General features: G+C 32.3%; 10 protein-coding genes and 1 pseudogene across 15 annotated transcripts; 9 read left to right on the top strand and 2 right to left on the bottom strand.

Annotated features, from left to right (window-relative positions):
• Positions 1–13,309: 13,309 nt before the first annotated feature.
• On the top strand, positions 13,310–15,758 carry LOC123917724 (pentatricopeptide repeat-containing protein At5g15300-like). The gene has a single exon (XM_045969533.1). The coding sequence runs from the start codon at positions 13,476–13,478 to the stop codon at positions 15,114–15,116; it is 1,641 nt and encodes a 546-aa protein (XP_045825489.1). The 5' UTR covers positions 13,310–13,475; the 3' UTR covers positions 15,117–15,758.
• Positions 15,759–22,285: 6,527 nt separating this feature from the next.
• On the top strand, positions 22,286–23,159 carry LOC123917723 (E3 ubiquitin-protein ligase RZF1-like). The gene is made up of 2 exons (XM_045969532.1): positions 22,286–22,363; positions 22,478–23,159. Exon 2 carries the CDS (start codon positions 22,480–22,482, stop codon positions 23,092–23,094), a length of 615 nt encoding a protein of 204 aa, XP_045825488.1. The 5' UTR covers positions 22,286–22,363; positions 22,478–22,479; the 3' UTR covers positions 23,095–23,159.
• A 5,046-nt stretch (positions 23,160–28,205) lies between these two features.
• LOC123917722 (AP-5 complex subunit beta-1) lies at positions 28,206–34,632 on the bottom strand. Of its 3 annotated transcripts, none has more exons than XR_006812547.1 (4): positions 33,043–34,632; positions 32,197–32,636; positions 30,378–32,018; positions 28,206–28,891 (listed from the first exon to the last, which is right to left on the bottom strand). XR_006812547.1 is itself a non-coding variant. In XM_045969531.1 (3 exons), the coding sequence occupies exons 1-3, from the start codon at positions 34,477–34,479 to the stop codon at positions 30,548–30,550; spliced, it is 3,348 nt and encodes a 1,115-aa protein (XP_045825487.1). In that variant the 5' UTR covers positions 34,480–34,599; the 3' UTR covers positions 30,375–30,547. The 3 variants fall into 3 exon arrangements, 1 of the variants encoding a protein (XP_045825487.1); XR_006812548.1 differs by having other exon boundaries at positions 28,206–28,722; positions 33,043–34,623; XM_045969531.1 differs by lacking the exon at positions 28,206–28,891 and having other exon boundaries at positions 30,375–32,018; positions 33,043–34,599.
• Positions 34,633–36,020: 1,388 nt separating this feature from the next.
• LOC123917721 (U11/U12 small nuclear ribonucleoprotein 25 kDa protein) lies at positions 36,021–39,034 on the top strand. Its single transcript, XM_045969530.1, has 3 exons — positions 36,021–36,573; positions 36,664–36,763; positions 38,604–39,034. The coding sequence occupies exons 1-3, from the start codon at positions 36,281–36,283 to the stop codon at positions 38,697–38,699; spliced, it is 489 nt and encodes a 162-aa protein (XP_045825486.1). The 5' UTR covers positions 36,021–36,280; the 3' UTR covers positions 38,700–39,034.
• A 16,304-nt stretch (positions 39,035–55,338) lies between these two features.
• Positions 55,339–62,330, top strand: LOC123917716 (transcription initiation factor TFIID subunit 15). The gene is made up of 8 exons (XM_045969521.1): positions 55,339–55,508; positions 56,680–56,849; positions 57,252–57,613; positions 57,719–57,910; positions 58,972–59,055; positions 60,961–61,039; positions 61,120–61,246; positions 61,912–62,330. Exons 2-8 carry the CDS (start codon positions 56,730–56,732, stop codon positions 62,091–62,093), a joined length of 1,146 nt encoding a protein of 381 aa, XP_045825477.1. The 5' UTR covers positions 55,339–55,508; positions 56,680–56,729; the 3' UTR covers positions 62,094–62,330.
• A 3,487-nt stretch (positions 62,331–65,817) lies between these two features.
• Positions 65,818–117,343, top strand: LOC123914818 (annotated as a pseudogene).
• On the top strand, positions 67,711–71,665 carry LOC123917719 (E3 ubiquitin-protein ligase RNF4). Of its 3 annotated transcripts, none has more exons than XM_045969527.1 (6): positions 67,711–67,942; positions 68,430–68,746; positions 68,854–68,908; positions 69,391–69,506; positions 70,329–70,551; positions 71,449–71,665. In XM_045969527.1, exons 2-5 carry the CDS (start codon positions 68,465–68,467, stop codon positions 70,548–70,550), a joined length of 675 nt encoding a protein of 224 aa, XP_045825483.1. In that variant the 5' UTR covers positions 67,711–67,942; positions 68,430–68,464; the 3' UTR covers position 70,551; positions 71,449–71,665. The 3 variants fall into 3 exon arrangements, with proteins under 3 accessions (XP_045825483.1, XP_045825481.1, XP_045825482.1); XM_045969525.1 differs by having other exon boundaries at positions 70,326–70,551; XM_045969526.1 differs by lacking the exon at positions 71,449–71,665 and adding an exon at positions 70,650–71,373 and having other exon boundaries at positions 67,731–67,942; positions 70,326–70,551.
• LOC123917718 (60S ribosomal protein L7a-2) lies at positions 73,617–75,550 on the top strand. The gene is made up of 7 exons (XM_045969524.1): positions 73,617–73,715; positions 73,842–73,892; positions 73,993–74,194; positions 74,607–74,776; positions 74,876–75,004; positions 75,100–75,192; positions 75,280–75,550. The coding sequence occupies exons 1-7, from the start codon at positions 73,713–73,715 to the stop codon at positions 75,409–75,411; spliced, it is 780 nt and encodes a 259-aa protein (XP_045825480.1). The 5' UTR covers positions 73,617–73,712; the 3' UTR covers positions 75,412–75,550.
• On the top strand, positions 100,032–100,608 carry LOC123917720. The gene has a single exon (XM_045969529.1). The coding sequence runs from the start codon at positions 100,032–100,034 to the stop codon at positions 100,590–100,592; it is 561 nt and encodes a 186-aa protein (XP_045825485.1). The 3' UTR covers positions 100,593–100,608.
• LOC123917717 (riboflavin synthase) lies at positions 101,397–108,223 on the bottom strand. Of its 2 annotated transcripts, XM_045969522.1 has the most exons (3): positions 107,226–108,223; positions 106,488–106,517; positions 101,397–104,387 (listed from the first exon to the last, which is right to left on the bottom strand). In XM_045969522.1, exons 1-2 carry the CDS (start codon positions 107,992–107,994, stop codon positions 106,498–106,500), a joined length of 789 nt encoding a protein of 262 aa, XP_045825478.1. In that variant the 5' UTR covers positions 107,995–108,223; the 3' UTR covers positions 101,397–104,387; positions 106,488–106,497. The 2 variants fall into 2 exon arrangements, with proteins under 2 accessions (XP_045825478.1, XP_045825479.1); XM_045969523.1 differs by lacking the exon at positions 101,397–104,387 and having other exon boundaries at positions 104,660–106,517; positions 107,226–108,202.
• Positions 117,344–118,087: 744 nt separating the features above from the next.
• On the top strand, positions 118,088–122,767 carry LOC123917715 (uracil-DNA glycosylase, mitochondrial). Its single transcript, XM_045969519.1, has 7 exons — positions 118,088–118,353; positions 118,426–118,652; positions 118,745–118,903; positions 120,396–120,426; positions 120,600–120,735; positions 121,117–121,200; positions 122,470–122,767. The coding sequence occupies exons 1-7, from the start codon at positions 118,146–118,148 to the stop codon at positions 122,534–122,536; spliced, it is 912 nt and encodes a 303-aa protein (XP_045825475.1). The 5' UTR covers positions 118,088–118,145; the 3' UTR covers positions 122,537–122,767.
• The last annotated feature ends 21,412 nt before the right edge of the window (positions 122,768–144,179 follow it).

Below are 144,179 nucleotides of genomic sequence, written 5' to 3'. Positions count from 1 at the left end.
GGTCTTTAGCCTATTTTTGTGTTTGTAGTCGTTTTTATGGTTTTTGACCAATTTTAATACTTGTAGTCGTTTTTATGGTTTTTGGCCATTTTTAGTGTTTGTAGTAGTTTTTTTGGTTTTTGGCCTATTTTAGTGTTTGTAGTCGTTTTTATGGTTTTTGGCCATTTTTAGTGTTTGTAGTAGTTTTTTTGGTTTTTGGCCTATTTTTGTGTTTGTTGTCGTTTTTTAAGGATTTTGGCCAATTTTAATGTTTGTAGTCGTTTTTATGGTTTTTGGCCATTTTTAGTGTTTGTAGTAGTTTTTTTGGTTTTTGGTCTATTTTTGTGTTCGTAGTCGATTTTTTTATGGTTTTTAGCCTATTTTTGTGTTGGTAGTCGTTTTTATAGTGTTTGGCCAATTTTAATGTTTGTAGTCGTTTTTAATGTTTTTGGCCTATTTTCGTGTTTCTTGTCGTTTTCTTATGGATTTTGGCCATTATTAGTGTTTGTAGTCGTTTTTATGGTGTTTTGCCAATTTTAGTGGTTGTAGTCGTTTTTATGGTTTTTGGCCTATTTTAGTGTTTTTAGTAGTTTTTACGGTTTTTGGCCTATTTTAGGGTCGATATTTGGATTTTTGGGCAATTTTAGTGTTTGTAGTCGTTTTTATGGTTTTTAGCCTATTTTAGTGTTTTTAGTCGTTTTTATAGTTTTTGGCCTATTTTAGAGTCGATATTTGGGTTTTTGGCCATGTTTTAGTGTTTGTTGTGTTTTCGGCCTATTTTAGTGTTTGTAGTTATTTTTAGTGTTGGTAGTTGTTTTTTATGGTTTTTGGCCTATTTTAGTGTTTGTAGTCGTTTTTATGGTTTTTGGCCTATTTTTGTGTTTGTAGTCGTTTTTTTATGGTCTTTAGCCTATTTTTGTGTTTGTAGTCGTTTTTATGGTTTTTGACCAATTTTTGTGTTTGTAGTCGTTTTTATGGTTTTTGACCATTTTTAGCGTTTGTAGTAGTTTTTTTGGTTTTTGGCCTATTTTTGTGTTTGTAGTCGTTTTTTATGGATTTTGGCCAATTTTAATGTTTGTAGTCGTTTTTATGATTTTTGGCCTATTTTAGTGTTTGTAGTCGTTTTTATGGTTTTTGGCCTATTTTTGGGTCGATATTTGGGTTTTTGACCAATTTTAGTGTTTGTAGTTATTTTTATGGTGTTTTGCCAATTCTAGTGGTTGTAGTCGTTTTTATGGTTTTTAGCCTATTTTAGTGTTTTTATAGTTTTTGGCCTATTTTAGAGTCGATATTTGGGTTTTTGGCCAATTTTAGTGTTTGTTGTGTTTTTGGACTATTTTAGTGTTTGTAGTTAATTTTTATGGTTTTTGGCCAATTTCAATGTTTGTAGTCGTTTTTATGGTTTTTGGCCTATTTAGTGTTTCTAGTCGTTTTTATGGATTTTGGCCTATTTTATGGTCGATATTTGGGTTTTTGGCCAATTTTTGTGTTTGTAGTCGTTTTTTTTTTATGGTTTTTAGCCTATTTTTGTGTTTGTAGTCGTTTTTATGGTTTTTGGCCTATTTTAGTGTTTGTAGTCGTTTTTATGGTTTTTGGCCTATTTTAGTGTTTGTAGTAGTTTTTTTTGTTTTTGGCCTATTTTTGTGTTTCTAGTCGTTTTTTTATGGTCTTTCGCCTATTTTAGTGTTTGTAGTCGTTTATATGGTTTTTGGCCTATTTTCGTGTTTCTTGTCGTTTTCTTATGGATTTAGTGTTTGTAGTCATTTTTTTTGGTGTTTTGCCAATTTTAGTGGTTGTAGTCGTTTTTATGGTTTTTAGCCTATTTTAGTGTTTTTAGTCGTTTTTATGGTTTTTGGCCTATTTTAGGGTCGATATTTGGGTTTTTGACCAATTTTAGTGTTTGTAGTTATTTTTAAGGTGTTTTGCCAATTCTAGTGGTTGTAGTCGTTTTTATGGTTTTTAGCTTATTTTAGCGTTTGTAGTCGTTTTTTATGGTTTTTGGCCAATTTTAGTGTTTGTTGTCGTTTTTATGGTTTTTTGCCTATTTTCGTGTTTCTTGTCGTTTTTTTTTAATGGTTTTTAGCTTATTTTAGCGTTTGTAGTCATTTTTTTTTTATGGTTTTTGGCCTATTTTAGTGTTTTTAGTCGTTTTTATGGATTTTGGCCAATTTTAATGTTTGTAGTTGTTTTTATGGTTTTTGGCCTATTTAGTGTTTCTTGTCGTTTTTATGGATTTTGGCCTATTTTAGGGTCGATATTTGGGTTTTTGGCCAATTTTTGTGTTTGTAGTCGTTTTTATGGTGTTTGGCCTATTTTAGTGTTTGTAGTCGTTTTTATGGTTTTTGGCTTATTTTAGTGTTTGTAGTAGTTTTTTTGGTGTTTGGCCTATTTTTGTGTTTGTAGTCGCTTTTTTTATGGTTTTTAGCCTATTTTTGTGTTTGTAGTCGTTTTTATGGTTTTTGGCCAATTTTAATGTTTGTAGTCATTTTTATGGTTTTTGGCCTATTTTAGTGTTTGTAGTAGTTTTTTTGGTTTTTGGCCTATTTTTGTATTTGTAGTCGTTTTTTTATGGTTTTTAGCCTATTTTTGTGTTTGTAGTCATTTTTATGGTTTTTGGCCTATTTTTGTATTTGTAGTCGTTTTTTTATGGTCTTTGGCCTATTTTAGTGTTTGTAGTAGTTTTTATGGTTTTTAGCCTATTTTAGTGTTTTTAGTCGTTTTTATAGTTTTTGGCCTATTTTAGAGTCGATATTTGGGTTTTTGGCCAACTTTAGTGTTTGTTGTGTTTTCGGCCTATTTTAGTGTTTGTAGTTATTTTTAGTGTTGGTAGTCGTTTTTATGGTTTTTGGCCAATTTTAGTGTTTGTAGTCGTTTTTATGGTTTTTGGCCTATTTTAGGGTCGAAAGTTGGTTTTTTGGCCAATTTTAGTGTTTGTAGTCATTTTTATGGTTTTTGGCCAATTTTAGGGTAGTTTTATTGGTTTTTGGCCAATTTGAGTGTTTTGTAGTCGCTTTTATGGTTTTTGACCAATTTGAGTGTTTTGTAGTCGCTTTTATGGTTTTTGACCAATTTTAATGCTTGTAGTCGTTTTTATGGTTTTTGGCAATTTTAGTGTTTGTAGTAGTTTTTATGGTTTTTGGCCTATTTTAGTGTTTGTAGTCGTTTTTATGGTTTTTGGCCTATTTTAGTGTTTGTAGTAGTTTTTTTTGTTTTTGGCCTATTTTTGTGTTTGTTGTCGTTTTTTATGGTTTTTGGCTTATTTTTGTGTTTGTAGTCGTTTTTTAAGGATTTTGGCCAATTTTAATGTTTGTAGTCGTTTTTATGGTTTTTGGCCTATTTTAGTGTTTGTAGTAGTTTTTTGGCCTATTTTTGTGTTCGTAGTCGATTTTTTTATGGTTTTTAGCCTATTTTTGTGTTTGTAGTCGTTTTTATGGTTTTTGGCCTATTTTAGTGTTTGTAGTCGTTTTTATGGTTTTTGGCCTATTTTAGTGTTTGTAGTAGTTTTTTTGGTTTTTGGCCTATTTTTGTGTTTCTAGTCGTTTTTTTATGGTCTTTCGCCTATTTAAGTGTTTGTAGTCGTTTTTATGGTTTTTGGCCTATTTTCGTGTTTCTTGTCGTTTTCTTATGGATTTAGTGTTTGTAGTCGTTTTTTTTGGTATTTTGCCAATTTTAGTGGTTGTAGTCGTTTTTATGGTTTTTAGCCTATTTTAGTGTTTTTAGTCGTTTTTATGGTTTTTGGCCTATTTTAGGGTCGATATTTGGGTTTTTGACCAATTTTAGTGTTTGTAGTTATTTTTATGGTGTTTTGCCAATTCTAGTGGTTGTAGTCGTTTTTATGGTTTTTAGCTTATTTTAGCGTTTGTGGTCGTTTTTTATGGTTTTTGGCCAATTTTAGTGTTTGTTGTCGTTTTTATGGTTTTTTGCCTATTTTCGTGTTTCTTGTCGTTTTTTTTAATGGTTTTTAGCTTATTTTAGCGTTTGTAGTCGTTTTTTTTTTTATGGTTTTTGGCCTATTTTAGTGTTTTTAGTCGTTTTTATGGATTTTGGCCAATTTTAATGTTTGTAGTTGTTTTTATGGTTTTTGGCCTATTTAGTGTTTCTTGTCGTTTTTATGGATTTTGGCCTATTTTAGGGTCGATATTTGGGTTTTTGGCCAATTTTTGTGTTTGTAGTCGTTTTTTTATGGTTTTTAGACAATTTTAATATTTGTAGTCGTTTTTATGGTTTTGGGCCAATTTTAATGTTTGTAGTCGTTTTTATGGTGTTTGGCCTATTTTAGTGTTTGTAGTCGTTTTTATGGTTTTTGGCTTATTTTAGTGTTTGTAGTAGTTTTTTTGGTGTTTGGCCTATTTTTGTGTTTGTAGTCGCTTTTTTTATGGTTTTTAGCCTATTTTTGTGTTTGTAGTCGTTTTTATGGTTTTTGGCCAATTTTAATGTTTGTAGTCGTTTTTATGGTTTTTGGCCTATTTTAGTGTTTGTAGTAGTTTTTTTGGTTTTTGGCCTATTTTTTTATTTGTAGTCGTTTTTTTATGGTTTTTAGCCTATTTTTGTGTGTTGTAGTCGTTTTTATGGTTTTTGGCCTATTTTTGTATTTGTAGTCGTTTTTTTATGGTCTTTGGCCTATTTTAGTGTTTGTAGTAGTTTTTATGGTTTTTAGCCTATTTTAGTGTTTTTAGTCGTTTTTATAGTTTTTGGCCTATTTTAGAGTCGATATTTGGGTTTTTGGCCAATTTTAGTGTTTGTTGTGTTTTCGGCCTATTTTAGTGTTTGTAGTTATTTTTAGTGTTGGTAGTCGTTTTTATGGTTTTTGGCCAATTTTAGTGTTTGTAGTCGTTTTTATGGTTTTTGGCCTATTTTAGGGTCGAAAGTTGGTTTTTTGGCCAATTTTAGTGTTTGTAGTCATTTTTATGGTTTTTGGCCAATTTTAGGGTAGTTTTATTGGTTTTTGGCCAATTTGAGTGTTTTGTAGTCGTTTTTATGGTTTTTGACCAATTTTAATGCTTGTAGTCGTTTTTATGGTTTTTGGCCATTTTTAGTGTTTGTAGTAGTTTTTTTTGTTTTTGGCCTATTTTAGTGTTTGTAGTCGTTTTTATGGTTTTTGGCCTATTTTAGTGTTTGTAGTAGTTTTTTTTGTTTTTGGCCTATTTTTGTGTTTGCAGTCGTTTTTTTATGGTCTTTAGCCTATTTTTGTGTTTGTAGTCGTTTTTATGGTTTTTGACCAATTTTAATGTTTGTAGTCGTTTTTATGGTTTTTGGCCATTTTTTAGTGTTTGTAGTAGTTTTTTTGGTTTTTGGCCTATTTTTGTGTTTGTTGTCGTTTTTTATGGTTTTTGGCTTATTTTTGTGTTTGTTGTCGTTTTTTAAGGATTTTGGCCAATTTTAATGTTTGTAGTCGTTTTTATGGTTTTTGGCCTATTTTAGTGTTTGTAGTAGTTTTTTGGCCTATTTTTGTGTTCGTAGTCGTTTTTATGGTTTTTGGCCTATTTTAGTGTTTGTAGTAGTTTTTATGGTTTTTGGCCTATTTTAGTGTTTGTAGTAGTTTTTTTGGTTTTTGGCCTATTTTTGTGTTTCTAGTCGTTTTTTTATGGTCTTTCGCCTATTTTAGTGTTTGTAGTCGTTTTTATGGTTTTTGGCCTATTTTCGTGTTTCTTGTCGTTTTCTTATGGATTTAGTGTTTGTAGTCGTTTTTATGGTTTTTAGCCTATTTTAGTGTTTTTAGTCGTTTTTATGGTTTTTGGCCTATTTTAGTGTTTTTAGTCGTTTTTATGGTTTTTGGCCTATTTTAGGGTCGATATTTGGGTTTTTGACCAATTTTAGTGTTTGTAGTTATTTTTATGGTGTTTAGCCAATTCTAGTGGTTGTAGTCGTTTTTATGGTTTTTAGCTTATTTTAGCGTTTGTAGTCGTTTTTTATGGTTTTTGGCCAATTTTAGTGTTTGTTGTCGTTTTTATGGTTTTTTGCCTATTTTCGTGTTTCTTGTCGTTTTTTTTTAATGGTTTTTAGCTTATTTTAGCGTTTGTAGTCGTTTTTTTTATGGTTTTTGGCCTATTTTAGTGTTTTTAGTCGTTTTTATGGATTTTGGCCAATTTTAATGTTTGTAGTTGTTTTTATGGTTTTTGGCCTATTTAGTGTTTCTTGTCGTTTTTATGGATTTTGGCCTATTTTAGGGTCGATATTTGGGTTTTTGGCCAATTTTTGTGTTTGTAGTCGTTTTTTTATGGTTTTTAGACAATTTTATTATTTGTAGTCGTTTTTATGGTTTTGGGCCAATTTTAATGTTTGTAGTCGTTTTTATGGTTTTTGGCTTATTTTAGTGTTTGTAGTAGTTTTTTTGGTGTTTGGCCTATTTTTGTGTTTGTAGTCGCTTTTTTTATGGTTTTTAGCCTATTTTTGTGTTTGTAGTCGTTTTTTTGGTTTTTGGCCAATTTTAATGTTTGTAGTCATTTTTATGGTTTTTGGCCTATTTTAGTGTTTGTAGTAGTTTTTTTGGTTTTTGGCCTATTTTTGTATTTGTAGTCGTTTTTTTATGGTTTTTAGCCTATTTTTGTGTTTGTAGTCGTTTTTATGGTTTTTGGTCTATTTTTGTATTTGTAGTCGTTTTTTTATGGTCTTTGGCCTATTTTAGTGTTTGTAGTAGTTTTTATGGTTTTTAGCCTATTTTAGTGTTTTTAGTCGTTTTTATAGTTTTTGGCCTATTTTAGAGTCGATATTTGGGTTTTTGGCCAATTTTAGTGTTTGTTGTGTTTTCGGCCTATTTTAGTGTTTGTAGTTATTTTTAGTGTTGGTAGTCGTTTTTATTGTTTTTGGCCAATTTTAGTGTTTGTAGTCGTTTTTATGGTTTTTGGCCTATTTTAGTGTTTGTAGTTTTTTTTAGTGTTGATAGTTGTTTTTTATGGTTTTTGGCCTATTTTAGTGTTTGTAGTCGTTTTTATGGTTTTTGGCCAATTTTAGTGTTTGTAGTAGTTTTTTTGGTTTTTGGCCTATTTTAGTGTTTGTAGTCGTTTTTATGGTTTTTGGCCAATTTTAGGGTAGTTTTATTGGTTTTTGGCCAATTTGAGTGTTTGTAGTCGTTTTTATGGTTTTTGGCCAATTTTAGGGTAGTTTTATTGGTTTTTGGCCAATTTGAGTGTTTGTAGTCCAATTTGAGTGTTTGTAGTCGTTTTTATGGTTTTTGGCCAATTTTAGTGTTTGTAGTCGTTTTTTATGGTTTGTGGCCTATTTTAGTGTTTGTAGTGGTTTTTTTGGTTTTTGGCCTATTTTAGTGTTTGTAGTCGTTTTTTATGGTTTTTGGTCAATTTTAGTGTTTGTAGTCGTTTTTATGGTTTTTGGCCAATTTTAGTGTTTGTAGTAGTTTTTTTGGTTTTTGGCCTATTTTAGTGTTTGTAGTCGTTTTTATGGTTTTTGACCAATTTTAGGGTAGTTTTATTGGTTTTTGGCCAATTTGAGTGTTTGTAGTCGTTTTTATGGTTTTTGGCCAATTTTAGTGTTTGTAGTCGTTTTTTATGGTTTGTGGCCTATTTTAGTGTTTGTAGTCGTTTTAATGGTTTTTGGCCTATTAAAGTGTTTCTTTTCTTTTTTATGGATTTTGGCCTATTTTAGGGTCGATATTTGGGTTTTTGGCCAATTTTAGTGTTTGTTGTCGTTTTTATGGTTTTTGGCCTATTTTAGTGTTTGTAGTTGTTTTTTATGGTTTTTGCCCAATTTTAGTGTTTGTAGTCGTTTTTATGGTTTTTAGCTAATTTTAGTATTTGTAGTCGTTTTTATGGTTTTTGGCCTATTTTAGTGTTTGTAGTCGTTTTAATGGTTTTTGGCCAATTTTAGTGTTTGTTGTGTTTTTGGCCTATTTTAGTGTTTGTAGTTGTTTTTTATGGTTTTTGGCCAATTTTAATGGTTGTAGTTGTTTTTATGGTTTTTAGCTTATTTTAGCTTTTGTAGTCATTTTTTATGGTTTTTGGCCAATTTTAGTGTTTGTAGTCGTTTTTATGGATTTTGGCCAATTTTAATGTTTGTAGTCGTTTTTATGGTTTTTGGCCTATTTAGTGTTTCTTGTCGTTTTTATGGATTTTGGCCTATTTTAGGGTCGATATTTGGGTTTTTGGCCAATTTTAGTGTTTGTTGTCGTTTTTATGGTTTTTGGCCTATTTTAGTGTTTGCAGTCGTTTTTATGGTTTTTGGCCAATTTTAGGGTAGTTTTATTGGTTTTTGGCCAATTTGAGTGTTTGTAGTCGTTTTTATGGTTTTTGGCCAATTTTAGGGTAGTTTTATTGGTTTTTGGCCAATTTGAGTGTTTGTAGTCGTTTTTATGGTTTTTGGCCAATTTTAGTGTTTGTAGTCGTTTTTTATGGTTTGTGGCCTATTTTAGTGTTTGTAGTCGTTTTTATGGTTTTTGGCCTATTTTAGTGTTTCTTTTCTTTTTTATGGATTTTGGCCTATTTTAGGGTCGATATTTGGGTTTTTGGCCAATTTTAGTGTTTGTTGTCGTTTTTATGGTTTTTGGCCTATTTTAGTGTTTGTAGTTGTTTTTTATGGTTTTTGCCCAATTTTAGTTTTTGTAGTCGTTTTTATGGTTTTTAGCTAATTTTAGTATTTGTAGTCGTTTTTGTGGTTTTTGGCCTATTTTAGTGTTTCTTGTCGTTTTTATGGATTTTTGCCTATTTTAGGGTCGATATTTGGGTTTTTGGCCAATTTTAATGTTTGTAGTTGTTTTTATGGTTTTTGGCCTATTTTAGTGTTTGTAGTGGTTTTTTTGGTTTTTGGCCTATTTTAGTGTTTGTAGTCGTTTTTTATGGTTTTTGGTCAATTTTAGTGTTTGTAGTCGTTTTTATGGTTTTTGGCCAATTTTAGTGTTTGTAGTAGTTTTTTTGGTTTTTGGCCTATTTTAGTGTTTGTAGTCGTTTTTATGGTTTTTGACCAATTTTAGGGTAGTTTTATTGGTTTTTGGCCAATTTGAGTGTTTGTAGTCGTTTTTATGGTTTTTGGCCAATTTTAGTGTTTGTAGTCGTTTTTTATGGTTTGTGGCCTATTTTAGTGTTTGTAGTCGTTTTTATGGTTTTTGGCCTATTTTAGTGTTTCTTTTCTTTTTTATGGATTTTGGCCTATTTTAGGGTCGATATTTGGGTTTTTGGCCAATTTTAGTGTTTGTTGTCGTTTTTATGGTTTTTGGCCTATTTTAGTGTTTGTAGTTGTTTTTTATGGTTTTTGCCCAATTTTAGTTTTTGTAGTCGTTTTTATGGTTTTTAGCTAATTTTAGTATTTGTAGTCGTTTTTGTGGTTTTTGGCCTATTTTAGTGTTTCTTGTCGTTTTTATGGATTTTTGCCTATTTTAGGGTCGATATTTGGGTTTTTGGCCAATTTTAATGTTTGTAGTTGTTTTTATGGTTTTTGGCCTATTTTAGTGTTTGTAGTGGTTTTTTTGGTTTTTGGCCTATTTTAGTGTTTGTAGTCGTTTTTTATGGTTTTTGGTCAATTTTAGTGTTTGTAGTCGTTTTTATGGTTTTTGGCCAATTTTAGTGTTTGTAGTCGTTTTTATGGTTTTTGACCAATTTTAGGGTAGTTTTATTGGTTTTTGGCCAATTTGAGTGTTTGTAGTCGTTTTTATGGTTTTTGGCCAATTTTAGTGTTTGTAGTCGTTTTTTATGGTTTGTGGCCTATTTTAGTGTTTGTAGTCGTTTTAATGGTTTTTGGCCTATTTTAGTGTTTCTTTTCTTTTTTATGGATTTTGGCCTATTTTAGGGTCGATATTTGGGTTTTTGGCCAATTTTAGTGTTTGTTGTCGTTTTTATGGTTTTTGGCCTATTTTAGTGTTTGTAGTTGTTTTTTATGGTTTTTGCCCAATTTTAGTGTTTGTAGTCGTTTTTATGGTTTTTAGCTAATTTTAGTATTTGTAGTCGTTTTTATGGTTTTTGGCCTATTTTAGTGTTTGTAGTCGTTTTAATGGTTTTTGGCCTATTTTAGGGTCGATATTTGGGTTTTTGGCCAATTTTAGTGTTTGTTGTGTTTTTGGCCTATTTTAGTGTTTGTAGTTGTTTTTTATGGTTTTTGGCCAATTTTAGTGGTTGTAGTTGTTTTTATGGTTTTTAGCTTATTTTAGCTTTTGTAGTCATTTTTTATAGTTTTTGGCCAATTTTAGTGTTTGTAGTCGTTTTTATGGATTTTGGCCAATTTTAATGTTTGTAGTCGTTTTTATGGTTTTTGGCCTATTTAGTGTTTCTTGTCGTTTTTATGGATTTTGGCCTATTTTAGGGTCGATATTTGGGTTTTTGGCCAATTTTAGTGTTTGTTGTCGTTTTTATGGTTTTTGGCCAATTTTAGTGTTTGTAGTCGTTTTTATGGTTTTTAGTTAATTTTAGCGTTTGTAGTCGTTTTTTATGGTTTTTGGTCAATTTTAGTGTTTGTAGTCGTTTTTATGGTTTTTGGCCAACTTTAGTGTTTGTAGTAGTTTTTTTGGTTTTTGGCCTATTTTAGTGTTTGTAGTCGTTTTTATGGTTTTTGGCCAATTTTAGGGTAGTTTTATTGGTTTTTGGCCAATTTGAGTGTTTGTAGTCGTTTTTATGGTTTTTGGCCAATTTTAGGGTAGTTTTATTGGTTTTTGGCCAATTTGAGTGTTTGTAGTCCAATTTGAGTGTTTGTAGTCGTTTTTATGGTTTTTGGCCAATTTTAGTGTTTGTAGTCGTTTTTTATGGTTTGTGGCCTATTTTAGTGTTTGTAGTCGTTTTTATGGTTTTTGGCCTATTTTAGTGTTTCTTTTCTTTTTTATGGATTTTGGCCTATTTTAGGGTCGATATTTGGGTTTTTGGCCAATTTTAGTGTTTGTTGTCGTTTTTATGGTTTTTGGCCTATTTTAGTGTTTGTAGTTGTTTTTTATGGTTTTTGCCCAATTTTAGTGTTTGTAGTCGTTTTTATGGTTTTTAGCTAATTTTAGTATTTGTAGTCGTTTTTGTGGTTTTTGGCCTATTTTAGTGTTTCTTGTCGTTTTTATGGATTTTTGCCTATTTTAGGGTCGATATTTGGGTTTTTGGCCAATTTTAATGTTTGTAGTTGTTTTTATGGTTTTTGGCCTATTTTAGTGTTTGTAGTGGTTTTTTTGGTTTTTGGCCTATTTTAGTGTTTGTAGTCGTTTTTTATGGTTTTTGGTCAATTTTAGTGTTTGTAGTCGTTTTTATGGTTTTTGGCCAATTTTAGTGTTTGTAGTAGTTTTTTTGGTTTTTGGCCTATTTTAGTGTTTGTAGTCGTTTTTATGGTTTTTGGCCAATTTTAGTGTTTGTAGTCGTTTTTTATGGTTTGTGGCCTATTTTAGTGTTTGTAGTCGTTTTTATGGTTTTTGGCCTATTTAGTGTTTCTTGTCGTTTTTATGGATTTTGGCCTATTTTAGGGTCGATATTTGGGTTTTTGGCCAATTTTAGTGTTTGTTGTCGTTTTTATGGTTTTTGGCCAATTTGAGTGTTTGTAGTCGTTTTTATGGTTTTTGGCCAATTTTAGTGTTTGTGGTCGTTTTTTATGGTTTGTGGCCTATTTTAGTGTTTGTAGTCGTTTTAATGGTTTTTGGCCTATTTTAGTGTTTCTTTTCTTTTTTATGGATTTTGGCCTATTTTAGGGTCGATATTTGGGTTTTTGGCCAATTTTAGTGTTTGTTGTCGTTTTTATGGTTTTTGGCCTATTTTAGTGTTTGTAGTTGTTTTTTATGGTTTTTGCCCAATTTTAGTGTTTGTAGTCGTTTTTATGGTTTTTAGCTAATTTTAGTATTTGTAGTCGTTTTTATGGTTTTTGGCCTATTTTAGTGTTTGTAGTCATTTTAATGGTTTTTGGCCTATTTTAGGGTCGATATTTGGGTTTTTGGCCAATTTTAGTGTTTGTTGTGTTTTTGGCCTATTTTAGTGTTTGTAGTTGTTTTTTATGGTTTTTGGCCAATTTTAGTGGTTGTAGTTGTTTTTATGGTTTTTAGCTTATTTTAGCTTTTGTAGTCATTTTTTATGGTTTTTGGCCAATTTTAGTGTTTGTAGTCGTTTTTATGGATTTTGGCCAATTTTAATGTTTGTAGTCGTTTTTATGGTTTTTGGCCTATTTAGTGTTTCTTGTCGTTTTTATGGATTTTGGCCTATTTTAGGGTCGATATTTGGGTTTTTGGCCAATTTTAGTGTTTGTTGTCGTTTTTATGGTTTTTGGCCAATTTTAGTGTTTGTAGTCGTTTTTATGGTTTTTAGTTAATTTTAGCGTTTGTAGTCGTTTTTTATGGTTTTTGGTCAATTTTAGTGTTTGTAGTCGTTTTTATGGTTTTTGGCCAATTTTAGTGTTTGTAGTAGTTTTTTTTGTTTTTGGCCTATTTTAGTGTTTGTAGTCGTTTTTATGGTTTTTGGCCAATTTTAGGGTAGTTTTATTGGTTTTTGGCCAATTTGAGTGTTTGTAGTCGTTTTTATGGTTTTTGGCCAATTTGAGTGTTTGTAGTCCAATTTGAGTGTTTGTAGTCGTTTTTATGGTTTTTGGCCAATTTTAGTGTTTGTAGTCGTTTTTTATGGTTTGTGGCCTATTTTAGTGTTTGTAGTCGTTTTTATGGTTTTTGGCCTATTTTAGTGTTTCTTTTCTTTTTTATGGATTTTGGCCTATTTTAGGGTCGATATTTGGGTTTTTGGCCAATTTTAGTGTTTGTTGTCGTTTTTATGGTTTTTGGCCTATTTTAGTGTTTGTAGTTGTTTTTTATGGTTTTTGCCCAATTTTAGTGTTTGTAGTCGTTTTTATGGTTTTTAGCTAATTTTAGTATTTGTAGTCGTTTTTGTGGTTTTTGGCCTATTTTAGTGTTTCTTGTCGTTTTTATGGATTTTTGCCTATTTTAGGGTCGATATTTGGGTTTTTGGCCAATTTTAATGTTTGTAGTTGTTTTTATGGTTTTTGGCCTATTTTAGTGTTTGTAGTGGTTTTTTTGGTTTTTGGCCTATTTTAGTGTTTGTAGTCGTTTTTTTTTTATGGTTTTTAGCCTATTTTTGTTTTTGTAGTCGTTTTTATGGTTTTTGGCCAATTTTAATGTTTGTAGTCGTTTTTATGGTTTTTTGCCAATTTTAATGTTTGTAGTCGATGAATAACACAAAATAAGCTTAAACTTGCACTTCTCCTCATATTGTGCGAACCTACCAACTGAGTTAAGCTCACGAGAACTTCTTGCCCTTAATTTATCCAATTAAAAAACAACACAATACAAGTTAAATTATTCTTTGTTAAAAAAAAAAAGTTAAATTATTCTTTGTTAAAAAAAAAAAGTTAAATTATTCTATATTTTTTTAGCAGATGAAAATGCATCGAAACTTAATTACTTAAGTTAAAGGGTCAAACTTAAAATAAGTCAAGCAACCAAAGAAAGAATATTTAAGCCAAAAATAAATCAGCAAGCGACGTATGCCGTGACGACAACTGTGATAAACCAAATGAGATTCCGGTGGCGCCTCACACGGCGGTGCGAAAGAATGAGCGCCGCGTGATAATTCCCCAAGATTGAGAATTTGAGAAAAATGACGGGATCCAAGTTTTGTCGAGTAACATGCATGCTCAACAAACTCTCTTCAATGTCACAATTGAAACAAATCCAAGCTATAATCACAAAATCAGGTCTTCACTCCCACATTTCATTCATAACCAAACTCATTTTCTTTTCAGCACTTTCTCCAATGGGTAACCTTTCTCATGCTTATTCTCTTTTTCAACAATCTTCTATTGTTATGCACAACAACAACAACCCCTTTATTCCCAACACTTTGATTCGTGCTTTTTCCAATAGTTCTTTCCCTCTTCAAGCTTTGTATATTTATAACCAAATGCAATACAACAATGTTGTTTCTGATTGTTATACTTACAATTTTGTTCTTAAAGCTTGTTCTAGAGCTTATAAGTTAATACAAGAAAGTGGTAGTTTTGATGATGATGCTGATGATGAGGTTGTTGTTTTTAATAAAGGTGTTGAGATTCATTGTAGAGTTATTAAAATAGGGTTTGAAAATGATTCTTGTATTCAAAATTCGTTGCTTAATATGTATTCGCAATGTGGGTTGGTCTCGGTTGCACGCCAGTTGTTTGATCAAATTAAAGATACAAGTTTGGTTTCTTGGAATATTATGATATCGGCGTATGATCGTATTGAAGATTATGAATCGGCAGGTTACCTTTTTGAAACAATGCCGCATAAGAATGTTGTTTCGTGGAATATCTTGATTGGAAGATATATTAGGTTAGGTAATGTTGAGGCTGCAAGGAGAGTGTTTGGTTGTATGCCGGAGAGGGATGCGGTATCGTGGAATTCTATGATTGCTGGTTGTGTTTCTGTTAAGGATTATGCTGGAGCGTTGGAACTGTTTTCTGAGATGCAAAATGCTGGAGTAAAACCGACAGAAGTAACACTTATATCGATCCTTGGTGCCTGTGCTGAAACTGGTGCATTGGAGACAGGTTGCAGAATACACGAGTCCCTTAAAGTGTGTGAGCATAAGATCGAAGGTTATTTAGGTAATGCGTTTGTGAATATGTATTGTAAATGTGGGAATTTGAGCTTGGCTCGGGAAATATTTAACGGGATGAGGATGAAAACTGTGAGTTGTTGGAATGCTATGATAATTGGTTTGGCTGTCCATGGTTATTGTGAGGAGGTTTTCCAATTATTTTCAGAGATGGAAGAGAGTCTCGATAATAGTATTAGGCCGAATGGGCTGACATTTACTGGTGTTTTGGTTGCTTGTAGTCATAAGGGATTGGTTGATAAAGCAAGATGGTATTATGATCATATGGTAAATAAGTACAAAATTGTGCCCAATATAAAGCATTATGGTTGCATGGTTGATCTTTTAAGTAGATGGGGTTTGTTGGAAGAGGCTTATCAGATGATTAAGACCGCCCCTTTCACTAATAGTGATGTGTTGTGGAGAACATTGCTGGGTGCTTGTAGGAAACAAGGTAACATGGACTTGGCTGTGATATCCTTCCAACAACTTGCCAAGGAGCAACTAACCGATGGAGATTACATGTTGTTATCTAACATTTATGCTGAAGCTGGAAGATGGGATGAGGTTCAGAGATTGAGGAGTGAAATGGGTTACTTGCATGTTCCTAAGCAAGCTGGCTATAGCCAAATCAACATGAATGTATCTGTCAGGCTTTCCTAAACAAACCATTGGCCTCTTTTGATGAGTTAAGCTAAAGACATTTTTTAGTCAGCCATGTGCCCTTATATGAAGTTAAAATTCTTTAGTTATGCTAGAGAATTGGATTGGCATGAAGACTGTGGATGAAACTGAGAATCTTAAATTCAGTTCCACCATCATCTAGGAGGTGTCAAAGGAAGGCCCAAAAGACGAAGGAAGGATGGCAGTGCGGCACCAATGAGTACTACTAAGCCGAGAATGTCATATTCTGAAATCACCTATTCGAGATGTGGCGGTGTCCAAAGCATAACATGAAAGGGTGTGTGGTAATGAATTGAAGGGTTACCAAATACCAATAAGGCCAAAAAAAAAAGAAAAAAGGAAACTGTTTGCTCAACCACAGGCTAAGCCACATTCCCAGCCGATGAACCACAGATTGAAGCTCGTCCTCAGGTAGAGCAAGTAACACTCACAAATTCCTATATTGATCAAGTGATACATTTTATCCTATGTGTATATTGATAGAGTGAAACATTTTAGCCTATGTGCGTTTTGTTCTGCATTGATTGATTGAATTAATTTTGTAAAAATGAATTGAACAATAAATTTAAATGTAAAAATCATGTTTGGTGTCAAAAGTTACAATTACAAATCATAGCTTTAAGTTATAATTCATTCTTTGTCAAAAAAAAAAAAAGTTATAATTCATTCTCGAGGCAAAATCAATACTCTCGAGGCAAAATCAATACAATCTGAAAATATCCAAACATATGTAAATAAATTGTACCTCCAAAATCAATTTTAGCTCATGTAAAAGTGAAATTGATCATACACTTACTAAATTTGGTTCCAAAAATAATCAAATTTGGGTTGACCACAAATATCCAACTCTGTGTATTTTACCATGAATTTGACAAAATCAATGTGACATTGTGATTTTATTGAAGATACAAATTGGCTATTTGAAAAACCAGTTGTCGTTGAATCACTTGTAGTTTTTTTTTTTTTTAGTAAAAAAAAGGTAAACATGAATTTTCACCGTGGATTTTAACAAAATCAAACATGCGCACAAAATGTAGTTTTTGCCAAAATTGTAGCGGCGAATTGTGACCGTGTGATTCTCACCATCAATTTAAACATACACTTGATTGATTGTAAGCGAAAATTTACTGTGTATTTGCAATGCTAACATTTTTAGACCCCCACGTGTGCAAACCAAATATCTAACCTGATATATAAAATGTGGTTAAGGTAATCATTTTATAGAACATCAAATTCTACCCTGTATAAGAATAAGAATGTAAGAAAAGACAGATAGTTGGATGATGATATGCTCCTGCAATGGAATTTGGATTATTCATACTGCAACACTCAACAACATTAATCAACATGTAATTTGCTTAAGGAGTACTAATTTATAAGTCTCATTCCAACACTCAATAATTTCATAAAACAATCTTTCACAACTTGTTGCAACTTGTTTCATGAGCACACTGCGCAGCATCATCACATGCAATTAATCATGTTTTAGCAAAGTTATCCCTTCTAAGATTCCACACACATGATATCCACCAGCATAAATGTTTTTGAACTTCATTTTCAAAGGAGTCAAACTATTTTTTCTTTTTCTTTTTTCTTTTTCTTCACTGCATCCTATATTGAAGAAATCCATCCAACAAAATCAACAATTCTTAGTCTGCTACGTTGAAGAAATGTTTCACCAATAGAAGAAGCTCCCCACTCAGATTATTCAAACGGTAAAGTTATTGCTTAAAATGGCAATCATTTTTTCTTTAAAACCAAGCAACCACAACACCTTAATTCATCACCTTACTATTCAAAAACTCATCTTTAATTTCACTGAACATAGAAAATGGTTTTTTTTTTTTTTTTTTTTTGACAAAAGAAAATGGCATACTTAGATGACAAAGAAATTGAAACTTTACCATCACCTCCGATCAACACCGCCACCACTGCTACCACCGCCGCCATTGTGAACCCAAACCTAGTCTCCTGGAGACTCTCCACATTTGCAAAGTCTTGGTGTGCATTGTTAGTCTTCCTCAATTTATCTCTGAACCCAAACCCCACCGATGCGGACATGGTTTTCTATCAGTTTTTGGCATTAACCTCCTTCATTTTCGTCAATAAACTGCGCTTTGCGCGAAGTGGAAGTGAAGGTGCTTATCGGATCAATCTGCTCTATGTTACCTTTGCTGCAGTTCCGATATGGCGGCGAAAATGTTTACTTGGATTTAGAATCATTAGCGGTGTGTGGTAGACATGACTCAATATGGTGAAAGTATGTTGTTTTGGTTGCATAGATGGCTTGGTAGTTGTACTTTGAAAAAGAGATTTAATAGATTGTTTGCTGTTACTGTTAACAGAAATGTTTTAGTGTCAGATATTTTATGTCGCAAGGGTGACAGATGGAATCATTGTTGGCGGAGAAGATTATATGCCTGGGAGGAGGCTCAACTGATGGAGTTAGAAGAGATGCTAGCTGGCGTGTCTGTGAGCCCCGGATCAGTTGATAAATGCGTCTAAAGTATGATACAGCTGCTGGTTTTTCTGTTAAATCCGCATATAATTTGCTGCTAGAGTTGCTGGTTCAGGATCAAGGTGATGAAGGACACTGTAATGCTTATAAGAAGCTCTGGAAGTGTTCGGCCCCATCAAAGTTTGTTATTCATGGATGGAGAGTTCTACTCAATAGAATCGCGACGAAGGAACATTAGTATGCAAAAGGAATTATTAACGCAGATAGCATTTTTGCGTGTTTTGTGTCTCTAATATTGAGAGTTGCAATCAGTGGCGGATCTTACTTAAAATGTTAGGGGGTGCAGTGAAAAAATAGAATAAAAAAATTTAAAAAAATGGAACCAGAGGTTGTGGATAGGGCATAATACCACCAGGCTACCGCACGCACTTTGTTATATTTTGGAATCAAATAATATATATACAAACGTTAATTTTGCTGCTACATGAAAATACCTATATTTATGAAATAAAATATAATTTTGACGGGCGCCGCGGCACCTCCCGGCTCTCAAGAAGATCCGCCCCTGGTTGCAATCATGTACTATTCTCCTGTCTGTTCGCGTATGGTGTGTGGACTTCTATCTATAGGCGGCTGGGCTTTGTAGGCGCATTCGCGGCAACAGCAGTGGATCATTTTATGCAACACAGTGTGGTTATCTGTAATTTGGTCCTTATGGATAGCTAGGAACAAATGTGTTTGAAGTGAAGATTGCTTGTCAGAATGCAATTTATTTTAAATGCCAAACTCTTGGCTTGGAGTTGGTTTATACTTAAAAATGAAAGAAGTGACGATGCTTCTGTTTTTGATTGGATGAGGGAGCCTATGATGTGCATGGTATGGTAGATTGGTAGGTATATATGCTTCTGAGTGTGGTGGCTATTTCATTGTATGCTTAGTAGGTTGTATGTACTTTATGCAGATTTTTGTGTTATTTGCTATCTATCCAACTTTCAAGCACATTGGACGAGTTCTCTGCAACCCTTGATAGAAGGTGGGTGATTGATTCACACTATGATGTTGGGTGCGGATTTTGTTAGTCGTTAGGGTTGAGGTTGTCTTAGTAGTTGTTCTCAAAAGTTGTTAAGGCGTAGTATTAGTCTAAGTGCCGTCATATTGCAAATAAGTTATTGGTTTATTTGGATTTTGCAAGAAAAAGAATAAGAACTGAGACATCTGTTATTATCCGATCTTTAAATTCATATGTTTGACTTTCTATAATATCCTCTTTGCTTGGGAAGCATTTATGTTGGATTTCTTTCTAAGTTGTCCGTGTGCTATAATTGAATGAATAAACATGTTTTCTGATGTAATCGTCTTCTGTTTTCTTCTATGCTTACATTTAAAAAAATAAATAAATAAATTGAATTGATTTTTTATTAGTGTGAATATTTTTTGGTTACTTATCATCTTATGTTTTCAAGGCAACTACATTGTACAATATATTTAACTAAGTGTGTAACAATTTGCTCACCTTAGGACGGATCGTTCGGGAGAATATGAATTTGATCTTGATGGGAACAATTCTTCACTAGACTTTCTTTAACTCGCGGCCGAACTCTGGATTATTGGGGGCAACTTTCTCTGAGATTCGGAAGGTTAATACCAAAAACAAAAGTGTGCAGCAATTTTTTATTTTTAATTTATTAATGCTTTGGTTCTCATGAGCATGAGATACGTACCATGTTCAGCTCAAGGGATGCACATGAAATCTTGTGAACCTTAGAGGAAAAGATGAGATAATATGACAGTATGATAAAAAAGATCTATATTCAGTCAAGAGTGCCTACCGTGTTTGTGTTGATGAATTGATAGACAGAGATTCTTGGAGAGTGGATGGTGATTGGAACAAATTGTGGAATTTACCTATTCCTCCTATGGTTAAGCATTTTATGTGGAAACTTGGGAGGGATTGCTTACCGAATCGCCAAAGGCTATCGAGTAAAGGAGTGGATTGTCATGAAAATTGTGTGGTTTGTCAAACTTATACTGAATATAACTGGCATCTCTTCTTAGTTTGTGCTGATAGTGTGTCTTGCTGGAGAAAAATAAAGCTATGGCCAAAGCTAGAGGCGATGATGGAACATGCAGATGGATTCAAAGATGTGTTTCAAAAGCTTTGGAAAGAATGCAGTCAAGAACAGCAAGTGAATTTTGCCATGACAGCTTGGAGTTTGTGGCATAAACGGAATACTAAGATGTGGGAAAATAAGAATGAGACTGTCGAAGAGGTTATTTGCCGCGCCAACAATGTGCTGCACGTATGGCAGCAAGCGCACCAACATGTTACGAGCAGCAGCAGTACACGCCAGGCTTATAACACGATGTGGCAGCCACCGCCTACAAGCTTCGTCAAGTGCAACTTAGATGCAGCACTCTCCTCAACAGAAAACAAGGCTGGACTGGGAGCGTGCATAAGGGACGATAAAGGACAGTTTGTAGCAGCTATGACAGCAAACATCAACGCAAAGTTATCGGCAGCGGAAGCAGAAGCATGGTGTTTGCAGCAAAGTCTTCAATGGATATCAACACTTGGCTACACTAAGGTGTTGTTTGAAATGGATTGCAAGATGGTTGTTGATGATGTGCACAATAATCCTAATAACTCTATGGTTTACTCATCAATAAGTGTAAGACCTTACTCGCAAATGGAAACGACTATGTAGTTGTTTTTACTAGGCGGTAAGCAAATGAAAGCGTTCATGCTCTAGCAAGAGTAGCTCTATCCCAAGCTTCTCGCATTATATTTATGATGTAATTCCTGATTGTATTACTCTTATTATTATGAATAAAAAGCCTTGATTTGGACTGTGTAAAAAAAAAGAGAAGAGGACTCATCCGTAAAAAAAAAAAAAAAAAAAGAAGGGGACCTTGTGAAGAACCATAGTTGGTAGGAAGAACCACAGTACGATCCCCTACAACTGCGATTGGGAGGGGCCTGAAACCATTTGATGCAAGAATTGACTCCCAACCCATATTTGGCGGTCAAGTGAATCAGATACCAATGGTGAAAAAAATATATCACTATTCAGAATTTCTCTAATATTTCATGAGATTATAAAACATGGTAAAGTATTTTCACAATGCTTAAAGTAACCTTCCAATAAAAATTGGAGTTTAAGTCATATGAGTTTAGCTTAGTTGACAAGACATTGCATTATATATACAGGGTGTCGTGGTTCCAACCCAGGTCATCCCAACTTATCCACTTTAAGGGTGAAATTTGAAATTGGAGTTTAAAATTTGATTTTGAAAAATGTTAAATTTTCATCAATCACATTATTAAATTATAAGTAATATATCTAGTAGTTTAACTTTAAAGGAGTCTAATAAAAAACTTTAAAGGAGTCGGAATAAAACAGTCCTTCAAAATTTGAGTATAATTACTCTCTAATGGTGCATTTGATCTGATAAAAAATAAGAAACTAGACAAGACAATTTCAGTTGTACTGTGTTTGATGTTAAAACTGCTTTTGGTACTAGACAAAATGGGGGCCAAGAGACCGAACAAAAACTGAAATTCTTGTCCTCTACTAAACCACGGGGCAACTTTTTGTCCTTTGCATAAGTTGTCTAAAATACCAAAATAACATTTTGTCCACCAAATATCGTACAACACAAAATTTGTTCAATACCTTAAACGTTTGTCTTGTGCGGTTCTGTCTTGTACTGGTTTGTCCATTATTTATATTTTGCAGATCAAACCGACCCTTAAAAAATTTGTTACTCTATCAAAATAAAAATAAATAAAAGAAAACTATAAAAAATAAAATTAAAAGAATTTAAGATTTGGACGGATACCCATCTTGTCTCTAGACTCAATTTCTATAAAAATAATAATAAATAATAATAATAATAATAATAATAATAATAATAATAATAATAATAATAATGCCCACAAAAAAATAAAAATAAATAGATAGATGTGTAAAAAAAAATTTTAAAAAAAAGATAGATGGGAGAATAGATAGTGACTAGTGAGATAAATACAAAAGATTAGATGCTACCTAATACTCCGTATTTACCTTTTTTTTGACAAGACCTAATATTTTACCTTAAAATTGAGTTAAAAGATAATATATAATTATCCTAAAATAAAATCAATAAATGCAGGAAAATAATAAAATATTACCGTTAGATTCATTCCCGCTGGCGCGTGTGACTAATCCAAGATTTGTTCGGATCTTATTACCGTTGCAAAACCCTAATCCATGCTATATATTTGGAATTGGACAGTCATTAATTCTTCACTCATCATATTCTTACAATCTTGTGCGACCGATCACTAATTTCTCTGAGAATTTCTTTCTGTTTCTGTTCTTTCGTATCCTAAGGTTGTGTCTTGTCTTGTTCATCACAAATCAAGGGTTGTCTTGCCCTGTTGACAACAACTCTTCACTAAGATTGTTTGTGGTGTTGCTTCTGTTCCGTTAAACCCAAAAGGTTAGTTTTTTATCACTCTTATTCCTCTTTTTTCATTCATAAGTTTTGTTTTTTCTTTCAATTTTTGTTGTTTTTTCTTATGATCGTTGCATAACCCTAAAATCAATTATATATATTTAGACACTCATTAATTTTCTCATTCTTACAATCTTGTGCGACCCACCACTAATTCCTCTCTGTTTTTGTTCTTTCATCTCCTAAGGTTGTCTCTTGTTCATCGCAAATCAAGGCTGTCTTGCCCTTTTAAGATTGTTTGTTCCGCCATCAACTTTCTCAAACCCAAAAGGTTAGTTTTTTTATCACTCTTATTTCATTCAAAAGTTTTGTTTTTTCTTTCAATTTTTGTTGTTTTTATTTCATTATTTTGATCGGTAGCAAAAAAATCAAAACTTTAACTCAGGAATGGAGCACCATGGCTATAGAAACATAAATGGTATGATTCCTGGTGGTATTCTACATCAGGGTCATGGTGGAAATCAACCTAGGATGATCATGACTGCCCAAGATGCTCATGTGATAGATCACCACTTTATTTTGAATCAACATAACATCAATCCGGTTTTCGACATTGATGCTACCAGACGACGATATAATACCTCCTCCTCCTCGGCTTATGCTTATAATGTCCAGGATGGCCATTTTGTTTTTGATGAAAACAGCCATCAGGTGAACCACCAAGTTCAACCTAGGGTGAGTACTAGAAACGTCTCGTCGGCTTATGCTTATTATGTACAAGATGGGCTCTTCATTCTTGATGAAAACATCAGTCAAGTGAACCAACAAGTTCCGACAAGAAGAGACATTGGAGTTTATGCCAATCTTGAGAAAATCACAATTCAACAAGTACCAACGGATTCTGAAGCTTTGACATGTTCCATATGTCTCGTGGACTTTTCAGTTGGGTTGGAAGCCATTCGATTGCCGTGTTTGCATCTATATCACAAAGATTGTATTTTTGAGTGGTTAGATAGATCTAGCACGTGTCCAATGTGCCGTAGGCCTGTTTTGTCACTTTAGTGATATTTTTCATTTATCCTTGTTGACTACTATTAGTTAACTCTCTTAACTCTTAGTTCATGTAATCTCTCTCTCTTTCAATGTTTTTAATAAAATCATTTCTTTTTATTATATTTGGGTTTTATTTTTGTGTCTCCTTTCTATTTTCTTCTATTAGTATATATTTATATAAGGCATTTAAAACAAATGTCAATGCAAATTCCATGTTTCTTTTATTTTTGTGTTTCCTTTTTATTAATATTGTATACTTATTGGTGCATGCTTAGATTGTTTATTAGCTGGTTATTGTTTCTGGACTTGCTGTCTAGAATGCAGCATATTTTGTCAAGCTAGGAAGATATTTACAACCGAGCCAGAATGAAAACTATACAACATTAATGCGTCAAAGGCCATGAGGCATTCTCACTCTGAATGATGTTTATTTCTGGTCAAGTAGTTTTCTACACATGCAAAATCTGGATTTTTTGTTTGTTGGTATTGATGCCACTGCCCATATTTTGAGGAACAGCTTGAGGCTGCTCGTAGAGAAAGTGACGTCAATAAACTGCTCTTTGGTTAGTTTTATTTTTTTGACTACCACGCCCATTTTCCATTTGTTGCGTGTAATATCATTTCAAATTGAATCTAATGGATAGTTTTATTTAAACAAGTGTGGTTAATTAACATTAGCAATTCATCTTTTGACTAAAAACTCATGAAAAATGATGATGCAATGATGTTGTGTATACTAAACATTTTGGTAATGCACTAAGAAATATAAACCAGTGATGAGGGACTTGTTCTCAAGAATGGAACTGAGATGCCAAGTTTTTGATATGCACAATATAGGTATTTGTTACATTCTTTACAATAATGAGGATGATATTTAATGTGAAAATAATTGCTATTTGAGTGAGCTGCCTACAAGGGAAGAAGATTCAAAGGTTACTCTGAATTAGACCCATATTTTCATTTCACAGGTGATGTTGTAACCTGTGTGCGTATCTGACCTTTAATTATATATTAATTTGTAAGCCTGTCTAATTGTTTGTTTTTAGCTCTTTTGTTTAATTAGCTATGTAGACACCACTGTGTTTGGTTTTGCAGCCATCTCTCTACCTTCGATAGTTGTTTAAGAGCTGTTTTTGTCTCTTTTCCTACCCCAATTATGAGCTGCTTCTATACTGCACTTGTATGTTCTTTCAGGTCATTCCTAATCCTCTGCATAGCTATTAGCAATAACAGTAAATCTTTTTTTATGAAAATAAAAACAAGTCTCTGCAAATTACGAAACATATTAGTATATTGTGATTGTAAATTGTGACTATGTTCTGTGCAGGGATTTTAATAAATTGGGTTGAAGGACTATGATTATGAGGTTTTGTTCACATATTCCGTCATTCCATGTCTAATTAATTTTTTAGTACTGCTGGATTCTGTGTAGGGCTTATTTCTTTGGGTTAATTAAGTTTGTTTGTAGGGATTTTATTAAAGTGTATAGATGTTTTGATCTGATATATTTGTTAGTAATGCTATGATTATTGGTTTGGCTGTCCATGGTTAATGTGAGGAAGTTTTCCAATTGTTTTCAGAGATGGAAGAGAGTCTCGATGGTGGTATTAGGCCGAATGGGTTGACGTTTACTGGTGTTTTGGTTGCTTGTAGTCATAAGGGTTCTCTTTGCAATTTGCAGGTGCAATATTCATCTGATGTGAGTTGATTATAAATCATGAGGATTAATTGTGGTTTCGGAGTTTTTTTTTTTTTGACAAGTTGTGGTTTGGGAGTTAGTTTCCATAAAAGTACAAATTGAGGCTCAATTTCATGTATTATTGTAACCTTTCTGCATAATTTATGCTTAAAATCAGATTGTTCATTAATAACTTGTGGATCACAATTAATCAACACCTCTATTATAACTGTAAAGAGTTCAAACTAATTTCCTTTATAGCCAAATTGCCTCACAAAATATGTCTAAAAGAATTGTAAGAAAGTTACCAAGCATTGCCACTGAGATAAACAGGTATTGGTGTTGTATTATTCTTAATTTGCTTGATCCTACTGTTGCAAATGAGACTTGAAGTAGAAAGAAAAACCTAAGAAGATTTACATCAATTCAAGTACATCAACATAATGAATACAAATATAATTTGACACTCATTCGACAACTAATATAACAAGCAAATAGCAGTAGAAAACCAATGCAGCCACGTTGTTTATCTCTTGTCAAGAGAGAAAACTCTACACCTCCAACTCCAAGCAACCTGAAGCATTGACCAGCTTAGTTTATCCGTGACTCATCTCATACTGCAATCCAGATCCTAACCGGATTAAGATTCCGTGCAACTTTGTTACCTCCTACTTGGTCGACCAGTTTCAGAACTTTGAGAAGATGAATTACTGTATGATCTCCAATGTCTCCTGTTGGATTGTTCAGGTGAGCAATATTGATTCTCCACATTATTTCTACATACCCATAGTTCCAGGGCGCTTTTGGGAATTTCTCATTTCTTCTTTTGCATCATATCGTGCCCTCTGCAAAACATAGAATAAAGAAAAAATGAACACAGATTAATATGTTAGAATTTGAAAACTCGAAGGACTTTCTATACTCCTTAAACACGACCGACTCTCATATTTGTTGGGGGAAAAGCACAAGCACACGCAAACCATAAGTGGAGAAGCAGAGAAGTATTTTTAAGTCCTATATGCTATAAGTATAAGCTTCTGATAGAAGGTGAATGACAGCTGATAATTGCCTTAATTTTAAGACAGAAATTTCTCATATAACATCAACATATCAACTACAAATCCTTATCCATCGAACAAATGACGCCATTGGGCTCCAACAAGAACCAACATTTGTAAAACCATATAAAGCAGTAGTTATTTCATGAACCTTGTTATTTGAAAATATCATCACATGCAATTAATCATTTTTTAGCAAAGTTATCCCTTCTAAGATTCCACACACATGATACGCAATTAATCATGTCAATTTGGACCGAACTGGAGAAGCAAACTATTGTTTGTTCTTCTTGTTCTCTTTCTCTTTTGCGTGGTTACTTTTGTTTGGATTATTACTATTATCTCAATCTATCCGCTTTACTTTGGTTGCTTGATCAATTTGCTCTGCACATCAAGTTTTTCATTAATGTGATTTTAGATGAATTGACAACGCAATGATTCCGAATTTTCCTAGAAACCATTTACCTTTTATGAAGCCAAACACAAATATTATGATCATCAGCCACTGAACTTGTCAGTGAATAATGTTATATACTGTAAAATCTGGCCGGCAACAGCGTCAGCGTCACGGGACATAGGTCCCGTATATGCCAGATTTTATACTATATAACAACTGTTACATTGATGAGTTCAGTGTAGTTGGAAAAAAATATCTTACAGATGTTGTTATATGGGAAGAAAGTGAGGATGAGACAAGAGAAGGTATTGTTATGGTGGAAAAAGATATGAACAAGGCTAGAGTAGAGAAGAAACCATTTTGAAAATGAGACTGAGCAGGTTGAAAGTTTAGAGCAAAGTGTATACTTATATATAAAAATGACAGAAGTACTTCTTTTTTACTATATATAAGAAGATTTAAGACTATAATAATTATGATTATATAACTACAAAATCATGTACACTATGACAGTGTTTATTTTCTTACTTGAATTGTGACGTGTACCAGAAATGTTTGTTCAATATAGTGGTCATGAATATAGTGGATTTTAGTACTATTATTGGTGCTCATGAATATAGTGGTCATTAATCCCCTATATTCATGGTTAGGATCAACATCATTAAACACTTGAGGAGCTTCAACAAATTCTGAGGCTTCCGAGCCTTGCTCATCATCTGAATTTTCAGCTTCTTTTTCAGTAGTTGCAGCAACAATATTAACTATCTCTGTATCTACAATTTCGTTTCTCTGAACATCATTATTCCCATTCCTATAGCAGTACGATCTCCCTTGATATGTGGTTTCGGCAGTTGACTGAACGGAATATCGCAGACATTATTCACTGCTTGTGCAAACTATTTTTTCACCTTCTGAGGATCTAGAGCTGAAGCCTTAACTGTAGCCTTAGGTTGGGTATCTAAACAGGACCAAGGAATAACAACAGGATCCATCGAGAAAAAACAGGTGGTGGACGGCCAAGTGTTGGTGGAAGACGGTGGTTAGGATAAAAAGAAAGTTAACTTCAGGGTGGAGATAGTGCGCCGCAACTTCTCTCACCTCTCTCTAACATATTGTTCTCTCCAAATGCTACTACCTTTTAAATTTCAAGATATGTTAAGTCATTGCCTTAGGTTTGATTATATTTCTTGTGGTTAAACAGATTAATGCAGTGTTTAGAAAATCACTTTAGCAAGGTGCTTTTCATGTTATTTTCAAACACAACGTCAACACAACACAATTGTTTGTCATACACCATAAACCATTATTGCTCATTTACTTCAAATAATATGCATTACATACTCATACACATTACATAAACTATCCCACAACAACAAACAACTTAACCTAAATTACACTAACTTATGCTCTATATGAATACAAATAAACATTACCATAAACAACATTTGCATCACCAATTGATGCAAATAAAATTCATTTCATGAACTTCACCCCAATAACCAAACTACCAATCTTAGAATTCGGATTTGCTTTTCCACATATCATCCATTGCATTATCTCTTCCAACCTCCATTTTACACTGTCTTTAAAAAAAAAAATAGGTGTTTTTGTTTGCTGTAACATTTTCATCTCAACCATCTTTTGAAATAAAGTTCTTGTAATTTGCCTAGTCATCCTGCAAAAACATCAAAATATGGATTCCACAACAAAATGGAATTCAGACATGCATGAAGAAATGGAAAAACAGAACTTCAATCAACGGTTTACTGTGATAAAGGTGTCTTCACAGTTGCAACGAGGTGCCCACTACCTCTGCGAGGAGGATAGACTCGACTCTCCAATAGAGGCTTTCTTCACCTCCAGACTTCAAAAATGGCATACCACCTCCCATCATAACTCTATTTCTTCTATTCCAGACCCAGTTCAGCGCAACAGCGGGAAAATAAGGGTTATAGTTCTTTCAATTTAAAGGACATTTGGAAGATGATTATATGTTAATTAACCGTCAGATTGGTCCTTCAGCATGGATAACAAAATGGAATGAAGAAATGTCGTCTTTCGTGCCACATAAGCTGATAAGCATGTGATACAAAACTACCAGAAAATACAAATTACAAAGACTAACCACAAGCATGTGCTGGCTTGAAAATGATTAGAGATGAAAGTAACTGTCCTTGTTTCCTTTGTAAGGCACATAGCCTAATTCAAGGACAAGCTATTGAGTCATCTTCTAAAATGAAAAAGACTTATTTTTATCAGTGGTCCAAGTCTGATAATAATGACCACTATTGGCTCCTAACTTAATGCCCTCGCACAATAATTTCATAAAACAATCTTTCCCAACTTTGCTTGAACAACAAATTCACTGGTAGGCCTAAAGTTGCAACCTTGTTTCGTGAGCACACTGCGCAGCAGCATCACACGCAATTAATCATGTTTTAGCAAAGTTATCCCTTCTAAGATTCCACACACATGATATCCACCACCAGCAGCTGAAATCACTCCTATTGTTAGAAAACAATCCACAGTTAAACACAAAACCAGCTGAGATTGATTGAATCATTCCATTAAACATGTAACTTTTGGTCATGTTATAGCCCCAACAATCAACTAAACAAACATTTTCTCTCCAAGGTTTTCTTAATCCACATACATGGTAATCACCATATGAAACTGCAATGGATGACAGCAAAAATATGATATTAAAACCACAAGTTCAAATAGAATATTCGAGGTTTTAAGAAATGGTCCGTTACCGCTAATAATGACTGGAGTTCAAAAATAATGATATAAACATCCAACAAAACCAACTAATGTAAATCATAAGACATGAGGAATCCAATAATGTAAATCATACGATAAACATTGATTCAGAAATATTACCACCAACAGCCACTGAGCTTACTAAACAATAATATTATATACTGTAAAATTTGGCCGGCAATAGCGTCACCAGGACATAGGTCCCTCCCAGTATATGCCAGATTTTACATTATATAATACCATATGTTTAGTAAGTTCAGTGTACATGGAAAATATCTTACAGATGTTATCTGGGAAGAAAGTGAGGATGAGACAAGAGAAGGTATTGGTATAATGGAAAAAGATATGAACAAGGAAAAACAAAATGAACACTGAACAAGTAGCCAGAAGGATTGAAGAAAATAGAATTCGTGAAGCCGCCATAATTGAAAAGAGTCAATCCCTTCTTATGGTTGTGGCTATGTTCAAAAACACCGCGAACCCTTCTTATGGTTCTGGCTGCTTGTTCAGTGTTCTTTTGTCCTTTTTCCTTTGCTTCTGTTTCTCCTTCTTGCTTCAATGTTCAAGTCTAAAACCTTTCACACACAGTCACAAAAATCAGAGAACTGTTGTTGTTGTTGTTGTAACTGAGTGAGTGTTGTTGATGATGTTAATTAGAATGGAAAAAGATAAGAGTTAGGTGGGGTTGGATTGGATTGAATGAGAAAAATGATGCGTGTTATTGTTATTTATAGTCGCTGCTGTGTGTAGTAACTAAGCCAAGTAGTAGTACTAGATTTCACCTAAGATTCTTAGCGGATGACTTTATAAAGACAACTTTAATTTCTTTTTCTTTCTTTTTTTCTTTTCCCCCTTTTGATACACAGTCAAAATTTCGATTCAAAAGCACGAGGAATTCCTTAGAAAAACTGTCTCTATGCTCATGCAAAAGTATATCTAAGAAGCCCCAAATCCCAATTCAAAAACACCATTGAACTTAGTAACTCTAATCTCCTAGACCTCAATTTTTTATTTTATTTTATTTATTTATTTTTATTTCTTTTTCATTCTTTTTTTAAAAGTGAAACATTACCAATCAACCTCCCATTTGAACTTTTACACTTCTCAAATTAAAAATAAGTTATATTTCAATACAAATCCTCTCAATAATACATTACCATATTATTCCAATTACATATTAGCAGTATTGCTCACAAAAAATCTTGCAGTATTATATAGCTAAAATAAAAAGTCTGACAGGGGAGGGGTTGTTTTAACCCTATTATGATTTGTATGTTTTTATGTATCATCTAAACTGAACAAACAAAAAATCTATCTAACCCTATCATTTTCAAGAACTAAAACCGCACGAAGGAAAAACAATTATAAAAATGTGAAATTTCTTAGAATTATGTACCTTAAAATGCACATGAGCAAAAATGTGTTTGTATTGAACAGCAAAGCCACATTCCACATATGGCACATACAAACTGTACATTGCAAAAGAACAAAAAAGACACGTTATCACAAGCTGATCGAGGATTGTTAGTCTTTATACAGTCATCAATGTAGATGAAACAACAGCTGTTATGATAGATATAAAGCTTCTAGATAATCATCAATGTAGGCCAAGCTAGGCCAATGATCTGTGCGAATACGAACTAAAGTTGAAACATCGCCAACTTCCATCTGGAAAAGGAGATGGAACCGCGGTGGAAGGAATATTAGAACAAGAAAAATGCCCAGATTTTTTTGCCTGCTATTGATAATTCCCCCCTTTTCATACTCTTCATTATTGTATGTAAGACGGAGAGGGCCCATATCACTATTTGTAACTGGAGTGGCATCAGGGGAAGCATCTTCCCAAATGACATTCTGAATGATCCCCCCTTCCCATACAGCATCGATAAGTGGCTCCCCACTCACACCTACAACAAAACGTGCCAGATGGCGCTCAGTTGCCTGGATCAAAGAGTTCGCGGGGACGTCAAGAAGCTTGACAGATTGCGTTCCACTTATGGCAGCAATCCCTTTTCCCCCTTTCAATTGAAAGGTTTCCCGCCCAGTGCTAGAGGATGAGCCACATGCCTCCCATAAAGCAGTGAACAAGTCAAAGTTGTACTGAGGTCTTGCGTCTTCTTGGATATCTGATGGAACAATGGCCTTAAGAAACATGTCTTCTATGCCTACTGTGATTCCCTGAAGTTGACCTTGGATGATCTGACCATTTTCTGCATTTGTTTCGATGTGAACATCAACTATACCTGGTGTTGGTTCTCTGGGCTCCAAATCAATCACAACAGTAGCTCTATGTTTTTCCTCTTCTCGAGAATCCTCCTTTCCGAGAGGAACAATACTGAGGGAGGCATTTTGAGATGCATGATCTTTACTGTGAGGTTCAGCAAGAAGGAAAGGTATATGATAGGATGGGATTGATCCATATGGCGCAGAAGAGGAAAAATGTAATACAGTAGCATATATAGCGGGAAGTGCATCTATCTCATCCTGGGCTGTGGCAGTGTTATTGATTCCCAACATGCGATTGAAAGTATTAGATTCAAATCTCAAACTGCACGATATGCTAACTTTGAGTCCTGCCATATATCTGAAGTCAGGAATACAGGAAAAGTACTTCCTTAACGTGTTCAAAATTTCTGCAATGTTAGAGTCCATAACACGGAGTGGCTCATGTGATTGGTTTGTTCTTCCAGTTTCAGGAATGACCGGTGAATTGGAACTGTCAGAAAATTCCTTTTCCTCGATAGGAGCTTCAAGGTCCCTGATGCCACCCAGATAAGCAGGCTTGCTATTACTCACAACTAAACTTGATAAAGACAAAGACCAAAACTGCTTAACAAGCAATGGGGTCAGACGCTCAAAGTGAATGCAGGATGCTAGGTTTATAAATGTCTTGAATCTCTGAGAAGGTCGTGGTGACTGAACATTGAAGAAAGAGGTTTGGTGTGAAGAAGGTGAAATCCCAAGCATCGTGCCTCCCAGGCTCAGGATATCTCTAAGCTTCTTTCCTGGAATGCAGACCAGCATACGTAAGTAGGTCCTGAAACATACCAAATATCAGAAAAGCCAAGTAACCACTTCTGCAGACCTTCTAAACTTTAGCCTAGAAAAGCTATCTCTGAATTCGAGATATTTTCACAAAACAAAAGTGAAGGGGATAAAATAAAACATAGAAAACAGATTACATCAAAAGCAAGAATACATAGTGCGACCAATACCTTGAATTATCACGGACTTCCAAATCAGGAAAATAGAGACAGGTGAAAGCAAGTAGACGGGATAGTCTAAGGAACAATCTAGAACTATGGTGGTGTACCAACATAGTTCGACAAATTCCAAGAGCTCTACTTCCTTGGGACCAAGATTTCATCATCGTATCCGGGCCATGTTTCTCCACAAGGAAAATCATAAAGTTTGTGAGTAGCTCTAACAATCCACATGGAGGTATTGTCTGATTCTCAGCAATTCTATCAAATATTGGGAAGCAATAAACCAACTTATAATCCATTTTCACTTTTGGAAGTAAGTGTGCATCAAATTTCTGAAGTAAGCGCTCGCCCAACCAAGAATGCTTCTTACAGGATACTAAACGGTCCACAAAAGCAGCAACAACAGGAACCAATCTCCGACTCTCCAACATCATGTTCACAAGCATCACCTGAAAAGACAAAACAATGTTAATTTTGAATGCACCATACCTAAAGACTACAAATCAACTCACAGTAAATTTGCCTTAACCACATAATTTTATCTCTCTAGTAACTAAACATTAACATGAGTGTGTTTAGCTGAGCCTTAGATAAAAGTTATTTTGAATAAACTTGGTTTTTACGTCAAAAACCAGTTTGATATAAAATTCAATGCAAAAAATGTTCTTATCACTGCTAGTAAAATCAATAATTAGATACAAATCAACTTGCCTGATAATAACTAAAAAACATATAATTTGCTCGACTCTATTAACAAGACAAGAATCCTATCCTATAATAAGAAATTCCTTTATGCAATGCAACAATAACAAAACCACACAAGATTCTAAAATGGGAAATGCTGTTAATAACCACCTGTAAAGTACGAAATATCATAGAGTCCAAAAGATTTCTTGTTGTGGAAGGATCACTATCAGAATGAGACGAACCAGCAATGAGAAACTTGTGAAAAGTACGAAACGCAATTGCAATCTCCGTGCTCCCCGGAGGCAACCATTTGAAAGATGATACAGCAAGGAGACCCTGTTCAAACACCTTCACGGTATCAACCAAACCATCATCACCATCACGGGAACTAGAATTATAATCCGAATCACTTTTGAGTCTCAAGACAGAGCTAGAAGCAAGAAGGTCAAGCTTCAATGCTTTCAAAGCCAACGGATCAAACAAAGAAGGATAAAAAGTGGAACAAGCTTCATTTCCATTCTCAATATTCTTCTCAATACGCGATTGTTTACTAAAAACTAATTGATTGAAACCCAACAGCCAATGAATCGCCAACAACCGAAACACCAAATAATGATGAGCTTCTCTCGAAATCAACAAGAGTCTACTGGAAACCTCGCCTTCTTGACCATCAAAAGCATCTATAAAACGCATAAACATAGCCAAAACAACATGACAAAGAAGAGGATCATAAGAATGAATCATACCAAACAATTGAACCCTAAGCATTGAAGGTTGCAATTCCAAAGCCACTACCACAGGTATGACCATAGAAACAAACTCCATCATTCCACATGGTGTCAACACTTGTGGCCACTCCAACAAAAACGCCAAAGCTCTCCTCAATTCTTTCGTATTCAAACCCGAATCCGAACCAAAATCCTCTTGATTCACGCATTGCGGTGTATTAAAAGGAAGCATTGGAAGCGATGTATTGAGAATCGAAACACTAAGTTTCTTATCAACAATGTTATGAATCACCATTGTGAAAAGCAAGATATAAGATTGTGAAGCGTGTGTTCGTTCATTCTGGCAAAGACTCCACAAATGTCCAACCACATCGGAAAGTAAACACGGTTTAGATCGTTCCAATTCTCTCAAACACTCACACGCGATGGCGCGTGTGTGACGATCAGAACCGAAATTCGGACGGTTAATAACCGTCAACAGAACTTCAACCAAACTCTCCGTTACCGTATGAATATCATTTTCGTCATCGGAGAAACAAACGATAACGGAGGTAACGGAAATGATGAACTGTTCCTTGAACAACGGAGTGATGTGAACGGGGTCGGGAGGTGATTGAATAACGGTTTTGAGAGATTCGATGAGACGGTTGAGATTTTTGTGAGGGAAGATTGAAATGGAGAATTCGTCGAGGAAGATGAGGAGTTGGAATTTTAGTTGAAGATGTAAGTCTTTGCGGAGAAGAGAGGTTAAGAGATGATCGGAGAGAGGTGGATCTAGAGAGTTCCATTTTTCGATTCCGGTGGCGGATTGGAAATTTTCAATTAGGGTTTCCCAGTCGTGATGTGTTAGTGGCTTTGACGGTGGTGTCGCCGTCATGACGAAGCGGATGAGATAATTAACAGAGGTGTGTTTCAGTGGTTAAGTTATGTGTTTCAGTTTCGCTTGGAAACCGGGAAGTGAATACTGAATAGTGACAGCTAGGCTGGCGTGTAATCCATTTGGTAAAAAAATGTCTGAATCAATTTTTACGGGTTCAGTTTGATAACTTGATTCAGTTTTTTAATAATTTTTAAAAATAATAAAATGGAGCCAAAATAATTGAGAGAAACAAGAAGAAAAATAACATGAGTTAATCTCTTTGGTTTATAAGAAGAAAAATATGTTTTTGGGTTAAATTTTGTTTTTTTTATTTGATCTTCTATGTTATTTCATTTTTGAATTTGGTTCATCTAAGTGCATGACTGACATCATCATCGTTTGTCACTACATACGTTGTTACGTTAACCTTTATTTATCATATCATCGATTTTAAAACGACAATTAACGTTAGGGACGAAAACCAAAATAATCTTCACATTCATATATTATTTTAATTTAAAAAATTATAAAAATGAAAACCAACCAAAAATTCGCGAATTTACTTGAACAAATTTATTATTTAAGCAATTTCTTAAACTATCTATCAATTGCTTTTTTTAAACTATTATTATTTTTCAAACAAACTATTTTATACCATTTATTATTCAAACAACTTCAAATTAAATTTACAAATTTATTTAATTCAAATTAAATTAAATATAATTAAATTAAATAAATTTACATAAATTTATACGACATACTCAAAACAAGATAAACTAACATAATTTCATTTCCTTATTTTATTATACAATATTTTATAATATAAAACCCAAATAAATTATCATAATTCTATTTATTTGAGAAAAAATATATTTCCATAAGCAATTATACACTTAAACATATTATTTCATCTAACATTTATAAAAAATAGTATCAGTATGAAGTCCAATTCGATCTTTTATCCGAACCAAACTAAATCAGTTAATTTTCAAATTGGTTTGATGAGTTATGTTTGAACCGCTTACACCCTTAGTGAACGCAATATTGTTGAATCAGAATGAACCGAATGAAATCAAAATAGGCTGGATTGAGCCGACCGACCCAAAATGAATTCATATTTTAATTATTTAACAAAAAAAATTCATATAAACTAAAACATCAACAACATTTATGAGATTACACAATCTCATATAACTTAGGCTATGTTTGGATTGGTGGTACAAAATGGAATGGAGCGGAATGGAACATAATGAAATGGAGTGGAACGGAGCGGAATGGAGTATAGATATCATTCCATTGTTTGGATATATTTTATAAATATTCATTCCATTACATACACCTCAATTTGGAGGGGAAAGAAAATTAGAAGATTGGATGGTATGAGATGGAATGGGTTTCATTGTGTTCCATTCCACTCCATTCATTTTTTGCAAATCCAAACAATGGAACTTAGTTAGTTACCACTCCATTTCATTTCATTTCATCCTTTACCACCAATCCAAACGTAGCTTAATCAAAGTTATGGGTTGGATCCAATTTAAAATTTTCGGAGAGAATTTGTCACTCGATCAAATCTCACAGAAGAATTAGTTTGAGTTGCGGGCATAGATATCCGGTTTAGGCCAAACAAAAAAAAAAATCAACTAATAATTTTTTGTTGCTTTAACCTTCTTCGTTCTTCCAATAACCTCAATTTCTCTGGAATTCACCTTCTCCCTTTCTCCCACGCCGACAACGGTCTCCTCCTCATTCTCATCTCTCACGACTTCGCCGCCTCTTTCCTTTTGCAGTGTTGTTTTTTTTTTGTGAGTGTGGCGTGATGGCAGAAAGTGCAGAATACAAGAGCGGTTTAAAGAAGGAAAAGGTGTTGAAAGCATTATTAGAAGATCCAATACTTAGTGATGTACCTAAGAATCCAACTTTGGAAGATGTAGAAACACTCATAGGACTTGAATTAGGTAGTGCTATGCGAATTTCTGTTTTGAAATTGGATGCAACTTCGTTTCATGTCATTCTTATGAATACAGCAACTGTTAAGGATTTGAAACTTGCTATTAAGAACAAAATCAATTATATGGAACAATCTAGTATGGGTCATCGTCATATTTCTTGGTTAGTTAGTAGTTTCTTGTTTCTACAATGTTTCATGTTTGGTTCTTCATGTTTATTTTGTGTAAAAACAATGATGTGGTTTAATTGCAGGAGGAGTGTTTGGGCTAATTATTGTTTGTCATTCGATAATAACAAGCTTCTAAACGATGATGACACGCTTCAGAATTTCGGTGTGCGGAATAATTCTCAGGTTTATTCTACTTATCTAATCATGGTTGGAACTAGAATGGTAAAATAGAATAAATTACTAGTGTTTGACTTAATTATATGTTTTGAGCTTATGCGAAACAGCTTATGCAAATAAGTAAGCTTTTATGGACTATTATAAGCTTTTCAAGGTAGCTCATGAGAAAATAGTTTATAAAGATACAATTTTTGTTAGTGAAAACTTATGAATCAACATAAAAGTCTATTTATTTGCATAAGTTATTTTCATAAGCTCAAAAGTAAGCCAAATCCAAACGGGGCCTTAATCTCTTTAATATAGAGAGTTTTGATTTTAGTCTTCATTGACCAAAAGAATGCTGTATTAGCAAAATCATATTTTGTATTAAAATTGTTGCAATTGCCGACTAAAAAATTTCAAATTCTTAGTGACTAATCGAATGCATAAAAGCAGGATCATCTCTTGTACTGTTTGGAATGGTCTCTGCACCTGCTAGATGAATATTAGATTGACCCTAACCTTGTGCCTTAACACACATGCATGTTAGGAAAAGTTTGCTTAGAAGGCAATGAATTGTTTCTTTATTCTGAGAGGAATTTATTAGATGTCCTTGAGAAATAAGGGATTCGAACCAGAACCAAGATGGATTTTTGTATTTTAAATGTAAAAACAATATTTGCTTTGTAGAATATATTCAAACATATCAGTTTTCGCAAAAACCACAAAACAAGTAATGAATACATGATCATTCTTAATAGTTGATTTGAAGTGTCCAAGTTTTTGTCACCAACTTCTATTAAACTTTGTATGTTCTGTACCCTGAAAACTTATCCTCCAACATAGGTTTTACTCTGCTCTGATCAGTATTATCTTACATGGTCTTCCTTAAGTTAAGCTTTTGTTTTCTTCATGTATACTTTTCATACAATTTTCCTCTAGAATCATCACCGTAGTTAAGATCCGAAAAGTTTTATCTTAGATCATCACCAATTGTGACAGTCCGCCATCTTCAACGTTGACCTAGTGTCAGAACTTGCAACGGATTCAGGCAGTGTTTCTCAAAAGAAGCTCAGGAGCTGAATCACCTATTGTATTGTAGGCCTTCAAGACTTGGTTATTTTACATATGCATCTGCGGAACCAGATTGGTCCCTATGAACCCTCAGTTTATGATCTGCTTTCATTTTCAGCTCATTGGTGCCCGATTTCTGTTAGATTAGACTTCCTTACTCTCTGAAGCTTCTTTTGAAACTCCTGGTTATTACCATCTCTTCATAAAAAAATGGACTGCGAAAACATTAATCAATTTTCACATCTTTCTCTTTGGGAAGTGGCAATGGGCTTGGTCCAAAAAACAAATTATGCAAAAGAAGACTGCGGCCTTTTTTTTTTTGGTCAAGTAGCCTAGTGGCTAGAAAATCCACCTTAAAGGTGAATAAGTGGAGTGTCCCGGGTTTGAACCCGAGCTCCTGCACATATAGTGTGATGACCCTACCAACCGAGCTAAGCTCACGGGGACACTACAGGCTTTTTCTTCTCACCACAAATGTCGATATTTAGTTTACCTACATGTTAATAACTTAATATGTCAGAGATAGGGCATGTCATTTCAAGTAGAATTTTCTTCCACAATATGTTTTACCTTTAATAGTGAAATCAGAATTTGAGTTCAGGAAAATCCAATCTTTTGAAAGTTGTTATGCTCAATCAGTCCATTTTTCGTAATAATATTCCTCCGAGTGTTTTTTCCTTAAAGAGTCTATTACAAATTCATTAGTTTTATTTTGTCTCGCCTTTTCAAATTGTTGAATGATGTGGAGAATAGATTGTTCATTGTAGTTTACTGATATTTTATGCTAATGTAGGTACACTTTGTCCCCTATGTCATGACAAAAGAATCTAGAAGACACTCAAAAAGGAGAAAGCACCGGTTTTTTCATGGCCTTAGTAAGCTTTTCTGATCAAACACGTTTAGAGTTTGAGCTCATGGGGTGTACCATGTTTTGAAAACTCAGTTGGTCGAGTTTTCTATCTCATTACTTGCCCTAAAAGGCTGAGCATACCTGACAACAGAGCTTCAACATCCATTCTTGTTTTAACTTATTTACAGGCTTTGTTTGTTGGCGTTTCCTAGCATAGAATTAGATAAGCCAATGTGACACTCATTTTTCATTCGAACTTGTACTGTATGGAAAATGACAAGGTTTGTCTTGTGCTTTAATAGAGGAATTTGTGTCCGAACTCCGTAATCCTTATGTTGAGCTGCAAGCAAGTATATTCTGGGAGGCAACTGACAGATTGGAATTTGGAAGTCTAGGATTGCTATATATAGTCTAGCTTATGCTTATTCTGTTAGTTAGTTAAAATGCCTTTTACTAACTGTATCTAATGTCTATCCAATTGTGAATTTTTCTTCCATAAACGTAATGTAAAAATAAGTAGAGCTTTTATCTCAAAACACAGTGGAGAAAATGAAAACCGATGCACCAACACCTGAAGGACCAAATAAACGTTAGCAAAAAACAACCTACACTCCTCCACCAACTCATCTTCCCATTGAAATAGACTTCTCCAAAGCCACTCATTTCCATCTACTCCAACTCATTCCACCCCGTAAAAAATATTTAAGGTAATCATTTTATAGAGGCATCAATTGTATCAATGACATCAAATTCTATCGTAGAATGAATCTATAGAGACATCAAATTCTACCCTGTATAATATAAGAATGTAAGAAAGGACAGATAGTTGGATCATGATATGCTCCTGCAGTGGAATTTGGATTATTCATACTCCAACACTCAACAACATCAATCAACATGTCCAACACCAAATTAGTATTAGACTTCTTTGCTTAAGGAGAACTAATTTTTAAGTCTCATTCCAACACACAATAATTTCATAAAACAACATTCCAACACACAAAATGTAGCCACTGTTACCCCAACAGTAAGTAAGGTTGATTTGAATCCATTAGAAGGCCACAGACAAACAAATCCATCACCAGCTGTTAGACCAAGAAATGAGAAATGTGTTGGTGACTTGGTGTTTCATAGATTATGGCTGAGACTCCGACCCTCTACATCAATGGCTAGATAAGAATCAAAACCTAACATAACCCGAACACGTTAAAGATTTCTAGCATAAGATATAGTTTCCGAAAGAAATAAAATATCCGGTTTATGTTCCCGTGCAAGCTTAAAAAGCAATGTCAACAATATTTGGAATCCAAGCAAATTTTGGATAAACAAGGGCATGTAAGACTTTGTTTAAACAATTTTCACTCTCAAAGTAAGATAAGGCATTCATTCACTCTATTCAATTCGAGTTCATTCAACTGCTATTTGTCTTCTCTCTCAACGCTTCACACTTTTCACTCAGAACTGTAAGACATCATTCAACGGCTATTTGTCTTCTCTCTCAAAATCAACACTTGACACTTTTCACTCAGACCTGGGAAGAAAAATACATCCTTTTCACTCCTATCTTCACATGAATCAATCAACCGGTATGCACTAAGATTCATTCAATTTCTGATTTTACTTGTTAATACTTATTAGGGTTTCTTATGTCTTTCGCTATTTCTTATGTCTTTCGTGATTTTACTTATTACTACTTATTAGGGTTTCTTATGATTCACTTGTAAATTGTTCATTGTGTTGTTTTTTCATATTGTTCATATTAGAATCATTAATCATGGCCTTCAAAGTGTCAAGGGCTAGTAAAATAAAACGAATCATTCCTACCACGTACGTTTACTGGCTCGCTGGAAAGTGTAACAGAAATCCTTGTCGATTTCTGCACACTCGAACATCTTCTTCTTGTAATGCCGCATCCACTAACGCTGGATATCAGAATCCACAGAAGCGTCACTCCTCGTCTACTGGGTTTTTGCACACTGACTATCATTGTGCAAAGAAGCACCATTCGTCGTCTTATGTCTATCAAAAGCAAACGGTCTTGAATAAAAAGATCGGAGATGACAAAGACAGGACACAAACTTTTTACGGTGATGGGTTTACCACAATAACAAAGTTTCAAGGACACAACAAGGTACATATAATGACAATTTACATTCCTATTGATATTTGCATTCATAGCTAGAAATTAGGCTCTCTTTTTTTTTTCTTTTCTGTATTGATGTTTACATTCCTATTGATATTTAACTAAAATATTTTTGAACAGCTGATCACCGGAATGAAAATTCCTCCTAGCTCAGACAAACTTTATATTGGCAGTATTGATGGGACAGTTCGGACATGGGATTACTAGATTGGGCAATGTGTTAATGTGCCAAATCTTGGCAGTGAAGTTACCTCTTCGATCAGTGAGGGCCTATGGATTTTTGTTGGTCTGCCAAACACTATCATGGTAAGCCCTAATTCTTACTCCAGTCACTGTTTTGTTTCATTGCGTGATCTTGTCAATTATATAAGACCACTCATCAAAAACTCTAACATGGGTCCAACGAAAAAGTTTTACGCTATTACTTCCTCTGGTCCTTATTATTAGAGAAGTTTGACTTTTCAGATTCATTGTAAAACTAATGTATCTAGACTATAATGTTGTCCAGATACAATAGTTTTATAATAAATCTAAAAAAGAAAACTTCTCTATAATAAGGACCGAAGGGAGTATATTTTAACGAGAAAGCTTTTCAAAAACAATAAAAACAAGCAAATGATATCGTTGTTTTGCTTAGCAACATGGTTAAGCAGAGACACAACATGTGTATCCAAACATCCAAGCCACTCTGACAACGGTGGTGGCAGTGGCGGAGCCAGGAAAAAAAACTCGGATGGGCCACTAAATTTTTTATTTTTTGAAAGGAAATCACTAAGATATTATATAAATTAAATATAAAAATTTAAATTATAATAAGCATAGAATTAATTATCAAAAATTTAATTAAATACCTTAAACATCAAGTGTATTGATACATATAAAAATGATTTTTTTTAAAATTAAAACAGAAAAAAAAAAAAAAAAAAACAAATTTTAAAAAATAAACAGGAAAAGGAGTAAAAATGCAGTAGGCAGGCGTTGAACCAGCATACTTCCAATCCCATGGGCACAAACTAGCCGCTGAGCTGTTTGCAAGAATCCTTAATAAGCCACGCGTGCTAATAATATATAGGATATTTGTGAAATTTTATTAGAATACCCTGGGTATTTTAGTAATTTCCAGTGAGTTTGGGGTGGGCCATGGCCCTGCCTGGCCACCCCTGGCTCCGCTACTGGGTGGTGGCTAATGGATATGTAACCTGCGATAATTGTGCTATAAGCGTATCCTTTATTCTTAAATATTGTAATATCGAAGTTTAATATTTTTCGTTCGGTTGTCATAATAACCAAATTATTATTGTTTTGTCAGGCAGCCGTATCAGGCAAAAGTTATGGTGCATAAGGCATTTCCTTATTTCCTTATGCATGGTGCATAAGGCCTTCACAACAATTAGATTTGGTTTACACGTGTTATAATCCTAACGGTGGTGGTTGTCATTATTCAAATTTAAAGAGATGCTTATGGTTTCACATAGAATACTATCAAAACCATTAAACCATACTTTTGGTTTCAGTAATAATCATTATTTAAAACCATTTAACAATAATAATGATTTCAGTGTATAACATCTTGAAACCATTTAACCAATATTAAGGATTTCAAAAATCACCATTCATCATTCATCTCGAAACTATTTAACCAATATTGACGGTGATGATGATTTCGGTGACGGTGATGATGATTTTTGTGATGGTGAAGAATGATGATTTCGTGTTGTTGTTGGCGTTGGTTTGATTTTGGACAGAAAAATGAATTAGAAATAATAGTCGTTAATTGCTTATAAAAAAAAAGTTTGGAGATGGGCATGGGGGTGTATGAAGAAATGAGTTGGGGTGTATGGAGCAATTATGTTGGTGGGGGTGTATGACGAATAGGCTGGGGTGTACGAAGCAATTATGTTGGGGGGTGTATGACGAAATGAGTGTAAAGAGCAATTATGTTGGGGGGTGTATGACAAAATGGGCTGGGAGTGTACAAAACAATTATGTTGGGAGGGGGTGTATGACGAAATGAGTCGGGTGTACGAAGCAATTATATTGGGGGGTGTATGACGAAATGGACTGGGAGTACGAAACAATTATGATGGGATTTATGCATTGTGCATAAACATACCTTATGCACCATAACCACTCCCGCCGTATCATATAGAATGAGGTATCTAGAATTCGAACTCCGACAATTTCATATAGAATGCAATGTTCCTACCACTGACCTAACGGGGCCATAAAAATCAAATTTTTATGTCAATTTGTTTCATCCCAATTTTATAATTCATTTAATTTAAGGGGGGTGTATTCAATTAGGATTTCAATGGATTTTAAAAGACTTTTTTATGATGACAAAATCTTGTGGTATTCAATTAGGATTTTAAAAGACTTTAAAAAAATCTAGTGGTATTCAATCAAGACTCTTTATAACTTACAAAAAGTCTTGTGGTATTCAAAAGTATAGGATTTTAATGGATTTTGATGGACATTTTAGTGAATTTTGAGCTACAAAAAGTCTTTCCTCATATCATGAGATTTTGATGGATTCTCATTTTTTTTTATTTCTTTCACCTTTCCTCATGTTTCTATTTCATGTTTCTTGATTATCTCATGTTTTTTATAATCGCTTATATTTTCTCCCTACCTCTCTATCATGTTTCCTCTTCATGGTTGTCCTGCTACCATAGATAGTGTCACGATTCATTATAGGATATAGACAATGAAAATATATACAACAACAACATGTTTCAACAATAGCAACAGAACCTTGTTCGTCATTTTTTTAAAAAAATTGTTTTTTTGTTTATTCATTGATTTTTTTTTTGGTAGAATTTTATTCATTGATTTTTTTATTATATTAATGATTGTTGATTTTTTTAAGGAAAAATTAATTTTCATTGATTGATTTATTATTATTTTAGAAGGAATTTATATCGAATTTATTGACTCATTTAAATCTTAAAAGTCTATAAAGTACTTCAAAATCTCAAAAGTCTGTGTCATAAAATCTAACAAATTCTTGTGTTAAGAATCTTAATTGAAAAAGTCATTCAAAAAAGTCTTTTAAAATCTTCAAGATTTTTTTGCTAAAATTGTCTTGTGAAATCTATAATATTTAAAAAACCAAGGTTATTTGCCTTTCTCTCTCCTCTCCTCATTCAACCTCATGCATTTGACATTTAATGTGGTTATTACAATTAATGACTCTACTAATTCTAATTATATATATATAAAACGTAATATTATTGTTCAAATATTTTTTTTAACTTTATGTAGATTCTTTATGTTTTAATTTATTTATTTTGTTATTAATAAAATAATAGTGAATTATTGACAAAATAAATAGTAATTTTTTTTATATTGTAATTATTATTATTTTATAATAAAATGGAATATGCCTTATATTCTTTTTTTTAAAACAGTAATATTCTAATATGCCTTGTTTCAAAAAGGAATTAAATATGACTTATATTAAATTGCCTACTTAAAAAGGAAATAATTCATAATGAAATAATTCTAATTAAATAAAATATTCGATTTAAAAATAATAATAAAAATATTTCATTTATTATTATTTCAACTTCAAATAATTTTTTTTTTACTAACTTCAAATAATTTTAAAAACCAATTTTTATTTATTTATTTTTGTGGATGAAATGATTTAAACAAAATGAAAAAACGTGAAAATAATATTTTATATTTTTTTAAAATGAATCATGGCTCGACCAAAAAAAAAAAGAATCATGGAATTTTCTTTTTTGAAAAAGATGTGATAATATATGAATGTTTTTGATTGTTGATGAATCATGTAATTTATTATTTTGACTAATTTGTCATATTTGTTATTAATGATTTTAATTTCATATTAAAGACAAAATTATTCATATCTCCATTTTTTTCTCTATATATATATGATCTTTTTGTAAATACTACAACTCACAATTTTTCAAATCTTTTCTTTTAGTTATTTCTCTTAGTTATTTTCATTGTTATTTATTTACTTGAATTACTTGAATTTTTAATTTATTCTCTCTTTTATCAATCATATTTGTTGTCTTTATAATTTTCTTCAACTTTTTCTTCTTTATTCTATTATTTTGTTGATCATTCCCTCTTATTCTATTTTTCAGGAATGTGATCATAAAGAAAGATATGAAAAGAAGATAGACGTCTTTTTAATCTCAAGATCACTTTGAGATGTCACAAAGTCGAAAACAACAATCATTGATGAATGATTTCATAAGGGCATTTTTTTTATCTAAACTTTTTTAGAGAGATGAACTATAAAATAGATGCATGTTAGTTAAAAAATGGTTTTGAGAAAATGAACTATAGATAGTAAAGTAGTAGTGTTATATAGTCTTAACTAGACAATATTTGCAGGGGAAGGACATTTGCATTTTCTTAATTTTAGAAACCTGTTAAAAGCTGTAAAGTTTTTTTTTTTTTAACAGACAAATATATTATTAATAAATCAGGTGACTAACAAACACCAATAAAAAGATGTTACAAAACAAGGTGTTGTATATAAGCTGTAAAGTCTAACAAAGCTAAGAGCCTATTTTGGATGGTAGTAGTTTGGTGCATATGGAACACGAGAAACAAAGTTGTTTTCATGGGAGAATGCAAGAATATTGAGAACATTTTGTGGGGCCTCAAATTAACTTCTTAATTTGGATGCTAATAGTGTTTATTCTTTTGCTTGATAGTGTAATAATCCTAGTAGTTGTCTTCATTGTTAATCATTTGTTTTAATGGGTTGAAGTACCTCTTCCTGCATCTTATTTTGATTTTGCCTATCGAAAAAAAAAAAACTAAACCATATTTGTTGTCAAATATTAATGGCTTAATTAATAAAATAGTCCCTTAAAGACATTTTTGGTTTCACATAGGTCCCTTAAAGAAAAAAAAAGTCTGAATAGGTCCCTTAAAGACATCTTCGTTAATCAGTTTGGTCCTTTCCGTCCATTTTTTTGAGGACCAAACTGATTAACGGATATGTCTTTAAGGGACCAAACTGATTAACGGAGATATCTTTAAGGGACCAATTCGGACCTTTCTTTCTTTAAGGCACCTATTTGGTCCTTTTTTTCTTTAAGGGACCAATGTGAAACAAAAAATGTCTTTAATGGACCATTTTACTAATTAAGCCAATATTAATTAATAAAATTATTTATGTGTACATCGGTCAATTTCTGGCGTTTTTTTTCTTTGGTGCCTTATAAAAAGGTTTCCTCTTTAATATTTGATTAAAAGTTTTCTCTTTACATTCAACTACTCACTCCGTCCCATATTATAAGAAAAAAAAAAAATTCACTTTTTTATGTCCAAAATTATAAGCAAAAAAAACTAACTTTTATCATTTTCAAGATTTACTTTTACTTATTCTCATAAAATTAAATGCAAATTGCATTTAATTTACTCACTCTCTTCTTTCCTCAATAATAAATAACCAATAAAAATTCTTTTTACATCTTCCCATGAAACTTATTTCAAGAAAAACACAAAAAATCATACTTCAAATCATCATATTCCACTTTTCTTAATAAGTGTGAAATTTTTTTTTTTCTTATATTATGGGATGGAGGGAGTATGATAGAAATTTGCATTTATTTTTTTTACAAAAATTTGCATATATAACAAGTTTTTTTTGCTAAAAAAACAAGTTTATTTTTCGGTACCAAAATATTATCACATATAACAAGCTGATTATTACTGACCACCATCATCTACGCGACATTTAATAGACCGGACAAATATATTTCCCTAAATAAAAAATTCTTATAGTTTTTTTGGTACAAAAAAATCTTATACTTTTTTCAGTCAAAAAAAAAATCTTATACTTAATACCGTAAAATAATCTTTTATAAACAAAATAAAAATTTGAAAGTCACAAGATAATGCATCATCTCCATTGATTTTGGTGTAATGAAAACCCCTTTAAATTAATTTGAATTGCTGGTAATTCTGCCGATTCAATGCACCCAAAAAATCAAGAGTTATCAATACTTAGGTTTATGAACAATGGTGACTGTGTAATTGAAATCGGCGAGGAGAAGATATATTTTCAAACTTTGCTACGTTATATATTGAACAAGGAAACCAGAGAATTAGGTTTTTGAATTATTGAAATTGAAATCAATAGGATTGATCGAGTGAAAAGGATACACCGCAATTAAATAGAATTGTGTTAATTTAGAAACTATTATGAGCCTTAGATTAAATAAAATATACGGTTGAGATTTGGTGTCAAACTATTATGAGCCTTAGATTAAATAAAATATACGGTGCTTATAAAAAAACATATACGGTTGAGATTTGGTATCAAACTAAACTTTGGCACCTGCTGTCGACGAATTCTTACTCATTTTATAATATTATTGACTTTCTTCAAAAGATTATGCAAAATTAAATTGAAATAATAAAAAAATTACTTAATATTTCGGCACTAGCATTTTCGGCATTTCTGCCAGTTGAGTTAGGATTTGTGGACTGAGAGCTCATATTTTTACTCATATATATTAATACATAGACCTATTTTTTGTATTTTTTATGGGTCTATATATGTTTTTTTTTTTTAATTTATACGAGATCTATTTTTTTAATTTATACATGGACTATATTTATATTAATATATTAATACGCGATCTATTTTTATTCTATAATTTATATCGGGCTGGTATTTTTACTCATGTATTTATATGAGTACTATATTTTTATTCAAATATTAATACATGGACCTATTATTTTAAAACTTTATACAATATACAAGGTTCTATATTTATTTTTGTTCATGCATTTATTTTAGGGAGTATATATTTAGCTTATCTAGAGATAATTATATGTCTCAGGATGAGAATAGATGAGTATATATAGAAAGTGATGATTCTTTAGAAATGTAGAGTGGCCTATATAGGCCTAGAAATAACAACTTGGGGCGAGATATCCTCACCACGATGTGAAGATGACCGTTCCACCTATTTAGGGACATATATCTCACATGGACTATAATTTTGGTCCTCAATCTCCTGAGGTTTGACGGAGTTCATGCTTACCCCTTCTTCCATTTAGGGAAATATCTCTATCCCGACGGACCTTTCATCATTTTTAGGGGAACAACCCACTTAGGCGAGTTAGGTCTTAGGCGATGATGCCCCAATGGGCACCCACAAAAAAACCCACGACGGATAGGGTAAAAACCCGTATGTTGGGTACGGGCACGAGTATAGGTAATTACCCATAAAAATAAGCTGGTATTGGTGCGAGTACGGGTACCTTAGTACCCACCCCGCGCCATACCCACACAATATTTATTTTTTTATTTTTTTTATATTATTATATAATAATATATATGTATATCAATTTTAAAAAAATTAAACTCTTATAGATTTTTAATAAAAATGTTTATTTATAAGATTATGCAAATCCAATGTGAATATGTCAACAAATATATGAATTTTAACATGAGGTTAGTAATGATTTTGTTTATAATTTCCTATTAAAATGATATGATTTTTTATAATTGATCAATTTATTTTTCTCAAAAATGCGGGTAACGGGTACAGGTATGAGTACTTAGGTGCCCATAGGGTATGAGCACAAGTACAAAGGTTGTTACCCATGCAGGGTTTGGGGACGAGTATATGTATTTTTTTCAAACTGCGGGTATGAGGATGAGTACTATAGTATCCTACTCATACTCTACCCATTGTCATGCCTAATCAAGAGGATATTGACATGTACAATTAAATGATATAAGTTATACATGGTTCTATATTTATTTAATATTTTGTTTCATATTTATTTTACTAATGATATTATGAGGAATTTTTTTGTAATTTATATGAGGCTTATTTTTTTTACACATATATTAATATAAGGCTTATATTTTTACTCATATAATAATACAAGGGACTATTTTTTTTTGTTAATTAATATGGGGACTACTATTCGGTTCAAACTTTAAAAAATAAATTTTCACTTGAAGTGTTGTCTACTTAAACTTTGGTTAGTCTCTTCTACTTCAAATTCTATTGTGTAATATTTTTTGAGTTTAATGAAGATGCACTGACAATGTAAAATAATTTTACACTATCATGTAATAAAAAATTGTCAATTTGACATGTCATATCAAGAAAGTGAGGTGAAGTGGCGGAAAACATGGTTGTTATATTGGTTGACAATATAAAATTATTTTACACCATTAGTGCATACTCATTTTTCTCATATTTTTGATGTCGTTTTCGTTTTACTTTAAATTATGATTTTTTTTTTCAGTTTTCTTATGAACTTAAATCAAGCGAGTTTTAAAATCGGACTAAACTGGTTGGTCTGATCAGTTGAATGATGTCTATGTCCGATCCATATCGGGTTGAAAACTGATATACTACAAAATTTTAAAATTGGAAAAATCGAAGAAAAAAATTGCCGTTTCGGTTTACGTCCCTTAGTTTTAATCTATTTCTTTTTGTCTTAATAAAATTTTAGCATAAAATTAAACAAAAAAAAAATAGCATAAAAAAAATTATTTCAAAATAAAGAATAATAATGTATAAATCACACAATAATTGTTAAATTTGTAAAAATCAATTAGGCCTTTCTAGCCCGTGTTTGGCACGGGTGTCCATACTAGTATGTAAAAAGCCAAGATTATTTGTCTTTTTCTCTCCTCTCCTCATTCAACCTTATTCCTCATGCATTTGACATTTAATGTGGTTATTACAATTAATGACTCTACTAATATTCTACAACAAATCAGTCCAAAGTTGTCCAGCCCATATGCACATTGTTACAGGAAATGTTCGGTCCATTAACGGTCTCAATATGGTCCATTGCTTCAGCCGAATAATTATACAGTCTACATCCAACTCACCCTCAACAATAGTCATTAATCTTTCACAAATTTTTTCTGCACACAGTAACATAATAAAAAAAAACAATACATTTAGTCAATAAATTTTTAATATTGATTTATATTTTAAATTCAATATATATATTTAATGAATTTTTTGGAGACCATTCATGCCTGTAAAATAAATAATTTTTTTATATTGATTTATATTTACCAACAATATAGATATCTTTCCTTCAAAAAAAACAATATAGATATCTAATGAGTTTTTTTTACACCATTCATACATGTAAAATAAACATTCTCACACCTTTCATTCTTGGGAGACCACATGTTTGTTTGGTTATAAGCCACTGTTTGACTTTTCCTTAATTTAAGCTTAAGCATTCTCACAGGTTTTATTACTTTTTATTCTTGAAAGTTGACATTAAATTGCAAATGTTTACTTCCAAAACCGATTTCTACCCAATGGTAACAATTTGAATTTGTTGTAAAGAATTTGCTGTATTTAAGTTGACATTAAAATTGATTTGTGCCAACCGTAAAGATGTGTTCTGGATAAAAAAAGAAATATCGAAAGTTTCTGTTTTTGTTTTCAAGGTAGGAAATCATGTACAATTATTTAAAATCAAGACAAACAAGATAACTAATTAAGGTAGTATCATTCTTATAAAAAAAAAAATTAAGGTAGTATCATCAGTTACTGCTATTAAGGTAGTATCATCAAAATAAATATTTAATGTGATATTCATTTTTTGTCATGAATTATTTTTGTCAAATGTGATATACATATTAAGTCAAAAATTATTTTTAAATTTTTTTAATGTGATATACATTTTTTGTCACGAAAAAATAAATATATATACTCTGAATTTTATCTTTGTTTGATGCATGCATGAATGGATTCCAACACAGCAAAAAGATTTTTATTGTGATTAATATAATAATGGATTAATAAATCTATTAATAATTGTGATTAATAAAATTAATGATAAAAAAAAATCTGTCCAAAGTACAATATAAACAAAAATGGATTAAGGTAGAAAAAACTGTTCAGTCCAACCCATTTGCAGGTCTCAATTGATTTGATCATTATCCAAGTGATCTGCAAGAATGACCATTAATCTTGCGATTAATTACCTTCATAAAATTGATTTGTGCCAACCGTAAAGATATGTTCTGGATTCTACCAAAAAAAAAAAGATATGTTCTGGATAAAAAAAGAAATATCAAAAGTTTCTGGATAAAATGCTTTTTATTTTTTTCATTATTACAAAAGGAATTGTTCTAAAGTGTTGTATATAGTAAGCAATAGTCATTATTTTTGTTTAATAAAAAAGGAAACATTCTATATAAAATAAAATAAAAAAGGAAACATTCAAATTCAAATATTAATCTTCATATTTAAATTCTGTCAACAAAAAAAATAAATTATTATTATTATTTCAAATTAAAATAATTTTAAATTGAAATTAATATATTATTTCCGTGCAAGTTTTTATATAAAAGTTCTTTCTTTTTTTCAAATATAAATTAAAATAATAATATATTTTAAAATATTTTATAATATATTTCAAAATTATTATTATTGTTATTATTATTTTATTAGAAGGAATTATTATTATTTTTTATATTCTACTATTTTTATTATTATTTTATATTTTATAATGAAATGGAAGACATATGCCTTTCATTAATAGTAAATTAATGTGTGTCAAAGTCAAATAATTGTTATCCTTAAAAAAATCATTATTTTTTAAAATTAGAGAAAAAATCAATATATTTGTTTTTAATGAGTTTAATTGCACATGCCCATTTTTTTTCTCTATAAATATGATCTTTGTGTGAGCATTTCATCTCATTCATTTTCTAACTCTTTTCTCTTTCTAACTCATATTTGTTGTGTTTACTTTTATTTTCTTCTTTCTTCTATTTTTTTTAATCTTTTGATGATTTTTTCTTCATCTATTTTTTTCAGGAATATCAAGAACATCTTGGGATGAGTCCCAAAATTGAAAACAATAATGGTTTACTGTTAATCTAGATTTTTTGTAGAAAAATATTTTTTATGTAGATGTTAGTGGAAAAAGTGGTTACGAGAAGATGAACAATCAAGTCTTTTGATTGATAATATATTGTTTACTGCACTCTAAACTAACCATTTTGTTGCTAAATATTAATTAATAAAATAATTTATGTATTATGTACTTTTTCTTTTTTTAAAAATAGAATAAAATAATATATACAGTTTCTATTTACTAATTTCTAATAAAATAAAACAGGCTTTGTGCTAATGTTGAGTGTTTTTTCATTTTAATATAATATGTTCCTCGGTTGAATAGAAAAAGAGTTAAATCTATTGACACTAAATGTTAAACCAACCTCAAAAGAGTTTTGTGTGCTGAAACATAAAAATTGAGACATGAAATTAAAATTGACAGAATTCAAGTGAAGTTATTCCCATTTTACTTGAAAAAAACTATAAGTATAACGATAATCAGAAAAAAGAAAAGGCATCACCAATAAAAAAGGGAAATATTTAAAAGAAAATATTTGAAATTGAGGTGATGTATATAACGAGAAATAAAATTGGTAACAAAAAATTGTGATGATTTAGCAAATTATTAATGTGAAGAATTATATACGACATAAAAAAAATATACTATGCTATATATAGTATATATAAATATGATATTGTAGGTGATCATATATAATTGAAAAAAAAAATGAATTGAATATCATAAACATATTAAATTGAAAAATAGATGACAACGAATTAAATTAAAATCTATTATTATATTATTTGAAACCATTTTTTCAAAGAAATTTGTACACATGACATTGTAAAGATGATTCTCTTCTCTTGTGCATTTAACAATTAATTCTCACTTAGTCAAAAATAAAACAATTAATTATCATATTAAATTAATTTCATCCAATGAATTATTTTCGGTTTTAACAATTATTTTTTGGTTTACAATTAAGGCATGTTTTAATTAGAATATGTCTGAAAATTCTAAAAAAGAAAAAGAAAAAAGTATGTAATTTAAATTCAAGGAAGAGCGATGTTGATAATTAGTGTATTAATATTCTTCTCTCCTACCACATGACATGCTTGCAATAATCCTCTCTTCTCTTTGATTTGATAATTAGTGTATTAATATTCACAATTATTACATGTTGACCGACCTAACATTCCTCCATATCTCAACTCCTTAATTTATGCTATCAGGAAAAAACGATTTATTGATTGCATATTTTTAAATTTTAAATTGGTAAACATTTATGTCAATCATAAATCACATTTATGTCAAATTTTTTTTTATTAATTATAAATCACATTGATACACAATGAAAACTGTATCGCATGTAATTGTAAATTTTTTTTGATTCAATCCCTTCACATCATGATATATATATATATATATATTACCCGAGTGTAGTTCCCCATTGCAAAGGTCCAATATCCATTGGATTTATTTTTGTAGGAGTTATAGGATTATCTATATGATTTAGTTTCTTTTTTATAATTATGTAATGTAGTTTATTATAGGATTATTTATGTAATGTAGTTTTTTTTCTTCCAATTATGTAAAGTTTATGGATATATATAATTGATGATTTTATATGGTGGCAGAGAATTATGAAAGTGATGCGATGCATTAGCGGTTTTTGGATCCGTAAAATTTGGCAATTAAAAGTCACATTCATTCTATCTATACATTTTTTTTCTTTATTCAGAATTTTGTTTGGATTTGCCCCTACGATTTTTAATGAGGTTGATGATAAAATAACTAGACAAAAACCAAACGTTCCATAATAGATATCATGTAAAAAAATTTATTGGTCAACCCATAATTTGGCCCCAGCAGTACAATTTGAAAATCTTAAAGTTTATTAGGGTGGAATGAGTTTATTTGAAAATTTTAAAGAACATGCATGGTTTTCAAGAACCATTATTGTTAATTCAAATCTCAACATGGCGAGGCTCGAGATCATATTTGAGGCTATAGATTTGGATGTTCTCTTTATAATGCTAAAGAAAAAGAATCTCTTTTGTATATATTTTCAGACCTGCTAAGAAGCAAAAGGGGAAATAAGAAGAGTTAACTACAATTTCTTAGGTGGAATGATTTTATTTTGTGTTAACCCTCACATGAATGATGTTTATCATCAATTTTGTTAGCAAGTTTATGTATGATGTAAATTTTTACGAAATTATTAAATAATCACGTTAACTTGTGCTTTAATGGCACTGGATAAAGTATCTAAATATATAAATTTTGTATTAAACACTATAGTAAAAAAAATTAATTTTAAAAAAGTTGAATACACAAATTTCAAAAGATTATTTCTACTTTTGGCTTAGAGGCATATGATATATAGGTGTATGAGTCAAATATTGCATTTCGGATGTGTTTGATTCGTAAAACAATAAGGACTGGACAGAACAGTACATGACAGAACAAGATAATACAGGACAGGACAAACATGTACCGAAAAGATATAGGACGACATTATTTTTATATTCGAAAATAAAATGGGTATTTTCGTATTTTTAATAGTTGTACTGTGGACAAAAAGTTGTCCCGTGGTTTAGTGAGGGACAAAAAATCTTGTTTTTGTCCTGTCTCTTGCTACCTAATTTGTCCAGTCCCATAACCAATTTCAAATCAAACAGAGTACAACAAAAGTTGTCATGTCCAGTCCCCTGTTTTTTGGCAAATCAAACGTACCCTTCAAATTATATATAAGTCGTTTTGACCATTCCATACAAATTAAAAAAATGTAATTAATTTTGTATGGAAAAGAAAAATTACGAGTTTATTTGACAAGATTATTGTTCCCTTATGATATAAGAATGATGAATTAAATAATTGAAAGAAGATGAAGTAAATTAAACATAGGATAAACGTTTTTTAATTCATCTTTCGAAACTCTGGATGTAAATGAGATACTTATAAGAAGATATGTCTTTTAAAGATGAATTAAGAATTAATAGATTGAAAACACACATGTAAATCTTCTCTCAGTAAGTTTAAAAGACTTTTCTTTTACAATCAGGAATGATAAATCAATATAAACAAAAGTCATGATTAAATACCACAAGATTTTATCATATAAACAATTTTTTTTTTAAATCTCTTAAAATCCTAACCAAGTCCCTTATTTTGCTTTTATAAATGTCATAATGGAATACCGCAAGATTTTTTTAACGCAAAAAAGAAACTTTTAAAATTAGTTAAAGAAACATATTTTCACATTTGGTTTAGACACAAGCATGCTTCACAAAAATAAAACTTTGATCCTTTTATTCTAAAAACTAATATTTGAATTTGAGTAGTAAATTATTTATTTTTGAAATTTTGAATCATTTTTAATGATACGGAATAACATTTTTTTATTGGCAAGGATATCCAGCGTTACTTATTATTCATATTTTATGTGATAATTTTTATTTTGTAAAAAAAAAAATGTTTATTTTTAGTCACATATTTTACCCGTGCTTGGCACCGGGTTCGGATACTAGTCTTAATCCAATACACCCCTAATTAGTGTTCTACTTTTTTTTAAATGATTTTTTTAAAAAAAGAAACATTTTTTTTAAAAAGAAACATTATATTATATCTAAGTAAATAAACAAAAAATACATACTAGTAAATAAAAAGAATTTGCGCTACGAGAATGGCCGTAGGGATAAGCTGTTAGTGTTAGATGCAAAATAAAAAGGAACGCAAATAAAAAAATGAAGAGGAATTAAGGATTAACTAACGAGGAGGGGTAGAGTGTAGAGAGACGCAGCGATAAATCGCAGATCTATCGGAGAAGAAGAGAACAGAGCAAACCCGCGTGTGCTTCGATTCTGGTTAAACTCCTTTTCCTTCCTCTTCAACTCACTTCGTTTCTTCGAATTTCACTAATTTCGTTTATCTAATCAAAACATTTTCGTTCCTCTCTCAAATCGCTATTTTACTTCATCTCCGATTGCATAATTTGCATTACTATAGAACAATTATCTTTTCAAATCACCACAATTGATACTCTAACCTATGATATTTTCTGCTTCCGCATTATTGTTATGATTTGCATAAATTCAATAACTACCTAGGTTTATTCAATGAGGTTGACCTAGACTTAATTAAGAGCTTTATAGCATTTTGGAACAGTCTCGGAAATGTTTATGCTAATAGATAAGTTCAGCATGTTATTATGTCTGTAAAAGAAGAGAATGTCGACGGAGATACTCGTAAATCCTTTGGGTAAATGTCTTATGTTTGTCGCTTTGTTAGTAATTAGTATTGTTTCTGATAGGAGGATACATGTGGAATTAATCTAAAAATAACCGCGAGGTTTACCCACATGGGTTGGCCTAGTGGTGAAGGCTTGGGACCTTGGAGCGTGCTTCTCTTAAGGTCTCAGGGTCGAATCCTTGTGGTGCCACTTTCTGTGTTGCGCCAGTCGTACAAGCTCTGGCTTTAAACGAGGCCCACACTAGTGGATAGTGGGATTGGTGTCCCTCAGATTTGTTGGTCCTTGGGCCAGATTGATACCGAGTTTTAAAAAAAATAACTGCAGAGGTTTAATGGTTATATGAATACTATGTATCATGTCTGAATGTTTGTTCTTGGTTTGAACCTCACAGAAAAAACTTGGTTTGGAATGCAATAGCTTTCTGTTTTATCTTTTTAGAGGGTTTTTATTTGGTTAGAATTCCGTTCTCTTCACATTTTTCGTGTGCATCTGTATGCCGGTCAAGTTGTGTGCAAATGTTGTTAAATAGTTTTTAGTACAAAAGCACATGTAGCGCAATTTCAACAAATCGCTATTGTTCCGCTCTGCACATTATTCAGTACAAAATGTTGTAAATAACGGTTATGGTGGCACTATAGATAGGACTGTTGTGTAGCAGAGTTAGATCAAACCACTATTTTCTGCATTTGACCACAGTGGTGTCAACTGGGTTGCTTCTTTTACAATACCGTTTTTAGTATTTACACAGTTTAAAAGAAATGATGTGTATTTGTTTGTTTTTTCAGAGCTTCTGTGCTGGTTCTCGTTGCTTTTTATTTCATGAGATTGAGATTCCATGGCAAGCATTCCTGGAAAATTTGCTCCTTCTAACGGGTCTATCTATGTATGCAACTTGCCTTATGGGACCGACGATAATATGTTGGCTGAATATTTTGGCACCATTGGAGTAATAAAGGTATGGATTCTGCAGCTATCCTTCAAAATGATGCCATGTAAAGGTCCAACTTTCTTTTTGCTTTTAGGAAAGGAAGTTTTATTAGGATTTAGGAATACAACTATCACTATCAGCACATGTTGGTAATATTTGGGACTTCATTATGTTCAGGATGGTCATTCATATTTCTATATAAGATGTGATTACTTGAATGCTTATTTTTTACTTGCAAAAATAGGTTTATTTGGGATTCTCTATGCGAATTGCGAAGACTAAAATGAATAGCAGATTAAAACATTCAACCAATGATTGATTTTTTTTTTTATTGCATTTCTATCTCCTCTTTATATGGTTCTATTTTTCTGTGTCACCCTTTATTTCCAAACTATCAGCCATTTTTTATTTTCAATTCTTGTTTTGCAGAAAGATAAACGTACAGGGAGACCTAAAATATGGTTGTACCGAGACAAAGAGACTAATGAACCAAAGGGAGACGCTACTGTAACGTATGAAGATCCACATGCTGCCGTGGCTGCTGTTGAATGGTTTAACAATAAAGATTTTCATGGCAATATAATTGGAGTTTTTATAGCGGAGTCAAAAAACAAGGATGACCAAACATATAATTCAATAGCGGATCCGGGTATTGCTGGTAATGTTGTTGCACCAGAGGAAACTGAAACTGAAAGTGATGTTAATGGTGTTAATGGAAGAGGTAGAGGTCAAATTGATGCTTCCAGCCAACCATGGCAACAAGAGGGCGATTGGATGTGTCCGAATACAAGGTCTGTGATATGAGATTGGTGAGCAGCTCTTTCTTGCTCTTTTACAAATTGTTTCAGTAATAGTTTTTTTGCCGAAAGTATAACACATTTTTCTTGTCGTAGCAGTTGCTCCAATGTGAATTTTGCTTTTCGTGGTGCGTGTAACCGCTGTGGAAGTGCACGTCCTGCTGGTGCTTCTGGTGTTGCAGGAGGAGGTGGCCGTGGCAGGGGTCGTTCTGGGCAAGATTCAGGGGGTATTGGCCGTCCAGCTGGTCCAACTGCAGGACTATTTGGTCCCAATGACTGGCCTTGTCCAATGTACGTTTTTAGCACATTGTCCCCACATTATTTTTTGTGTGTCTGATTTGTTTATACTTGATTTTCATTTTAAATTTTGTTTCTCATTCAAATTTCCCTATTTTAGTTTTTTTGAAACGGCCAATGTTAGTATTATAATTAATTTAGTGATAACAATTAACATGCATAAATTTCTTATAATTCAATAAACATGTCGCCCAGTTTCATCAATTGGGTTACTGCTTGTGTTATATTATGTTAGACAAAGTGCCGGCGAACAGTTAAACCATGAGTAAATTGAATATGATTGTGAGATATATGTTTGTATATGCTACCTGTTTTCTTTAATTGATACTTCCTGATTTTGCACTTTGCAAGGTTGGCTGCATGAAATTTGTTAATTTTGTAAGGAAATTTTATATACTAGCCAAGTTGCAATCTATTTTCGCTTAAGATACAATTTTGGCACATCCCATCATTCCATCATCTGCTATTCTAGTTGTCTATGAGTTTTAGTGGAAGCAATCATCATGTAAGATTCAATTGAGTGCAAATCTAGTGGCCTTTCTAAACATAGAGTCACATAAGTTCAACTGGTTCTGTTACAATTTATAGACAATAACTGTTTGACATGAGGTAAGATGATGTCCAGGTGAGCTTGGTAGCTTCTTTGACTTTGTTGTTAACCTCTCCCTGGGTTTTGGTCCTTGGGCCCAGATAATGAACCTCTCTTTCCTCTGCCTCTTCTGTCCATGTGGGCTGTGGCAATTTATTTTGCATTTTGATTCCAGTTGTTGTAGCAAATATGAGCTAATATTGTATACCGTTGGAACTTGGGAGTTCAGTGCAAGTTGGCTATATGTATATGATATGGCCTTACTGTCGGTTATATCATCACTAGTTCTATTCATTTTGAACGAGTCTTGCTCTACTTAACGGAACATTTGGCGGAGGCTGTTAAACTTATACCTGACATTAAACTTGGAATTAACATGCATGATGTGGTTTGTACTTTGTACAGGATTTTTTAAATGAAAGTTTTAACGTAATGATTCTCTTTCTTGTCTTCTTTTTTTGCACAGGTGTGGCAATATCAATTGGGCAAAGCGGTTAAAATGCAATATTTGCAATACCAATAAGCCTGGGCACAATGAGGGTGGTGTGAGGTATTATATTTAATTCTTTGTATACCTTCAAGTACATACTATTGGTGACACCTCTGGTGCAGGTCTATGAAGAAACTACATTGTTTTTGTTGGAAAGTTTTATTTAAAGCTATGATTTCTTTTACATTATTAAAAATAAATGAAAACCAAGTTAAAAGCTGTAATTTGTAAAATAATTTTTAGAAAAATGATTTCCCTAGATATAAAATGTTCGCTTTTTGAATTGCCGAAAATTGGTATTGTTAGTTGTGTTAGTATCCTAGATATACATTGTGGAATGTTAGGGATTGAATAGGACTAAGTGACTTTTTTAACTCCCGATTCTCTCGTCTCTGTTCAATTAAAATATAACATGTGATTCTAAGAAAAAAAAATATTTGATGCCAAGTGGGGAGTCCCATTTATGGTAGCGATGTTATCAAATATCGGCCATGGCGGATCTTGGTTGCAGATTTTGTCCTTTCTGATATGGTAAATATCGGCCTATATTGGTGGGTTTTTCCGGCATAATCCGCTATTACAGCGCCACCAAACGGCCGATATGGTTGGATTTTGGCTCTCCACCATTGACAACACTGTATGGTAGCAAAGATACACTTATATGTCTTATTGTGTGTTAAATTCATATGCAGTCATGCTCACAATGATCATCATATTCATTTAATATATTAATTAAACATGATTTTGTTTTTCAATATGCCACTGTATGTGATTTTGTGGCATTGTACTTTTTGATCCTCTAAGGATTAAAAGTATTACATTATGCTGATCTCAAACGGAGTATCTGTTTATTTTTTTTTTTATTTGTTAAAAATCTCAATAATTGAATGATGTGTGTGGATAAAATAAGATAAATGTATAGCATGGTTTAGCCTATCTTTTTCGCGGTCTTTGTTGAAGTCATGCGGTTTGGATAAAAGGAGACGATGAATAGTAGAGACTGAATATGATAATGATGATGCAATATTATGGATGATAAACTTTACAGAAGACTAAACACCAACCTCTATATATACAAGACTCCTTTTCCAAAATAAATAGGAAAATCGGGGAACAAATCATAATAATGGGTAATAATCTAAGATTAAAAATCAATCATATACTAAGATATATTTTCTTATATTCTGCCGGTCTTTCTCTACCTTTAACATTTGGACTATCCTCCACTCTCTTTATCAATGCTCCAACAGGTCTTCTCCACATATACCTAAATCATCTAAAGACTAAACTCTACCATCTTTTCTATCATTGGACCTTCCTTCGACTTTTTCTGTAACGATTTCTTTCGTAATTATATCACGTATTGTGTGACCACTCATCTATTGTAGCATTGTCATCTTTATGACATCGACCTTAATTTCTTGTTGCTATTTTACTGCCCTTTGCAATACATTGCAAGTCTCGTGGTTGTGTGATAAAAATATCTTTTGAATTTAAGTTGTACTTTTCAATCCCGAACCACACTTGGAACATCTGTCCATTTCATCTAATCGGTCTGGATCTATTGATTTACATTTTCCTCTATCTACCTTGTATGATGGACCCTGAGTAGTAGGTGCTTAAACTCTGGTAGTATAGTCCTATTTTCACATCTAAGCTAAGATTTCTGTGCATCGTGCTAAACTTTCATTCCATATATTTTTGTCTTCTACTTAAGTCAAAATCATGGATTTTCAAATCCTATTTCTATGTCTCTATCTCACCATTGATTTCTTCTTAACACGAAGTCTTTGCAAACAAATGCAGTTATTGGCTATAATTTTAATTTTTTTTCCAAATCTAAAATGTTGGAATTCCTAGGTCATAATTTCTCCCTTCATTTATGCACACTACCTTTTAACATTTTTTCAATAAAATGTTTTTTCAAATTACTTTGCTAACTTAAGTTACTTTCCAATTAAACAGAGGAGGGCGAGCTGGAGGTTACAAAGAGCTTGATGAAGAGGAAATTGAAGAAACTAAACGTCGCAGGCGGCAGGCTGAAGTAAGATTAATTTTAAGACAATACATGCTATAATATATATCAAGTGACTCTAATTATATGATCTGTTTTTGTGCTGTCAGGATGATGGTGAGCTGTATGATGAATTTGGAAACCTTAAGAAAAAATTCCGTGCCAAAACACAGCAATCTGAAGCTGCACGGGTGCTTCCCGGTTCAGGGCGTGCTGGATGGGAGGTTGAGGATTTAGGTAATGTTGCATGCCTAGAATGATTTGTTGTCTATCAATTTATTACAGGGCAAGCCGAAGCTGCAACTTTGTGGACTTGTCAAGCTCTACGATCTCACCCTCCCTTCTCCATCACACTTTCCCCACATACATGTTTGATGTTCCCATGCATTATTACATTACATTTTTGAGTAATCATTATAGCTGTAAAGGAATTAATGTTTTCCAATACTTTCATGTTCTCCTGTTATCCTTTTGTTATTTTTTATGTAGTCTTTCCTTTTTGGCATTCATTTTGCAACTGGTTGATCATGACTTTTTAAATTCAAACCCTGCGTATTGTTTCAAAACTGATTATTAGTTGTCTTAATGTATATATACGTGCTGGTTGATTTCCCAACTCGAGTTTGATGGCCTTGCATAAAACTAAAGTTAACTGGCTGTTGGTTTTGGAGTATTCTAAAAAGAATATACGGTGTTGCTATTTTGACATAGCCGTCACGATTCACTTTTGTATGGACATGTAGAGATCTTAGGTTCAAGTTATGACTACAAATATCCAATATACAAAAAATGTTACTCAAGCCATTGTCTCGCTCTGATATATGATCATCGTGTTTGTATGAAATTATTATGAATTGGTTGGACTGCTGTAACCAATTTACTCTTTATAATACCTATGGCAGGGATTGACAGAGATGCTACAGAAAAAAGCCGAGACAGAGGAAGGGACCGTGATGATGGAGATCGCAGAAGCAGAGAGCAACACGAGGAGAGGCAAAGCGGTCGGAATAGAGAGAGGGACAGGGGAAGAGATCGAGACAGGGATTATGGGAGAGATCGGGACCGAAGTAGACACCGATATTAAAAATAGCAGTAGAAGTGCATTCTGATGTTTTGACTACAATTATGTGTTGCCATTTTGACGAAGGATTTCAATTGCTTTGAATTAAATCCTTAAATTTGGGGATTAATATTTTGCAATCCGATGAATGCATGGACCTTTTGTAACTTAAGACATTTATGCTGTTGGTATTTCCTTATTAGACAAATTATTATTTCAGAATATGCACAATAGATTGAAGTATTAGTTTGCTGTCTGCCATTTTTGTGTATCTTGTTTTCTGAAATAAGTAATAATCTGGAAGAATCGAAAAAAGACCACGGGTAAACGGTATGCTAAAGAAATGGTGGCTTTGGGTGTCCAGTCCAGGTGCAGTATTTGTAAAGATAATTTGTTTTGGTGTTTACTTCACGGTGAGAGCTGGGTAGTGGCAGTATAATACCCATCAAAGGAGAATTTATCCATTTGGTGCGTGTACGACTTGAACTGAAGTGTGAAAAACCTTAGAACTAATGTTGTTTGGGATTATTTTTATTTTTTTAAACAAAGTGGAGTAGCAACCAGCTACTACCACCAAAACATATATTAAAACAAGAAAAAGGAGTAAGGGAGATTAGACCAAAACCTTCATAAAAAGATGCCAATAAGTAAAGGAAGAAGTAGACATTCCCATATTAGCTAAGATGCCAGCACACACATTCCCTTCTCTCTCTCTCTCTCTCTCTCTCTCTCTCTCTCTCTATATATATATATATATATATATATATATATATATATATATATATATATATATATATATATATATATATATATATATATGGCTTAAATATGCAAAAGGTTCCTGTACTTACGGGTCATTTGAGTTTTAGTCCCTGCATTTTAAAATCCTTTCATTTTGCCACTGCATTTTCATTTTACTTTAAAAATGGTCCCTGAACCCATTTTTTGTTGAAGTGACACTTTTTATGATGTGTCAATTTTATTTTACTTTTAAAAAATTACTTATTTAAGGGTATTTTGATCGATTCACTGCAAAATTAAATGAGTCATCAACTCTAAAGTCCAGTCAACAGTGACAGATCAGCAAAAATGTGTCATTTCAAACAAAAAAAAGGTAAAAAAAGGTCTGGGGACCATTTTTAAAGTAAAATGAAAGTGCAGTGGCAAAATGAAATGTTTTTAAAATGCAGGGACTAAAACTCAAATGACTCGTAAGTGTAGGGACCTTTTGCATATTTAACCCTATATATATAACCAAAAAGTTCATAGATTTCAGTTTCACATGACAGTTAAACAATAGGTTTAGCTAAAACGCTCCAAAAGTTCTGCATTATGCAGAAAAAAAAACTTGCAATAAAAAACAGTCTCCAACGCAAAAATTTTGTTTTTGCAAACAAAACATCCAAGTTGAAATCAACAAATACATCGAAAACCACATTTATCAAAAAGAAGAAATAACTCAAAATTTCAAATTAACCACTAAATAGAATACATATCCGATCCAAGACTTGAGAAGTTTTCCCAATGCAATGTTGGAACTATGGTGTAAGTAATCCAACAAATCCACGAATTTATAGAACGTCAATTGAACTATGTTATATATATCAATTAAAAAAAAAATTAAAAAAAAAGAGTGGAAAATTCAAATTCCAAAAACTTACATTGGTTGGGATGCAAAAAGAATATCTCTCAGCTATCCAATGTTTCCTACAAATGCAAAACTTCGAGAGAGTCAACAATGGTTGAATAACGAAAACTATATCCAAACTTGAATCTCCAATAGTAGGGACAACATCAATTTAATTGAAGCCTAAACAAATTAAGAAAACAATTTGTACCCTGTAAGTCAAATAAATTAGAATCCTTTTAGACATTGAATTTTGTAACAAATAAAGAAAAATGTCAAAAAAATAAAGCAACATACATCCCAAAAGCAAAGAAACCGATGAGCAAAAGCGGCAATATATTCATGGACGACAACGAGATAAATGTGGAGGACCAGTGCCATACATACAATCATATGATATAATAGGTATACTTACTTCATCAAGATGAAATTCAACATAATAAGTTTGATACTTGATCCGACAATAATTAACGTACTTCTCCAAGTGAGTTATTGGATTTGGATTCAATGGTGCTATGTGTTTAATAACAACAATAAAAAAAAAATCATCAATAAATATAAAACATGGCGAAAATGATTAGTTTGAATATATAAAAGAGAGATGAAAGCAATAAAAATATTTTAAACAACGTAGCGCAAGTTGAGTTTCTCTATTTTGATGATTCATATTGGCAATGAAAACAGAAAACACTTGAAACTTCATCTATATGTTGATGTGTTTTTAATTAATGATTTTTATTTAATAAAAAAATGATTATGTATAAAACAGAAAAATAAATCGGGTTTTGTATAAAAAAAGTTAAAAACGCAGTAACATATTTGATTTTGTAGATGGAAAAAAAATTGGTTTTTGTTTTTAGAAAGAAAAATAAAACGTATTAAGTTTAAAAAGTGTGCATTTAAATGATATTGATTACTTGTTGGTTACAAAATTATTTCAACATAATTGATATGACTTAATGGTAAGTCTATAAAGCAATATAACTAAAAGGTCATAGGTTCGAATCCTGGTTAGGTTTAGCCGGAGGCATTACAACTTTTATATATCTTTTATATTATAAGCTTGTATACACAAGCAAACTCTAAACCCTAATTTGTTTTCTGTGTTTTCCCTTCATTTTATCTTGCAATTTTTATTAAAAAATAATACAATTTTGTCTTGACTAGAATTCGAACTCGCAACCCTTCAGTGAAAGACAATATTTCCAACCACTATGACAAGAATATCAATTGTGATTAAAATTATGTGCAATAATTGATAAGCACCATCAATTTTAAAAGTATATCATATCAAAATTATTGTTGACTATATTATTCATCACAAAAAAAAATTATGTCTTTCTTGATCAATGATTTTTTTTCTACCGGCTCATATATTTAGAAAATAATTATCATGTGAGATTTGGAAAGTTATTGTCACGTGTGATTTGGAAAGTTATATATATATATATATATTATCATACTATAACACTTTCAACAATATTGAAATCTATTAAAAAAAACATCTTTCACATTTCAATGTCTCATGTAACCTTGCTTATATAACTTTTTAATTATTTATTATGCAGTTTATTAAATTGCAGTTTTTTAAAATTGGAAAAAGAATTTTGTCAAAAAAAATGGATTTTTTTTTTTATATTTGTTATAAATACCCTTTATTTTTACGTTAATGTATCCAAACATAAATCAATTCTGTTTAACTCACTTTTAAGTTTTAACCAAAATCAAATCTATCAAACTCAATTCTGCTAAATCAATTTTTTTTGCAATACAACCAAACACAACCATAGTCATGTCACTAATCACATTCATTATTTTGATTTTAACGTTGCAGATTTAATATTAACCGATGATTAATTAATACAATATGCACTAGCAGATATTAAGATGATGTTACGTAGTTGTGTGAAGAGTTTAAAAGATTATTCTCTAATGCTTATAGCAGACACATCATTAGTTCCTGATATACAAAATAGTTTAATACACGACGAATTGAATTATAACAGACAATCATTAGCTGAGGAACATGTTAGATTGATATCAACTATGACTTCAGAGCAACGTAAAGTAAATGACACAATCATGACAAAAGTTAACGAAAACAAACCTGGTATGTTTTTTCTTTATGGTTATGGCGGTACAGGGAAGACATTTATCCGGAGGGCCATGTCAGCCGCATTACGCTCAAAAAGTGAGATAGTTTTAACAGTTGCCTCAAGTGGGATCGCTGCATTGCTTATACCTGGCGGTAGAACAGCACATTCAAGGTTTTGTATTCCTCTAAATGTTGACGAGTTTTCAACATGTACCATAGTTCCTAAAAGCCCTTTGGCGCTATTAATACAAAAAGCAAAGCTCATTATATGGGATGAAACACCAATGATGCACAAACATTGTTTTGAAGCTGTTGATCGAACTTTAAAAGATATTCTTAAGTCTGTTGATGAAAAATATAAACACATTCCCTTCGGTGGAAAAATTGTTGTTTTAAAAGGAATTCTACCAGTAATACCCAAAGGTACAAGACCATAAGTTATTAATGCTATTATTAATTCTTCGGTTCGTTGGAATTTTTGTGAAGTTTTAACATTGGGTAAAAACATGAGGCTTCTCGGTGGTGCTTCGAGTGCAGACGTTGAACAAAGAAGATTGTTTTCTGAATGGGTTTTGGGTGTTGGCGATGGAGGAATTGGAGATGACAACGACGATGATTTAGAACTTGACATTCCATCAGATTTATTGATTCCAAATTCAGGTGATCCTCTTGCTTCTATCGTTGAAAGCACCTATCCCCAACTTTTCCAAAACATGAACGATATAACGTATTTCCAAAATAGAGCTATACTAGCTCCTAAAAATTCAATAGTCGACACAATAAATGATTATATGTTGGATTTAATTTCCTGGTGAAAAAAAACATATTTGAGTTATGATACTCCACTCACACAAAATGTAGACGGTCAAACAGTGGATGGTGTTCATACTCCCGAATTTTTGAACACGATTTCTACGTCGGGACATCCAAATCACAGGTTGAGACTTAAAGTTGGAGTTTCAGTTATGCTATTAAGGAATTTGAATCAAAAATTAGGATTATGCAATGAAACAAGACTTATTATTACGAGATTGGGAAAACGTGTTTTTGAAAGAAAAAAAAATTTCAGGAAGTAATATTGGTGATCAGGTTTTCATTTCAACGGAGACAATTTCCTATAATGATTTCTTTTGCGATGACTATTAATAAAAGTCATAGAGAATCTTTAAAGCATGTTGGGATATATCTTTTGTCGCCAGTGTTTTCACATGGTCAGTTGTATGTTGCAATTTCAAAAGTTACTTCTAGAAAATGATTAAAAATATTGATCATCGATGACGACAGTGATGATACGACTAAGACTTCGAATGTGGTCTATAAGAAAGTCTTCCGTAATATAACATAATTTTATTTGTATGAATATTTATCCAAAATTATTGTTGAATTATCGTTTAATCAACTTTTTTCATATATCTTACATTATTGGAATTATCATATATTATTTAATCATTATATATCTTATAGCTAATCAGACCCGTGCACCGCACGAGTCGATGTTCTAGGATAAAGATAAAGATATATATATGTTATAGGATTCGATTTTAAAGATTTAAAAAATATATTGAGCTCAAGTTTTTTTTTATAAGACATATCGAGCTTATATGATTAATAAATTTTTTTCTAACACAAATAGAAAGAATTTGAATTTAATTTATGGTCACAACAATTCTTGTGGTGAATTCTGGATTACCAGGTAAGAAAAAAAATTAAAGATGATATCTCTTTATTTATTAGAGTTAAAAAGGAAATTGCAACAGAAAATTAGGGAAACTAATTATTAATTTAAGTTTTTGAAGAAAAGGTCACGTGTGAAACAAAGAGTGTCTGGGATACGACCGTAAAAATAAAACGGAGTGGGTACGTGTTATCACACGTGTGAAAATACAAAGCGAAAGAAAGAAACTTCACCACGTTGTTTAGTTTGAAAATCGAAACCTGTGCAGGGTCTTCCGACCCGATCCGACCCACCCGCTCCATTCTTCTATCTCTCCGTTTCCATTTCACAATACTCTTTCGTCTTTCATTCTCTTCCCTCTCCTTTTTCTCTTTAAGATCTATCTAACACACAATCTTTCCCTTCCATTCTCATCCCTCAGTTTCTATATTAACCTCTTTCTCTCTCACAATCTCAAAACGGTTTCATCGCCGAAGGTACGTTTTTTCTCTCCCTTTTCTCCAAGTTTTATCGTTCTAGGGTTTCAATTTTTCATCAATCGCTAATCATCGATTCAACCGTTTCTATACTTCTTATTAGTTCCGTTCAGTTTCTGTTTACCGTTTTGTGCTTATCAATCTATTGTTTATTGATTTCCACTGTTCATACCTCGAATTTTTTTTCACTTGTTTATGGTTTGTGCTTTTTTTTGTCCAAATATGTATGTAGAAAATTTCGGTTTTATAGTGTTTTTATGATCATTTCTAGCAATATTTTAGTTTTGTAGGTATGAAGATTTTATTGTTATATGGTTGTACACGTTCAAATGCTGTTACTGTGTTTTGATTTTTCAGATTTTTTTATTTTTTTATTTTTTAGGTTTGAGTTTTATTTTTTGGCCATGAAATTTTAGTGCTTTTTGACGATTAGAGTTTCCTGATGCGGAGAATGATATTCTTAGCTATGATATATTTGGTTTTTCAGGTTTCAACTTGGATTAAGGAAATATTGGTTCCAACATGAGTTCTCGGACCGGTAGGGTAACTGCTGTCAGAGGTTACAGCCGGCGAAGGAAGGTAGGGTTGGACCTTGACCTTAATTTACCGGCAGGTGAGATTCCGATTATTGAGAATCTGGCTGGTGAAAATCGCGAGCAAGAGGGACCTTCGATTCAGTTGGGGCTTCAAGAAGTAGAAGTTCATGCTAACCCGCAGCCCATTGTACTTGTAGAAGCTCCTATGATTGATGTGGAGGAAATTGATGATGATGTTATTGAATCTTCCCCGAGGGCTTTTGCTGAGGTTTATATCCCCTTTTGCAGATTCCTTTTTTCTATTGTCTTTTAGTTGTTACTAGATTTCTTTGTTGGAAATTAATCTCTTTTTATTTGGTTTCTGTTTCATTTTAGGCTAAAAACAATTCTAGAAGAAATCGCGGGAGGACTATAGTTGATGTGGATTTAGGTAACATGAAATTCCTTTATTTTCACAAGCAAACATTGTGTTTATAAGGATGACAATAATTATTTGATAATTTTACTTTTAGGCAAATGCTAACACGTGCTTTAAGGGCGCTTGTTAAGCTACTAAATGTAGAAATATCCATCTTAAAAGCCTTCCATTCAATTTTCAAGTCAAAATATTATTATTTTCAATGTAATTGAGTTCCTTAACACGTGCCTTAGCTGAGGTAATCCAGGGAAATAATAGAACTCAAGTGGCATATGTCCTGAAAGTTTGTTTATAGCCAATGATTTGTTTTGCTACAGTTTTGTAAGGGTTAGGGGTGCCTTGTACTAAAGCTTTTGTGTCTCATCACATGATTTTTATCATGTAATAAAATAGTTTATAACTTTGGTCTTGTCTTTCTTCTGATATGGTCTTTACTCTACATTGATGATAATGGCATGTTTTACTGATGTAGTCTGCCATTCGGATTATTGCAGAAGAGCAGACTAGGGTAAGCAACAATAATCGCTACAAACGCAGAAGAGAACCTCCAAATCAAACAATTATCAATTGTGATCTTTATATAAATTTGGAAGGCAGTAGCAGCTCTACGGTAAAATTTCTTTGGGACATGTCATACTGTTATGTTCGGTGTTTCTCCGGCCTTTATTATCTGAATAAATTAGCTGTCGGATCTGTACTAATTAGCTTTCAACTGTGTGGCAAATAGTTAGCAGTTGGATTAGTAATACTTACTTTTCAACCTCGGGGCATATAATTTGATATCACTTCCTTATGATTTGTTTCTAGCTATGATATTTAGACAATTATTTAGAGCACCTTTTATTTGTTATATTTGGGATAGAAGTGCTTTTAGTTTGATTTACTTAAACAGATCCTTATGACATAACGAAATTTTGACGACTTATTGCACAATTATATGTATTTAGTTCTCAAGGCTATGTCCTTTTATGGTTCTTTTATGTATTTAGACACTATTAACTGTTTTCATAAGTTCTCCTAAACAGTGTCACAAAACTTGTGCCAGTAGATAAACGCAAATAAGCCAATCCAAACAGCCCTTTATGGTGTTTGTAATTGAAACATTTTTACTTGCTCGTGTTGCTTGCTTGCTTTTGCAGATGTTTTTTTGATAGAGCAGTTCATTACGTCAAACGTAACTTGATTTTCTTCAACTTTTTATAGTGCAGTTAGATACAGGCCAAACTATGTTGCAATGCTTTTCAGTGTCCTAGTTTTTTTGTGCCTTATTTATATCTCTTTAGCACTGGTACTGCAATGCGTAAAATCACATCATTTTCAGTATATACGAGTTTTGCCTCATTCTTGGATATATTTCTCTTGTCTCTATATAAGGCCATAAAGGTTTGCTGGAGTTCTAATTTTGGACATGATTTGGGTATCCCTTTAGCAGATGGAAACTGTCAAAAAGCCACCTGAGCCTCCAAAGGAACCTGTCTTCAGCTGTCCTATATGCATGGGCCCTTTGGTCGAAGAAATGTCGACAAGGTGTGGTCATATATTTTGCAAGGCTTGTATCAAGGCTGCTATAAGTGCTCAGGCTAAATGTCCTACATGTAGAAAAAAGATTACTGTGAAAGAGCTTATAAGGGTGTTTCTCCCAACAACTAAATAAGGTATGGCCAAAATCACTGAAGATTATTCATGTTGGTTGATTTTCTGTCACTGAATGTTTTTGTTTTAAGTAAACTTTATTTGAATTTTTGTTGGACAGAAAATGCATATATAAATACTTGTGCGTGCAGAAAATTGAGGTGTGGATTAGAAATGATATATTTGAGACAGTAAAAACAATAGGTGCTTGGAGATATCATTGGATATATTAACTATTATTAATGTTGTACTTGTGTCTGTATAATTTGCTGTCAAATAAAAAACTGTTACTCCACTCCCATCAAAACAAAACTTGAGCCCTCTTTAATTTGTTTTTGCATATAGCCCCCGTTTTTTTAGCTTTTGAGGTGTCTTCAAGCTAGATTTTAGTGGAAGCGAGAAAAGCTTTCTCTGTTAAAAAGTGAATCTATAAGCATTTTTTCATGTTTGCTTTCACTGGAATCTATTTCAAACTGACTCAGGAAATAATGTTTTTTTTACTCTGAGAAATGGGGTTTATCTTGTGATTTTATCACTTGTTGTACTTTATATGTCTGTATATGGAGTATTCTGTCATATCCTATCGTGTAACTCATACTTGTGTCTGTGGAGGTTTGGGTTTTTATACTTTGATCATGTAGATGTATCTTTTTCTTTTTTGTTTCATTGTATTTTTGTTTTTCTAATGCATATACGCTGTGCTTGTGTTAAGCTCGTGCAATATACCCAATTCTTACCTAACTTTAGTTTTTCTAATGCATATGCTGTGCTTGTGTTACGCTCGTGCAATATACCCAATTCTTTCCTAACTTTGTTTAATTGGAAGACCAGCAAAAATCTTTTTTCATGAATCTGTCATTGTAATTGTAAATCATCTGTAGTTCCTTACGTTGAGTTGTTACCTTTTTTCCTTACAACAGAGTTTCGATGCAAGCTGAGCTGATGATTATGGGGAATGGATGAAACATTGTAGTTCGGAGATTACCGAGTGGTTTTGTGTTTTTTAAGTTCCCTTTGTCCAGACTGTGTAGCTGTTTATCTTGTTAAATTTATCATTTTATTTATCAAATACATACATGACGATGTTTGGTAGATACAATTCCTTGCTCGGCTTTTTCTGAGCTTTCATGTTTGAAACCATTCTTCTATCTTTTTTTAGTGGATAATACGCTGCCATAGAAGCCAGTTGTTATTCTTGACTCTAGGGATTTAATTATGCATGTATTGTGGTTCATGACCAGCATGTTAGTTTTCAAGCCTACTTGCTGGCGTTCTTTGCTATTGGATGGTCATGATTTGAAAGAAAAAAAACTTTTTAAAAGTTTCAACATTATTATTTTTAACAAAAACACTTGTATTATTTCTATTAAAAAAACTAAAACAAAGGTGTGCCATAAATGATATTTTACTGTGCTATTAGTAATTGTATTTAAATTTAGTGTGCTTCTAGCCAAAATGAGGAGTTTTGTAAAAGGTGTTAGTTAGAGAGGTTCTCCCACTTCTATAAAGGGTGTGTGTGTGTGTGGAGATAATTGGATGACTAGGTCAAGTTTTTTTATTAAATAAAAAGGCTCAAGGTAGTGAAGTGAATGTTATAATCTAACTATTGCAGTTTTGATGTTATCTTGTCCGTAAGAAATGAAGTTATATATGACCTAGGATATAGTGTTTAGGCATATTGTTAGCCTTTATGGGTTTACTACCTCGATGGATTGTTGGCCTAATCTTCTTACCCAGTCGACTAATCCCCTCAATTTTTGAGATTTTATTGACATTTCCTAAATTTCTAGTTGGGATTTTTCAAAAATACTTTTCTCGAGTTCTGTAACTCGAACTAGGTTTTTGAGGTTTTGAGTTATAGGACTCATTGAAAAAAATAAATTCACCAACACCATTCAAATTCGGCTTCTTCTACTTTCTCTTCCCTAACTCTAAACGTTAAACTTTTGCAAAATAAAAAATAAGGATCAAATTCTAGAATTTCAACTATTCACATACACATACATTTGACTCCGATCTTCCCAGTTTTTTTAAAATTGTCAAAATTTTAAAGTCCAAAACCTCCGACGTTGTGAGGCTTTTTCTTCAAATCTTTGTCAAATTCATCACTTTGTTGAAGTTTCTAACCACCAAACAAGATATAAGTACATATTTGTTCCAATTTTAGCTATTTAAACGTGTTTATTTATTTTTTTAACTTATGGTCTTGCTTGTGTTAAAGAACTATAATTCAAACGGTTTGTTTCTGCTCTATTTTCTAACATATTTACCGTTAAAGCTTCATAAATGAATAAAGTTTTAGATATAGTTAGGACAAGTGGGGAAAATTATTTACTGTTGCCTCTGTATTACGTGCAAAAGCTTGTGCATAGTCTTACAATATAGCAAGAGACAAGAAAAAAGTTGTCCTCGTGAGGATCGTATAAAAGAACTTCTTCATTAAACAAGCAAAATAACATTTGAATCCATGAGCAAGAAAGTAACCAAACAACGTTATGTTTTCAAGCTAAATGAATCGTCGAAATGCTCTAAGTTCTACCTTTTCAAGCTAGTATATAAGTTCCTAGCATGATTTGTGATATATATATATATAGGAGAGAGATCAAATTACACCGGTGAATTTCAAATAAAGACTCCGTTGATTTTTTTAATATTTTGTCAAACAATTAGATGCGAAAACAATCAAATATTAAAATCTCAAGTTTGACGAACACCTATATACTGTATTCTATTTGTACACATTTTTCAATTCAAATTTAAATTTTGGTTCATCATTGTGAAATACTACTTTTTAGGGTATGTTTGATTCGAAAAATTGTAAATACTGAACATAACAGTACATGACGAAACAAGATAGTACATGACGGATAAAACCATACCGGAAAGATATAGATCAGATACATGAATTGTTCAATATAAACTAATGTATTAGTTTTCTAATGAATCTAAAAAGTAGAAATTTGTTTATAATTACAGGAGTATATTATTTTGAAGATTAAATAAAGTATCCCAATAATTTTTATTTTTATTTTTGTTGAAAAAGGAATAAAATCAAAAAATGAAAACCGGGCTGGACCGGTAGTGGACAGGCCCATATTAACACATATAAGAGCGATTCCAATTAGGGTTTTTCATCGGAGAGGTTTTCGTCACAGCACGGACACGAGCTTTAGCACTAGCAGCAATGGTGAGTAATATCTATCGTTTCAGATCCTCCTTACACCATTTTCCTAATAAGTTTCATCATCATTTCTTCACAGTGTCTTCGTTTCTCTGATTTTAACACTTATCATAATTGTTTATTATTTCTTAGGCTCCCAAAAAAGGTGTTAAAGCTCCAGTTGCAGCTTCTAAGAAGAAGCCTGTAAGTATCCGCTTTCATTTTAATCTGATTTTAGATTTATTTTTTTTGTTATTCATTGTTTTGTTTTGTAAATGATTTTGTTTTTGTATTGTAATTGTAGGAGAAGGTTACAAACCCGCTTTTCGAGAAGCGTCCAAAACAGTTTGGGATCGGTGGTGCATTGCCGCCGAAGAGGGATTTGACGAGATTCGTGAAATGGCCTAAGACTGTTCAGATTCAGAGGAAAAAGAGGATTTTGAAGCAGAGGTTGAAGGTTCCACCAGCTTTGAACCAGTTCACCAAAACCCTTGACAAAAACCTAGGTCAGAAAAAACTAATGAATTTTGCAATTGTTTTTTATTTTGTTTGTTATTAGGCACATTTAAAACATATTAATATGTTATTTGGTGTAATTGGTAAAGTATAGATTATTATGATTGAATTGTAGAATCAATAACCCTTGGTTTTGAGATAACTTATCTATGCTTGTGAAATTAACTTGATAATGAGTTTTAATCTGCCTTCTATTTTTTAACTGCTATACCTTAAGTTGTAGCTCACGTGTAACGGCGCTGCTAATCATTTCTTTCATCTGGGTTATGATGTTAATCAATGAATTGTTTAGGTTATATTAGAGTCTAGAGGGAGTATTTATGAATTGCTTTCATGTTTTATGACATTCTTTTTTCAATTTTTGCGGATTTTGATTATATTTGGTTGTTGGTTTCTCTGCAGCCACAAGCTTGTTCAAGATACTTCTGAAGTACAGGCCTGAGGATAAGCAAGAAAAGAAGGAGAGGCTATTGAAGAAGGCTCAGGCAGAGGCTGAGGGAAAAACAGTTGAAACTAAGAAGCCCATTAATGTGAAATTTGGTCTTAAACATGTTACCTGGCTTATTGAGCAGGTTGTCACTTTTTTTCTTGTTACTGTATGGTTTAAGTTTTTCCCTTGATTTTTTTGTTGATATTGATTAATGAGTTGCTAAGCTATCTTTTACTAACAGAACAAAGCCCAGCTTGTTGTGATTGCTCATGATGTGGACCCAATTGAATTGGTTGTCTGGCTTCCAGCATTGTGCAGGAAGATGGAAATTCCATACTGTATTGTCAAGGGCAAGGCCCGTCTTGGAACTGTAAGTTGTGTTTTGCATTCTTTGTTGATGACTGAATTAAATTTTGTTGACATCACTTAGTTAACGACTTACTTAACATATTAACATTTTAACAGGTTGTCCACAAGAAAACCGCATCTGTTTTGTGCTTGACAACTGTTAAAAATGAAGATAAAATGGAGTTCAGCAGGGTCCTTGAGGCGATCAAGGTGGCATGGAATTTCATTTTTGTTTTCACTCAATTGTTTATACTCTTGCCAGTAGCACTGATGTATTTGATATTGTTTTTATGGCAGGCAAACTTCAACGACAAATATGATGAGTATAGGAAGAAGTGGGGTGGTGGAATCATGGGTTCCAAATCCCAAGCCAAAACCAAGGCGAAGGAAAGGCTCATTGCCAAGGAGGCTGCCCAGAGGATGACCTAGGAGTTGTGCTATATTTTGTTGCTTGCATATGCCCTTTTTGTGTTGTTTACTTAAATTGAAGTATTTTTGTAGTTTGGTTTTTGGAATTATCATCACAGAAACATTTTTTATTTACAATTCAGAGTATTTTTTCTTTAAATTTATCCGGGTTTTGTTCTAACTAGATTGCCCTGGTGGCAAATTTTTGTTACAATCATAGGATCAAATATACCTTTTAAAAATCATAGAATCAAGTTCGGTTCATTCCAATTCTTCATTGCCCCTGTTCTGCATACCTTACTGTGCTTGTTAAATTATATTAGGAGTGGATTGGCATATTAATTGTCTTATCAAAACAATATATAAATGCTTGAAGCAACATTTGTCTCTATACAGCTCTAACTGGAAATGGTGACGGTGCCTTAGCGGGATGGTCATGGTTTGGTTAATGAAGAAAACCAAACCCAACTCAGTTGGCTTCAACTGAACCAAATTGCTTGATACTGTTTTAAGGTTCTGTTAACTAGGCTCTTGGGCTTCTGAACCAAACTGTTCTAAATCTGTATCAAAATCTGAACCATAAAAACCTAAAGGCTTACTAAACAATCTCATCATACATTTCATCTGCACTGAAAAAAAACTAAACAATCTTATCATACATTTCATCTGCACTGAAAACGAAATAATGAGTTTATCACATTCAAATAAATGTTTGAATCCTCACCGAAATCTCAGAATTAATGCTTCCATATACCTGCGGAAAAGTTTCAAATCTCAAAGAATACAAAGAAGAATTGATGCTTGTTACGGAGAAACATGTTCAGCGTCATGACTAATTCTCACGCCATTGCCGCCTTAACTCGCAACTTTAACTCTTGCTGGATGAGCTAATGGAGTGACAAATGGTCATGCTATCACCATCATATCTCGTGACAGCGTCAGCGGTGGTCGTCTTAATCTTGTCATTGATGATGGTGGTGAATCCTGGTGATTCTCTATGGTGGTGGATCTGGTATGTGGTGACGACGGTGGAACTAATGGAACTGAACAATGACATTTTGACCATGGATGGTTCGGTGAACCACAGTTTGGAATTTTTAATTTATGGTTCTGTTAAAAATGGTTCGGTTCAATTCAGTTTTATGGTTTTTCTGCCCACCCCCAATGGTGTACTAGTGCAATGGTGATGTTGTGTGAGCAAAGACGATAGGTTTTAATATAAAGAAAATGTTAAACAGTGCCTTCGGGACACTGGTTAAACATTTAAAAATAGAAATTATGTCTTAAAATGTGTGCATTCAATACATCAAAAGTATCAAAAGTTGTTTTTTCAATATTAATTTTATTTTTTATTTTCTTTATATCAAAAGTATCGAAAGTTGTTTTTTTCAATATTAATTTTATTTTTTATTTTCTTTTTTGGTATGCTTAATAAGTGTCCCAGAAACGCTGATTAGCATGACCCTTGATATAATAGAATGTGCAAGAAATAATTTTGTTAAAGATTGTGGTGATGGCGGATAGTTTTATACGGGAGACCAAAGAAGGAATGGCGAGGTTACAAGGAACTTTGGGAAGCAGAGGTACCGATCAATGAATTGTTGGAAGAAAAGCAATGTCGATTTTCTTTTTTTAATTAGTAAAATGGTCACTTAAAAATATATTTTTTTAGATTGGTTCCTTAAAGAAAAAAAGGTCCGAATAGGTTCCTTAAAGAAAAAAATGTCAGAATAGGTTCCTTAAAAACATCTCCGTTAATCAGTTTGGTCGCTAAAAAAATGTCTGAATAGGACCAAACTGATTAACGGAAATATGTTTAAGGACCTATTCGGACCTTTTTTTCCTTTAAGGACCTATTATGATATTTTTTTCTCTAAGAGACTAATATGAAACCAAAAATATCTTTAAGGGACCATTTTACTAATTAAAACTTTTTTTTTGTTCAAGTAGAGCAATGTCGATTCTTTAATCGCACTAGTTACTACTCTAATGTTTGTAGATTGTACACGTTCAAACCTCACTTCTTTTTTTTTTTTTTTTTTTTTTTGCGATTTTAAATTTTGTCTATACTCTATAGAAGTATAAATTATACAGTTTTTTATTTATTTTATTTTACTTAAAATTATACAGTAATATTTTGTCACTCTTTGCTGCCAAGATTCATTTTTTGTGTGTGATATATTATGAACAACTTTTGTATGATTTCAAGAATATCACGTATTCGATTGAGTGCAAGTGCAGTCACAAATTAAGGTTTAGATTCTAACATCAGAATTTTATATTAAAGTAAAATTAAAAACTATTTAAATATCTGAAGCATTCAATTATGATCAAACGGTTCTCGAAAGCTGCATCATGACTGCATCCATTCCGATTGCATTTAACCCCCCAATCCCTCTTTTCTAAATTTCGATTGAAAAATTCTCTTTATAATCATTGCATTTAAGAATGTTGTTTAGATTTGTGGATATTTTTATGTCCATCGATGTTCATATTGAGCAGGAGAGATGTCGAATGAATAGATGAATATTTATTAGTTTTGAGATTTTGCAGGGACTAATTTTTTTTTTTTTTTACAGAGATCAAAATTAAAATGAAGCATAAATATCGCGACAAACTAAATATATTATTTTTCTTTTGTTTTTTTGTTATATCTTATGTTTAAAACTAAATTTTTAAAATTGCATAAATTATTAGTTAGTTCTTCATCTTTTAACGTCATATTCCAAAAAACATAACTCAAGCATATTATTGACAAAAAAGTAAATCCAGTATTGCTCAAGTTAGAGATCAAACTTGAATTCTCTTGATTAAAAAAATATTTTTAAAAATAATCTAAAATTGAGAGTTTTACTTTTTAATTTGGAAATTTAAATGTTGGAAATTTTAATTAAAGAAGTGGTGAAAACACATATAATATACCTTGACATTTATTTTTATTTATTTTTAATATTTTATTAATAATATACAATTTGTTTTTCTTCATTTTCATGTGTTAAATACGACTCTTGAAATCATACATATCAATCGCCAAAAATATCATCAATCAATTACATGCATGACAACACCAACCAATTATAAAGTTTAAATTAAAAAATTAAAATTTTAATATTGATAAATGATACACAATTCCCTCATTCTCATGTATTAAATATGAGTCTTGGAGTCATGCATATCAATCACAAAAAACTTATAAAACCAATTATTATATGCATAACACCATCAATATATTAGAATTTGTTCTCCTTAATCTTTCATGTAATATCATTTTTTCTACCTCTTATTTTTTTCATATTTTTTTTATTTTTCTATTTTATTTCCTTTCATCTTTTTTTGCATACATTCATAAAAAATTTATATTATAAAAACAATATATATCCTCTAACTATGTATAATACTATTAAAATAAATTTATGTTCATTATAAAAAAATATTGACAAAATTACACTGCAGATCTTTTATCTTATTTTTTTGTAACACTTTGGTCCTTTATCTTTTTTTGTAACATTTTGGTCCTTTATCTTTTATTTGTAACACTTTGGTCTTTTATCTTTTTTATTTGTAACACTTTAGTCCTTTTTTTTGTAACACTTTGGTCCTTATCTTATTTATTTATAAAAAATAAATGACCTAAATGTTACAAATAAAAAATAATAAAGGACCATAGTGTTACAAAAAAAAGATAAAGGACTAAAGTGTTACAAAAAAAGATAACGGACCAAAGTGTTACAAAAAAATAAGATAAAGGACATGCAGTGTAATTTTGCCAAAAATATTCATTCACTATTTATATATAATGTGGTTAAATATGTTTTTGGTCCCTATAAAATGAAGACCTTATAAGTTTAGTCCTTACTTAATTTTTAATATATAGTCCCTATAAAAATTTTCTTGCAAATAGTTTTTAGTCCCTACTAAAACTAAACTTGCTTAATTAACATTAAAATCTTAAATTTTTTAATGTTTTTTTATAGGCATGTTTAATATATCAAATAAAGTTTATTTACTAAAATTTAGAATTTTGTAACATTGATATAAATTAAATATGAATTTTTTAAACGAAAAAGTTAAAGATAAAAGTAACGAAAATCATAACATATAAATCAAATTTTGAGTTCATTTTTTTGGAGTAACTTTTTATGATGTGCCAAATGTACATACGAAAAAATAATTCAAAAATACATGTTAACTTAACGGTAGGGATCATCATAACTGAGTGCATGATAATTTTAGAAGGACTAAAAATATAATAAAAATCCTTCAATGCAAAAAAAAAAAAAGAAAAAATAAATAATAATAATAATAATAATTAAGTAAGTATTAAACTTAGGAGGTCACCATTTTGTAGGGAGCAAAAACATATTTAAACTTATATAATAATTACAATCCAAAAATAATTTTAAATAATCTAATCTATATAAGAAAGTTAATTGTTCTGGATAAGTCTAAACTACCCTTGCTCAAGGTGTTGCCATATGTCCCAAATGAGGATATTTGATGTCCAAAAATTTGATGATTGAACTAAAAGTACACTCATTTTCAAATGAAACCAAGTCATATGAGCCATTTGGGGCATTTGTGAGTGGAAAAATATTTTATCAAACCAAATTTTACATTGTAACCAAGACACTTAGCTATTTATATCATTTTCAGTTTGAATGAAACTAAGTCATCTAAGCCACAAACACATGTGACATCATTTTGCTTCTCTCAATGTCTCACCAAATTTCAAATTCAATTTTTTCCCCCTCATCACTTATTCAAAATCCTATATATCTTCACTCATTTTCATATCACTCACTTCTCTCTTCTTTCTAATATGCATTTTGAAATTCTGGTATACAAGAACCAGATGTTGTATAGAATGTCGAGACATCTGGTCTGACATGAATAACACGGCAAGGCATATAATATTAAAAAAAAAACGGATACTGAGGAATAATGTTCGATCAGATGTTCCAACATTTAATTTAAAGAGAATGTCGTACTTAATGTTGGAACATCTTACGCAACATAATAAAATTAACAAGTAAATAAACTGCACAGGAAATTGTTAACCCAGTTCAGCCAACCTGCCTACTCTGGGGGATACCAATCCAGGAAGGAAATTCACTAATAGCTCTAGTCACTAAGACCTCCAGCAAACCCTTTGAATTTACGTCTTACACTAAGACCTCCAGCAAACCCTCGGTTTACGTCTTACACTAAGACCTCCAGCAAATCCTAGGTTTACGCCTTATGACCTCGACACTACTCATGTAACTTCTGCCTAGGAACTCCTAGACATGAGATCCCATCTCACTTCCACTCACTCAACACAACCTGTGTTGTTTATATAATGTTGGGAATGATGTGGCAACAACTTACCAAGACACTACTTCACTCTTGCTTAAAAGCTTCAAGTGAATCACACACGGTAAACTCTGTACTTCAAAGCTTAGGAGTAACCTTACAATAACAAACTCAGTTCTTAACTCGTGTTATAGAATCCACAAGTAAGAATCACAATTAAAAATACAAACACTATCTCCTTGCTTAAAAGCTTCAGAGATATTACAATACTCAACTCATTACCTAAAGGTTTCTGAGTGAGGACATAGTGACCATCTCACAACCCGAGTGGTTCACTTACACCAACTCTCCTAGAGAGTGGCTTAAAGACACGAAACCCTAAAGACTACATCTTTGATGAACAATGGTTTCGGTTACCGAAATCTTGGTCTTGAGTCTTCTTTATATAGACAGAGCTAGCACACTCCTGATCATCCAAGATAAGCTTCAGAACACAGCTGGTCTTTGAGTCACGTCCAGCTAAGCAAATCAGACCTTACTAAAAACTTTCCTAAAATAGTTGATCCTCTTTAGGAAATAAACAATGTGTTGAATCATTCCATTAAGTCTTGATAAGAACATATCTGCACTAATAACGTCTTGATCAGATCAGATCTTGATATACACGTTTGTAGAGTGGATTTCCATATATAGCAGATACGTGTAATAAATGCGCGAGATTTGGGCAATCTGACTGTCGTACCCAAACATGTTACAACATTTGGTCCAACATCTTTTGTACCTAACATGTTGAAACATTTGATCCAACATCTTGCTTGTATATTTGTTTTAGCAAAATGAGGCCAACACACAAATATCCAACAATCTCCCCCTTTGGCAATTTTTGGCTAAAACAACTTCAGCCCATTAATTAGCATAGAGAGATTTAAAAACCATACAACCCTTCAAGTCAACGTGAGCACACAAATATGAAGGAAGGTAGAACATCTTCTATGTTACGTACTTCCAAAAGAATTCCTCAAATGAAAATAACGCACAGGGTAAAGAAATAAACTTTACCATAAACCATCAAAGGCATACACAGCAGCGGAATCATAACCAACTTAGCTTCATCCTTCAGTAGAGAGAAATAAACTCTCACAAGCACACTTGGGAAAAATAAATTCCCACATCAGCATCAAGATGTTTCAACATTTTGTAGCGCATCATAACATCCATACATTAAGCACACATAGGCAGAGAACTTGATATTGCATTACTCCCCCTTAATATCAGATTAGAGAAACTTTACTTTTGCTCCCCCTGAATACATCAGCTCATGCATCTCATCAGGCCATCAGAAAAAAAATGGTTCTTACTCCCCTTGAATTCATGCATGTCACAACACACACTACTACTTTCTTCATAGACAGGCTAGACTAGCATGTCACAACATCAGATACAACATCGTAAGACAAACACAAACAAACATACTACTCCCCCTTTTTAGCCACAAAATATGCCAAACAAAAACTTCGTGCATTAAGAGCAATAGTAATGAACATCACAGAAATCCATAGTGCAGAATATCAGAGCATAACAGATCCATATATTAGTATCTAGCAATCCATAGTCTTGAAATAGCAGAAGCATTACATCACGTACCAACAGAAAAGACAAATGTCCTCAACATTATGCTCCACATCATATAATCATCAGATACCATACATCACATACTGCTACCGCACACAAAACACATCACATATCACAACTTCTTAAGCAAACCACAAAGTAGCAGTTGGGAAGAGTAAATTCTCACATAGCGGAGAAAAATAAGTTCTCATGCATCCAGGATGTTCCAACATATGGCAAGACATCATCCAGAGCAAACAAATAGAGCTTTGCACAACAGAATAGTAACCACTTACTGCATTATGCTACTTCCCCTCAAAATCAGAATCAGAGCAAAAATTAATTTTACTCCCTCCAAATACATTGACACATGCTTATCAGAATGATCATCAGAAAACAATTCTTACTCCTCCTCAATTTTATCATCCATATCAGCACATAAGCATACAACAACACAGATTCAATACTACACCACTCAGATTAGCAGATGTCTAAGCATCAGACACCACATCATATAGTAGAACACATCCAACCACTAAAAGAGCATGCATATGTTTCAACATCAGGTAGCACAACAGACTTTAGCAGCAAAATATATCATGCCTACCAACTACTAAACTACTTCCCTTTTTAGTCAGAAGTTTAGACAAAATAGGGTCTTCATGCATTAATCAAAGAGTACAATAGTAGAGATATCCAGGAACATATTGCACAGAGCTACTACAAACGAAGACAACACCATGAGATACATACCTCATCAGATATAAATTAGCAGTGGAGTCATCATCAAATAGCCTAAAACAGATCACACTTTATCAGCACAAAATTTTCAACATGATGACCAAGATGTTTCACCATCTAGTAGCACATCAGATAGCACAGGTTCCTCCGGTATGGTATCAGAGCATTGACAACAAAGATGTTTCAACACATGTTAGCACAACACATAGCACATGTTAGCAAAGATGTTTCAACATGTCTATCTAGCATGGTATCAGAGCGAATAGGAGCAATCACAAAATACGTCACATGTTAGCAAAGATGTTGCAACATATGGTAGCACAGCTTCTAGCACAGGTTCTTCCAGCATGGTATCAAAGCACGTGGTCCTCCAATCAGGGCATGGAGCATCCATCTAACAAAAAACTCCCCTTGTACACATGATCCCATCTTTGTGCAAAGGAAGCACGATGAAAGGAAACATTGTCACAAAGAGCAACAAGCACATTCTGAGGGATCTTTTTCCCACCAGACTTTTTCTTTGAGGCAAAGGGTGTGATGTCTGGCACATCCTCCTCAACATCATACTTAGAGTCACTTGAAGATGCTTCCTTTCTTTTCAGACTCTGTTTCTTCTTACTAGCAGGCACATTAACCTCATACATATTCTTTTCATAATCAACCACTTCTTCATTAAGTGGCACAGTTTGATGACTTTCTTTAGACTGAGAGACCCTTCTTCAACCTCAGTAGAATTCTCTTCATCAGACCCTGTTTCTTCATCAGATGAGTCAGATGGGTCAACAGATGTCCCAATATCTTTCACCACAACAGTTTCTTGAGCAGGTTTCTGGACAATTGTAACATCAGCCTTAGGTTGGATCACAGATGTGTCAACGTCTGACACAACATCCTTTTCAGGAACAGTTTGTTTTTTTGGTTTATCAACAATAAAACCAATAGCATCTTTTGTTTGAGATGCAGCAGCAGCAAGAACATTAACATCTACAATTGTGTTTGTGGAATCAGCAACATACACACCAGCAGTGATAATAATGTCAGGAACTAGTAATACTTCTCATAGCTTATTTTTCCTTTAAATCACAAAGGGAGAAATAACCTCTCATATACTGAAGAAAATAAATTCTCACACATCAGAGAAAAATCAATTCTCAAAAATCAGATCAGGATGTGTAGACTTCTTCGGTGACATCATAGCATATCATATTTTATGAGAACATAAAGCTAGAGGTTTCAAAAGAGGATCTGAAACTGTCACATATAGTAGTAGTAATCACATTTATGACCATTATCACATCTGATCACAACACATCTGAACAAATATAGTACTTCTCAGCAGAATGCACATCCACACAAACAGTCATAGCATGATCAGTTCTCTTTCAGTCATACTTTGAGCAATAGCTTGGTCACATAGAAGATCATCAAGATCAGTTTCTTCCACCACAGTCTAAACTTTAATACTCCAAACCACCATCAGGTTTAAGACTCTCAGAGCCATATTAGCATCAGTTTGGGGAATTGTAGAACAGGTTTCAACAACACTAACAGGTTGGTCCAAGATGTTTCAACATCTAATGTGACATCAGACTCAAGTGAGGTTTCTTTGGGGGACACAACCACAACTTTAGTGGGGGATAACAAAGTGACAGAATCAACAACTTTGAAAGATGACACATGAAAAAATTTCAAAAAAAAAATGTCATCAACAACCACAGCATTCATACTAGACTGACCTATGGTTTAAGAGATCTTGGTTTATCTAGAATTACAATTTCAGAGGCAGATCTCACAGATGTTTCAACACTACCCACAACATTTGAACTGACAAAAACCTTTAACAGAGGTAACAAAATTTGATTCAACATTTAGGGGTGACAACTGAATCAATGAGGTTATCAAAACGAGTTTGGTAGGTTTATTAACATCATCAACAAACATAGATAGACTTTCTAGGACCTTTTGAGAGATAAGATTAACCTGGATAATGGATTTAGAAATAGGTTTCCTAGATGATGCACATTTTGTTGACCAAGCAAAATAAGAGTAGATTCAGATGGATTCAAAGTATTCACAGACCTTTTATGCATTCCCTTCTGACACGTGAGTGATCACACTGTCCATTTCACTTCCTTGCTGATCTTACAGGAAACATGTCTCGAATAATGTTCTAACATTCAGTCAGACATTGTCTTCTTTTACTTGCATTGATCAACACATCTTCAAACATATTGTCTTCCACTTGATTCTAAGTGTTCTCCTTTCACTTATACTTAGTGACACATACCAAGACATCTGAATATCTGAATTTGTGACATCTCTCAATAATGAAGACTCTTGGAAAGTCCTTCCAAAAAAATCTGTAGAGAAAAATAAATTCTCCCAGACTCAACCATTTAACCACTCAAGAGATATGTGGATAACTGATATAATTATTCAGCTTTACATGACTAGAATCAACCATGCCTTGTTAATAATTTCAAAATGTCACAACATGTTGTCTGACATCATATTCTCATATGAGGCATAAGATCTCCACAAGCTTGTACAACACTCTAGACAATATATATGTACCAATGCAATCCACAGATAAACACATGACTCTATCTGTCATAGATAATCAGGGCTCCATCTGAAGATGAAAACTCGAGCACTAAATGAAAGCGTATGAAAGACTTCATGCTTTCAAGTTGAAGAGAAACACCAACTCCCTCAGTAGAGTCGATTCTGAGACAGATACTCTCACTTCTTGAGAATACATCCAAGCATTCTGACCTCTTCACTTATCAAGGACACATCTGATCAATGTCCTAGTAGAACCACACTATGTATCATGACCTTTTGAATAGGCAGGATGTCATACATACAAGGTGTAAAGTCACTCACAAACTCCAAAACATCTTAGTTTGCTTAAAAGCTTGACTAAGATCCTGATTATCAACCTTTTTCTAGAGTGAATTGCAACAGAAGAAAATCAAAGAAAATTATCAAACCTCAGTATTTGACAATATTCTTTTGCCCTTACATTCACTAGTAGTTGTTGATACTAGTGGAATAAATAGTCATGCATTGCTAGAGCAAACTATTAAGGCAAGATCAGAACCTCCACATTCTGATTCACATAGTCAGAAACACGTCTTCTAACCATACAGCTTGAGCAACCCCATGCACAATCTCAAGCATCTTCCACAGAACAGCCATCAGTAAATATGATGTTACAACATCATTTGGAACATCAGCTTCTGATTTTGGAACCCAATTACATTGGTTCATAAATCATCATTCAAAAGGACTCATTGCGCATAGACATCATTCAATAAGCTCCCAATAGAGTACCATCAATGCAGATCATCCAGGTTTTTCAAAACACCTGAATACCATGAAGAGAAATAGATTCTCATATACTCTCTGAACCATAAAGTTCAGACTGCATAATTGCACAACTCTTCAGACAAATACATCAGTTTTATGCATAACTTCAACAGAGGATATATAGATACTTAGCTCCCATTAAATTATTTATCATTTATCAGATAGGATTACCTTCTCACACAAGGTAGAACATTAGATCTGACATAATTCTTCTGCACATATATGGCACCAACAGATAACATCCACTCATGACAGTTATTCTTACAAAAAAGTCATTCCAGATTAGGTCAGTTGCTTGACCTTGTACTCCACCCTGAGTAGAACCAGCTTCCTTGGCTGAAGAAGCAGATGTTGGAGAAGATGTTTCAACATTAATTCTGACATCAATCTCAATCCCATCGGTTTCATCCTGAACTATGGTCTGAAGATACCATAGTAGTCCATAACTCTTGCAAGGGGACACAGGAGAATCAACCATCAGTAGTTGATCAACCTTCAATATCAAATCATCCACACATGCAGGGACGTGCATATTTTACATCTCAAAAAAATTCTTCTAATGTTCCAACCCCTTGTCTTACTTTGAGATGTTTGATGCCATTCTTCTGAACCTATAGAGGAGATTCCCTCTAACAGGTATCTGGAACACTTTGATCCAACATAATATCAGGTACCACAGATGTGACAGTACTTAGCACAACATCAGTCTTAGGTGCCAAAGATGTACCAACATTCGACACAACATCATTTTCAGAGACAGATCCTTTGAGAGACTCATCAACAAACTCACTTGTGACCTTAGTGGAAGCATTAAATACATCAGATGGATTTCCCTTGATTAGTGTGCACCAGACAATGGAGAGAGGGATGCAACATTTACTTCCTTTCACTTCAACACAAACACACATCTTGAAGGGAAGTAAAAACTTCTTCAATCTTAATTCAAAAGATATCTTTAACGCACAAGGTAAAGAATTAACTTCACCAAAAATACCAGAGAACCATAATCCTTTGGTCCCAAAAAAATAAATCCTCCTTGTTTAATCATGCATTCATACAACTAGATATTATCACAAGAATATAGCATGCATGGTTAAAACATCATATAACACATCAACACTGCACACAACTTCAACTACCACTTACTTGGATCAGACATGAACTAACCCAAGAGGTCAACCATATGTTGATCGTGTCCCAACAAACTTATCTAAGACATGTTTCTAGCGTAGAAACCATCTCAGACACAGATGCCTCCTCTTCCAAATCAGGAGAAGGTTCCAAACATATGTAACCAACACACACACTTGTTTAGCACCCAAGCATCTGCCATGCCCTACTGTCATCCAACAAGATTCTGCAGAATCTGCTCGTCAGATGTTCCAACATCTGGTAAGACATCAGTTCCCTTTTAACGGAACACACCAAGAAATCCTTTATCAAAGCCAATGGAGGTTAGCTTTTTAGAGTTGGAAGCAAAAATAAATTGCTCATAACTTCCTTCAGATCCTTTTTCAACAAACTCATACGTGAGCGCCTTTATGAGTGGACTTGAGATCACCCCCAAGTATCTTTGGCATCTCTAACAAGTTAAAAAAAAAACTCTCCTCGAGCATCACCACACCAAGGATTACATCATAAAACAGAGTGGTGCATCCTCAACAAATAAAACCACCAGGAGTTATCCATCAGATATATATGCAGCGGAATTCAAATCACAAAACTCCTAAACAAACTTCAGGCATAATACAATAACACAGGTTTGAAAATAAATCAAACCATACAGCAACTCATCACAAGATCTACACGCCTGAACAACAATAAATAGGTCTAATACACACCCTGTCATGAATAGTCCATCCTCCACTTCTAGGGACCATTCAATTAATATGAACTTCTCCAAGTTCAAACAAGTCTTCAGTATTCCTTACTTGCCCATGACCAGAAAGTATCTTCCATAGGATCTCATCCAGAAAACAGAACAGGATGCCTGCTCTGATACCAATTGAAATTCTGGTATACCAGAACCAGATGTTGTATAGAATGTCGAGACATCTGGTCTGACATGAATAACACGGCAAGGCATATAATATTAAAAAAAACGGATACTGAGGAATAATGTTCGATCAGATGTTCCAACATTTAATTTAAAGAGAATGTCGTACTTAATGTTGGAACATCTTACGCAACATAATAAAATCAACAAGTAAATAAACTGCACAGGAAATTGTTAACCCAGTTCAGCCAACCTGCCTACTCTGGGGGATACCAATCCAGGAAGGAAATCCACTAATAGCTCTAGTCACTAAGACCTCCAGCAAACCCTTTGAATTTACGTCTTACACTAAGACCTCCAGCAAACCCTCGGTTTACGTCTTACACTAAGACCTCCAGCAAATCCTAGGTTTACGCCTTATGACCTCGACACTACTCATGTAACTTCTGCCTAGGAACTCCTAGACATGAGATCCCATCTCACTTCCACTCACTCAACACAACCTGTGTTGTTTATATAATGTTGGGAATGATGTGGCAACAACTTACCAAGACACTACTTCACTCTTGCTTAAAAGCTTCAAGTGAATCACACACGGTAAACTCTGTACTTCAAAGCTTAGGAGTAACCTTACAATAACAAACTCAGTTCTTAACTCGTGTTATAGAATCCACAAGTAAGAATCACAATTAAAAATACAAACACTATCTCCTTGCTTAAAAGCTTCAGAGATATTACAATACTCAACTCATTACCTAAAGGTTTCTGAGTGAGGACATAGTGACCATCTCACAACCCGAGTGGTTCACTTACACCAACTCTCCTAGAGAGTGGCTTAAAGACACGAAACCCTAAAGACTACATCTTTGATGAACAATGGTTTCGGTTACCGAAATCTTGGTCTTGAGTCTTCTTTATATAGACAGAGCTAGCACACTCCTGATCATCCAAGATAAGCTTCAGAACACAGCTGGTCTTTGAGTCACGTCCAGCTAAGCAAATCAGACCTTACTAAAAACTTTCCTAAAATAGTTGATCCTCTTTAGGAAATAAACAATGTGTTGAATCATTCCATTAAGTCTTGATAAGAACATATCTGCACTAATAACGTCTTGATCAGATCAGATCTTGATATACACGTTTGTAGAGTGGATTTCCATATATAGCAGATACGTGTAATAAATGTGCGAGATTTGGGCAATCTGACTGTCGTACCCAAACATGTTACAACATTTGGTCCAACATCTTTTGTACCTAACATGTTGAAACATTTGATCCAACATCTTGCTTGTATATTTGTTTTAGCAAAATGAGGCCAACACACAAATATCCAACACATTTTTTATAGCATTCATCTGAAATCCTAATTGATAAAATTTTTAAAATAATTATCAAATGTGAGAAAGTTGTAACCAATTACAATTTTTTTTATTTTTAAAAAACTATCTTATACGGAATAAGTTCTAATTTATATAAATTTCAAATAACTATCATATATGAGACAATTTCTAACTGATAAAAATTTCAAAATAATGACAACTTCTAAATTATAAAAATTTAGAAAAAAAAAAACTTTTATACGGGATAAGTTCTAGCATATATAAATTTCAAATTAATGATCATATATTGGACAAATTCTAACTTATAAAGATTTCAAAATACTTATCATATGCGAGACAAGTTCTAAATTATAAAAATTTCAAAAAACTTATTTTATACGTCTAACTTATATAAATTCCAAATTAACTTTTTGTATAGGATAAATTCTAACTGAAAAAATTGAGAAATATTTATTAAACGTGAGACAAGTTATAAATTATATTTTTTTTTTAAAAAAAAAAACTTAATTTATATGGGATAATTTCGAACTTATATAAATTTAAAATTAATTATCATATACGAGACAAATTCTAACTTATAAAAATTTCAAAAAACTTATTTTATGAGGGATAATTTCTAACTTTGTTTTCCAATGTTCTTTGGTTAACAAGAATGATGTAACTATTTAAAATCTTATGTCCTTTAGGTGCATGTTCAAAGTGAATCTTATGTCTTTTCACAATTTTACACCATATAACTATTTTTACCTTTAGAACTAATCAAAATTCATAATTAACAGTTTGCAAAAAATATAGTTGTATGCATATTTCCAATAAAATTCTAAATACTTATTAACTACATCTAAATTTTAAAAACATTTTCTTCCAATTTTGATTACCAAACTATAACTTAAAAAAATATCGTTGTAACGTTACGACTCGTGCGATAGCAAGGATCTATTACTAGTAGTATATAACAAAGACAATTTGTAAAAAAAACAACAAGGACATTTCTTATAAAAGATTTTAGAAAGGGAATTACTTTTCTAAAACTAGTTGGCCAAGTTTTTTTTATGTATTCAAATCACCAAAAGGTTCAACCTTTAAATAATAGAATCATTTATTTAAGATTCTTTGCCTTTTATTTTATTTAAGATAAGATTCTTTGTTTTTATTTTTATTTGATATTTAAGTTTGTCATTATATTATGGTGCTATTTTTTTTTGTAAAACTTATTAAATGAATAAATCATTCAATTTTTTATGTATTCGTCATAAATAATAGTTTCGTGTATATTTTTTAATAAAAAATTAGAAATTTGATTAGGAATATTTAGGATAATTTAGTAAATTTGATAGTAATTAACTTTATTTATATTATTATTATTATTAGTTAATAGTATTTTTGTTTATAAAAAATATTGTTTATGTTTTTATTTCTTTTTTTTTATGGAATGTTTCTATTTTTATATTCCTAATTTTATGCATATTCATTATTTTTTCTATACTTTTTTTATTGACTATTTTATTCTATTTTTTCTTTTAATAATTTATTGAGTTGATCATATTATTACGTTTTTTATGCTATTTTTATGAGTATAGATAGTTTTGTTCCAATCTACGATATGTTGTTTCTATTTTTAAGCATATCATTTTTTTTTTTGTATTTATGTTATATATATATATATATATATATATATATATATATATATATATATATATATATATATATATATATATATATATATATATAGTGAAATTACAATGAAAGATATAAAACTCGCAACATGATTAAAAGTAATAAGGATAAATTAGTAACTTTATTTAGTAGTAAACTTGATAGTAATATTGTTTATGTTTCTGTTTTTTTTTTATGAAAAATATTGTTTATGTTTCTTTTATTAATTAATTATTTCTATATTATTATTTTTATGCGGTTTCTTCTTTTTTTTTTATATTATTTCTATAATTTTTTTTATTGACTAAAGCTCTGTTTGAATTGATGGAATGTGATGGAATGAAATGGAGTATAATAATGTTCTATTGTTTGGATTTATAAAATAATAATAATGGAATAGAATGGAAGATGATGTAATGGATTTCATCCAATACCACCACCACTTACCTTCAATTTTGTTCATCCCCTTTTTTAAAATATCCAAACAATAGAACGGAAGATTTATTTCATTCCGCTCCATCTCATTCCACCCTACTCTATTCCGCTCCGCTCCATTCCATTATATTCCATCAATCCAAACACAGCCTAAACTTTCTATAATGTTTTTATTGTTTTTTTTTTCTTCCTTTTTTTAGTAATTTTTTTATTGTTCTGTTTTGTTTTTATCTACAATTTGTTTTGTTCATATTTTTAAGTATATCATTTTTTTTTGTATTTATCTTATATTTTTTCTATATATTTGTTTTTTTTTGTATTTAACTTATATTATATATATCTTATATTTTTCTATATATACTTTTTTAGTAAAATTACAATGGCTTAACTATACATTTGGTCCCTTACGTTTATTTTAGGTTTCAATTTGGTCCCTTACGTTTAAAAAGTATCAATTTGGTCCCTTACGTTTATTTTAGGTTTCAAGTTGGTCTTTCCGTCAATTTTGTCACATGTGGCAGTCAATTTGCATACGTGGACTGACATGTGGCACTTGGACACGCTGACACGTGTACTGTTCAAACGGTGTTAGTGACAAAACTAACGGAAAAGACTAACTTGAAACTTAAAATAAACGTAAGGAACCAAATTGATACTTTTTAAACGTAAGGGACCAAATTGAAACCTAAATAAACGTAAGGGACCAAATGTGTAGTTAAGCCTTTATAACAATGAAGTATACAAAACTTGCAACGTGGTTAAAAGCAATAATGATAATTTATGAACTTTGGTGATAATCGATTTTAATATATTAGTAATAGATTAGTATATTAAAATATCATGATTGACACGTGTGTCATTATGCCATTTGCCAACTCAATTGAAAACTAGGCCCACACCATGCCACATCACCTTTCTGTTTGGCAAACAGAAGGGAGGACCAAAGTTTATAACAGAAATAAAATGTAGGGTTTTTTTGAAATATTTTTTTAAAATGTAAGTACTATTCTTAAATATCGAGTAAAATGTATGGACTAAAAACATATTTAACAATATGAGAGAGAAGAAGAAAAACAGACAATATTCTTTATCCATTTCGGTCCATAATGACCTACTTCCTCCGTCCCAAAATATAAGCAAAAATGAGTCAAAGAAAATTGATGTATTTGGTTAAGGATCTAGACCAAATAAATTCACTTTTGTTGATCATCTTTTTCTTATATTTTGGGACGGAGCGAGTACGTCTGGGGGAGAGAACAACTCTCCGTTCCTCTAATCTAATGAGTTTCGTTACAAATAGATTTCAAAAACTATTACAAGAATTACCCTTCAATCTTAATTCTATCATTTTTTCGAATCTCTATTGGTGACCAAGAGATTCAATTATTTAGATTTCCGTTTACAAAGTATTTCCCAACCCTATAATCTCAGAAAAGCACTCAACTTTTAACCCTAAAAGTTCCCTCATTTGATCTCTCTAAGATTGCTTTCTTTGTTTTCCTTTATCATGTTTATTTTGCTTATTATTATTATTAGGATCTTGTTAACATGTGCATATAGGGCACATGATAAGGTATCTTAATATAGAAATTTAACATTTAATGATACAAGACATTTAATGCTTAAAAAGTTAAAATGCACAAATTCTAAGACATAATTTCTATTTTTACTACCTTAACATGTGCCATATATGCACATGTTAACATTCTCCTTATTATTATTATTATTATTATTATTATTATTATTATTATTATTATTATTATTATTATTATTATTATTATTATTATTATTATTATTATCATCATCATCTCGTTGGTTGTGATTGCCGTTAATTTTGCTTCACGCATCAAAATATTGATGTGATTAACACGAATTCTTATGAAATATAAGTAATAGTAATAATATATAAGTATAGAGGAGAGAAGAAGAGAAGAGAGAAAGAATAGAGATTGTATTATTCTCATCAAGGTGTGTGTTTACATGACAATACAAGTCCTATTTATAGGACAATATAATGGGCCAGTGGAATGTGTCAATGCTTAATGGACATCCACCAAATTATTCATAACACTCCCCCTTGGATGTCCATCGAGGATATATGCCTCACGAAAATTAAATCCTTTTGGGATTTTCATATAATTATCAAGTGAGATGATTTCCATGTAATCATCATTATTAAGTGGGTCATTCAAATACATATATTAAACTTAATCAATTATAAAGAAGTTCTGAATTCACTTCAAGTGAATACGCCTCTTGAAAATTGATGATAGACGTTTATCATTATTCTTTAATAATGAGTCAAACTTTAAATATTTGTATATTTTCTTTTCGCGCGAAAACTAATTTGTAATAATTATTTTCATCTTCAAGTGTATGGACTGCTGGTCCAACAACCTTTTGCTTTGCAAAGCAGGTTTAATATTGTATCAATCACGTCTATCTTTTTAGTCAATAATTTCATTGTCTATAATCTTTAATAGACTTTGATCTATGATCCTCATTGTCATTTATCACATATATAGCGCTTTACTATGTGCAAAAAATATTGTCAACGTTGACTTCATCTCGGTTCCATCATATTTTATCCATGACATAATTTATTGAGATCTCTTTATTTTCATATCTTTCAGGTACCTGATAAGTTCTTCTGGAACTCAGTCAATTATTCATATCCTCTCTTGGTCATCTTTCTTTTTAGCTCCTTTTCTTATTTGAAGATTTCCATCTTTGGAACCGATTCGCTTACCACGCTTCAGGGTGGTTAAATTTCACTTGCTTGCCCATCAAGGACATCCATTTTGATTGGAGCATTATCAGCTGTTTATTAATTTCATAGACTATGCAAATGAATTATCTTTAGAACTTTTGGTTCATACTAATTTGTAAGAGGATCAAGACGAGATAAAAATAATAATAATTTATTTCAAGTGATTCAATTGAACTTTTGGTTCACAATTTCAGCTGCTTATTCTCTCCCCCTAATATTGGGAAAACTAATTCATCATTTGAGAACCAGCCTACAGAGCTGAAAATTATATGAAGATTCATGTCAAATACATTTTCCCAATATTCTTTAAGAACCGTTCAAATGCATTATATTGGAGCAATTGCACATACACAACACATCCAAAAATGCTGATATGGGAATCATGTTTATAAACCAAAGTTCAAATTGTAAATTAGGGGAGAACTTATAATAACTTGTTGGCTTGATGCGAATCAATATCTTACATACATGTTTGAATGTTCCCAAAATATAAATTAGAAGTTATGATCTCATAAGTATCAGTCATGTGATTACTTTAGACGTCTAAAGAATGGATCTTCTAGTCCATTTTTTTTTGTATGATCATATTCTATTCGATATCGATTTCAATTGACATACGATACTTATCAAATATTTTCTAAGAATTTAGAAAATGAGATCTTAGCAAGACTATTTGAGAAAATAAACTCACAAACTTCTGGTTGTGAGTAAACATACATGTGACCAATTTAGTTGATGCATCAATTCAAGTCACAAAATATCTAAATGGTCAAAAATCTCAAATTATCAATTTCTTTTGGGAATTAGTAACCGATAAAAATTATTAGAATGAAGGAACTTCAGGCCCTTCAATATATATTTATAGTTTTTTTTTTCCCGCATCATAATAAATCCGGGATGACCCAACCGGTATTGCCAACAATAAATTTAATATGATTTGTAAACTTCTGGTTTACAATAATTTGTGCTTCAATTGCATTATTATATATAAAAGTGTAGTATAAACTTCTGGTTTATAACTTTTTCATTACACTTAATTTATCCAAAATATGTGTAGTAATATATAGAGATATCCAACATCTCTTCATTTCTTGTTTCCATATTGATATTCATATATGAATGACAAGAAGATTATACTTATGCAATCAATTGTTCTGCAAATCAACATCTCTCTTATTATTGGGCTGAATTGTTACTGTTGTCATTTATGTCCGTTTAAAAACGTTTCATCATATTAGCGAGTGAGTGCCCTTACCAATCATTGGTACATTTATATAAATGAGCTCCAAGCAAACTTCAGGTTACCACTCGAATTCTTCCTTGCAAATGGAGCCAATAAACTTTGATGACTTTACAAGTCATCTCAAATAGCCACAAATCAACGACAAACCAATATATAATAATTAAAAAAACTCTAATAATAAATCAATGCAAGGATAATTTAATACTCAATTGTCTTAATAGTTCCTCAAAATAATAATTTCAATAACAGTTTGCAAGTGAGCATTCAAATAACAACAAGACAATATAAAATTTACAAAATATTTACAAATATTCATATAAATAACATTTGGTGTAATAATTATCGTAAAAAAAAATATTTGGTGTAATAATTAACAAAATTGAGCCTAAATAAATTTCCAAATAGAACACTTTAACAAAATAATTAACATTAGTGTTACAACTTTTAAAGTAAAAGAGAGTTTCTCATATAATATTTTAGGCTCAAATCGTGAGATTATATAGTTTAAAATTATATATGATTCTCAGTTCTCACATTCAATTAACACCAAATATTTAAAAATTTCACAAAATAAATTCAAATCCTATAAACCAAAGATATGATATTAATATCAAACAAATATTCTTGAATTGAATATATAAAAAAAATATTCTGGGTATAAATTATAATTAAATTTATTTCCAAAAGAAAAAAAAATGTTTAAGGTATGAATTATAATTTTATTTCCAAAAGAAAAAATATCAATTAAATTGATTTATTATGGAAGAAAAATATTTCCTTAATAAGACACGATTCACACCTTAAGCATTGTAGTAGCTAAATTAAATCATAATAACTCAGAGGACAAAATTATCGTATAAAATAAAATGAATAAAGTATTAAGTCATACACACCTTTTATTTTAGTAACATTCAAACTTAGTATATGAAAGTAATAGGAAACATCACAATTGTCAAAAATAATGTAAATAAATAATCACTTAATTCATCATTTAAAAGGTCAAGTTGATTTCATCTTGCAAAAATCCCAGAAGTAATAGGTAGTATCACAATTACAAAAATTTGGCTAATAGAAATCACAAAAGAAATTAAACGATATGATATTTCAATTGATATTTGAAAATCTGTCAAATCAACTAGTTTTATTTTCAAAACAAATCATTTAATTTCAAATGAATCAATCATAATACTTCCTTAATCGATAATGTAATAAATTGAAAACAATAAAAGAAAGAAATAAAAGGCATTCAATTGTTTTCAATGAGATTGATTGACCAAATTAACATATGAATGACATTTTTTTTTTTGTTATTAACGGTACATATGAATGTATTAGTAGTGTACTAAATTATTGAATTCTTCTGGAATTCATACGGAATAATCTTGAGTTCTTCATGAACTACTCTTTCGAATTCTTCAGGAATTCATAAAGAATAAATTGCCTTAATAGTAGGTAAGTTAATTAGTTTCTATCTCTATTGTTAAAAGTATGACAATTGGTATATGAAAACAAAATCAATTATAAAAATAAAAAAAAGATCCATAAGGAATATATTTTTATTTTTTAAAAAAATAAAAATAAACCATTGATAGTTATATTTAAAAATAGTATTAAATATGGACATTTGTCATAATTTAGAATTTTTAACGGAAAAATCAATACGGCCATTGACCTTTGTTTTTAAGGTTATATTACTGCAGGCCGTAAAAACAAACGGTGCGATTCATGCTACATGCTTTATGTGAAATTTACTTAGCAATTGAATTTTACAATTTTATCCATTGAGTTCTTCAGGAACTATATAATAAATCACTATCAATTTACAATCATTCAAGGATGTAGGAATATTGAATTCATCTAGAATTCATTGAAGAGAAAAAAGAAGTTGTTTTATTAGTTCTTCAGGAACTATATAACACATAAAAGTATTTTGATGTGCAATCCATTAGGGATGCATGGTGATAAATGGTGATATTTCGTAAGTTCTTCAGGAACAAAATTAATTTTTTTCTAAGTTCTTCGGGAACTAAGATTATGAATTCTTCGGGAATTCATGTATTAAATGTCTAAGTTCTCCAGGAACTAAGAATAGGTTCTTTAGGAACCAAGATTATGAATTCTTCGGGAATTCATGTATTAACTTTCTAGGTTCTTCAGGAACCAAGATTATGAATTCTTAAACATGTTTATGTTCTTTTGGATGATCGAAGTGTCGATGTTTCACCATACAGGTGTTGGTCACGAAGCATAATGATGCTTCACCAGACTATTGTCGGTCACGAAACTCAAACAATATCAAAAATCCAAAAATACATATTATAAATAAATAAATAATTGATCAACATTTTATGTAATATTAATGATCAAACTGTTATGCTTCACCATACAAATGTCGGATATCACGAAGCGTAAACAACATTGAATCAATTAAATACATAAAGAAATGATGCGTATTTATTTATTTAATTTTAATTATTATTATTATTTGATCTTTATAAGTATACAAGGTTCAAACGATTCATAATCATATAATAATCAAAAATAAAAATTGCGTACCTCAGTTGGTAAGCTCGTGCTGATAACGTGTTATGAAATATAAGTAATAGTAATAATATATAAGTATAGAGGAGAGAAGAAGAGAAGAGAGAAAGAATGAAGATTGTATTATTCTCATCAAGATGTGTGTTTACATGACAATACAAGTCCTATTTATAGGACAATATAATGAGCCAGTGGAATGGGCCAATGCTTAATGGACATCCAACAAATTATTCATAACAAATTCCTAATTGACGTAGGACTTGTTGTGTTAGTTTTTTTATCTTAATTTTGTTGAAGATGGATTCCCACACTTGTAGTATTTTCCAATGGTAAATTTGCCCTTTCGAAACTTAAAATTAGCCAATGGTTCAATTACACGCCTTCAAACCCTTGCTAACCGTTGCTATATATTAACCACTGTCATAAGTTGGATAACCACCAAAGTGAACTATGGTCTTTTACTACAAGAATTGTCTATCTTTGACTATAAGAACTATGGTCTTTGACTCCAAAGTTCGATAATCGCTCTGCTCACTCTGTGATCAGCTTCACTTTACATAAATTATTACACAAACAAACATACAAAACCACACCTTTTTTGTTCACATTTTGATTTTCAGAAAAGGGGAACAATACATATGGCGCTGTTTGGATAAACAACTAATTAAGCACTTATCATATAAGTGCTTATATTTAAGTTAATTTTATAACAAATGACAACTCATAAAGTCAAATTATTTTCAAAGTTGTTTTTTTATCAAAAATGGTGAAAATAAACTTAACACAGTGGACATTTCATAAGCTTGTACATAACAAACAACCTCGGCAATATCCGAACAAAAAGCGGACGTTCCTTATTCAGTCAAACAAACAAACTTGTATATGATTGTTTCTATGTTTTTGGTATTACAAAATTTGGTTAGATATATTTTTATAGGGAGAAACTCTCTTTATACGAAAAATACTCTCAAGTTTTTATTCTCATCAGGACTATATGACTAGCTACATAAAAACAAATCATGTTTTTAATAAAAAACTAATCTTATAAATTGTAAACATATCTTAAATATTTTAAACTGAAATATAAATCTTTGCGTAAAAAAATAATATAAATCTTAAATCTTAATAATATCTATTTTAAATATAAATCTAAAATATATTTAAATATAAAATCTTAAAAAAGATATTTAGTCGATATTCTAAATAAATTGAACACATATGCACAAAAAGAAGTGGGCATTGAAATGTAATAAAAACGGAAGAGTATTACAGCTAACTACAAGAAAATCAACTAACCTGGATGCTGGTTATTGTTTCTTGTACATGAGCTGCTAATGTAATCTTCCCTAGTCAGACTTCTATAAGTTAATAATCATTATGCATGTTCCAGGATCAATTATTTTACGGAACATGTTGATTATTCTCTATTTATTGCGATAGATTTAGTTTCCTATTTATTAAAATATTTAGTTTCCTTATTTTATGATCCTCTTTTCTATATAAACTTGAACCTTATTCAACTTGGTTCAAAATCCTAGTGTTATATTTCGGTTAAGCCGTAGTCAAGGGTAACCCTAATTTACCACAAGTCTATATGATTTCTCTTGAAGGATAGGGTTTCAGAGCAATTATTTTTTGGTATTTATGTCATTGGTAAGTTCAATGGATAACATGGCATGTAATAAAGTGCAACATGTGAGGAAGGCAAAGAAGAAGCTGGATCGTCTTAAACAGGCAGAAAAGAAAAGGAGACGGCTGGAAAAAGCTCTAGCTAATTCTGCTGCCATCATATCCGAATTGGAAAAAAAGAAACAAAAGAAGAAAGAAGAACAACAAAGACTTGATGAAGAGGGTGCTGCAACTGCGGAAGCTGTTGCTCTACATGTTCTACTCGGTGAAGACGAAGATGATTCATATAATAAGGTTGACCGCAAGACCTGGGATGATTATAATCATAATCGTGAGTTCTTCATGGGTGGGAAAAGAGCTTGCTTACCGAATCTATATGGTTGCACATGGTCCGTCACTACCGAAAATGGCAAGTGGTTTATGTCGTTCAGGCCTTTCGAAAACAACATTCACGAACCAATTTACAAAGAAGCAGGATGGGATCCTACAAGACTCTCTATTGATCTTATAGCAGCACAAGCAATTAGATCACTCCAAATTGCAGAGAATGCAGATGAGGATAGGATACTCTTCTAATCGAATGCTCGAATGTCGCCAGATTAATATTATATATCGCAACTTCGCAAGTCTTGTGTTTGTCAAACAACACATTCTGCTTCAGCTGTGATTGAATGTGTTGGCAGTGTCACCATGTTTTATTCAGATTTGTTTACCTGTGTGTAGAGCTGCTAATTTTCTATGTGGAGTGATGACTTTCATACTCCAGTATTGTAGGGAAACTATACTTTTTGAGCTGGTTATCAGTGGCAATAATATGAGTGGAAGTACTTTTGAATAATGAAAAAAAAAAAGTCTGTTGTAAAATTTTTCAAATAGTAATAATTCTCTTGTTGGCGGTTTAAGTAACAGTCATGTTTTGGAGTCAGTATCCCTGGCCTAGCGGCAGTATCGTGGCTTCTGCTGTCATAGTTTGATGTTGATGTAATGCTTTTGCCAATGATATGATAAACACAAACACAGTAAATTTCATTAAGACTCAAAAGTTTCTATACACTGCCTATCTCAATCCTGTAATTACCACAAAATTTACACAGCATCTGATAGAGATACGAACACAGAAGTGGGCTTAGAAGAATTTGGGCCCAAGCCAAGAGTGTGGAAATTCTATGCTAGGAAAAAGACAAAAGGAAAGAATAATGACGTGGCCTAGGAGTTGGAGTATTTATGTGCTGTCAATGATTGAGAAGAATCATCTTAGAATTTCTGTTATTGAAAGTGGGGTCACTAGTGATAGTGATTTGGGAGCACCTAGTGCTCAGGACTGTTAGACAGTACTAGCAGTTTGTTATTTTCTATTTCCCTACAATTCCTTCTATGTACTTGAACCTTTTTATTCCATTAATATAAACAAATATCTTTTCCTGCTTCATTACATATTTGAATCAGTACAAGAATCATACCTTTTACAAATCAATATCTATCAATTGGTCCGACCTGCCGGATCTATTCCCCGGAACCAGCGATTGTTGATGCCACCGAGACGAAACACAAAACCAAAGATGGGTGATCGTGTTGATGTTTTGGAAACTCGAATGGGTACCGTTGATAACACGCTTGCTGAATTAGTTCGTCAGATGCAAACCCACTCTACCCAGATGCAAGACCACTATACCCAGATGCAACACAATAGCAATGTTCTCGCTAAGCTTAGCGAACAGATGCTTAAGCTGACTCAGAAAGATGGGAACGAAGGAGAGATCTGTGAACGACTCATCACAAGGTGAATCTCGCCTCGCCGGAAAGAAAGTAAAACTCCCTCTGTTTGATGGAGAAGACCCTGTGGCTTGGATTACGCGTGCAGAGATATATTTTGACGTGCAAAATACCGTTGATGAGATGCGTGTCAAGCTCGCCAGATTGAGTATGGAAGGTTCAACCATTCATTGGTTTAATCTTCTGATGGAGACGGAGGACGATTTGTCATGGGAGAAATTGAAACGAGCGCTAATTGCTCGTTATGGAGGACGACGACTGGAAAACCCATTTGAAGAATTATCTACCTTGAAACAGAGAGGTACGGTGGAAGAATTTGTGGAATCGTTTGAGTTACTCTCATCTCAAGTAGGGAGGCTTCCAGAAGAACAATACCTGGGTTACTTTATGAGTGGGTTAAAACCCCAGATCCGGAGGCGTGTTCGTACATTAAATCCTCGTAATCGGATGGAAATGATGCGAATAGCTAAGGATGTTGAAGGTGAACTGAAAGACGACGCTGACGTTGAGGTAGAGCGTCGTAAGAAAAACAATTATGAGAGATTGGGCCGGGTCGATGAAATGTAGAAATGGGTCACAGCCCAAGGAAAATACACGTGTGTCTAACACGGGTGGATCGTACCCGAATTCTAAGACGGGTTCTAATGGATCAAATGCGAATTCATCAATGAGTTCGACGGCGCGAAACAGCGAAGGAAAACAACTATCAGGAGGTTCCGATAGATGGAGAGGATTTCGCAGTTTTCAAAATAGCGAAGTTGAGGAGAGAAGAAGCAAAGGATTATGTTTCAAATGTGGTGGTAAATGGCATCCTACCATGCACAATTGTCCTGAAAGATCTCTTAGAGTCTTGATTTTGGGAGAAGGTGAAACATTAAATGAAGAAGGTGAAATTGTGAGGTTGGAGGAAGTGGAGGATGAAAGTGACGAAGAAGAGGAGGTGGAATGTAAGTTGATGAGAGTTTTGGGTAGCATGGGTGAGTCTCACACCATGAAAGTAGGAGGAAGGATTCAGAACGTGGAGCTGCTTGTGTTGATCGATAGTGGTGCTAGCCACAATTTTATTTCTCCTAAAGTAACCACTGCTTTAGGGTTGGCTATCACACCTACTACAACTAGAAACATCAAACTGGGTGATGGTCACAAGGTGCCAACAACAGGAATGTGTAAAGGGGTGAAGATGAAGGTGGGAGAATTTGAAATAGTAGTGGATGCGTTTGTGTTGGAATTGGGAGGTATGGATATGGTGCTGGGAGTTGCTTGGTTAAGTACGTTAGGAAAGGTAGTGATGGATTGGAAAGCAATGACAATGCAATTTTCTGTGAAAGATAAAGAGGTGCAGTTACAGGGTTTGTGCCATAAGCTGATCAAACAAAGTTATCTGAATTCTTATTTGGAGGATACTTATAGAGGTGAAATGTTAGACTTGTGGTGGGCACAAGTTAATGCTATGGAAACTGCTGTTGATACTAACATTCATAATGAATTCAGCTGTATTCTTAATAAGTTTACAGAGGTGTTTAAAGATCACATCCAACTACCTCCAGAGAGAAGTCAAGTGCACCACATTAATCTTCAACCTGGTCAAGGTGCAATCAATGTCAGACCTTATCGTTATCCTCATCATCAGAAGGCAGAAATAGAGAAACAAGTGTCTGAATTGTTAGCAGCAGGAGTGATCAGACCTAGCATGAGTTCTTTTTCAAGTCCTGCGATATTGGTGAAAAAGAAAGACAAGAGCTGGAGGATGTGCATTGATTACAGGGCACTAAATAAGGCCACAATTCCAGATAAGTATCTCATTCCTATAGCAGATGAGCTATTAGATGAACTATATGGAGCCACTATTTTCTCAAAAATTGATCTAAAGTCTGGATACCATCAAATTAGAATGCATGAAAATGATATTGATAAGACTGCTTTTAGAACACACAATGGTCATTATGAGTACTTAGTAATGCCATTTGGGTTGATGAATGCTCCGGCTACTTTTCAAGCCACAATGAATGACATTTTTAGACCTTATTTAAGGAAGTTTGTCTTAGTTTTCTTTGATGACATCTTAATTTACAGCAAAGATGTTGAGGAACACAAAAATACACAAAAATCATTTACAGTTAGTGTTGTCTGTCCTTGTTGATAACTGTTTTGTGGCTAATAAGGCCAAGTGTCAGTTTGGTAATAGTCAAATAGATTACCTTGGTCATATTATTTCTGGGAAGGGTGTTGCAGTAGATCCCACCAAAGTCCAATGTATTCTAAAATGGCCTAAACCAACAAATGTGAAGGGAGTTCGTGGGTTTTTAGGGCTCACAGGTTATTATAGAAAATTTGTTAAGAATAATGGCAAAATAGCAAAACCACTCACTAAATTAACAAAAAAAGATAATTTTCATTGGGGAATTGAAGCTGAAAAAGCTTTTGTCGAAATGAAACAAATCATGACTTCACCTCCTGTCTTGATTTTACCAAATTTTTCTATTCCATTTGAGGTGGAATGTGATGCTGCTGGTAGAGGCATTGGGGCTGTATTAATGCAACATAAACAACCCATTGCTTTCTTTAGTAAAGCTTTGTCTGAGGGCAATCTTGCAAAATCTGTATATGAGAAAGAATTGATGGCATTAGTGCTTAGTATACAACACTGGAGACATTATCTTTTGGGCAGAGAATTCATTGTGTACACAGATCATAAAAGTCTGAAACACTTTCTACAACAGAGAATCTCTTCTCCAGATCAGCAATGTTGGCTGGCCAAACTATTAGGCTACCAATTTGAAGTCAAATACAAACCAGGTCCTGAAAATAGAGCCGCTGATGCTCTGTCCAGATGCTTTGATGTGGGAGAAATGAACACTATCATTTCCTTCCCTTTGTGGTCTGACAGACAGCAGCTGTTAGATGAATTGGCTCAGGATGTGTATATTCAAAAGCTAGTGCAGGAAGTTCAAAACTCTCCTACTTCTAGACCTGGTTTTCACATTAAACAAGGGGTATTACTTTATCATGATAGATTGGTGATTTCACCAAATTCTCCTTCTATTCCTTGGCTTTTGGAGGAATTTCATAATACCCCTAGTGGAGGGCACTCAGGGTTTCTCAGGACATATAGGAGATTGGCTGATTCCTTATATTAGGTGGGGATGCAGAAGAGTGTAAGGAATTATGTCAGATCCTGTGATGAGTGTCAGAGACAAAAGTATAGTGCTACATCTCCAGGAGGACTACTTCAGCCATTGCCCATTCCTAACAATGTTTGGGAAGATCTATCTATAGATTTTATCACTGGCTTACCAAAATCTAAAGGGTATGAAGTTATGCTAGTAGTGGTGGACAGACTATCTAAATACAGTCATTTCATCTTATTAAAACACCCTTATACTGCTAAATCAATTGCTGAGATATTTATGAAAGAAGTGGTCAGACTCCATGGTGTCCCTAATTCAATCATCAGTGACAGGGATCCTTTATTTGTGAGTCATTTCTGGTTGGAACTGTTTAAATTGCAGGGTACCAAACTCAAAATGAGCTCAGCTTATCATCCAGAGACTGATGGACAAACTGAAGTCATCAATAGATGTTTTGAAAGCTACTTGGGGTGCTTTGCTTCTGATCATCCAAAGACTTGGTCCTTCTGGATATCTTGGGCTGAATATTGGTACAATTCTACTTTTCATGTTTCCATAGGAAAGACTCCTTTTGAAGTAGTTTATGGAAGGAAACCTCCTCCTTTACTGAGATTTTTGTCAAATGAAACAAAGGTGGCAGCAGTGGCCTTAGAATTGAGTGAAAGGGATGAAGCTTTGAGTCAACTCAAACTACATCTTCTTAGGGCTCGAGAGCAGATGGCCATTTATGCTAATAAAAAGAGAAGGGATTTATCTTTTGAAGAAGGGGAATGGGTCTTTCTGAAACTAAGACCTCATAGACAACATTCAGTAGTAAGAAGAATGCATCAGAAATTGGCTGCTAGGTTCTATGGACCTTTTCAAATTATTAAAAAAATAGGTGCTATAGCTTACAAATTGAATCTGCCACCAGAGTCAAGAATACATCCAGTATTCCATATTTCTTTACTGAAACGTGCTTTAGGGAATTACCAAGCACAGGGTGACTTGCCAAAAGACTTGGAAATAGCTGAAGAAGATGATATTTATCCATATAAGATTTTGGGAACAAGATCTATTATGCAGGGTGATGCTGAAATACAACAGAGTTTAGTCCAATGGAAAAATAAGCCTGTTGAAGATGTAACTTGGGAGAACAATGAAATTCTGCGTGGTCAGTTTCCTCAATTTTGCCTTGAGGACAAGGCATTTTCTAAGGAGGAGGGATTTGATAGAGATACGAACACAGAAGTGGGCTTAGAAGAATTTGGGCCCAAGCCAAGAGTGTGGAAATTCTATGCTAGGAAAAAGACAAAAGGAAAGAATAATGACGTGGCCTAGGAGTTGGAGTATTTATGTGCTGTCAATGATTGAGAAGAATCATCTTAGAATTTCTGTTATTGAAAGTGGGGTCACTAGTGATAGTGATTTGGGAGCACCTAGTGCTCAGGGCTGTTAGACAGTACTAGCAGTTTGTTATTTTCTATTTCCCTGCAATTCCTTCTATGTACTTGAACCTTTTTATTCCATTAATATAAACAAATATCTTTTCCTGCTTCATTACATATTTGAATCAGTACAAGAATCATACCTTTTACAAATCAATATCTACAGCATCCAACTGCATAAAAGGCAAATGCTATTACCAAATGAATCATAAAAGAACCTGAATAACTACGGAAGTGGAAGCTTCCCCGCAAATAACTTGCATATATCTCTCAAGATTTCATAATAATTAACTGATATAAACATCCTCAATTGCATAAGAAACATCCACCAACAAGTGTCTGATGATATCTTATACAAAGAAGATAGTAAAAGCAAACTCTTCAAGATCAATGTAATCTCAATAATCACACATTACTATAATCTTCGAAAGATCAAGAATAAACTTCTAATCTTGTTGATGTTGTGCTACTTCTAATCTCTTTAAAAAAGTAGCAAACAAAATAAAAAAGGTGACAAATATATAAAACAAAAATAGATAGATAAATTGAATCACAAGTAACCAGACACTCTTCAAGATCAAAGTAATCTCAACAATCACACATTACTATAATCTTATTTTGCTTTTCAAAAAAGAGAACAAGAACAAAACATAACCTTGATAGCTAAACATAAACGTTTATCATATAAGCTATAAACTGTTTTCATAAGCTATCCTAAGAGCTTGTGATAATAAGCTGAAAACAACATTGTCATACATTGTTCATATAAGCTCTTAAAAAAATCTAACAAGTGTTTATATCAGTAAACAAGCGATACTATGAAGAATTTGATGCAATGTTGGGAACAAAGCCGGCACTAAGAAGCCGCTCGACATACTTACCAAGAATATCAACTTCAAGATTCACTTTTTGACCAACCTTCTTCAAAGGAACAACAATCTTATTCTGAGTATAAGCAACCAACATGAAATTAAAACAACTTTCATCATCAAAAACATCAACCACAGTTAAACTAGTACCATCAACAGCAATAAACCCTTTAGGCACAATATATTTCAGCAATTTTTTCTCAACCCTAACTTTCACCCACAAAGAATCTCCTTCAGGAATCATAGAAACAATCTCACCCGTGCCATCCACGTGACCCTGAACAAAATGTCCACCCATTCTACTAACCGGGGTCACTGCCCTTTCAAGATTCACCGGCGATCCAGGTTCGAGTTCCGAAAGTGATGTCTTTCTCAGCGTCTCCGGTGCCAAACCAACGGTGAAATCGGAAGTTTCTGTATCGAATTCTGTTACGGTAAGACATGTGCCGTTGACGGCGATGCTGTCGCCGAGACAAACGCCGTTTAGGACTGTGTTTGCGTCGACTTTTAAGTCGAAACCACCGCCGCCGTTAGATGATACTCCGATTTGTTTGACGGTGCCGATTTCTTCAACGAGGCCGGTAAAGAGACATTGGATATTGAGAGCGTTGGTGCGGTGGGTGGTGATGGGTTTGCGTGTGGATTTAAGGAAGATACGAAGAGGGGATTGAGGTTTGAATCGGAGATTGGTGATTTGGGAATGGTGGAATCTGTGGGAAATTGCAGCGGTGATTGTTGGGGTTTTGGTTGTTGAGGTAACGGAAAATGAAGAAGAAGCCATTTTAGTTGTCTGGTTTGATAGTTAGAAAGAGAGGATGAAACGATGTTTGTGCTTTATGGTGTATTTGATCGCATAATTGTGAAATTTAGAGGGTTAAAATGGCACTATTGAAATTTTATGAGCTAAAATCGCAGGTTTGCGGCATTATGCTCAAAGTACCGATGGCCATCATGTAAGTGAATAATTTTTAATTAATATATTTGATTCTTATCACTAAGTCATGCCATAAGTGTCATTCTCCAAACGGGACGGGGTAATTTAAATTTTTGAGTAGGTTGGGTGACAGATCGGCCATAGAAGTACTCTGGGCAGTGGCGGTACTAGGGTGGGGTTGAGGGTGGCCACGGCCCTCCCCCACCCCAAAAAAGTAATTTTTTTTATAGGTGTATTATTAATTCAAATATATTATTGATGATTTTAAGAAATTTTATACACGTATTTGTACAAAATATTAATGTAAATATTTGTTTACAGTTTATTTTTAATGACTATAAGAAACTCAACATATATATTAGTTCAAAGTATTAGTGCAAATATTAGTTTATATTCTATTATTCATGATTTTCACTCTGTATATATACGTAGAGTATTATTTTTAAGTTATATAGTTTAATTTTATAATAATGAACTTTGATTTTGTTCGTCCAAAAATAACACATACCTGATTGAATTTATAATATTTAGTAAAATTAACTGAACCAACATATATAAATAGGTTCTGGGTTCGATCTCCAGCTCATTGTAAACAAAAAAAATGTATATAAATATGAACATAACATCTTATTTGCTTCAAAAAAAATCTTATTTGAACACAAATTTGACCAACATATATTTTTATATATAATATTATTTTTGTATTTAATTTGTATATTAAAAAAATTGTGGCCCCCCTAAATTATTTTTTCTGGTTCCGCCACTGACTTCGGGCCCTTGGAGTGTCTAAATGGTATAAGTGTGTGCACTCGCACGCGCATATGCGGGTGCGCGCTTGTGTGTAAAATGCCTAACTTATTTTTCATATTTGATTCTTCTCCGTTCAATGCAGATCAATGCATTATCTTTGTGTAAAATAACATACATAAAAAAGAGAGAATCTTTTCTGTTTGGTTTATCATAGAAATACTAAAGAGAGAAGGATTGACCCATCGGATCCACCATTATCCCAAAAGAGAGAGAAAATTGCTTTTTTCGCCCCCCATGTTCCTCTTAAACTCCCCAAAAATCCCAAAATAACTTTGAATTTGGGGGGTTTAGGAAGCTATGGATCCTAGGATCCGAAATATATTATGTGTGGTTCGTGGGATCCGAAACAAGCCAATTATATATGGGAACACATTTTTTTTTGGGGGGGGGGGGGGGGGGGCGAAAATTGTGCTTATACGTTGGTTTGGAGTCTACAATCCAAAACCAATTATGTTCGGATACTGCGAACCGAAATGGTCACGAAAATCACAGGTTTGGATCCTGCGAACCGAAATGGTCATGAAAATCACAGGTTTGGAGTGTACAGTCCAAAATCAAGTTTTCTGCAGAAATTTTTTTATGTTCGGATTCTGCGAACCGAAATGGTCACGAAAATCACAGGTTTGGATCCTGCGAACCGAAATGGTCATGAAAATCACAGGTTTGGATCCTGCGAACCAAAATGGTCACTAAAATTACAGGTTTGGAGTGTACAGTCCAAAATCAAGTTTTCTGTAGAAATTTTTTTACAGTTTTGCAGGCCAACATTATGCATGTTCGGAATTTGCAGTGTTAACCAAAATATTTGCGGGTTCAACTACATTAGGTTGTGCAATGTCGGGTTCATCGATGTTCGGTTTCATTTCAAACGGAGGTTCGGCCATCACAAACCCTACCTATCACAATAAATTTCAAAATTTTAAAAAGCTGTCCAGTTTGGCATGTGGGATCCGAAATGGGTTCGGATTGTATGAGTCAAACGCGACTGCGATCATAAAACCATGAAAATTGAAAAAATTAACGGTTTAAAGTGCTTATTACCTCTTGTATGACTCCGATTGAGTATTGCGCCCCTCTTTGAGTGAATAAACGTTGCTTTCAAGTCTCTGATACGCCAAAAAAATCGCCCTAGCTCCAAAGCTCCCAATTGAGTGTCCAAGTGGTTATGAAAGTGCAACTTCTGAAATATAGGCTATATAGACTCTATTCGGATCCTACACACCGAATATGAGCGTTTCCGGTTGGTAGAATCCGAAATGATGCAAAATTTTAAAAATCAAAGGATTTCGGATTGTACAGTCCAAAATCAAGTTTTCCTGGGCAAATCATTAACGATGTACAAGTCAGACATAGCCAGCCAAATGGCTTGTTTAAACTGGTTTCGGATTGTATGGTCCATATCAAACAAGTTTCGGCTTCCATACTCCAAAATCGTTAAAAATAAGGACGTTCGGATTGTACAGTCCAAACCCAGGTTTTCCTGGGCAAAACATCACATACAAGGCAGGCATAACCAGCCAATTGCTTGTTTAAACTGATTTCGGATTGTATGGACCATAACAAATAAATTTCGGATTCTAGAGTCCAAACGTATTTATAGGGTCAAAATGGTCACTTTGGGGGTTGGAGGAAACAATGGGGAAAAAAGCAATTTTCAAAGAGAGAAGTGTTGTTTTTCTACAATTCCTGATTTTTTCCGTCTTCTCAAATTGAACCACACAATCCACATGTTACAAGTCATCTTTTGCAAAGCTTAATTTTTTTTATTTCTTTTTTGAACGCCTTTGCAAAGCTTAATTACCAATTATATCCCGCGCAAAATATATGGAGAACTAGAAGCAAAAAAAAAACTTTGATTGAGCTAAAAATGTAACACAAGAACACGTACAAACAATGAATTCAACATTTCAACCCGAGCAGAACTGGAATTTGGAAACGTGTTTTGCTATAAATAGACCTAAAAATATAGATAGATAAAATAGCCTAAAAACAGGGTTGAGTATCGCCATTTGAAAGTCTAAAATCCGAATATTGTGTATCGTAATGTAATTTATGCAAATAATGAAGGAAAATGTGAACGATTAGGTTGCCTGCTGTTTAATCCAGATACTATATGTGTATCATTATCCATTCCGTAATTAATTTTTTTGCCTTTTAGCATTTGAGAATGAATGAAATTGCTTTTAGGTGTCTAATTATCAAAATGAATTTTAATTATAAGGGCAAATAGATAGATAGAAGAGAGGGCAAAAAAGGAAGAAAATGAGTTTATTAAAGAAGAATTGATTTGAGACTCCCCGCAGAAGTTAAGATATGAAGCTTCTTCTAAAATTGTTTTGGAAGACTTTGCTCTTCTCTATTAAGTAGTATTAACTGTACCTTTGTCAAATTTATTCTATCCTCCAAAGTTCAAGGCATATATTATGCTATAGTAAACAACATTAGGAATACACATAATCGATTTTAGGCTTTCAAATGGTGTAGGGATAGCAATTTGACCCATACTCAGAGGGTACCCGCAAAAATTACTCACAACGGGTAGGGTAAAAACCCGCATTTTGGGTACGGACACGGGTATGAGTAATTACCCGCAAAAATGAAAGGGTATGGGTGCGGGTACGGGTACCTTAGTACCCACCCCGCCCCATACCCGCATAATATATATTTATTTATTTTATTTATATTATTATATAATAATATACGTAAATCAATTTAAAACAATATAACACTATTAAACTATTATATATTTTTAATAAAAATATTTATTTATAACATAATACAAAAATAATGTGAATATTTAACATAAATATGACCTTAACATAAGGTTAATACTAATTATTTTTTTTATAATTTTCACAAGTCAATATTAAAATCTTTGAAATTTTTTTAATTCTATTAAAATAATATGATATTTTATAATTGATCAATTTTTTTTTAGTAAAAATGCGAGTAACGGGTGTGGGTACTTAAGTACCCATAGGGTATGGGGACGGGGGCAAAAGTTGTTACCCGCATAGGTATGGGGATGAGTACGGGTATTTTTTCAATCCGCGTGTATGAGGATGGGTACTATAGTACCCTACCCATACCCTACCCATTGTCATCCCTAAAATGGTGATACGCAACCCTGTTTTGGAGTCTATTTTATCAATCTATCTATGTATAGCTATAATTTCAAAACACGTTTTCTTTTAAGGGAAATGCTTTTAAGGGAAATGCTTCCTTTGTACGAATCAATGTATGTATGTATGTATGTATGTGAATACTACCAATGTAACACGTTTTAACTTTTTTTTTCATTTCAGGGTCGTTTTTAAGATTTTGGGTGTCTTATGCAAGTTATAATTTTGGTGTTACATTTTTTTATAAGTCATATAAAATTATATAATGTGAAAGAAAAGTTAAATATTAAACTTTCAATTGTTAAAATCTCTCTGATAACTTTTAGTTCTTCAAATGGATTTCACTATCAATATCATAAAAGTGTAAGTCTATTTTAAAATTGAGTTATTTTAACACACGCACGTTAGCTACTTTCAATAGTTATTTTATTTATTTATTTTAACACACGCACGCATATTACACACATTAAGTAAAAAAAAAATGGTGCCCCTAAAAAATTGGTGTGCCTTGTGTCGTGAAAGAGTGAAAGATTGGAATGGAAGATTGGAAGGAAACTTATATATAAAGGATGGCATAGCATCCGTAATTCCGTATTACTACTAGGTGGTCGTACAGCGCATTCATCGTTCGAAATTCCACTGCAATTTAATGAGACATCAATATATAATTTTGATAAAAAGAGCGACAAAGCTGATTTGTTCAGAAAAACCAAGTTGATCATTTGGGACGAAGAACCTATGATGCATTGTTGGTGCTTTGAGGCTTTTGGCAAGTCATTATGTGATATTATGTCTTACAAAATGGTATATCAGTTGTTTTGGGGGTGATTTTAGACAGGTTTTACCGATTACTAGTAAAGGATGTAGACGAGACATGATGGCAGCCGCCATCAATTCGTCAAAGTTATGGGCTCTTTGCAAAATTTTGAAGCTTACAACAAATATGCGTTTAAGCGCTTCGACTGTTCATGCTATAAGCAAATTGAAATAAAAATATTTGCCGAATGAATTCTTTCAATCGGTAATGGAAATAGGCCCGCAGATGAGGGTGAAAAATTAGTTTGAATATTCTTGCGCTCTCTTATTGATTTTGCATATCCAGATTTTATTTTTAGATATGAAGAAGAAATCCAATTTTTTTAAAGAGCGTGGTATACTTGCCCCAACTTTGTATACAGTCGAGCATGTTAATGAGTGTCTTTTATTGTTAGTCCCTAGAAGTGAGCAAGAATATATTAACTATGTTTCGGTTTGTAGATTAAATGAATATAACGATATACAAAAGGAATGGTTCACACCCGAATTCTTAAATGATATTAAGTGTTTCGACATTCCAAATCACAAATTGATATTTAGGGTGCGTTTGATCTGCTAAAAAAAAGGGACTGGACAAGACAACTCCTGTTGTACTATGTTTGATTTTAAAATTGTTCCTGGTACTGGACAAACTGGGGGCCAATAGAAACTAGACAAAACTTGAAATTCTTGTCCCCCACAGAACCACGGGACAACTTTTTGTCATCAGCACAAGTTGTCTAAAATACCAAAATAACCTTTTGTCCACCAAACATCGTACAACACAAAGTTTGTTCAATACCTTAAACGTTTGTCTTGTGCTGTTCTGTCTTGTACTGTCCTGTACTGTTCTGTCCAGTATTTATATTTTGCAGATCAAACGGACCCTTAAAGTTGAATGCCCGGTGATGTTGATGAGGAATATTGATCAGGCTGTAGAGTTGTGCAATGAAACTAGATTAATCATTGATGTTCTTGGAAAACATTTTATTGGTGCAATCGTCGTTACTGAAAAAATGTGGGTGATAAAATCATTATTCCAAGCTTGAATTTGATACAAAGTGACCCTGAATTATCTTTCAAGTTTCCGATAAGACAAATTTCATTGACCTTATGTTTTGCAATGACTATAAATAAGAGTCGGGGCCAGTCACTTTCTCATGTCGGCATATATCTTCCTAAACCAGTATTCACTCATTGATAATTATATGTCGCTTTGTCTATAGTCACATCAAAGAATGGTCTAAAGATATTGATATTAGATGAAGTAAATCAAGTGTGCAGTGAGACCACTAATGTAGTTTATCATGAGGTTTTAATAATGTACAATAGTGTTTGTTTCTTTATTTTTTGTCTTAGTGTTTGTTTCTTTGTAATACAATTTGATGGTCAAATGGGTTATTGCATTTCTCTCTTATTTTTTATCATTTAAATTATTCATCTCTCTTTTTCTACATTTTTAGGAAATTCGACTCAATTCTTCTAAATCAAGTAAAATATTATATTGAGTATAAAACCTACAAATGTCATATGTTTGTCTAAATGCTATTTTTTTATAGTTCAAAAAATAATGCAGTTCCCAGCCGGTGCGTATGGAGAAACATTTGTTGAAAGATGTCAACCCCTTAAATAAATATCAGTTACCTTGAGTGGATTAATCTCTTAAGTTACGCGTATGTGATGAGTTAAATTAATTTTAAATAACTAATTTAGACGAAATTCTATCCCGTGCTTGGCACACGGGTGTCCAAACTAGTTATTTTTATGTATCAAATAGTTTGTTAATTATTACTAACTATTAACCACCTATCAAGCACGAACTCCGACACGGACATTGCGACACGACACTGACACTGACATGAACACGGAGGCACCGTTAATGTAAAAAATATAGGACACCGACACGACACCGCTACATATTTATTAAAGATATAAATTGAAAATCAAAATATTTATACATGTAAATATAAGTTGAGCAAGTTATTTCTTAAAAAAAATTAAATATTTTACATTTATTTATTCATCTATTATCGAAAAAACTAAAATTATTGTAATTAAAATGTAATCTCTATAATTCCTCATTGATCAATATTGTTGTTTCGACGCATCTTTAACTCTTGTAGATATGTCTGATATGTGCCTAAGAAGAGTATACGTGAAGAAAAAACAATTATTTTGGGGACACTTGTCCGACACATGTCGTGTGAGTCTCTTACAGGTGTCGGACACCGATCAAAGGAATGTCAAAGTTAAGGAAAAACTGACTTTTTTAGACACCGGTCTGACTTATCCGACACGTGTCGTACGAGTGTCATACGAGCGTCGAACACCGACACGTGTCGGACACCGCGACACGCACGATCATAGATCTACGTGCTTCATATTTGACCATACATATTTTACCCGTGCGTCACATTGCTTGAATAATTTTTTGTATATCAATACAATTATTATTTTTGTTTTAAAGAACTAAACAAACTTTGCATATATTTTTTTGTATTGGACACTTTCATCAAAACTATATTTTAAATTAAAGATACTATATTTAATTTTCGTTTGCAAGTTCTCATTTAACCAAATTTAAGTATCCTAGTATTTTAATGAACTATATTTTGTGGCTCATTGGGGAAGTTTGTGGAGTTGGAAAGAATCTCATAGAAATCAAACTTTTGTGTGGATTTCTGTTCATGAGCGTCTTTTAACGAATTGTCGAAGAAGCAAATGGAGAAGTGGAATCTCACCCACATATCCTATGTGTGGGAATGAAGACGAAACAAACATCCATGTTTTGAGGGACTACATACACGCAACCCAAATTTGGATAAGAATAGTGGCCTCTAATCACATTACTAATTTATTTTTTTTTGACTTGCGGGGACTGAATTTTTGATAATATGGTGGGAGCCCACAATAAAGAATGACAGACTATTTTCATGGTAGCGTGCTAATACTTGTGGACGTGGAGAAACGAGAGTATCTTTGAAGATGATTTTCGACGTTTCAACAACCCAACTCATGTGATTCACAACAAGCCCGTTTCTATGATTTTGGTGGCCTATGGGCAAATTTATTATTTGGGCCTAATTTGAATTCTTAAAAAACATTGAATTCAACTGCTAAAATCTATTTTTTTAATGAAATTACTTTCATGTCAACAACCACTAAAAAGTAATTGATTCTAAAATATTCTTTAGGTGATTGTATTCCTCATCATTATCATTTTCGTCACATTAACTTTTCCTAAAGTTACAATGTTTTGTTGGAAGTGTGCACTCTATACTTATATATCAAATGCAAGACTTTTGACAATGTACATGCTAGATGAAAAATCTTCATTTATATATTTCTCAAAGTACAACATTATACCCTCCACTTTTTTTCATTATTATTGTAACTCCAACACACGTTTAATTTAGATTGCAACTTAGAATGATATATCATTGTAAATATAAATAATTATTCCTAACGATGTATTATTGTAAATATAAATCTAAAATATATTTAAATTTAAAATCTTCAAAATCTATTTAGGCATATTATTTTTAACCATTAGAATTTTTGGTATTTAGGATGTATTTGGAATAGCTTATTTTTGAGATTATACAAAACAACTCATGCAAATAAATAAGTTTTTATTATGTTAATTTATAAGTTCCAACTAATATAAATTGTATTTTTATAAGCTATTTTTTTCATAAACTACATTGACAAATTTATAATAATACATAAAAAAAATTATTTATTTGTATAAGTTGTTTTCATAAGTTCAAAAATAAGTATTTCAAACGGGCCCTTATTTATTTTATTTGTTTTGACATATATAATATGGAAAAAGCTAATGTATGCCCTTGAGGCACTTGATAATTAATGTACTATTAAAAGTAATCTGGTATTGAAATTTGTGCGTTCCATATTCTTTTTTTGAAGAAATGCATTCCATATTCTTATGAGTCAAACATTGTTGTTTTCAAGATAATATTATTATTTAAAATATGCTTAAAATGTGCCCTAAGGGCACATGTTAGCATTATCCACATAATATTAATATACCCATAAAAAATTATTTTGGGACCCTAATTTGTAGGGGCCTAGGTCCGCCCTCTCTCAGATATGACGATGATTCTTAAGATGACAATGAAAATTGATAGATGCGAGCAGACTCATTTGAATGGTTGGCTTAAACAAAGTGATGTTGTTTTATTAGTTGGAAGCAGCCTCGAGAAGGATGGATCAAACTCAATTGTAATGTTGCTCATAAAAGTTCTATTAATCTTTCAAGGTGTGACGATCTTCTTCGAGACAACAATGATATATGTTTAAGTAGTTTTGTCTGTAGAACTAGCTCTTGTGATGCTCTCTACGCTGAGATGTGGAACATGTTCATCGAAATAGATTTGGCTAGAAAACAAGGAATTACTCATCTTCAAGTGGAAAATGATTCAAAAGTGTTAGTTGAAATGGTAACATGAAACTGCAAAGTCAACGGAAATATTCCTACATTGGACGTATTCGTGATCTTTTTAACATGAATTGGGATGTCCAAATTAATCACACTTGGCGTGAAGGAAACGAATCAGCTGATTGGTGATTATAGTCTAACGTTAAACTAAATAATTTTTTTGAATTTTCCAAATATATAACGTTGACAAAAGATATTAATTGACATGTGGTAGTCTTAAAATTTCAAAAGTTAAATAGAAACTTTCACCGTTAAATAAAACGGAGGGAGTATTAAGGCTCTGTTTGGTAAAAATAAGCTATAAGCTAGCTGATAGCTGAAAAGCTAGCTTATAGCTGATAGCTGATGGCTGGTAGTTTAAAGCTGAAAAGCTAGTAGAATAAAATCAAAGTGTTTGACAAATTTAGCTGTTGTAAGTACAAAATGACATAAAAATACATGGTTAGTGGGTAGTTTTTTTTTGGTAAGTGTTAAATGTTAATGGGTAGTTATTATAATTTTTAAAAAATAAATAAATAAAATTAATGAGGGTAAATATGGAATAAATGAAAAAGCTATAAGCTATAAGCTCATACGCTACTTGAAATAGCATCTCAAAAAATGCTATAAGCTAGTTAGAGAAGCTTATTACCAAACACTTCACATTTTTTTCAAACAAGCTTATAAGCTAGTTCAATAAGCTATAAGCTAGCTTATTAAACTTACCAAACCGTGCCTAAATAGCGTGGCAATTGTATAAATCGCATCTTCACTTAACTTTCCCGCCACACACACACACACACGACCCGCCATTTCACAGAGAAGAAGAGAAAATGGCTTCCGCATCCTCCAAAACCCTAATCGACATTTTCGATCGAGCTTCAAAGCGCTTAAAACCCACTCTCTGCAAATCCGAAGACGCCACTAATGCCTCTTCCACCCTCTCCATCGACCAAAAATCTCGAATCGAATACAATAAGAATCTCGCTTTGTCCAAAAGGAACCTCAAAATCTGCATCGATAGGGTTTCCAAACACAAAGGTATTGTTAATTTGTTAACGCAACAGTAACAAACACACGCTTCTTTGATTTCTAATATTATTGTCTTATCAGAATCTTTAGCTTCGGGTTGCGTGAAATTAGAGGAATTGCTCGTTGAGGAATCGTGGTTGGAAGCTTTATCCGGAGAATTTCAGAAATCTTATCTTGTTAATCTTGCTAAGTTCGTCGAAACGGAGATTTGTTCGAGGGATGATTATATATATCCTCCTCAGCATTTGATTTTCAATGCTCTTAATACAACTCCTTTTCATTCTGTTAAGGCTGTGATCCTTGGTCAGGTTTGTGGATTTCGATTTGAATTTGAATTTTCTAACCCTAATTTATCTCAATTTTTACTTCATTGATTTTAATTTTGGTTTTGGTTTTTTAGGACCCTTATCATGGACCTGGTCAAGCAATGGGGCTTTCGTTTTCGGTTCCTGAGGGAGTCAAAGTTCCATCCAGTTTGGTAAATATATTTAAGGAGCTTAAGCAAGACCTTGGTTGTTCGGTTCCGTCCCACGGAAATCTTGAAAAATGGGCTGTGCAGGTAACATTGATATGGAAAATATTATTTGTTTCAACTTAATACTTATTGAACTTTATTTAATTGGGTTAGCACTTAGTCCTACATAGAGGTGGGAATAGGCTAGGCCGAGCTAGGCTTTGCCAAGCCTGAGTCTGGCCTGTCAAAAATTTGAAAGCCTAAGCCTGGCCTGTGGCCTATCATAGGCTTATCTTTTAGGCCTGAGACTGGCCTTATGAAAGCCTAATATGGCCTGTTAGCCTGTTTAAAAGCCTATTTCACATGAACATATTTGAATTAATAATTATATTTATTTTTAAATATACTAATGAACTAATAAATCAATGTCTTTTTGATATATAACATGATATGTTAGAGACTTTGACTATATATGTCATCATATTTCAATTCTAGTTTATAATAATACATTTATATATGTGAAAAACTAATGTCGATTAATAAACTTAAACTACTGAAAAAAGTTAATAAATTTATAATTTAATCAAAGTACAAATTTTAATATATAAATAATAATAGTAGTAAAAATATTATTCATATTAATTTAAATAGGCTGGCCTAATAGGCTAAAAGGCTTTTTTAATGGCCTGCAGCTCGACCTATTTAACTAAATAGGCTTATAAAAAAGCTTTGGCCTGCTCTATTTAAAGAAATAGGCTGACCTGGCCTGAGCCTATGTAGGCTAGGCCTGGTAGGCCGGCCTGTCTTGTTCCCACCTCTAGTCCCGAACCGACTGGAAACTTTTTTTTCTTAACAAAGATTCCCAAATGGTACTAAAATGTAGGATTCCAAAGATTGCGATTAGGTAATGTGGCTTATGCGTAGTATTCCCTAATGCCACTAAATCGATTCAGTTTCTCAGGGCCTGATTGGTTAAGCTAGAAAAATGTAACTTTTTATACTGTATAAAAGCTTCTAAAAAGTTGTTGGAGAGTGAATATTTTGTAAAAAGTTGTTGGAGATTGAATATTTTGATTATGTGATATTCAGATTTTTTAAAGAAGCTTACCCAAACATTTCATACTTATGTAAAAAAAGTGATTTTATTGAATGGCCTCAATATGCTTTAAGAAAGAATCCATAACCAGATGTGCTAAAGTGACTTGTGATTTGTAGACTCGTTACATCGTTAAATTTGCATACAGGCTAATTAAAAAAAATACTCTATCATGGAAAATATCATGTTTTACAAAATAATGTTGACAGCAAGGGGACCAATATATATTTTCTCCACTTGTAGATGACACATTTTACATAATTTAATGAGCTTTATATATGCAAATAACTAAAATTCACAGCTATAAGTGTCAGTTAGTTTTATTGAACAGTAAGATGGGCTTCTTATGAAATTAGGCAAGTTTCTGTCCTAAATGCAAAGGGGTTTCCCTCTAGCCCACTGACTCATTGCTGCAGAGGGTTTAGCAAAGTATTAGTAAGTGATTTTAATTAGTAAATGTTTTTCTAAAATATTCTGACCACAATTTTAACTTCATTTCAGGGCGTTCTCTTGCTTAATGCTGTTCTCACAGGTTAGATATGTGACATTTTTGTGATCTTCTAATCAAGAGTATTGGTGACTTAAAGGTCACAAACTGTTTTTATTTCACTAGGTTCATCATCTAGTATGACAATGAGCATCACTATGTTTGGTGTATTATGCTTGTATCTAGTATTTTTATGTTTTAACTAGCTTTCAATTCAGTCAGGAAGCACCAAGCAAATTCTCATGCAAAAAAAGGCTGGGAACAATTTACTGATGCTGTTATCAAGACAATCTCGCAGAAGAAAGAAGGGGTTGTGTTTCTGTTGTGGGGAAAATCTGCTCAGGAGAAACTTAGGTCCTACCATTGTATAACACTATAATAAATCTTAAAAACCAAATATGGAATCACTGATGTGGTCTTGCAACAGTCATCTTGATAGTTTTTCAAAGTCAGTTTAATTGATAAATTATATAAATTTTGAATAAATGTCTATTTATTGAAAAATAGACATTTATTGATAGACATTTTTTGAAAAATATAGATGACAAGCAAGTTCTTCTACAATAGTAAGCATACGTCTAATTAATTCCAAGCTTCTTTTCAGAAATAGTTTTCTTAAACTAAATAGGGTTCTTTTCTTGTATGGAAAATAAATTCTTGAAAACATTTTGATGAACTTGTACATGAGTGTCTTATACGCAGTTTTTTTTTTTTTGAATGGCATCTCATACACAGGTTAATTGATTCAACCAAACATCACATTCTAAAAGCTGCACATCCTTCAGGTTTGTCTGCGAATAGAGGCTTCTTTGGCTGCAGGTAAGATGGTTTTAGCATTATAGTTTGTTATGTTAATGTAGTTGTGTAGTAAAAGTATCTCTGAATTTCCTGCCTTGTGTATATATCAAGTAGGCAGACATTCGTGACAGAGGCTTAAGTTTGTCTGAAAAATAAGGCTGCACGAGTCAGTTGTTATGAACAAATACTGAGTTGTTTTTTGCATGATGCTTTGTTTTTTATAATTTATCCACAATTTCTGCATTTATCAAGGTTCTTTGACACATGTAAATTCTTAGTGTTCTTAGTGGAGCCTGCCTGGTTCAAAATAAGAGAAGCTGTAATTGTTAAGCATTTGTATTAGGGTCTCCTTGGTTGAGTAAATTATACTTTTCTCTTTTGAGAAATGCATTCATTACACTCTACCCACCTATTTTGAGAATTACTCTCCTCTTTATCAAAAGGTTAATATAACCTACAATTTAGTCTATTTTGATGCGAATGAGCATCTTGATATGTGCTTTTTTCATCTGTGACATTAAGCATCATCCAGTTTTTTTATCTCTACGTGACTTTTAGAAGATTCAATCAAACATTTTGTAATGTCCCAAAGCTAATAGCAACGCTGTTCAAAACATCTTTTCCAGTCTCAAAATTGATAGGTGAGTTCAAAATTAGCTGCATCTGACATTGGAAATCATCCAAGAAGGGGAAACACAGTTTCTCTGGTAGTAAATGTCCTTCGGACTACCTATAGTTTCTGACTGCTGCTAAGAGGTCCACTTGTATAGTACAACACAGTTTCATCTTTCAAAACATTGGTGTGATTCTTCTAATTTGAAGGGAGGACAATGCAATTTAAGCAACTTCACTAAATGAATGCAATTCACTCAAATATAGTTAGTCAGTACATAGTCTAGAGTAGTACATTGCAATTTCCCTCCTTTTCTCATTTAGTCTGCGCGACAATTTAGTTCCGACTGTAATATCCTCTCTAGAAAGAAATATATGCAAAAAAAAGTGCATGTGTATTTGGTCCAAATTTTAGATCAAATGCATGTACATTTTTTGCTTATATTTCATTTTGGAAGGAGCAAATAAAGCATAGACTTTGGTAGCCTTGCCTTTGGGTCAGAGCTGTCATCAAATCACCTTATCATTCCTACATTGAAGAGAGTTGAAACTCAAATCTTATACATTATAAGATCTAAATGTAAAAACTACCTGATAAGTTCTCCTTTTATCAATCTAAGCAATTTTTCGTTCTTACTCTTTAATCTTGTTTGTGTTTACTTGATTTTCTCTGAACAGGCACTTCTCTCAAACTAACCAACATCTGGAGCAAATGGGGATTGATCCCATAGATTGGCAACTATAATTTATATGTAGAGTTCAAGTCCAAGTTCTTTTTTGAGCCTGTTTTCCTTGATGCATAGATGATTCTGTGGATTCTAAATCTACCAAGAAAAAAGTGTTTTGTCTATATTTTGCAGTACTGACCAATACTATTTACTAGTAGCATCTTGGCATAACGATGATCTCGGATCCTAATTTGAGATTGTACTGAACAATATATTTATGGAGATTATCAAAATGTATTATCAGTGTACTGTCTTCAACAATCTTTTACTACTATATTCTTCAAATGCTGTGTGTGCTGTCTTAAACAAAATGTTATTTTTACAACTTTTTTTATGGAAGGACATTGTTGTTATTTGGGAGCAGGGCGGTCCAACCCAAGGGCCAAACAATCCAAATAAGAACTTTAGGCCTAAGTTTTGAAGTAAAATAATTCATTTTAGGCTTCATTTTATTTTTTATAAAGAGATTTTCTTTTACGATCCTACCATTTTCTCAAACATCTGCTATTTAAACAGTGAATGCGTAAAGATAAAGCGTGCGGGAAATTCGTAAGGCGGCAAAAGAATGTCTGTTTTATAGATCGTATTTTTTAAGGCCTCATGATTTTTTTTTTATTTGAGGCCTCTAAACCTATTAGACGGGTTTTATTTGGGAGCTTCTGAAGTAGTCCAATTCTCAGAAAATTTCTCAACGCACCCACTCACTTTCTCCCCCACTCCCCAAAAAATTCGGAAAACGTTTTCCGAATTTTTTATAGTGTAAATTTTACACTAAAAAACAGTTCGGAACGTATTTTCCGAATTTTTTTAGGTGCGCTAGGGAGTGCGGGAGAAATGTTGAGGTGCGTTGAGAAATTTTCCAATTCTCAGTTGTGTAGTTTATTAAAAGAGGGCAAAATTCATTGTATGGCCTGTAGTATTGTCTATCATCTATGCTCCACTCTTTCACCAATTTCACTAAATGCCAGAAACAAAAACAAAAAATTGTTTCCTTTGTTTTACTTGTCACATTTGTAAAAAAAAATAGTACTCCTACGGTCCTACTAACAAGTTTTGAAATTAATTTAAAGTTGATTTTGGTCAGATTTTTGTGTGAAATAAAGAAAATAGTGTTTTTGACCTTCAAAATTTATATTCTTGTGTTTTAAAATTATTTATAACTTATATATTGAGTTTATTTATAAGAATTTGTGTTGAAAAATTACATGTTTAATTTTAATTTTGTTCCCTCTTCATTTTCTTTTTAATAATACTAGGGGTAAACCCGTGCGTTGCACGGGTTCGATTAAAATACATAATTAAAATATTTTTATAAATTAAAAATAATAATTGTGATAAGTATAATCACACATTCGATTAAAATACATTGTTAAATACTTTTTACGATATGGTTATATTCAATATTATATATGTGTAAAAACAAAAAAAGTTGTTCAGAATTAAAATAATTTTTATTGAAATGATGTATCATATTTTATTTTAATTGTGTTATCGTATAAAATCTTAGTTTTCAATATATGAGTTGCAATTTAGTCACAAATCACTTTGCTTTTTTATTTTTAAGGTATCCCTTATTTATTTATTTTCAATAAGAGTTGGAGGTCATACATACTTATACTTGGTGAAAATATTGCTCATGAGAACTAAGAAGTATGGTGGTTTTGACATTTTTTATCACGTGATCTCGTGTTCTAAAAATTACCTATCAAATAACAACGTTACTGCTTACTCCCTTCTATACAATTTAAGGGGTGTGGTTATGGTGCATAAGCCCAAACTTATGCACCATGCATAAACTTGCTTCCTACACCCACCATATTTGCTTCCTACACCAAAAGTCAGTCCAAGCCCAAAATTAGGAAATCCATTACTCGCGCGCCCCCCATATACTACCCCATTACTTGCGCACCCCCCATTTGCTTAGCGCACCCCCCAATTTTTTTCCTTTTTCTCCTAGATTTCTTGTGAGCCCCCCAAATTTTTTTTCCTCCCCTAGATTTCTAGCGCGCCCCCAATTTTTTTCCCTCCTCCAAACTTCTAGCGCACCCCCCCAAAATTCTAGCGCGCCCCCGTTTCCAATTAAATAATAACTTTTGTTCCTTTGAAGTATATATTATAAAAATCCATTTTTAATTAATTTTCGTCATACACCCCCTCGAAGCCCAACATAATAACGAATGGTTCATGTATATATAAAGCATACTTGTCAAACATACAATTTAATTTTAAGTTTTATCAATCATAATCACAATATAAATAAAATCTCATACATTAATTACATATATATATATATATATATATATATATATATATATATATATATATATATATATATATATATATATATATATCGATTTTTCTTTACAATAAAAAAATGATCGAATCCAATATCTCATGCATACTATCCAAATTTTTTTCAACTAAACTAACCCTAATTGCTTTATATGATTTTTTGCTTTATGTAGCATGGTTTTGTAAAATGGTTATGTGATGTTTTACTTAATAACAATGGTTTCAGTGTATAACATCTTGGCACTAATGCTCATATGAAACCATTTAACTAAAATAATGATTTCAGTGTATAACGCTATGAAACCATTTAACTAGACTAATGGTTTCAGTGTATAACATCTTGAAACCAAATAACAAGACTAATGATTTCAGTGTATAACGCTATGAAACCATTTAACTAGAATAATGGTTTCAGTGTATAACAGTATGAAACCATTTAACTAGACAAATGGTTTCAGTGTATAACAGTATGAAACCATTTAACTAGACAAATGGTTTCAGTGTATAACATCTTGAAACCAATTAACAAGACTAATGGTTTCAGTAATAATCAATATTTAAACCATTAAACCATACTTATGGTTTCAGTAATAATCAATATATAAAATCATTAAACCATTTAGTGTAAAACCATTTTACAATACAAATGGTTTCAGTGTATAACTATATGAAACAATTTAACCAGCATAATGGTTTCCAGAATTTTTAAAACCATAAAAACACAATATTGATTTCAATAAACACATAAAACCATTTTATAATACAAATGGTTTCACTGTTTAACTCTCTGAAACCATTTAACTAGCATAATGGTTTCCAGAATAATTGTAACGAAAATTCATACTTATGGTTTCACTGTTGTAACGAAAATTTATATTCTCGAGGAAAACATACAACCAGAGAGAGTGACTGGCCTCAAAGGGTCTCAAAATATTCAAATAATTTTGTATAAAATTTTGCGAATTTTTCAAGAAATATGAATATTTTTAATAACATTTCTTCCTTATTTAAATAATTAAAAATAGTTACAGGTGTCCAAAAATTCCCAAAGAGATACCCAAATTTCAAGAAAATTACAGGTGGCTGCAGGTTTATTTTATATAAGTATTTTATTTTATCATCTTTTTGACTAAAAGATAATAAAATCTTTTTTATATTATTAACCGTATATAATAATTTTATTTTTTTATCTGAAATTCCAATTGTTATTATTATTATTCGCATAATAATAATTCCAATTCCAACCCTTCGGCTCCACGTCTCTGAACTTCCAATCTCCCGGCGCCGTTTCATAATCTTCCGATCCATCCAACGTCTTTCATATATTCACAGTTCAGTATTCATTCATTCAATTCATACAATTCCCAAATTCAATATCAAACCCTAAAAATACACAATTTCTCTTTCTCTTTTCCCTTTTATTGCAATCTAATCGTTTTATTGATTTCGCCACTCAAATCAGGGTTCAACAAGAAGACATGGATGACTGTTGTGCTGTTTGCGCCGAGCCATTGGAATGGGTTGCTTACGGACCTTGTTCTCACCGTGAAGTCTGTTCTACCTGTGTCGCTCGTCTCCGTTTCTTTTGCGATGATCGCCGTTGTTGTATCTGTAAGACCGAATGCAATCTCATCTAATTCCCTTGAAGAGTGGCTAGGATTATTACATGTGTAAGACCCATCTAATGGTTGGAAATGGTTTATGCACCATGCATAAATTTGGACTTATGGATATTAACTTTTGCCCAATTTAAGATGCCAAATAACTTATATACTTACCTCCCTCTCGTTCTCTTGAAGTTTCTTATCAATTATTCACTTGGTGAAATTTTATCCCGATTTTATTAGTCTCGATTTTCAGGAAAATATATCAACCCAAAATTTAATTATGGGCTCGATTAAAATACACATTTAAAATATTTTCATAAATAAAAAAAAATAATTATGATAAGTATCATTATATATAATTAAATGATTGATAATATTTTAAAATATAGTGAAATAGATAGGTTTAATATTAATTTATATTAAAAATAAGAGGGTTATTTAGAAATATGAAATTTTGTATTGGTTTATATAATTGATTTTTTATTTTTATATATATTTTTGCTCAAAAATATATTTTAAAGACAATTATTAATATAGTTTTTAATGATCTCTTATAATATTCCGTCAAAAAAAATGATCTCTTATATTATTTATAAGTGCGAAAAGATGGATTATATTGTATCTTAATTGTGTAATTTTAATTTAATTTTTTTTATGGATCTCATTAGTGCACTCGCAAATTGTTTTGTTTTTTTATTTTGGTATATTTTTTATAGGGGTGAGCATGAACCCGAGACCCGACTCGAAACCGATATAACTGACAACACATTGAAGCATTTGGTCGGGTGCGGATCGGGTCTCGGGTCAACAAATTGCGAAAAACCGGGCATGAACGGTTGCATACGGGCGGGTGCGGGTCTCTAAAATTCTATCTCTCCATAACCGAAACCGACCGAACAACCATTAGATGCAAATTAATTTGTTTCCTTCTCTCCCTCTCAATCTCATATACTCTTCTCTTTGATATTTTTATCCATCTTTGATATAAGATAAAAATGTTATATTTTACAAAGCTTATAATTAATAATATGGTGATGAAGAAAGTGGGAAAAATATTCTAATATATATATGTTCTAGATCTATTTTAATTTCTACGTCTGTTCTACTTGATATTTTATTGTCTTTAGATCTACATATTGAAAGAAAGTAACCGCATCTAACCCTCTTTGTTTTTTAATTTACTTCGTCTATCTTTTGTTGCATTGTGTACGAGGTATTAAACTATTCGAAAATTAGGAATTTTTGGAGAATGGAGGAGTTTTAGATGTAAACAAAGTTTCGATCTAACCCGTAATAACCGACCTGTTCAACCCGCCACCTGTATGACCCGAACCCAAACAAACCGGAGATATAGACGGTCGGAATTGGGTCCAAATTAAATGGTTGCGGTTTTTATCGATTTAGTGATTTTCGGCCCGAACCTGGCCGAAACCGACCGATGCTCAGGCCTAATTTTTTATTCTTTTCAATAAGAATTATAGCAGCAGTCATCCTTGCTAAAAATATTGTTTATGAGAAAGAAAAAACCAAACTCAACTTATAGAATGTGATATATGTAACGACCCAAATTTATTATTCACTATTTAAGTGTTTAATTATTTGGTGACGTGGTTTTTAAGTAAGATAGTAACTTTAAGTTATTTATCGAGAGTTTTAGTTAACGCACGAGTTAGTGAGAGTTAACGCGAGTTGGGCCAAGCTATTGGGCTTGAGGCCCAATGGGCCTTGGCATGTGAGGGGCGCCCATATGGGGCAAGGTAGAGAGAGAAATATCATTATTTCTCTTGTTCTTGGGAAGTAGAGAGAAGGAAGAGAAGAGGAGAGCTAGGGCAAGAGCTTGGAGGAGGGATTCGAGGAGCAATCTTCGTGAGTTCGTCGATCCAAGGTAAGAGAGTAGATTTCATATTCGTGGGTGACTCGAGGAAGGGGAGAATGTCGATTTCTCCTCACCCGAACTTCCTCCACCCCATTTTTGTTTTAGCTTGGAATGGATTTTCTTGATGGAAATCGTTCCTAAGGTTCTTAACATGCTTAACATGCTTTTATCATGATGTATGAACGAATTTATTGGATAAAAACGAAGTTTATAGATGATTAAACTCAAGAACTTTGTGTTCTTGAGAGTTTTGAGTAAAAATGTTAAATCTCTACTTTTTCGTAGTAAAAATGGTAGATCGGTGAAATGAACCGTCCTTTTGTGTTTAGATATGTTTGTTGCACTTGAATACAAACTCATTTGGGGTTTATAACATGAAAAATGGGATTTTTGGGTGAATTTGGGTGGAAATCGCATGTTTTGAGCATTTCTGGCAGGAGCTGTTCGCTACGGCTCGCTACAGCTCGCCACGAGCATGAGTTCCACTGGTGTGGTTCGCTACGGCTCGCTAAGCCTTCGCTCAGCGAACAGGGCAGGTTCGCTACGGCTCGCTAAGCCCTCGCTCAGCCACCGTGACAGCACAGCACTTTGCTGTTTTGAAATTTGAATGGCTTTGAGGGTTCTAATATGTTATATTATGTATTTTACCCAGTTTTTCGCGTAGATTCCGATTCCGGAGTTTGTTTTATGATAAAATGCATGCTTAATACACTTTACTTATATTATTAGTATTGTGTTAAAAATGTGAGTAAATGTATTGTATGTGTGGATGATTGTTGATGATGTTTGTTTAAATATCAAAGAAGTATATTAAGGTGTTAATCAACTTAATAAAGAAGGATATTAGAGTATGTTATTCTAATAAAGAAGGATATTAAGGTATAGTGTTATTTTAATAAAGAAGTAATGTTGGATAGTGTTCCACATTAGTAAAGGAAGAGCTTAATGCTAATTAAAATGATTGTGAGTGAATTCATGAAATACATACACGCATTCATGAATATATGTGATATTGGATATTCCAATAAAGAAGGATATCGGATTATATTTATCCGATAAAGAAGGATATTAGAGGTGAGATACTCTAATAAAGAAGATGGTACCACATGCATTAGAAATGTCTAGGATGACATAGCATGAAGTTGAGGCATTAGATTGCATTAGGATATGTGTACATTATTTGATATTTGATATGTGACACATATGTTTGCATTTATGTGATAATTGTTAGATGATGCATATTTTGTTAAGTGTGCTTATTTCTATTCGTTGAAGTGATGTTTGATTATAATGATCTAGAACTTATGATTGAATGATAGATGATGATGTATGTGTATAATGTATGATTATGCATGCTTTATGAAGAAGTGTTTAAGTACCATTTACTTACACTTGTATATTTTGAGTATGTTGTCTAACTCTCTTTTATGTGTTATGTGCTGGACCGTTGGGGGTCCAGATTCACAGGTTTTGTGATATTCGATGTCGAGTCGTCGGTGAAGCTCTGCTCTGATTGTGACACGGGAAAAGGGGTTTTATATTGTATATAGAGTCTCCTTATCTAGGTTGTTTTGTATAATCAATAAATATATTATTTGATTCAAAGATTTGTATAAACAAGCATTTTACTAATTAACTACATTAGTGTTATTTTGATTGAAGAGTGTAATGCTCGAACCATGACTTTTATAATAATAAACTTTGATTTTCCGCCGCGTATTTTGAAAAAGATTTATCATGGTAGAATTTTATTAAATAATGGGTGTGGGTGTTACAATATATATATATATATATATATATATATATATATATATATATATATGGTAGTTTTGTCTTTTTCATCTTTTGCTTATATTCCATGAAATTATGTATAAAATAGCAAAACGACTTATTATCTTCCATCCAATTTATGTTTTCTTATATTTTATGAAAATAAAATTCTTGTGCTGATATATTGACTTCTTTTAAAATTTTACGTCAAACTTTCACTTGGTGGAATTTATTTTAACTACCAAAGAAATTGCAAATGAATGCATGCATGTTTGATTAGAACATACTTAAAATATATTATTACAAATGAAAAATAATAATATGATAAGTATAATGACATATATATTTAAATTACAGTAACATGATTTAGTTGTAATTCTGTTATATTAAAAATAAGAAAGTTGTTTAGGAAAATGAGATTTTATATTGTAGATTAATGACACAATGAATATAATTTTTAGCGAGTCTCTCTTATAATATCTCATAAGTTTGAAGAGATGTATCATATTTTATTCTAATAGTGTAATCGTATAAAATAAAATTAAAAATTTAAGTGTGTTTGTATAAAATAATAAATAAAAGAAAAAACTAATATATCTAATAAGTTTGAAGAGATGCATCATATTTTCTTTTTATGAATCGTAGTGGAGCAGTCGTAAGTTGTTGTGCTTTTTTACTACGGTGTATTTTCAAAAAGAATTAGAGGCGGTTTGTTAACAATATTGCTCGTGAGAAAGATTGAAATAAGTTTCAATTATAGAATATAATGTGATTCATAGATATTAGTTTTTCCTTTTTCATCATTTGATCACATTCTTTGAAAGTATGTACCAAATAACATAGTCGCGCGCTTATTCTACTCTATGTAATTAAACTTAACTTATATTTAACAATAATACAATTTTTGTGTTGATATATTAACTTTTTTTCCTCTCAAACTTTTACTTGGTGAAATTTTATCTCAACTTTTATTTGTGAGGATTTTTTAGTTTATTGTCCAGTTTACCTTTTTTTAATTGCTTAATTCTTTTTTTTTTTTTTAGTTTTTTTTTCTTTGCGAGGTTTACCTCCGTCCAATTTTGTTTATGTAATTGAAGTGTGAATTGTTTAAATAATTACGAAGAAATTTGTTAGTGTAATTCAATAATAATCATCAAATTACCAAGAAATATATATATTTCATCAATCAACATCACCATTGTTAGTGCAAATCAATAATAACCATCAATTACTAATATATAAATCGTTATATTTAAAAATGGAGAATGAGCACACAAAATAAAAAGAAATACATATATAATTAGTATAAAATGTTAAGAGTTGGTAGACTAATTTATACTTATAGAGTAATTTTTACCACAAATTTTTTAATGATTTATTATCGTTATAAGAAACTTGATCTTCTCATACATTCATTTTTCTTATTGTAACTAATTTACAAATGAATTAAGGTGGATTTGTGGTTTTATTTTCACGGTTACTTCAAAAGACAAATTTAATTAAATATAAATGAATAACTGCTCTATCACAAAGAATATGTAATATCAAAATTAAAATGTTTTTTTTTTCTTTTTTTGTTACAATTAAAATGATGGATTTGTTGTTTTAATAATTTTAGTGATATTTTACCACAAATTTTTTAATGATTTATTATCGTTATAAGAAACTTGATCTTCTCATACATTCATTTTTCTTATTGTAACTAATTTACAAATGAATTAAGGTGGATTTGTGGTTTTATTTTCACGGTTACTTCAAAAGACAAATTTAATTAAATATAAATGAATAACTGCTCTATCACAAAGAATAGGTAATATCAAAATTAAAATGGTTTTTTTTTCTGTTACAATTAAAATGATGGTTTTGTTGTTTTAATAATTTTAGTGATATTTTCCTTGAAAAAATAAGTGATATTGTGGTAGGGTAGTAAGTATAAATTGTCTTCAAACTTGTTTGATACTTTACTACAGATGAATAAAAAAAAAATTAGTTTGTAAAAAAAAAAATTTAGTACATATAAATATGGTATTATGAAATGTACCAAAAAAAATAATGGTATTATGAATAATAACATAACATAGTGGAAATGCACTCAGAGATATATATACTCACATAAATTGTCGCTTTTCATCGACTTTTTTGAGCATCAAAGATGCAACAAAGACAAAAATAGAAGTCCCTCTTTTATTCTTTTATCCTAATTCACATGAAAAAATTGTCATATCTACGTGAAGAAATAAAAAATAAGAAAAAAGTTAGAAAACAAACATTATATCAATAAAAATAAGGATGTCTAAAATTTTCACACAATATGTAAGAGTAACATAATCAATAAGTTGTTATATATATATAAACTAATAAATTGTGAAGAGATGAAGAACCTATTGAAGAGCTGCCATCCAATAGTTGATTGGGGAAAAGTGATGATGAAAACTCAAATTTGCACTACAAATTAACATTTAGCATTTGTGCACAAAATCATATATTTATACACACAATGGTTAGGGATGGGAAAAGATGAAGGTTTAAAGGATTGTATGATAAATTTATTTGTCATAGTTAAGGAATAAGAGTTAAGGAATATGAAATAATGGTAGTTTAAAAGTTGGTGTGACAAAGTTTTTTTTTTTTTTTTTTAATAATAGCACAATAGTAATTAATTAATAAACAATATAACTAAAGTATTTTTTTCATAAAATTTATTTATTTTGTCAAGCATGAAATTTTTTTGAGGAGTAATTTTTTTATTTGGTTTATTTATTTAAAGTAAAATTTTGCAAATTGCAAATCATATTTACGCATGCATGATTTATATTTTATGTTTGGTAGTGTAAAATATGAAAGAGCATATATCTGTTCATTGTTCTTTTGTAATTTGATCTTTTTTTCTTTTCTTTCTTTCATTATTATTGGGAGCCATTATTATTGTAACATATAGATAATTACTTTGGAGGATGAATGGACACACAAAATAAATTGTGGGACAAATTTTAAATAGATATGAGAAGCTCTCTAAAGCATGCCACATCATCACAATGCTTGCTTATGAGTAAAAGTTAAAAGATTTTTCATTTAGTTTGAATTATAATTATGTGGTTCAACGCCACTCTTTTATTGCTCCCCATCAAGTTGAATCGGACTGTAATACCATTGTTGGTGGTGAGGGATATTCTTACAGAGTTAGATCAACACATTAGATTAAGAGCAACCATATCTTCACTCAAAATCTTAAGGCTGATAAACTAGCTTATGATGGATTATAGCGAATAACTTTTTTTTTTCTTTCTAGACAATGTTTATAGCGAATAACTTATAAGCTTGTAGCGGATAAGCTAGCAAATTGAATTTGTACTGTTTTGTAAAATTAGCGGTTGAACTAACTTATAAGTATGAAATAACATAAAAAAAATATATGATTAATTAATATTTAATGTTTTTCAAGTAAAATGTTAGGGGTAAAATTGAAAGAAAAAAATATAAGCTATAAGCTCGTAAGTTACTTAAAATAGTGTCTGAAAAATAAGCTATAAGTTAGTAAAATAAGTTATAATCTCATAACAAAAAGATCGTTACCAAATAGAACTTTTAGCCTATAAACTACAAGCTAGCTTATTTGTCTTCCCAAACGGCACTATACTCTCTGGTTGATAATGTTAAATTTTAAACTTATAATTTTACTAATATCTATGTCTTATAAGCTCATGAAAAAAAAAGGGCATAGTAAATTTTTTTCTCATATATTACTGTAATTCATTTACTATAAACTATTTTATGAGTTATTATTCGATAATTTTACCAACAAAAGTGATAATAAAATGCATCTCATATTTTGTCAATTTGTCATGGCTCGAGTGGCCTTGTTGCATTCTTCATTGGCGGTGATATCGAGCATAACAAGCGCAAATGTCATTGGTGCCTTGGTGGTATTGACTTAAATCTCTATTGGTTGGCTTGTAGAAGAAATGGTTATTTTCAAGACACGGTTTTCAGTTCAGAATTTTTTTTCTTCATAAAAATCCAAGGGGTATAAGTAGGGGCGGAGCCCTCGTGAACTGGGCAGGGTTATGGTCCGCCCCAAAGTTTTAATTTATTTGCAGGGGTTTACTGTGTAGTCTGACGTTTTGGTTTGCAGGGGTTTCAAACCCCCTTTAATTGGACGATTTAGAATTTATTTCATGCTTTTCAGTTTGCGGGGGTTTCAAACCCCACTATTTTGAAGTTGACGTTCTAATTTACAAGGTTATTAACCTCCTTTAAATTGTTCCGTAAAAAAAAATTCTATTATTAATAATTCGTGTGTCAAAGCATATGAAAGTAGTTTTTATTGTCATGTCTAATATACAAAAGTTTTTCTTAATATTATGCACAAACATATGCTCGTGTTAACGTGCTACTAGTACTAGTATACTTACTGTCAAAAAAAAAAGTACTAGTATACTACTAATGTAAAAAAAGAAATAAATAATGGCAGAGTACTGCTCATCATAGTGTGCAAGTCAGTGGCACATGGAATTGGGGCACTTACCACGTGATCCATTCAATTGGAATCTATTCACCCATGCCATATGCTTATGCTATGCCCACATTGGGATTCTAATATTTTTGATCTGTCTTTGATCTCCTTGTCCTTGAGGATTGAGAGCAGATATAAATAGCGGATGATCCGATCGAAACTCTGATATCATCTTAAAATTGAATATTATGCTTAATTTAACCTATAAAACTGGCTTGTATGACAAGAATTGTCTTTACTTTATAAATACATATTCAAGTCATCTCATAATCGATTTAGAATACTAAGTCTGACCCTTTTTAAAAACTGAAAAAATGCCAGCAGAATAATAATCAATCAAATGTGCAGTATGATCACAAGAGGGATTTGCATGCCCCACGTTCATATTTGTTGTAGTTCTTGTTTCAAATTTTATAGTCGAGCATATATTAAATAGCTCACGTGGTGAAGGACCACCTACTATAGGACCAAATAGATTAGTTAGATTTAAAAAATCAACCAGCTATCGTAAATAACCTTAAATACAATGGAGTACATAGTCTAGATCAACAACTTTATTACGCATAGACATTGGTAAAATTTTATTGATGAATTTAAATATGTTTTTGCTCCCTATAGTTTTCTAAAGGCAAAATTATACTACCAGTCCTTTATCTTATTTTTTTGTAACACTTTGGTCCTTTATCTTTTTTTGTAACACTTTGATCTTTTATCTTTTATTTGTAACACTTTAGTCCTTTATTTTTTTTACTTGTAATATTTTAGTCTCTTTTTTGTAACAGTTTGGTCCTTTGTTTTTTTTATTTGTAACACTTTGGTCCTTTGTTTTTTTTATTTGTAACACTTTGGTCCTTTATTTTTTATAAATAAATAAGATAAGGATCAAAGTGTTACGAAAAAAAAAGATAAAGGACCAAATTGTTACAAAAAAAAGATAAAGAACCAAAATGTTACAAAAAAATAAGATAAAGGACATGTAGTGTAATTTTGTCTTTTCTAAAATTTTTATTGTAGTTCATAAAATTTTTTTTCATACTTTTTAGTCCGTGAAGTTTTTTCCGTCAATGTTTTTAGTCCATACTTTTTATTCAACTCGTGTATACTTTCACATTTTTGAATAATTTTTTGTATTCATGTTAATAATATTTTAAGAACATCTCTGATAAAAATTTAGAATTATCAGGTGAATTATTTATGAATTTTTATGTGCAAAAAACTAAAAATTTCATATTAAATTCATCTTTTGTTAAAAGAATTTAAATTTTTATAACAGGGATTCATATGATGTACTAAACATGACTGCAGAAAAAAAAAATTAAAATTTAAAATGGTACACACGAGTTGAATGAAAAGTAGGGACTAAAATGAAAATTCTGGGAAACTTCAGAGACTAAAAAGTGTGAAAAAAAATCTCCAAAGACTAAAATTAAAATTCTAAGAAACTATATAGGGACCAAAAACATATTTATCCCATCGTTTTATCATATCTTAGTTTTTTGACTACTTCACATTCTTCTCATTTCTTTTATTTGATCATAAAATCAATATGGTCTAATACTTTGGAAATATATCTCACATTAATTTGATCCAATAAAAGATATGAATATTGTTACAGCATCTTTAATGAAAGCAACTAGATGAGTAAACTAAGTTAAAGTTTTGGATGAATACGTGGTATATCACAAGTCACTTGTGTGTGGTTGTTCAAGGCTCAATGTGTTTATTCAATCTAGTGAGACTTCTCTTCAACGACCCAACAGTTGTATCAGAGTCCGGTTGGGGAACAATAAGAGAGTGATGATGGATCGTAGACACGGAGACTCACACTTGAGGAGAGATGCTGAGATCAATCAAGTGTGAGTAAAGTCTCATATTAGTTTGAAGAGTTAATGTTGAGCAACATATAAGTGAGAAAACTCATAAACCATATCACACTTGAGGAGAGATGCTGAGATCAATCAAGTGTGAGTACGTAAAGTCTCACATTGGTTTGAAGAGTTAATGTTAAGCAACATATAAGTGAGAAAACTCATAAACTCATAAACCATTTATTTTATTACTACTATTATTCCAGTATTTGTTTCCTTCTAGATAAAAAAATAAATAAATCTTAGCATATAAGATATTGTTAGATTTGTCTCGATGAGTATTTGTAAAATATCAAAATTTTATAATTTTTACTATCATAGAATGTAAAATATTAATCGTCAAAGTTATGCATTAACATATGTGAAAACAGTTAAATGAGTCACTCATTGTCGGACAAAGAGAGTAATTTTGCAGAGTGCTAACAACAACACACGTCCCAATATAATTTCTTTTATTGGTTAAACTTCGTATGGATCTCATAAAGTTTATGTGGGACACATATTTTTTTTTATGAGACCCATATAAATTTCAACCATTAAAAAAGAGTGTGTTAAAATGAGTGTGTCCAATAGTGTGTTCGTAACATTATTCTATAATTTTTAGATAATTGAAAACATATATATAGAGAGAGATGTAGAAAGGAAAAATTGGCAAATTATATATGAGATAAAATAAAATTTAATCTTAAACCAAAAAAAAAAAAAATCTCCCATCATTTGGATCACTAACAAAAATATTTAATAACACATTCTATGTGAATATAGTTCAACTCATTTGAACAATAAATATGTAGGGATCAAATTCAAATATATAATTTTCTATTTATTTATTTTATGAGCTGAAATTGTAATCATTAAACTACTTGACAAAAATAATAATAATAATAAATCAATGTCGTGTTTGAATTAGTCTCGTTCTTAGAATTGAGAATTTGACATAACTCAATTCCTACAAAATTAGCTTCTAAGATGAGAATTGTCTCTACTTTTAATTGTTGACTTTTAATTATTGAATACATTGCTAAGAATTTATCTAGCTAGTTTTTGTAAGATTAATTCAATTGATCTTATGTTCCTGACAACAAAAGAACAACAAGATCAATAAACCAAATGCGGAAAATAGGAACTTAAACAATTACCTCCAGTCATTGTTACAGTGTTGTGAATGCACAGTCTTTGAGTCTTCTAAGCTCTTACTCTCAACTATATAGATGATGTGGGTGTGGTTATGGTGCATAAGCCCAAACTTATGCACCATGCATAAACTTGCTTCCTACACCCACCATATTTGCTTCCTACACCAAAAGTCAAACAAAGGTCAGCCCAAGCCCAAAATTAGGCAATCCATTACTCGCGCACCCCTCATATACTACCCCATTACTTGCGTCCCCCCTTTTGCTTAGCGCACCCCCCAATTTTTTTTCTTTTTCTCCTAGATTTCTTGTGAGCCCCCCAAATTTTTTTCCTCCCCTAGATTTCTAGCGCGCCCCCAATTTTTTTCCCTCCTCCAAACTTCTAGCGCACCCCCCCCCCCCAAATTTCTAGCGCGCCCCCCGTTTCCAATTAAATAATAACTTTTGTTCCTTTGAAGTATATATTATAAAAATCCATTTTTAATTAATTTTCGTCATACACCCCCTCGAAGCCCAACATAATAACGAATGGTTCATGTATATATAAAACATACTTGTCAAACATACAATTTAATTTTAAGTTTTATCAATCATAATCACAATATAAATAAAATTTCATACATTAATTAATTACATATATATATATATATATATATATATATATATATATATATATATATATATATATATATATATATATATATATATATATATATATATATATATATATATATATATATCAATTTTTCTTTACAATAAAGAAATGATCGAATCCAATATCTCATGCATACTATCCAAATTATTTTCAACTAAACTAACCCTAATTGCTTTATATAATTTTTTGCTTTATGTAGCATGGTTTTGTAAAATGGTTATGTGATGTTTTACTTAATAACAATGGTTCCAATGTATAACATCTTGGCACTAATGCCCATATGAAACCATTTAACTAAAATAATGGTTTCAGTGTATAACGCTATGAAACCATTTAACTAGACTAATGGTTTCAGTGTATAACATCTTGAAACCAAATAACAAGACTAATGGTTTCAGTGTATAACGATATGAAACCATTTAACTAGAATAATGGTTTCAGTGTATAACAGTATGAAACCATTTAACTAGACAAATGGTTTCAGTGTATGACATCTTGAAACCAATTAAAAGGACTAATGGTTTCAATGTATAACATCTTGGCACTAATGCTCATATAAAACCATTTAACTATAATAATGGTTTCAGTGTATAACAGTATCAAACCATTTAACTAGACAAATGGTTTCAGTGTATAACATCTTGAAACCAATTAACAAGATTAATGGTTTCAGTGTATAACATCTTGACACTAATGCTCAAATAAAACCTATTAATTATAATAATGGTTTCGGTGTATAACGCCATGAAATTATTTAACTAGACTAATGGTTTCAGTGTATAACGGTATGAAACCATTTTTGCTGTGGAATGGTTTCAAAGAGTTGTTCTCCAAAAACATATTTAACCCTTAATAAAAATTGTGAAATAAATTTAAATTTTTAAGACGATATAAAACCGAAGAGAGTGAGGTATCCCCAACCGTTCCAAATAATTCAAAATACCCTAAATAAAATTTTGGGAAAATTTTATTAATATCTTATATTTATAAAAGCATATTTACCTCATTTAATTAACTAAAAATAGTTCCAGGTCTCAGAAAAATACCAAACTGGTCCCAAAATTCTCGGAAAATTATTTACTATTTTTATGTAAAAAAAAAAATGGAGTCTCCTAGGCCACGCACGCGCCCCCACGCGCCGCCAGTGAGAGTGGGCGTGGACGCGCGTCACTGTTCATCATCTTCCTCACCCATTTTCTGCAGAAACGGGTCACGACGACCCGGTTCGTCGACCCGGTTCGTTCTCCCTCAATAATCAACGAAACTCGACGTTCTTTATACCGTTTTGATCGTCGTTCAATTTTATGAATGTTTCCGGTATTAATTTTCGAAATCGGTGATCGAATCGCATGTAAAATGTGGCCGAAATTGAGCAAGCAAAAATATAAAGTTCTTTAGTTATGATTATTACATGTGTAAAATCATCTAATGGCTGTGAATGACTTATGCACCATACATAAGAAAAGGCTTATGCATATTAACTATTGCCTAGATGATGTATATATTTCTGAATAATGGAATGAGAGCAAGCTTAGGGACCAAAGACTATATTATATATGCTTGATTCTACCATCAAGAATAAACAAGCCATTACCACCCAATTAATTGTCTTTAATCTTATGACTAATTAGCAACCAAAACTTTCATAACCTATGGACCATTAAAAGTGAGGTTTTATTAACAATAATTTATAAAGTAAAACCGACAAATTATTACATTCTCCCACTTGGTCCATAGGATTTAATAATTGGCCTAAATAAGTCAACAAGTACCTTCCTTAAGAAACAAACATGCGAATCATAGTGATAGTTCATCTAAAAGCGAGTATTATCATCTATGTATTACAACATATTTAATTGCTCAAGTATATACTTAATGTGGTAACAATAAAACTTAATGAATAAACCATATGTTTATTCTTGGTCCAAAATGAAATATATTTTCTCAAAACTAAAGTGCGCATGAATATGAGAAAATAACATAATATATAAAAGTTTTATTAATAAACTGAATGTATACAATCATAAGGTGGAACCAAACTTAAATATAACTTAATGAATAAACTCATAACATTTATGTTTATTCAAGTTCCAAACTTCAACGATATTTCTCAAAATCAAATTTTGTACGTACACCTTAGAACTTATAACATGAGAAAATATCATATAGAGTTTCATAAACCAAAAATCTTTCTTACAACGAAAACCAAATATAGGAACCAAGTCCTATTTTTCTACACGGTCCTTAAATTTTGACGGTGGCATGCCTTTAGTCAAAGGATCGACAATCATCAATTCAGTACTAATAGGATCAATAATAATTATTTGATCCTTAATGCGCTCTCTTACGGCTAAATACTTAATGTCGATATACTTAATTCGACTTCTACTTTTGTTATTCTTAGCCATAAAATCGCAGCTGAATTGTCACAGTGTATCTTTAGTGGTCTAAAAATTGAGTTTACAATTTTAAACCCAAAATGAAACTCTTCATTCATACACCATGTGATGTAGTCTCAAACAAAATACAAACTAACAAAATACGAACTTAGCTTCCATTGTGGAAGTTACGGTCAAGGTCTGCTTTGCGCTTTTCAAGAAACAAACTTCACTGGCTAACATGAAAATGTAACTGGATGCTTATTTTCTTAAGTCAACGCAATCCGCAATCTCTAAATTAGAGTAACCTTTGACCTCTAAAATTTCAGTTCGCATATACATATACATAAACATGTAGTCTTTGGTTCGCATATATGGATTACTCTAATATCTGTTTCACATTCCGATTGCAAATGCAATGTCAGGCCGTGTGCGAACCTGATCATACATTAGGCTTCCATCAGTGGAAGCATATGGAATATTAAGCATTTGTTCCCTCTCAAATTATTCTTAGGGAATTGGCTCAAATTAAACTTATCACCCTTCACAATGGGAGTCATACTCTATGAACAATCTTTCATCCAAAATCTCTCTAAAACTTTATTGATATATAGGTTTCTTGTGATAGACCTATTAACTCCTCGAGATCTATCTCTATGGATCTTGATGTCAATGACATAAGATGCATCACCCATTTCATTGACATCAAGATCCATCACCCATATCCTTCATATCAAAATTTTTAGAGAGGAATTATTTCACCTCATGTAGAAACTTTAACATTGGTAGCAAGTAAAATGTCATCCACATATAAAATAAGAAAACAAATTTTACTCCTACTAACCTTCTGGTATATACATTGATCCATGTGATTTTCAACAAATCCAAATGAAGAAATTATCCCATGAAATTTAAGATACCATTGATGGGATGCTTGTTTCAAACCATATATGGATTTCTTAAGCTTGCAAACCAAGTGCTCACCATCATTAGAGAAGAAACCTTCAGGTTGTTTTATATAAACCTCCTCCTCCACTACTAAGAAAGACTGTTTTCACATCCATTTGGTGCAACTCAAGGTCAAAATATGCAACCAATGCCAGGATGACACGGAGAAAATCCTTCTTAGATATAGGAGAAAAAGTCTCTATGTAATCTATTCTCTCCTTTTGAGTAAATCCCTTAGCAACGAGTCTAGCCTTGTATCTCTTAATGTTACCTAATGAATCCCTTTTGGTTTTAAATACCCATTTCCAACCAATGGCCTTCATCCCATTAGGTAGCTCTACAAGATCTCAAACACCGTTGTTTTTCATGGAATTCATCTCATCTTTCATGGCATCATACCACAAATTTGACTCTTTGCAACTCATGGCTTATGAAAAGTTTTTAGGATCATTCTCAACTCCAATGTTATAGTCAGATTCTTGTAGATACACAATGTAATCACTAGAAATAGCTGATTTTCTTGTCCTAGTAGACCTTCTTAATGTTGGATCAACATTTTCTTATGGATTATGTTGTTCAACTAATTGCTCATCATTTTCATGAATTTGATGATCAATTTGATCTATTGGAATATCAACATTTTGTGGAATCTCAATGATTGGTGGTTGATCAACATCCATTTGAACTTGAGGGATATTGTGAACAACAATCAATCTATCACTCGAAACTGAAGGTTGGGACTCTATATGATCATGCACAGAAACTATGTTCCTGATTTAATCACTCCCACTAATCAAGTGATCTTCAAGAAACTTTGCATTTCTTGACTCCACAATCCTAGTTGTGTGAGATGGACAATAAAATCTATAACCTTTAGACCTTTCGGCATATCCAATGAAATACCCACTAATGGTCCTCGGGTCCAGTTTCTTCTCTTGTGGGTTATAAATCCTAACCTTAGACGAACATCCCTAAACGTGCATATGTCGCAAAATCAGTTTCCAACCATTAAATGATTCAAAAGGTGTCTTTGGGACAGCCTTGGATGGAACCCGATTGAGAATATACACACCTGTCTTTAGTGCTTCATTCCACAAGGATTTATGAAGATTAGAGTTTCTAACCATACTCTGCACCATGTCCAATAAAATTCGGTTTCTTCTTTCTGCAACATCATTTTGGTTCGGAGAACCGGGCATGGTATATTGGGCAACAATCCCATGTTCTTGAAGAAACTTAGCATATGGACCAGGTGCTTGTCCATTTTCAGTGTATCTACCATAGTATTCACCACCCCGATCAGATCTCACAATTTTTATTTGCTTTCCACATTGGTTCTCAACTTCTACCTTAAAGGCTTTGAAGGCATCCAATGCTTCATTTTTATTATGAAGCAAATAAATATTCATATATCGTGAGTAATCATCTATGAAGGTGATAAAATATTTCTGACCATGTGCATCCATACCTGGACAACATATGTATGAATTATTTCTAATATGCTTGAACTTCTATTAGCACCCTTCTTGGAAACATTGGTCTGCCTTCCCTTAATGCAGTCAACACAAGTTTCAAAGTCAGCAAAATCTAGAGTATTAAGTACCCCATATTTTACTAGCCTTTTAATTCTCTCTATAGAGATATGTTCTAATCTCCGATGCCATAACATAGAAGAATTATAGTTAATATTACACCGCTTAATGCCAATTTGAACATGCATTGAACTATAAATGGATTCATTTTGTAAATTAATACCATAAAGACCATCAGACAATATACCATTCCCCACACGTTCCGAATTATAAAATAATTCAAATGACGTGTCTTTAACATGAAAGGAATATCCAAAAGGTACAAGTCTAGAAACTGAAATCAAGTTTCGTGAGAAACTTGGTACATAAAAGGTCCTTTCTAATTTCAAAACAAAACCATTATTCAGAATTAAATGCAAGTTCCAATAGCCTCCACATGTGAGCCCATCCTGCTTCCTGATAGGACAGTTCACTCACTTCCTACTAGCTTCCTTAAGTCTTGCATACCTTGCAAGGAGTTTGCTATATGGATTGTTGATCCAGAATCAATCCACCAGGTGTTTATATTAACATTAGCCATATTAGATTAATAACTAACAAGAGAGAATGAATTACCTTTGAGCTCAGAAACTTTATGTTTGATATCAGAATAAACAATAGATTTATAAGCTAAAAAAATTCCAAAGACTCATGTCAAAATTTTTGAGACATATATATTATCTGTAATGTATGTATTACCAATGCAAACATACCTCAAAATAAATCTTGTAACATAAAATTACCTGCGGGCTAAATTTTAATGTGATAAGATTTATTTAAACTTCACGATAGAATTTTCAAATTACATACACAACAACATACTTTACGTGCATAAAATAATTTGTTTTTCTATCCAAAATTATACTTTATGATAAAACTATCAAATTATGTACCAATTCATAATTCCTGCGGGTAAGTTATGAAAATAATTTGACATTCTATCCTAATTAATCATACAAATATAGCAAAAATTCCTGTAGGATAAGATTCACTATACCACATATGATTAATCACAATGTTATGTCTAATTCCTTATGTGACCATAAGAA

The sequence above is a fragment of the Trifolium pratense genome, linkage group LG3, assembly GCF_020283565.1.
Source record: "Trifolium pratense cultivar HEN17-A07 linkage group LG3, ARS_RC_1.1, whole genome shotgun sequence".
Taxonomy (NCBI): domain Eukaryota; kingdom Viridiplantae; phylum Streptophyta; class Magnoliopsida; order Fabales; family Fabaceae; genus Trifolium; species Trifolium pratense.
The sequence above is the reverse complement of the archived record's forward strand: the minus strand, read 5'-3'. Positions and strand labels throughout refer to the sequence as shown.

Coding starts and splice junctions, on each gene's coding strand:
- LOC123917724 (XM_045969533.1), top strand. CDS start 13,476: ATGACGGGATCCAAGTTTTGTCGAGTAACATGCATGCTCAACAAACTC.
- LOC123917723 (XM_045969532.1), top strand. CDS start 22,480: ATGGAGCACCATGGCTATAGAAACATAAATGGTATGATTCCTGGTGGT.
- LOC123917722 (XM_045969531.1), bottom strand. CDS start 34,479: ATGACGGCGACACCACCGTCAAAGCCACTAACACATCACGACTGGGAA. Junction 32,637..33,042: donor TGATATTTCGTACTTTACAG/GTGGTTATTAAC, acceptor TTGTCTTTTCAG/GTGATGCTTGTGAACATGAT. Junction 32,019..32,196: donor GAAGTCCGTGATAATTCAAG/GTATTGGTCGCA, acceptor GGTATGTTTCAG/GACCTACTTACGTATGCTGG.
- LOC123917721 (XM_045969530.1), top strand. CDS start 36,281: ATGGCAGAAAGTGCAGAATACAAGAGCGGTTTAAAGAAGGAAAAGGTG. Junction 36,574..36,663: donor GGTCATCGTCATATTTCTTG/GTTAGTTAGTAG, acceptor GTTTAATTGCAG/GAGGAGTGTTTGGGCTAATT. Junction 36,764..38,603: donor GTGTGCGGAATAATTCTCAG/GTTTATTCTACT, acceptor ATGCTAATGTAG/GTACACTTTGTCCCCTATGT.
- LOC123917716 (XM_045969521.1), top strand. CDS start 56,730: ATGGCAAGCATTCCTGGAAAATTTGCTCCTTCTAACGGGTCTATCTAT. Junction 57,614..57,718: donor TGGATGTGTCCGAATACAAG/GTCTGTGATATG, acceptor TTGTCGTAGCAG/TTGCTCCAATGTGAATTTTG. Junction 59,056..60,960: donor CACAATGAGGGTGGTGTGAG/GTATTATATTTA, acceptor CCAATTAAACAG/AGGAGGGCGAGCTGGAGGTT.
- LOC123917719 (XM_045969525.1), top strand. CDS start 68,465: ATGAGTTCTCGGACCGGTAGGGTAACTGCTGTCAGAGGTTACAGCCGG. Junction 68,747..68,853: donor CCCCGAGGGCTTTTGCTGAG/GTTTATATCCCC, acceptor GTTTCATTTTAG/GCTAAAAACAATTCTAGAAG. Junction 68,909..69,390: donor TATAGTTGATGTGGATTTAG/GTAACATGAAAT, acceptor GGATTATTGCAG/AAGAGCAGACTAGGGTAAGC.
- LOC123917718 (XM_045969524.1), top strand. Junction 74,777..74,875: donor TTACCTGGCTTATTGAGCAG/GTTGTCACTTTT, acceptor TTTTACTAACAG/AACAAAGCCCAGCTTGTTGT. Junction 75,005..75,099: donor GCAAGGCCCGTCTTGGAACT/GTAAGTTGTGTT, acceptor ACATTTTAACAG/GTTGTCCACAAGAAAACCGC.
- LOC123917720 (XM_045969529.1), top strand. CDS start 100,032: ATGTCATTGGTAAGTTCAATGGATAACATGGCATGTAATAAAGTGCAA.
- LOC123917717 (XM_045969522.1), bottom strand. CDS start 107,994: ATGGCTTCTTCTTCATTTTCCGTTACCTCAACAACCAAAACCCCAACA. Junction 106,518..107,225: donor TCTTGAAGTTGATATTCTTG/GTAAGTATGTCG, acceptor CCTTTTATGCAG/TTGGATGCTGTAGATATTGA.
- LOC123917715 (XM_045969519.1), top strand. CDS start 118,146: ATGGCTTCCGCATCCTCCAAAACCCTAATCGACATTTTCGATCGAGCT. Junction 120,736..121,116: donor TCTGCTCAGGAGAAACTTAG/GTCCTACCATTG, acceptor TCTCATACACAG/GTTAATTGATTCAACCAAAC. Junction 121,201..122,469: donor AGAGGCTTCTTTGGCTGCAG/GTAAGATGGTTT, acceptor TTCTCTGAACAG/GCACTTCTCTCAAACTAACC.